The sequence below is a fragment of the Haliotis asinina genome, chromosome 6 (assembly GCF_037392515.1).
Source record: "Haliotis asinina isolate JCU_RB_2024 chromosome 6, JCU_Hal_asi_v2, whole genome shotgun sequence".
Classification (NCBI taxonomy): domain Eukaryota; kingdom Metazoa; phylum Mollusca; class Gastropoda; order Lepetellida; family Haliotidae; genus Haliotis; species Haliotis asinina.
The window spans coordinates 20,312,923-20,457,101 of record NC_090285.1 but is presented as its reverse complement, the minus strand read 5'-3'; the positions used below and the strand labels follow the sequence as shown (position 1 = coordinate 20,457,101).

At 39.4% G+C, this 144,179-nt stretch overlaps 1 protein-coding gene across 1 annotated transcript; it reads right to left on the bottom strand.

The window, feature by feature from the left end:
• Window positions 1-49,636: 49,636 nt before the first annotated feature.
• On the bottom strand, window positions 49,637-143,410 carry LOC137287103 (pyrokinin-1 receptor-like). Its single transcript, XM_067819239.1, has 4 exons — window positions 143,047-143,410; window positions 70,218-70,754; window positions 60,936-61,067; window positions 49,637-49,979 (listed from the first exon to the last, which is right to left on the bottom strand). The coding sequence occupies exons 1-4, from the start codon at window positions 143,408-143,410 to the stop codon at window positions 49,726-49,728; spliced, it is 1,287 nt and encodes a 428-aa protein (XP_067675340.1). The 3' UTR covers window positions 49,637-49,725.
• Window positions 143,411-144,179: the final 769 nt, after the last annotated feature.

Genomic DNA, 144,179 nt, shown 5'->3' with positions numbered 1-144,179 from the left:
TCGGTAAGTGCATACCGAAAGGTACCAGAATCTGCAAAGCTTTTTTTTACGTTGCATGTGACCTTTAAGCTAACGGCTTCCCGTGCACACGATATTGGTTGGTTTCCTATTTGACGTTGCACTCAGCAATATCCCAACTACATGGCGGCGGTCGTTAAATAATCACGACTGGACCAGACAATTCAGTAATCAAAACGAGATATGTTGATTTGTGTCAACCAAACCTTACCATCCAATCCCGTTAGTCGCCTCTTACGATCATCACGGATCACTTCAGTGTTGATACAATTCGAATAACATTGAAGCTGTATCATTAGAACTGCTAAACAAACCAATAAAACTATACGGGGATTGGTAACAGTAAATGATAATTTGATACGCATTCATTGGGCTAAATGTCTCCGGCATATAGTCTAATTATAATTACTAAGTTCCAAAATGAGTAAACGAGAAGTGGTGTTATTTAGCTCATCTGTCGCCAAACGTCACAGACAAATGAACACTGTCTTAATCAGCATTTGTAATTTTTAAATTGATAATTTTCAAATTATCTAGCATTGTGCGTTATCCATTCCAAGGTTTCATTTAGCAAGCTATTGTAATTCAGTCGTATGTGAAAAAATATCGGGTTTTCTTCATTTTTTTCGAGTCGTTATTGAATCATCGAAGTAGCATATTGATATATGGAGACTTTTTCAGACTTATCGCAACCTTTTCATAAAAATGTAGCGCAACGACATTCGTATGCTCTGGACCTCGTTTCACAAAGCCAATCAGCAGCCACCATTGCCGTACTGCTTACTAGGTCCGGGGTAGAATAGGACTTCAACAATCCATGCTTGCCATAAAAGGCGATTCTGCTTGTCGTAAGAGGCGATTGGGTGGTCAGGCTCTCTGACTTGGTTGACACATGTTATCGGTTCCCTATTGCGCAGATCGATGCTCATGCTTTTGATCACTGGATTGTCTGGTCCAGACTTCATTTTCTACAGACCGTCTCCATAAAGCTGGAATATTGCTGTGCGGCGTTAAAAGTAAACCTGCTCACTCACTCCTATATTGTAACAGAGACTTACGTCAGTAGTAACGCTATGGCAGCTTTGTGAAACGGGACCCTGTACTTAAGTAAAGAATGACGTCTGTAGCGTTGCGATAACTTTGCTAAAAGGGTGACATAACTTAAGATCTAGAGATGGAATATGTTAATTATTGTATGACGTCTCACAGCTGAAATAAGCCCTTACACATGCTGCTGATAGTTTCACATGATTTCTTTCATGTTTATTGTTTTGGTGAAACCGTGACGTGAGAATGAGAATGTGCACATTAAAAAGACCACAGTGAAATAAATGAAAGCTAATAACAACACATACACATCTGATTGGCTGGAATTAAAACCCAACCTCAAAAGACCGTCAACCACCTACCACCACCACCGCACCCCCCACCCCCAATAAAAAAGAAATTAACTAATGCAACAATAACAAAAACAAAACACACCCCCAAACAATAACAACAACAAAAAATGCAAAGGAAAAACCAAACAATATTAAACAAATTCCCCATACCCATGAGCAACTGTCACGACAGAAACAGAAAAACAAACAACCACAAAAAAACAAGATCCAATGTCTTTATCAACCGTAAACGTTGATCGTAGGGCTGTGACCTGTCATGTAGTGAGTGGTGCATCTTGAGCCAGGTCGTCATCCAGTGACTGACATCAAGGTGATTGCTAACCGCGATCGCATTTTCCGAAAAGTGCCAAATGGGGTGCAGAAATTATATCATAATTAAGTTGAATTATAAATTAATTCCCAACGTTCAGTGAAGCGTCAATGTTCTTCATTAATTTTCCATAATATTCATTTGCCATGCTAGTCTTTTGGGCCATTTTTCCAAAGAAGTATATTAGTTGATAAAATCATTCTTATGCAAATGCCTTGACATTGACAATGAAACTTTTAACTCAGTTTTCATAACGAGGTGAAGGCAGCCGTATCAATGATATAAAGATAGCACATAAAACATCCCTCATAAATATGCATACATAAAAATAACAATCAAGAAATAAATACATGCATCTATGTATTAGAACAATAAACATTAATAAATGTGTTTGGAATTGAGCCAATCAAGAGTTGTTCCACCTTATTAGTATGTATAGCTATTTAACTGACAAAGGGGTAACGAACACAGTTAAAGTCCACTTCAGAAAAAATCTCATTGTTATGTAGATGAAGCGAGGCTGATTGTGGGCAACGCTCAGCCCATGTCCATTACAGGTCAGAAGTTACATGTGTAACCATGTCCAATTGTCTCGTACACGAAAACATCGAATAAACAGAATAACTTTCAACAGTCATGAGGACTTTCCATCCCTCATAACAGCACAGTCCATTTTAAAATTCCGACTTCATGAGAGTGAGGAAGAATGACAATATATGGATGAACAACCTAATTGTTGCTATGACAGCGACGTTTCGGTGCAGGTTCTAACACAAGTGATGAACAATATCAGGAAGGGGAGCATATATACAAGTTAGAGGATATGTTTGTACAGTTTGTACTAATCTTGTATAAATGCTCCCCTTACTCACTGTGTTTCCATCCATTATGTGATTTATACCAAGCAGTATGATTTCAACTGCAGGTAAATGAAAAGAAAGCGTTAGGGTTGATTATCTGTGTTTTTAACTAAGCTGAATGGTTACAACTGACGGTAAATGAAGACAAAGTGTTAGGATTGTGTATTCATGACAATGAGGTTTAGACTAAGCAGAATGGTTACAACTGACAGTAAATGAAGACAAAAAGTTAGACATGTGTTTCCATGATAATGTGGTTTTGACTAAGCGGAATGGTTACAACTGACAGTAAATGAAGACAAAGTGTTAGGATTGTGTATTCATGACAATGAGGTTTAGACTAAGCAGAATGGTTACAACTGACAGTAAATGAAGACAAAAAGTTAGACATGTGTTTCCATGATAATGTGGTTTTGACTAAGCGGAATGGTTACAACTGACAGTAAATGAAGACAAAGTGTTAAGATTGTGTATTCATGACAATGAGGTTTAGACTAAGCAGAATGGTTACAGCTGACGGTAAATGAAGACAAAGTGTTAAGATTGCATATTCATGACAATGAGGTTTAGACTAAGCAGAATGGTTACTGACGATAAATGAAGACAAAAAGTTAGACATGTGTTTCCATGATAGTGAGGTTAAGACTAAGCGGGATGGTTACAACTGACAGTAAATGAAGACAAAATGTTAGGATTGTGTATTCATGACAATGAGGTTTAGATTAAGCAGAATGGTTACAGCTGACGGTAAATGAAGACAAAGTGTTAAGATTGTATATTCATGACAATGAGGTTTAGACTAAGCAGGATGGTTACAACTGACGGTAAATGAAGACAAAGTGTTAGGATTGTGTATTCATGACAATGAGGTTTAGACTAAGCAGAATGGTTACTGACGATAAATGAAGACAAAAAGTTAGACATGTGTTTCCATGATAGTGAGGTTAAGACTAAGCGGGATGGTTACAACTGACAGTAAATGAAGACAAAGTGTTAAGATTGTATATTCATGACAATGAGGTTTAGACTAAGCAGAATGGTTACAGCTGACGGTAAATGAAGACAAAGTGTTAAGATTGTATATTCATGACAATGAGGTTTAGACTAAGCAGGATGGTTACAACTGACGGTAAATGAAGACAAAATGTTAGGATTGTGTATTCATGACAATGAGGTTTAGACTAAGCAGAATGGTTACTGACGATAAATGAAGACAAAAAGTTAGACATGTGTTTCCATGATAGTGAGGTTAAGACTAAGCGGGATGGTTACAACTGACGATAAATGAAGACAAAACGTTAGGATTGTGTATTCATGACAAATAGGTTTAGACTAAGCAGAATGGTTACAGCTGACGGTAAATGAAGACAAAGTGTTAAGATTGTATATTCATGACAATGAGGTTTAGACTAAGCAGGATGGTTACAACTGACGGTAAATGAAGACAAAATGTTAGGATTGTGTATTCATGACAATGAGGTTTAGATTAAGCAGAATGGTTACAACTGACGATAAATGAAGACAAAACGTTAGGATTGTGTATTCATGACAAATAGGTTTAGACTAAGCAGAATGGTTACAACTGACGGTAAATGAAGACAAAGTGTTAGGATTGTGTATTCACGATAATGAGGTTTAAACTAAGCACTATCGTTACAAGTGACGATAAATAAAGAAAAAAAATTAGGATTGTGTATTCATGATTATGTAGTTCAGTCCCAGACTCAGTGAGTTCAAATCTAAAATCACTTTGGCAATCTCGTTACTAAAACAATATATAGATTAACCATGATGAAAGACAGATTACACAATCCTGTCAACGAAGGACAGTAACATAACTAGAATATCACAGATATATATATATATATATATATATATATATATATATATATATATATATATATATATATATATATATATATATATATATATATATAAAACTAGTAATTAAATCTAAAACATGTATCTATAGGGACAACACAGTATAAAAACAAGCTATAGATCGTCAACAACTGAAGGCAGATCACCATACTAGGGACTTACAGTACCTTTGCTACCTGCATTGTCCCTAGCTGGATTTACACCATCCCTTCAGCCACTGGCGAGTGTAGGAAAATGTAGCCGAAATTTAAAAGAACAAATATACTACGTGTAAAGAAATGTTAAGTTTAAATTTGACTTTGATCAGACTCCCCATGATCGTTACAACTGAAAGTAAATGAAGAAATAGTGATTATGTATTTCGTGCTCCAAGCAGGATCGTTACAACAGAAGACAAGGTGTTCGTGGTTATCACAGTGTGCATGTCCTGTGCGTAACCCTGGTATTGAAGATGGATTTTATGATCTCATAATTTGTATCGTCAATCACCAGCCCTGAATATGTTCCAGCTGTTAGAGTAATATTAAGTAAATGCTGAACGATTACGGAAATACGTATGGCAAAGCTACGATAAGAGACAGCAATATACATACGGATTACTCTTATGTGTTGAGAGTTGGCGTAGCCAGATATCATTCAGAGATAATGTATGCTACGTTGAGTAAACAAGCTTATAGCGAACAGGTATCTATTCTCTGCCTCCTATAAAATATGACATATCTACGTATCTACGTCGCATATCGAAATGAATACATATCACGTAGATGCAGTAAGCCAATATTCGCACGCTTATTTTTTTAAAGCCAGAACTTTAAAAGTATTAAGTGTGTGAGTGTAAGTTTATGTCGTCGGTGATTATGTTGCGAAATAAACGGCAGAGGGCACCACAAATAGGATTATCACTGTGGACTCATGCTGATATCCCAGGCCCAAGACCTATATAGTGTCAAGCAAAACCTTCCATGACGCCCGAACACATTTCAAGAAAAAACATAACTCCATCAGAATTATAAAAGTTACAGTATACGTCACACAGATGTAACTTCCTGCAACCATCCAACAATACACCAGGTTCGTCAAACAAGATAAATTGTGAGGAAAAGTTGGAAAGAAGCATGCCAATTACTGCGTTGAATATTTGTTTAAATGGGCCGTGATGTTCTATTCAATTTCCTGGTAACACTTTCTGTGACTGTAACAAGCTGTCTAAAACTGGTCCCACGTGCAAGCGACGCAGGGTAGTGTATATTTACATTTTATAAGGAAAAGTTTCCCTGTTAGTCTACCGCCAGGACCACCCCAAATTGAATTTTGTCACCCCTTAACAACATTTCAAAATATTCCTTCTCTTTATTTGTGATGAAAACCTATGCAAAGTTAACGTTCTTTGATACCAACGACACTTTCCAGGGCTGTTTCTGTGATGTGGAGACGTATTTGCTTGGACTTCGTTAGCATATGACCCAAGCCCGTTACCAGGCCGATTTATAAAGCTAAAGCTGAACAAACGTCGAGGGCTTCCCTCTTTCTAGTCACCAATACAGACTTCACAAAAATAAAAACATCTCAAGTCTATCACTGACGGAACATTTTATTTGCATACTTTATTTACATTTCATTTCTGATATTAACTAAATGATTCATCTTAACGCTAGTAAACCCCTTTCTTAATCAGCCGCGTGGCAGCCTTGGGGACGACAAAGGCTGAGCAGGCTCATGTCTCCATCTCTGTTAAACATAAAAAAGGTTATATAGTGCTCAGCCAAAAGGTAAATTAGTAATCAATAGGGGTTGAATTAAGTTGTGTTTGGATATGGAAATAAGGTTGTATGCATAGACACAGGACTTAACTCTATTTCACTCATAAAAACCCCTGTTAGGTTAAATAGGGCGGTCTCCAATGTGAGCTGTAGCTAGATTTTGACAGAACAACGTGTGCTGTGAAGCGAAATGGTCTTTCTTTATTGACATTTTGTAACAAATGATGATATTTTCTATAAACTACTTCACTGCTATCATAAAACTTGCTTCATGTGAGAGGAGGAATATTTTTGGCTACTACCTTTTAACAGTTGGAAGAACATTTTTCTGGATACCGTTATGACAATTTCACTTTCATAAATTAAAGTTTCAGGAAAACAAACAATATTTATTTTAGTTATCACTTGAACGTCAGTAGTGCGAAACCCGTTTTCGTTGAGAAATAGACCTGTGACAAATCTGTAAAGATACACTTCTAATTTCATCACAGTAATGTCCAATTTCAATCATGAATAATTGTATATCTTGCTTTTGGGTTTTATATAAAGGAGTCATGCAGCTAAAATACAAAAAGACACATCAACAAACAATCGCCTCGAGTGAAGCGTACGTCAGGTATGGTTGCATTCATGTGCGGGAGGATTACGAAAATAACACAACGCATTTCGAGTGGTCCTCTGAGGAGTGACAATTGCGCTCCACGCTTGTCGGGTACATTGACATGCTATAATTCAACCCTGTCAGCCTCGAGTCATCTTCGAAATAAAAGCATAACAAAAAACCTCCATGGAGGTATTTTTGTTATTTTAACCATCAGTTGACACTGTGGAATCAGGAAAATAATATCCTGCCTGTTTCAAAGCCAGAGGCTGGGCCGTTTGGCAACATGGGGTTTGGAAGGCAATATAACCCTCCGAGACAGGCACAATCAGCCCCGTAGCGTAAAATATGTCGGAATTTCTCAAGATTGAAAAATTAGCGGTAACGTTGTGGCTTGCCGGCAGCGACCACCCATGAACTGAGGGTGATCACTAACGATCCCAACATCTCTCCAAGTCGGGATAATAGAGACTTAATCGGACAATAGTGTTACGAGATACCCAAAGACAGCAGGCAGGGCTCCTCGTACTTTCTCTTTTTGTCTTCCATCGTGTGATTTCACGGTCGGATACCCCAGTGCGTTGCCTGTCATTCGCTACCTGACACACACACAAAGTCACTCTAGCCACAAGCGAGGGTCAAGTGCTTCTCCTTGTCTACCACCTCTTCTTAAAGAGCCTGCATAAAGCGTTGCTCTGTTCCTTCTCAGCTATCACAGAACTTGGTGTTGGGGAAAAGAAAGGTGGACAAATGCAGAACCTCCTACCCTTTTATTCTGGACTTCTCTCTGATTTCCACCTCAAGGGTTTCTTGGAAGGGCTTATCTACGCTGAGTATATTAAACCAAAGGCTCTCCACTGTACTCTTTTCAGCCGTTGAAAATGATTTGTGTGGGAGATTGGCCAGGTGCAAGGAGATCCTATTGACATAGAGCACCATCGAATTAGCGGACATCCCTAGCTCTAAACCAGGAGTAGTTCTACAGTAAATACCATGTGACTGGTAATCTCCAGCTGTGTGTTTTCAAATGGAAATATCAACATGAATTTTACCATTTTGATATTTATTGAGTTAATATGCGTCAATAAGTAAATAAAAGAACCTTCACAATACTACATAGTCCGTATTTCTAGAACAAGGTGATCAATATGACAGAAAAGGAAATAGATATGATGTTTATCGGATTTAATATCGTTTTTTATTCTGAGTCAAGAGCGGCAAGCCTATGAATCAAGGTAGATGAAAAATACCAGATTACTTGTCTTGATATCCCTGATCCCCAGCAAAGTATCCTTGCCATACTGTGTGGTGGTTTGGCTTAGATGATTGCTTGTCAACGTTACCTGAAGGCGTCAGACGTTGTTCATAATATCAATCACGCAACTGTATGAACGCGTTCATGTACAGATGCTTATATACTTCCTATAAGGGCATATCGTATGCTTATATACTTCCCATAAGGACATGATAACTTAAGTGCTATGAAAACATAGTTATTATTGATCTAGAGCTACCACATAGACAACACAATTGTTAGTGTCCTCGTAAAGATTATATGTATGTATGTATGTATGTATGTATGTATGTATGTATGTATGTATGTATGTATGTATGTATGTATGTATGTATGTATGTATGTATGTGACACTGGCTTTTTTACACTGATCATTGGTTATATTTGATGAAATCCAAGCGCCAGGCAGTTCAACGACCCGAGACCAGTAATTAAGTGTTTGAGAAATGAAGTTGTATGTAATGTATTGTGATCCAACTAATCCACGGAAGTCTGAACGCAATCCAAAGAGTTTCAATCTAACTGAATTCAATTAATTTGTGCCATGAAAGAGGATAAAATACTGACGTGTTGTCGCTCCAAAGTGAGTCCAGATTCCATTTAGTTGCACGAATCTATGCCTATTTTGAAACTCTAAATGAAATTTACATGAAATATACACCACTTTCTTTCAACAAATATTTTGTTACAATTGCACGAAACTCCATTTTTAAAGAATTTTTTTAATCATCTTCCAATTGCAACAAGAACCAATAAATTAATCATTACTGAGATTTAACTTGACTGTATTGTGTTTTCGAATGGTGAATCATTAATCCAAGCTGCTAGTTAGGGTATGTGTTGACAAAATGAACACGGTATTGCATGTTCTTGGCTATAATTGTAGCATTCAACGTCCTTAATAACAAACCGGTAGTTTCTAAAGCGCTCAATTAAAAGTAACAAACTTTCTTTTCACAGTCAAACGGTATGACATTTCAAGTCCGTGGCTCTAAGACTCACAGCTAGACAAGATTACAGGAAATTACATGAAATCTGTGATTGCGTGTAACTGAAGACGTCTATTATTGTCTTGCACCACACATCCAGGCCCGACCCAGAGAAAGGCAACGTATCCAAAGAGAGGGCGTCGTGTCTATGGCCAGAAATCCGACCTCCAACCCTCGGGACAGCCCCAGGGAACCCCTAACTTCTTCAAACTTTACACGTCACCCTTTGATGAAAACTGATTTATAATTTTCATGGCTATTCACCAGTCACTGGCTGGTTGAAACCTAACCGGCAAGCAAATCCGACACGCCAACTTTTCTATTTCCTAGCAATTAGTACCTCAATATGTCTGGATAATCGCAGAATTATTATAGTATCAGTGGATTTGATCAGCACGGCAAATCATGGAAATATGATCTATGGATCCACCCTCGAGCCAAAACGGTAACAATTTGACGTTGAATACCTCACCGACGAGCCTGTCTCTTCATTTGGCAGCGACATGAGGACTCAACGTCACCGTCTCAACCAACAAAAGGGGCCAATTATAAATCTTTGGCAAAGGGCTCGCCTTTTAAAATAATCGTTGGTTTGCAGAGTAGTATTTCAAGCAAAAAGCCCACTTAATAACCAATTTGACTCCAAACCCCAGCAGTCACACGGCTTGAAGTACGCCCAATAAAGGTGCTTGTCACAACTGACGGGCGTCCCTACCTCTACAAATTCCTGCCAGCGTCATGTGGTATTTCTAAGGTGTAGTTTGCAAGTGATAGAGATAATCTCCTTTAATGTAGACCACACAGTAACGTAATACTGGTTTCAGATACCAGGGGCTCTAGTCTCGCTTTGATTCATCCAAATTTTACCTTTTCTATTTACAAGACAATTAAACAGAATCAATTCACGTTACCTGATGGCTCTTCAGGTACTTGATGTCGTGCCGCCGTGCTTGGGATAAGTCCAGCCTACCTGGCTCTTTGTCAGAAGATCAGCTAAATAATTAGCTTCCCTCTCATTTTTTGTGTTCCTAAAGTAGCGGGAATGCGAAAGAACAACTAGATCAATGCACATGAATGTTAGTGTAAGCTTGGATTTACGAAGCGTTAGTGAGGTTTGATTTTAATGCCGTTTTGAATTGTTTATCACTTATATCTAGCCATGTCAGCTTGATCTGGGAGGGACGTTTGAAGCGCCTTATATATCCTTCCGACTTCTTTTGTAGAGTTCTAATGCATGGACATTGTGCTAAAAAGCCGGCGCCAAATTCGGATTCGAATTCTCATGATCCAGATCTTAAGGGTCTCAAGTGACACACAAGATCGACACTTTCGACCACTGGTCATCATCAAAAGTCATCATCAAAAGAGCTCAAACAGATGTGCATTGTCTCTAGTGCTACACGACCGTGCAGTTTATGGTGTAATATTGATCCTGCTAAGATTTGGTTGTGAGTCAACTGTAACCTGGAAGCTTCTGGAACAGCTTCTAGCATGGGAAGTCCTGATTTGCGAGATAATACATGAGGCATGGGAAGTCCTGGAAGATTTGTAAGATAATACACGAGGCATGGGAAGTCCTGGAAGATTTGTAAGGTAATACACTAGGCATGGGAAGTCTTGGATGATATGTAAGATAATACATGAGGCATGGGAAGTCCTGGGAGATTTGTAAGATAATACACGAGGCATGGGAAGTCCTGGAAGATTTGTAAGATAATACACGAGGCAAGCGAATGATTCTAGTATCTCATGTTACATAAGACCAGGGGTTGTGTGGATACTTTCACCCCGGATATCCAGCTTTCCTACTTTGGAAGTCTGACCATTAATGCTGCTAGATACATACTGTTAATAGTGACGTTATTGATATATCCATTGCTGTTATATTTGATAGTGCCATGCACTGAAAATACTCTGCTGTAACGTGAGATGACATCTAATCTTAGTTCATTATGTCACACGCCAGTGATTGACAACATCCCTGTGATCATTTTGTTTCATCTTGGAAATCGACTGTTAATGCTAAAGGTGCTTAAAGAAAGACTCCTAATAATGTTTTTGAAATTAAAAACCTCAAATCACTCACAGGAAAACCAGCCGCTATTGACAAACCTATTTGTTCAATACAATAGCGTCCTGATCGCATTCAAATACTTAGAACAATGTTTCACTTTATGCACGCAGATGATGAATATACCAAGAGATGGGTCACTTTGAAGTCTTGGAAACCTTTTCCAAATGGGTAGAAAATGGAGGAAAAGAATATGTAGAGGGCACAATAATCTTTCACTTGACCCCGATCAGTCATCCACTGGTTACCACTTCAGCCTGTAACTATAATGATTGCATGTTCTTACACTTGGCCTTGTTAATTCTTGCCATATACCTGAAGAATCGTAATAACATAAATATCCCTTCTTGTTGCAAAACAGGTTTTGAACGCATCAAATCCGCCCAACGCACAATATGACTTGTAAATGAATTTTTCGGCGTCACATTCTATTTAGAATGTGTGAAATCTGAGCTCCAACAGCGTACACACCATCCGCTCACCGTCCACTATCCCATAATGTTACAGTCAATATGTGTGATCAACCATTTCACGTAATGAAGAGATGAATCAGTCATTTCGTGAAGTGCCCGTGAGCACTGGGCAATACGTGTAGAACTTAGATAGAAAAGTTCAGTCATTGGACGAAATGACTAAAAATCATGGTCAAGCATTACGTGACCACAAACGTTCAGTGAAAAACGTTTATTGACTTTATCACAGATGTTTTAGAAGTTGCACATCAAGGTAAAGTTGATATATTACGTGGATCACTGCGTCACCTATCCATCAGAGGTTTTGGTATAGCTACGTTGTCTCCCACCTGGCCACTGGCTAGTTCAACTCGACTCCTGAGCTTGTGCCGTCTGGGAATAACTGGCACCTTTTCTCTCACTTATGATGTTTTGTAAACGGGCATTGAGTATATCCGAGGTGACAGCAACTGGAGCAGGACTCAATGGTGGTGTTTCCCTGCACTCTGATGTTGACTGTGAGATTGTGGCAATCACTGTGAGCTCTGGCATATCACTGTCACCGTTCCCCTGCCTAATTGGGCTAGCTGGAGTTGCAGAGTCAAAATCCAGACTGGCAGTTGATGTCGGATCCTGGCTGATGGATGGTGTCGGATCCTGGCTGATGGATGGTGTCTTATCCTGGTTGGTGGATGCTCGTAACAAACTTGGTCAGGTGGTCTTGATAGACCATGATCCACTTGAGCGAATTTTGGGCCATGGACTGCATATGAATAAGATCCTGTGTGAGAATGGGACGTACCACCACGCCCTTCTTCCTTGAGCGCTTCTTCTGACATTCCTGGCAGTGAGACTTTAAAGAGCCTCACGGATGATATTGGCATACTTCTTGTTGACCTCTTTGGCCGTCCAATCACGTCCACTAAGGCTATGTGAGCTCGCTTGACCACATCGTACGTGTCTTCTATACTGGCAAAATACATTGGATCCTCATCCGGAGTGGCACGGGTTTTTTATGGGTTTCTCAACATCTCCTCTCTGTAATATCTGAAATCTGAAAAAAGTCTGACTTTTTGAAAAAGTATAATATGAAAAATTCAATAGGTAATTGCAAAGTGATGATACAAAGCGAGCGTAATTAGGCTTAACTTTGTACTTACTTTGACAGGAGGTAGTATCCATGACTGTGTTTTGTTCCATCAGTGCCTGTTGCTGCTCCGGGGTCCTTTATCATTGTGAAATACGCATCCTTTGGAATTAATACTCCCTTGCAATCTTCATATTTCTTGTACGGCTCTGCTTTAAACTGGTTTTCATAAGACTTATGTAAAGGTTGTAACAAAATGATTTGTGGCAAAAGCCTGAAACAATGTTTTATAGAGCAAATTCTGTGATCCTCTGAGTACTTGTCATTTGCTGTTCGATCAATGTTCGATGTAGCCACACATATAACACACAGTGAGTGTTTTAAGTGAGTCTAAACCTTTGATAGGAAGTATGAATTATGATCTGTATCCATGTGATATATCTATTTGATGCAGTCATGTTGTTTTTCTTAATCCATGTTATATGTATATAAGCTGGCTCTGTACTTTTTGCTTTACTCTTGCTTGACAACGGTATAACAATCTATACCGAAACAGCGCATAATATTACTGAAACAAAGATGCTGTTACCCATAAAGTATAGCATTTTCTTACATAGATTCGTTGAAAAATCATTGTATTTTCATCTTCATTGTTATACCGAAACTCCTGTCAATATTTGTCAGATATCCCTTCCAAAGATTGGTTTCCAGCAGATCCTGTATATCCACAAAACACTATAATTTCAAATGAACCTTTTCGGAGTCACATTTTATCAAACGTGAAATCAGAGCTCAAACGTTACCACACGCCCATGACCATTCACCGTCCACTATACTATATATAGATTCAATGATGTGTCATTGTATTTGATCTTCATTAAAAACAGTTCCTCGTCAACATTTGTCTTTCTCTCAGTTAGATTTCAGAGTGTCAACCACAACTGATCATGCAGGAAGGGATCGAGAATAGTTTTCACCCCATTTCAATGCTGTGAATTAATTCTGTTTGCAAACTACTTTTATTCATGCTCTCACATTGCAAGTGAGAATAAAACTGCATAAAATATATATCTTGTCTCAAGTAAACCGAGTTGCCTCCCTTTATTGCCGCTTTTGAGTTCTACGTATGAAACTCTTTACCAATGTGATTACAAAAGTTAGTTTAGAGATTTTAATGACACGAACTTTCTTCCGTTGTATCATGTTGCTTTTTGAAGCAACTAATGACCGAATCTTTATGTGATGGCGTAGAGTTATGATAATATACATAATCATTGTTACGAGCGCTGTGACTGGTTGTTTGTGACCAGCGATACAGGTCATTGGTTGAGGTGTGCCTGCCTTAGATCTGGCGTCATGTTAGAGTCTAGGTAGGCCAATCACACGCGACAATAAAGACTCACAAAGCACGCTTAATAAGGTGACTACACTGTCAATGTAATTTTCATCATTTCATGGAACACTTTACGCGAGAAATTTATTATTAACTCAATTTCTGGACGGGTGCATTGAAGCTGGCCTAAACGACCGGCTCTGTGTGTGTGAGGCTGTGTTCCCCTGTCACGTCTAATCACAAACTGTTTTCTCAAAAAGCAACACAACATGCCCTGAGTCGGGAATGTTGACATCACTTTATGAGGCAGCCCCTCCAAGACACAGAATCCCCCTTTCGCGTCAAAGACTCTGAATACAACCCTCAACATGGCGCTTCTGCATGGACCACGAAACTCTGCCTAGAATTTCAATGAGGTTCCTAGAGCAATTAGCGACGTGATGGCAACTCCAGTGTCTGACACTTGATTCAAGTCTTTTGTAACGGCGTGTAGCGACTCCTTTCAGACTGCTAGTTTGTCAGTGTGAGCGCGGCATTCCAACTCAACCATGTTTACTCAGGTGGGCCGTTCTCCTACACGAAGGTGGGCAGGGACGAAGCCACGTCCCTTAGACAGATCACCCCCACTAGTCGGTAATTGTAAGCCTTGAACGGGTGGACAGTTGGTTTCATGTCACGGTGATAAGATTGTCATTGCTATCCGATAGCCCTATCATCTTCGGGCAAAACATGGACGACTTTCAGTAGCTTCTGCTGCTTACCCAGGCAATTACAGTGCTAATTACTATGTAATTACACGCCCGGTGACCATACATTGGACATGTCAGTTACACTTAAGACTACAATGTAATAAATATATCCAATATGCTCAACAGGGTGCCCGCTGCCATTACATTCACGGGTTTAATTTGTTGACACGTGGGGAAAGTGTTGTTTTCAAAGAAAAAAGCCAAGCACGTGCACATTCAACGCACACATGTTGGTAATATAGTCAGTTCACAAGATCACATAAATATTGTTAAACCGTCATGCATGTTTTTTCAATAATACAATAACATAAAATGGAAGTAAAATATTCACATGCATCACCTGATCTGAAGACTTAAAGGAAAATAAAGTATCCTGACCTAGGTATAAAAGTGAAATATATATTTAACCATCATGAAAATATCAATGCTTATAATTTAACTGGTCACATTTTAATTAATATCATAATAAATATGCGTTATTTTAGGGTCTTTTTGGGCAATGAACAAAACAAACACATCGCAGCATATAAAACCCTCGTTACAAAAAACAGAACTAAACATCTCTTTTACAATTTACCTTACATTTATGATTTCTATGATAGTATACCAATAACATTTGAAGTATGAGCATTTTATATTTACTTGCATGCGAAGGAAAAATTAGTATGCTTATTTGAAAATAAAATAACTCGAATTGTGTGAATGAACAATGATAAGAGCGTCTTTGGTTTTGGCTTCAACGTACCATTGCCTTGGATCCAAGGAGTTCGAGACAAGAGGTTTGACTGTACAATATGCGTTAAAGATTTTTTAAGTTAACTGAATGCGATTGTAGAAGAATATTCTTTAACGGGGCATATGAAACTTCTATCTCTTCTGTCTTTGGGTCTGTTGAATTATAATGCTATATAAATAAAGGTATGTTATCTGAATTTTGAGAAATGAGATACAGTGACTAAAATCATTGTCATTTTCTTGTATGACAGTTTTGTGATTACTCTGATATCAGAAGGACAAAAACAACCTTTCATATTTCTTAGAAATGATTCTTTTGAACAGGTCTTAGTTTCTGGAAAACACTACCATTTTTAGAAAAAAATAATAAATAAATAAAAACCCAACAACCCATATCCACTAAATCCATTCGACTTCATAAATAGCTTGATACCAGGTGTTGTACGTGTCTTACCCCATCTATCTCAAACACAAACACAAACGCACGCAAAGGCAAGTCAATTGCTCATCCGACCATGAAAACATATGATGCAAGTCAAAATTGGGCACCAAGCGTATACGTAATGTCTGTCACTTGTGGGTTAAATACGTTCAAACATACATAAGTATGGGTGTTCACATATAGTAACTAGATTAGGTTACTATCATTGTGTGCCCAGTTAAATTATCGAATTAAGTAAATTTTCCCGCTTCGCTCTGCACACTATATGTGAGTGAGTGAGTGAGTGAGTGAGTATGGTTTTGGTATTGTTCAATATTCCAACAACATCACGGTTGGGGGTAAGAAAAAGGAGCTTCACACATTATGCCCATGTGAGGGATCAAGCCTGTGCCTTACGCCTGACGAGCGAACGCCTTAACCACTGGGCTACGCCACCAGTATATATAAGGTCATCTTTTGATGAGCAGGTAAGATAACTTTTAACTTTTAGGAATGCTCTCATTAAATCGTGGTGTGTTTCTTATTGGATAATAACAGCGACGATAACCTAAATCTTACCAGAAAGTTTCCAATAATTTACATTTGTACGGAATACATGCAAATGAAGTGACAAGTTCATAACCCCACGAGGAGCAGCATCGCAACCTCAGTTGTATGTAAAAATATTATTGGATATTATTAAAGTTTAAGACGACCCGTAAAGGTCCCGGGGTAGAATAGGCATTCAGCAACCCATGCTTGCCTTAAAAGGCGCCTATGCTTGTCGTAAGAGGCGACTAACGGGATCGGGTGGTCAGGCTCGCTCACTTGGTTGACACATGTCATCGGTTCCCAGTTGCGCAGATCGATGCTCATGATGTTGATCACTGGATTGTCTTGTCTGGTCCAAACTCGATTATTCACAGACCGCCGCCATATAGCTCGAATATTGATGAATGCGGCGTAAAACTAAACTCGCTCACTTACTAAAGTTCAAGACCGATTTGAATATTATTGGAAATCCATAGCAATGTAAGCTCATACTATAACACTGCAGATTGAATGTTTTATTCTATTATGTTTGCGCAGTGTATGTAAACTGAATGGATAACGCTCCAGGAGATATTATTTAATGATTAAACGGGTGCGAATAGCATCAGACACGTGAAATGACCTATGGCTCTAACAATTTTCATGCTGAACAATATTACACCTGCTGAACTCCTATTCCTTTAATCAGTTTATAATAAATCGTATAACATACAACATCTAGCATTTGAAACAAAATGGTATTACGTCGGGTTGAAATAATTTAGAGTTAATTATTGTTTAATGTTTTGAAAGTAAGGGCTGGGTCGAAATTCTGACCAAGTACTTTCTTTTTTTCGACCTGGTCCTTTTCAACACAAGATATCGAATTTTGTATTTTCGATGTCTGTCATAAACTGTAAATTATATTTTGGTGTTGTCTTAATTAACATGATAGCAAAGGATGCTGTCAGCTTTCATTATATCGCTTCAGCCATTTTTTTCATAATCTGTGTTATGTGGTAAAGTATAGTTCTGTATTGGTGAGTCATTAGTGTTGATACTATTCTAATCTGTTTCTTTTATATTCTTATTAGTGTTGTGGAGGTTGTCTCTAGAACATAGTGGCTGTCACCGTGGTACTGATTATAACTACCTCTGTGCATTATATAGCAATTATAAAACTCCATTTTTTGGCCTTTTTATGTACGTGAAAAGGATGGTATTTCTGTCAGAGACAAGTAGCTTGAAAACATTATATATTTGAAAGGAAAATATTTATGTCTAACAGACACAAACATATCACACCTTTTACTGTGTTTTCCGTTCTGTCAACACTTTATTTTTTATTTAATACCATTTGATGATTTCTACACACAGAGAGCTGTTACCCAATGGCATATAAAAAACATTAACATTGACCCTTGCTGTTGACAAAGATGGCTGCATCAGATCAGCATACCTGTGATTTCCACTTCTCTGTCAATGGGTTGTGAGACAATATTGGAAGTTCCCATGATGAGAACAACGAACACATTGTGCCCCTGCTGAGAGACTGGAACATGGGCGTGGCCTGCCTATGTGACCCATCAAGAAGCTGGGACAAACAATTCCCACAATGACGGGAGTCAGCTAAGACAACGTCTTCTGTGCGTTGACAGCAACGTCAAAAATGGCAGCCTACGACCGTACTCCAGCACGCAATGTCTGGAGTAGCAACTAACCCCAAAGTAGCTAGAGTAAATGATTCACTAAGGTTACGTCCTCGTTGTGGTGAGGAATCCTTGTCAGCATCAATAAAAATATTACAGAAAAACTGCTACCGTGCGTCTTTCCAACAATTATACATATCGCTATGTGCAGTAATGAACTGTTCACTAAAGTGTTGAACAAGGGCTGCAACCGTCACGTAGATGCTGGTAAAGAGTGCGCCTTTCCAACAGTTATACATATCGCTATATGCAGTAATGAACCGTTCACTAAAGTGTTGAACAAGAACTACCACCACCACGTAGATACTGGTAAAGAGTGCGTCTTTACAACAGTTATACATATCGCTATATGCAGTAATGAACTGTTCACTAAAGTGTTGAACTAGGGCTGCAACCGTCACGTAGATGCTGGTAAAGACGTATGCTTCTTTCCTGCAATTATACATATCACAATATACAGTAAAGAACTGTTATCCTTATCAGTCAAGTATTGAACAACTGCCACCATCATGTATACTTGATTGGCATTTTAGAAGATGACACTTGATGAAAATAAAGACTTTTCGGGATTTCATCATCTTGACAATGTATTTATTTATAAGAAGAGGAGATCCAGAAATTTCTTTATGTTCACCATCACACGGTTAATGGTAATCTGATGGTGGCATCATACAGGCATCTTTTTTGCTATTTTCCTATGCACAATACATATTTTCCTTTGTATGCTATTTTCCTATCTACAACACATACGTGACTATGAAAAGCATCATTTTTCCATATTAGGAAGAAATATATTGACAGTAGCAAGATTTGGAATGACGTTTTTGCATCCTTCAAAAAGGAAAACGTACGAGTATCCGTTAAAATCCATCACCCATATAAAATTGTGAAGAAAAGAATGTCATTAAATTATACAATAGTGAAGAACAAATAGCTGGGTTAAATACCCATGGGGTGACTTTCTTGGTGTGTAAAATAATTGCATTCTTACTGGCAACTCAAAGGTATCTCGCAGAATTGAAATGTATGTCCTGTTGTACTGACGCTGATTGTATCACGACTGATTCATCTTGGCTTGCGTTGTCAATATTGCATAGTCACCTCGCTTGCATGATACACGTCCAATGATACAAGTTAATTGGATCTTGCTTCAACAAGGTCTTTGGGTCTTTTTTCGATCTTACAAAGGTTTACTGGCATTAAGTCACGATACCAATCAAGCCAAACGCTGATAGATGAATTTTTTACATTTAAATACAACATATATTCCTTGTCACGAGTATGTTATGAATATAATTCGAATGTTTGTGAAATACACACAAAAGGTTCACCTGACTAATACAAACGGTCTCAATGCATCGCTTCATCTATATGATTTCAGAACTGTTGTCCATTATAACTCACAACATGATTTTCAGATATGTAAATAATGAATTGTATGTGTGTAATGATTATTGTACTCATGTCTGTATGAGGCTAATCTTAGTTGACGGAGTATCAAATATACAACCCGGTGTATATTGGACGTTTCGACCGCGCCTTGCCGTATCATGAATACCTTCTGTATCCTCTCTGTAGACGTCAATTCCGCCTTTTCAAGATGACTAAAAGAGTCCTCAACCGATGCTTTACCCTCTCAACCAGCTTTATCAAATCGATGTTTACATTTAAAATTACTTTTATTGTATTCCATAGAACAATTTCATATTCGTCTTAACGTTTCATTCATGCAGTGACAAAGTCTCTGTAGGAACGACTTAGAACGCTGTCTGAGATGTAGCCCTGCTGTTGAAAATAACTGCAGCGTATCACCGCCTTTACACACTTATTTCAACATCTCTATTGATGGCTGACACTTCGTCTCAATAATGCTGGACACAAAAGATCTCCTTGCCCCAAGCCGAAGCCACCCACAGTTGGTAAAAATCAGCCGCTTAAAACCTCAACACAGAAGAAGTGTCACATAGGTATAGAACCAAACAGAAACACTAGCGACTGTCCTAGACTAACCTTGTGGATGGGTAAATATTATTCCATCGTTCCCTCATCTTTACCCACGGGCAGATTTGTCAATTCTCTGTGTACTAGGCAAATAACAAAATATCTTAAGTCTCAATTACTGGCTTGTATAGGCTACAGCGCTCAAAAGATGATTGTTAGAACTCGGGGTGTTTCAAATAACTTCACTTCGCTGCTTTGCTCTGAAGGAAGGACTTGTCGGCTTTCTTGGGTTTTTTCTCGACTTCGTTAAAGTGTCACTTTGAGAGAACAATGTACAAAACATCCTCTCTTCGCACCTGTGAGTAAGAGAGACACAAATAGCAATTCATTCGACCCCATCATATTCCTATTTTCGCTATGCGTCTAAGCCATAAAAACTTTATGAATCATGAAATAAATCATGTCAAACTTTGGGTGATGGTTAACACTTCAGTATCACTTCTTCAAACTGTCTTAAATATGTCAATGTTTTAAAAGAAAACATAGTTTAGCTGTAGACGTTAAAGCATCAAACATCCTGTCCAAATTCGTTTGACGTTTAACAATCGTATGCCTTTGTATATCACACTCTATAGAGAGATAAGAAAATTTTGAAAATTTGACATTTTTTTAAAAACCTCAACAATGTTTATTTTACATCCAAGACAAGATTAACCGGTGATATTTGATGTTGGTATAGTTTTGCATATCATTTTCATGTTCGCACGTTTATGTTGGATCGTAGGAATGATAAATGAAATAATTCGAATGCATTCAGGTGGATCACTGACACTGAGGAATTGTGCTTCCGCCTAACGTTACCTAGTCTCATTCAGACTGTATGTATATTATATAAAACACGGTGCAGATAATTTGATCGAATCTATAAAAGTGACAGCGACTCTTGGCAATCCATCTATTAATTTGTGATTTCAGTCCAGATGGTTCTGATTATGATCTATGATTTCTTGACTGAAAAGGCACAAAAATGCAAAAGGTACACGATTCAACAGATCCGAAAACACATGTTCACAAAAGGATCAAAATTCTTCATGCATGAGTGAGTTAACATTTAACATTGTGTCTCTGTCATAGTGTAACTGCGTGCATTGCATAGATTACATTGCTGCCGATTAACTAGGGTTGAACATGACTGACACCAACGCCGTGGTTCCATTCATATTCAAATACAAATACAATTAAAGTAAGAAACTGAAGACTGCATCCATTATTGGTGAGTCACAGCTAATCTACTGTGATGTCACAGGTGTTGGTAAAACGAATGGTTATGGTTGGGTGAATGAATGTTTATTTTAATATCTTCCGATTTCGGTAATCTACCGCCTTTTGATTAGGATGCTATCTATAAAAAGTTGGTCTTTACATACTGTAGGTTCCATCAGGGTCAAAAGGTCTGATCATGTCCGGATCCGCAGTAGCGAAAAGAAACAATGACATAGAAACAATGTTTTCTTCCTATGTATATGTGGCGTATATACGGATAAATATATATGTATGTAAAGAAATAAAATAAATAAGTATATATAAAATGAAAGTCTAGATGAATTATAGGAAGGAAATGCCTCTACATTTTTCTTTAGATATCTCGAAACCACCCAGACCCTCTGATCACCTCCACCCATCCAAACACACACATACTCTCTCTCTCTCTCTCTCTCTCTCTCTCTCTCTCTCTCTCTCTCTCTCATGCACAAACGTCTTTCAAGCCGTAATCATATGCACTTTTATGACACAACACTGTTTCATTTCCATACATCAATCCGTCTGTCCGTCCATCCGTCTGTCCATCCATCTATGTGTGTGACTAAGACAGCGTTCCGTCATAAAACTGCTTTTCTTTCATGATAATATTAAACCTTGTATTTCAGAGGATGGAGAGAACGGGTTTGCATTAGATTCTGAACATGTGTTTTATTGTTTTGTCCTCGACAAGACCTGTATATGGCATTCACACTCATATTTTAAAATTCAGACTGATGTCAGATATGACTTGACATAATATGACATACAGCTATTTTCTGCACCATTGTGCACCATTCAGACACTCCGGCCATCCAACATCCATCCAAAACCTGATTTTGAAATTTGATGCACATAGCATTCTAAACCTGACGTTTGACAAGAACACAGTAACGTTTCTCGGCAGTACTTGGATTTGTGCTATCATTTGACTTTTGTTGCATTATTTTTTTGTGAACCTACATTTGTTTTAATGTGTGCTGGTAGTTTGTTTAATCCAGAGTGAGTATTTGAGCGATTAAGTATCTGGCACCCCAAATTTGAAGACGCAGATACGAAATGTTTTCTGATACCCTAAAATATTTTCATTCCGCAATTATGTTTTCCGCTGTAGACATATTAGTTAGCAATGAGGTGAGTATAGCTAAAATGATGTTGGTATTATTTGTGTTAAAGGCCAAAGAATACAGCAGAAAAGATACTCTTGAAAGAAAAAAACCCAGAAACATACACATATATCCCAGGGATGCCAGGAAGGAAAGACATTTCACACATGTTTTATAGTTATTTGGACATATTCAACAAGTGGATGCCTTTATAACAATACAATTCCCAGTATATATAGCGTAGTCCTCAAGTAACCCAATTGAGGGTGTGTGGACGTTTCCAACACGTTTGGAAGGTTCGTCTCTGGAATAACGAGATTCGTGTTGTAAAGTGTCTTTCTTCGGTTTTAGAAACTTCAGATCATGCCCGTCCATGAATAAAAGTGCTTTTTTAAACGTTAAATTTATATTGCTCATAATGTTTCCATAAATAAAACACGATTAAAAAACCCCAAACATCTATATGTTGAAGCGGTTAATGAGGAGTATAAATTTAACCCATGTTCTTTATTTGTGACAAGAAGCGAAATTACCTTTGTCTTGATTTAATTTCTTATGTATAATTAAAAAATGAAAATAATTAATACATATGAAATTAATAAAAATTGATATCACTGATGTCGTCTTCATTCAGTTGAAATATATGTAATGAATAAAAGAGGACCATTTACCTCGATGAATTACTAACATCGTCATCAACCCTTTACGACGAAGATCCTAGAGATGAAGAACCTGCTAAAGCTTGCCCACAGGTGACCAACTTGTGCTAGCCAAGGGAAGGAACTCGATACACCGTATTGAAGGATATATTCTCACTCTCTAGTTTAGACTTATTGGTTCGAATCTCCATGACTTAGAAATCGAAGTTTTTTTAAATTCGAATGTTTCATGTAAACTATAAAATAATTAAAAAAATATAAAGATCTTTCCGAGGTTCTGTAACTTTAGATTTCATTCTTTATATTTTTAGCATTCGGGAGATGTACACGTACTCCACCAAAACCACGATTGACTTCACTGGACGAATAGGTTGTTTGATGTCAACAAGTTAGTGATCACTTAATTAGCATACGCCTTTATGGATAACGACTTAGTTATTGAAGAAAAAAATAAACCAGAAATCTTTACCCTCATGAATTCAAAGGAAAGCCAACAAACAATAAAGAAATGTTATAGATTTGACAGTTGTATGATCCAGGTTTAAAAACAGATACCAATTAATGCAAACTATACACATGCAATTCCAAGGGCATCTCAAAACGCAATGGCAGTGCTACATGTAATAGAAGCCGTGATAGCCATAAGTAAAATGTTCTTTTCAATTCACTTATTTGGGTACTTTTTCAGTTATAGGTAAGATAAGTATAAATGATATTCACCAAGTGGCAAGAGCACTGGCCAAGGCTGTACAATCCGGGTGAAACTAATTATCTTCCTCCTACCGTTTGTGTTGATGATTGTGAAGCTCCGGGTTATACCATTGATCTTTAGTAGCCCGCGCTTGTCGCAAGAGGCGAATAACGGGATTGGGTGGTCAGGGTCGTTGACAATGGCTGACACGTCATCGGATACCACTTGCGAAGATCATGCTGTTGATAAGTGGGTTGTCTGGTCGATTACGTACGGAGCACCGCCCTATAGTCATCTGGAATATTGCTAAGTGCGACACAAAACTCAACTGACTCATTTAGCGCTAAGACAGTCAAAAGTTAATGTTCAAATATTATTACACTTACCTGAGTGAGTTGATCTGTATCGTTATTGTTCAACCTATTTTCATTATATATCCCAAATCGTGGCGAGAACAATTAATTATTATTATTAATAATAACAGAAAATTAGAAAATAAAAAGTTGTTGACAATGAACAGTAAAACTACGAGTGTATCACAGTTACGAGGCCACAGTACGGTCCTGTATCCGATCTTACGAGAAACAGGAATTATATTTCATATGGCTTTAAAGAAGACTCAGTTCATGTGACTTTCAAGATAAAATCTGTGTGTTCCAAGTTAGAATAAGCTCCGTTACGTGCTTGTCGTGGGAAACAAGAATAACATTTGTATGGCCTAGAAATCTGGCAGAAAGGTTACTGTCCTTTATGAGGTTCAAATGTATGTTGGTCAGGTAAATATTGCACCCGGTTACACTAACTGAAGTTAGTGCTGAAACACTTGTCATAATCAACAGACAGAATCAAAGGTTTACAAAATTACTCACTGAAAGCCTTAATATTGCCGCCCATGACAAACGAAGAAAGAAATACTGAGTGCAAAGTGGCTCGAGTGTTTCACGGGAAGACACAGTACAAACTGCATCTGTTCAGTCATTGTATGGGCGCTTCAAAAATATACTTACAATGATTTTATGAACACTTCTTAAAATGAAAATGTTTTGACTTTTTGTGTAAAGAAATCATCAAAAGTTGAAAAAAAATAAATCTGGATTGACGGAAACATAATGATAAGAAAATATAAGTAATTTCTTTAATTAGGATCAACTGAACTTATCGGATTCCCTTATCAATTGAAGTATTCACTGTTTTCCAGGATTGAGATCGAACATAAATTTCTTACTCGAACAAGTTGATTATATACCTTTTGTTGTGCTCCTCATCGAAAGAATCTTAAGCTGTATGGTTGAAGCGTGAATGTGTAAATCAGTACCTTTGCACACTAATGATATCCTAAGTCGTCGAGATAGTGAAGCCACATAACCACCTCATCCCTAGTGTTCAGTTCTAACGGTAATTGCATCTGTTCGCTGAATCAAGGTCTATGTGTCCCGGGACCCTTGGTAAAACAGTCTGCGGCTTTTTTAAAATCCTTTTCCACGTGGTTATTGTTTGCTTAATATCGTTCCTGCAGTGGTCTGGAAATAATCGAATCTGGACCTGACAATCCAGTGATCAACATCGTGTGCATCGGTCTACGCAGTCGGGATGCAATGACGTGTCAACCAAGTCAGGGAGCCTGATCACCTGATCCCGTTAGTCACATCTTACCACAAATATGGATTACCGAATTGTAAATATGACGTTCACGGGGCGGTGACACGCATGGCTAGGATGGTATAACGTATTGCTGTTCTAATGCTTAATAGCAATGGGGCGGTTGGGAAGTCTAGCGGTTAAAATGTCACACCGTTCGATTCTCCATATGGGTGCAATATTTTAAGCCCATTTCCGGTGTTCTCCGCCGTGATATTGCTGGAATATTACTAAAGCGGTATAGCTAAATTAAACTCATTCACAAAGGGTACTGACGTTCTTGGGGCTCCGAGCTAAATAATACATGACTTCGTAGTTGTTGTTGTAGTGCCTTCATTTAGATTTGAAAGAAGACAGCTGCGGTGTTGCTAAGTAACATGTGAGAAGTAAATAAAACCATCGACGCGTAATAAGAAAAAGATGCGTCCTTAAAATAATTACAATTGGCATGATGTTCTGGTGAAATGGGTTAGAGTAAAATCGTTGAAAATGCCAAAACATATTTCTTGTTACCGTTCGATCGCCTCCGCGTCTTGTGTTTCAGCTTTGTCGGTTCTTGGCCACCCGAGATCGTGGCTGGACTGAAGGGATATGACTGACTGCATCAGCGTACGGGGCAGTTGACAAGGAGTGGGACTGTCCACGTGTGCACCACGTTACGACACCGTTGATAATACTTCAGTTATGTCACCTGTCGACCACCGGACAGGTCACTCTTCCGGGGTACGACGATGCGGCCAAAGAGGCTGGTCACCCACTCGATGGTCAGTTTTTGTCTCTTTGTTAGGCGTTTAACGCCGCGCAGTATTCCAGCTACATGGCGGCGGTCTGAGAATAATCCAGTTTAGACCTGACAATCCCATGACCATCGATTGTATGGAATCCTGGAAGGGGCAATGTCTCACTGTCGCGCTTTCTAGGCTCTTTTTACAGATCTTAGATGGAGCGACAATGCAAAACGGTCGACCAGACAATCAAGTGATCAACAGCATGAGCATCGATCTGCGCAATTGGGAACCGATGACCTGTGTCAACCAAGTCAGCGAGCCTGACCACCCGATCCCGTTCGTCGCCTCTCACGACAAGCGTAGTCGCCTTTTATGGCAGGCATGTCGCCTTTTATGGCAAGCGTAGGTTGCTGAAGATCAGTTCTATACCAGATCTTCACGAGTAGCATTATTACACGCGTTGAAACATGCCAGAGTTCCCTTTGGTCGATTTTGTAAAAGCTACATTCATCATCTGTCTCTCAGTGAAATCTTTATGAACCCTCACGGAAGGAAAACTCTTGTCTGCAGTTGAATAATTTGTTTCAGCATTCTATCTTTTCCGTCCTGTTTTTGAAACAAATACATTTATAGTGAGATTTCCACAGCTTTTCATTAAGACTTCAACCACATGGTGTCTCATGAGTGGTGGTAACATTGCGTTTTGGATCACGCCACGCTGTTTTAATAACGATATAATTCCGCATGGACTCTTTCAGAGGAAAGATTCCTGTTTACTCAGTTTATCTGACACAGAATATATATGACCATCAATTTTAGAATATCCATTGTGTTCACTAGCAACATAATGGCGGGGCGTTATGTCCGTCCCAAACCGTGTAACAGTTTGAAACTTTCTTATGACCAGTTGGACTTGATCATCTGCCCCTTTCGATTGTTTTAAACCTCTGTTATGCTGTCTCTATCCTTTCTCGCCCACCTGGTTGTTCCTCTCTGTTCACTCCCGCTACGTAACAAATAATGAACTGTGTCAAATTTTATTGATAGTTTGTGAAATAACTGTATATTGTTAGGACATAAATTCTACAGAAAAAAATCAGAAAGTTTGATGTTTTGATTATGATCAGCGTTTAATTGACTGTAATATGCTTATTAGTTTCTAGTTGACGTTGAGTGACCTTGTAATGTAATATTTTGTTAAGTCTGTATATGCTTTTATCAACATGACGTTTCATTACCAGTTGATGTTGTTCAACACAGAAACCATTTCTATAATTTATGTAAACTATGTAATTCTTTTCAGTTCTACGGATTTGATTCACCACGTGGATATAACGTATGAAGCCCATTCCTGATGAGCCCGCTGTGATAGCTAGAAAAGTTCTAGTTTCGACGTAAAACCATACCCACTCGCCCTCTGATGGGGTAATGAGCAGTTCTATTAGGAACATAACCAGCAATCTGTTTAAGTGATTTGGACTGATGCGGAAATGCTTGGTGATGTTCAGATAACGAGATGTCAGGCGTGACAAAGGATGCCGGATTACTTCGGCACCTTGTTGATCCTCAGGCGAGACAGTTTGACAACAGTGACAGAAGATGCAGATGAAATTCTTGGTGGGATTTAATGGAACGTTGTGGGAAATGGACATGGTTTGTGTGGCGTGTTATTCCATGCTTACCATGCACCCGGGGTATAATTGTTATAATTTCCTGTATCGTCCTTGGGACACGTGGTCACTGAATACAGACGGGAAGAGTACATGTGAGTAAATGAATAGAAACTACAAGGTGTGTTCTACATATGACTTTAAATTTACATATAAATGTCATATTAAGTTTGCTGGTCTTCAGTTTCACTACGTGAAATTAGACTTTCAGGGCCCCGTTTCACAATACTCTCGTATGCCTAAGATCTCGTAACTTTTCTTGTAGCATTTGCATCTTTTAGAAATGCTACGGACTTAATATCTCCTACGTAGGACATACTATCTGCCACGTAGTACTTAATATACTCTTTAAAAAAGCAGGGGATCTTCATTTTTTTTATTTACGATTAAACATATTTAGAAGATTCATCGAAGTCAATCAATGTTGATATGATATTATTGAATGTTTTGAGAGTGCGTCACCATTTGCACTTCCTAACAACCATAGTATTTGGAATATATTTTGAAAGATGATTGGTGGATGGCATGTAATTTGCATGCATACGATTTTCATTTAAAGAAACAAACACTAGAAACAAACACAAACAAGTGTGATGCAAGATGAGTGTCAAAATTCATGTTCTAATTGATATCTCGACCTTCTTGAAAAAAAACGTCAAAATCAAGAATGTGACCCCATGCGCGTGTATGGAGCTACTTCGTTGTGCACGTGCATATCATGCGTTGTGCTTAGGGGTGGTAACAGATGGAAATAGTGGTGTGTTCATAAGATACCTGTCCTTGCAACATTTGTTAACGAATACACATCTCATCCAAATTGAAGGTTCAGTGTGTGTGTGTTACGTTTGGGTGACGTGGACCTTGATCTAATTGCAGTTATGGGTATACACACACGCATTCACGCACTCACGCACGCACACACACAGAGGAAGCTGGAACAGTTTCTGATGTGAAATTCTCGTTATGACACGTCCTCCGAAAGATTTCCTTGTCTTCATATGAGGCTAGGTTGGATCATATATAACGCTCGTTTGCGTTTTTTTTTTTTTTTCGTAATCGTTTACAAGGTGACTTGACTCTAGTGGGAAAATGTTTGAATGCACCGTAAAGCAATACGGAATTAAAAGAAGGCAAAAGATTGTCATCATAGTTGCTTGTATAAGTATAAGGATATAAGTACGCGTGGATTGCCACCGATGGACACAACTGTGCACGCAGATTATGGCTAATGCGCAACGACCTCTGAAATATCCGGGGCATAATAGAAAAATGTAACTGCAACGCGTAACAATAGGGCAAACTGAACGCGAGGCAGTAAAGTACAACAGTCGGTCCAACACATGAAAGTAATATGCAACAAATATACAACCCATCAAAAGTCTAGACTCACTCAAGACACACAGGTATATATATATATATATATATATATATATATATATATATATATATATATATATATATATATATATATATATATATATATATATATATATATATATATATATGTATATATATATATATGTATATATATATATATGTATGTATGTGTATGTGTGTGTGTGTGTGTGTGTGTGTGTGTGTGTGTGTGTGTGTGTATATATATATATATATATATATATATATATATGTATGTATGTGTGTGTGTGTGTATATATATATATATATATATATATATATATATATATATATATATATATATATATATATATATATATATATATATATATGTATGTATGTATGTATGTGTGTGTGTGTGTGTGTGTGTATATATATATATATATATATATATATATATATATATACACACACATACAGACATACATACATACATACATACATACATACATACATACATACATACATACATACATACATACATACATACATACATACATACATACATACATACATACATACATACATACATACATACATACATACATACATACATACATATATATATATATATATATATATATATATATAAACACACACACACACATGGTTACAACGAAGATGAATTTCTACACCAACTTGGCGGAAACAACTGCTAACCATATGCAGATTAATTACACGGGGATGATTCATCAAATTGCTGACAAGCATGTGCAAATATCGTGATGTGCGAATGTGAACTGCTGCGTTTTGGTGTAAAGTTTTTTTAAGAATTTGCCATTTTTCACCGCGTTTAATCATTTGTTGAATACATGACAAAAACCTTGTCAACGTTACGCATTTGTTTTGTTATATATCAGTTCATGTGTGAACAGTACCTTTAAACAGTATGAACCTCGTTCAGAACAGTTGATTGAAGTATGCGACTACATGTACACTAGTGAGCCTAAACTTTTGATGGGAGTCTAATGGTGAAGGAAACAGTAGACTCTTAGAGTAAATGAAACACATGATAGCAGATTCCAATGGAGTTATTATCTCCTACGTAGGAGATACTAAGTCCTACGTAGGGGATAATAAGTCCTACGTAGGTGATACTAAGTCCTACGTAGGTGATACTAAGTCCTACGTAGGTGATACTTAGTCCTACGTAGGAGGTAATAACTCCTACGTAGGAGGACTTAGTATCACGTACGTAGGACTTATTATCTCCTACGTACGACTTAGTATCTCCTACGTAGGAGATATTAAGTCCTAAGTAGGAGATAATGAGACTAAAATTCTTTTCACCGTGGCCCTAATACGCTTCCGTACGATCGCTCTTCATGTCGAAGGCACGGTGTCAGTTTCCCACATGTGCATAATGTGTGAAGTCCTTTTCTGGTGTCCCCTGCAGTGATATTGCTAGGAAAACTAAACTCTGTAATGATTTTGGGAACCTTTATGATTAAAGAAGCGCCTGTAAAATAGTTCATCAGTCATTAAGACAACAATTGTTGGCCGTCCAGTGCATTTACCCCAAACACAAAATTACAAAGCCAGTGCATTGACATTTAGAAAAGACTTTAACTCATTAACTCACTTCATTCTTTATGAGAAAATATACAGCGACAGGGCAGGGAAGAACGCTAGAATCGTGATCACATCAGGGAGGTATTTGTTGCAAATGGTATTTGCTTGGTCCAGTGGAAGATTGCCATGTATGATATCCTTTAACGGGACCTGCATATTCTAAGAGACGATGGGCATATTCATCCTGTTTACTCAAGCCACCATGGAATGTTCAAGAAAAGGTATTTTCCCTGCTCGTGTTTATGAATTTCATTCCGACAGACGCATACAGGTGATTGTAAACGAAGCATATTTTATCTGGATTCAGGAGATAATACAAACATGTATTTCTGGAAAACTGCAATGTGAATAACGTCTAAACGCGTAGGACGCCCCATGGCTCCAAATACTTGAAATGATGTCTTCGAACATTGTCAGGTCTTGTAAAATTTCGTTAACCGTTACGTGTTTGTGAGGGAATTGGTGAGGGAGGGAGTATCATTTAACACCTTTCAAGCGATATCACTGTGGATTGGCTGGTTTATTGTTTAACGCTGCACTCATCGGTATTCCATCTGTATGGCGGAGGACTTAAATAACAAAGTCTGGACCAGACAGTCCAGTGACCAACACCACGAGAATCGATCTACGGAACTGGGATACAATGACATGTGTCAACGAAGTCATTGAGCCTGATCACCCAATCCCGCAAGTCGTCTCTTACGACAACCATAGGTTACTGAAGATCAGTTTTAACCGGGATCTCTAAGGTGCGGGAAAAACGAAATGGTACACTGAACCTAATCGAAATTCTGCGTGACATGCGAACACTGTTAACACCAGACTACAACTGCTATACATAGTTGTTTTCTTTTTTCTTTTTACAACCGACAGTCTCCGGTAAAGGCAGTCGCGGAGAGGTTGTGTAGCGTGGTGGTTAATGCGTCTGCTCGTCACGCCGAAGACCTGGGTTCGTATCCACACACAGCAACAGTGTGAGGCCCATTTCTGGCGTCCACGTCCCAATCCTTTCGACCTTTCCCCTCTGCATGTAGATCCCCATCGACATCTGAATCCACACACCATCTCATTTATACCAAGACCTATCTCTCCACCCCTGCAACCATTACCTCCACGCCACGCAATCCACATCCTGTACTAAATACGTATCCCAGACACAATTCCTATCCCACCACAGTACTCCCCATCCAAATCCACGCCCCGATTAACACTTTCATGCTCATCCACATCATGCAATCACATGGCCACGTTGCCAAGGACGCGTGAAGACTCGGTTTTCAGTTACCTGTCGTGAGAGGCAACACTCGGGATCGAGTAGTCAGACTGACCGACGTGGTTGACACGTCATCATATCTCAGTTGCGTAGATCGATGCTTATGCTGTTGATCACTGGATTGTTTGGTCCAGACTCGTTAATTTCCAGACCACCGCCATACAGTTGGATCAGTGTTGAATGCGGCTTAAAACGAAACGCACTCACTCACACACCATGTAACATCAGACACACTATACTTTCACATACAAATCTACACTCCAATCACCATCCCTATTCACATTCTCCGTCCCTGTCCCTATTCGCACTTTCATTCTCACATACATTCTAAAATCACAGGACCATTTTGTAAGCGCTAAGCTTCATTTAGCGTTTTCCTGTTCATTCATGGTGTAAGATCCGTGCATTGTGTAATCGAGAACTATCAACACACATACAGAACCACCAAACAATTATTTTACACTTCACAACAGCATTTCCCTACGGCAAATATGATAATTGTAAGGTTAGTGAACTTCTGTATATGTTTACCCTGATAACCCAATTGCAACAATGTATTGAAATATTGTAATCTAAGGCAAATCTTAAACTAATGTGTTTCCGCAAGCCAATACGGCGAGGTTAGAATCATCAATCAAAACCGTCCTTACAAACCCACATCTCCAGCGACACAATTACCCAAATCCGACCACTGATCATCTGAACGCCTCATCGTACCTCGACCTCAATCCTCATTACCCGATTTCCACGGAATATCTGGCACCGTACACTGTTATTTTTACCATCGAATTCTTAATGTTTCACACAGAAAATAAAGAAATATGTGTGGAAAGTGATCTGCAAATAACGACTCATCATTTTTCATACATCATGACAGCAGGAGGATCATCAACCCTGGACACCCTCCATCATCATCAACTTCTCCGATCAGGTGTAGATTAGCCACGAACGAGTCAGAAATGTGCTACTAAGACACTGAAAACAGATTCCTACTAAAATCCGGTGTTGTTTATTACCTGATGATGGGCTGCAAATACCAAAATCAATATATCTCTTGACAGAAGCAATCTTTGACTTGACTGATAGGATTGATGATTCCTCTCAAAACATAATTTCTGACTTATTTTACGTTCTGCATTTGATTATAATTGACACGCTATATTTTGTTCAGATTGTGTTGGATGTCCGATAACAGGTGCCTAACTGCCAGGAAGGGGTTGATCTGGTAATATGACCCAAACGTGATTTTCCAATCTGTTGGGAGGTTCTCGCTGGATTCACCTCACTGGATAACTATGATGTAGAGGTGCTTGTGGTAATTCAGGGTTGAATACTGGAGACCCGGAGACTCACCAAATAGATCCAACTGCTGACACTCAAATTAAGTGCCCTTCTGCATTTATGAAGGAGTGAGTGGGTACGGTTTAACGACGTTTTAGCACTATTCCTGCAAAACCAAGGTGGGGGACACCATCATGCGGGGAATCGAACCCAGGTCTCCAGCGTGATGTGCGGACGCTGAACCACTAGGCTACCCCACCGCCTCTACATGTATGGCACATGAATACAATGTGTGAAACCCCTTTCCTGTGTCGCTCGACCTGATATTGCTGGAAAAAATGCTAAAAGCGGCGTAAAACCATACTCACTCTCTCACTCAAGTTCCTTTGAGGCAGTGATGACCCAGTGAATGTCAAAATTGGGAAAGAGCTAGTGCCAGGTACAATGCTTCAAATGCACATGTTAACGCTGGCAGGTGAGTCATAAAGTGGATGTTCCGGGGAAGTTATTGCCAGCTTATTATCATCACAACACATAATCCCAAATTATTATTACTGTTGGTACCCTGCATTGTCCTCACCATCAAGGGCTGGGCAGCTTAGAGGTCTGGGAATAGTTCTATGACGCACGTGCGCATGCGACACACACACAAGCACGTTGATATGTGGGCATGGTAGGCGAAATGGCTAAGGAGCCAAGCCAGTGATCCAGCGAGTTTGGAGGTGCCGGGACTCTTCAGTCACAACCCCTAGTGTACAGTGTACAAACTTGCACAGGGTTGTACACTGTACACCTTAAACGAGCCCACGAATCCGTTGGTAGATGATCAGATGGTGGCCACATGAATATGTGCAAATACCTAATTGCGGGCACAGAAACGTGCAGTAAATGTACATAAAATATTGTGACTATGTGTCCAAGTACACCAAGCGTTCAAAAGGTACCTCGTATGACTGGAAAACCCACAACTTCTCCGTGAACCTGGTGGCTGTATGATCCAGAGTGAGTTGAGAGTGATAATATGATGTGCCGTTGATCGAAAGAAATTACTGGTGCCTTGATCATGTACTAGTTGTGTGTGTGTGAGTGTATGTGTGTGTGTATGTGCGTGTGTATATATATATCTATCTTATAAATAATATGTAGATCTAATAATCTTAAACACCACCTCAAATCCATGTCACCTCACATCATCACCGTCACATACATCTGTCGGGTGACACTAAAGTGTGTCACTACTCTAACTCATACAATGTAGTCACTGTCGAATACATACAATATTTTCACTGCAAAACTTCAAAATACTCTTCCAACAGCTGTAAACACAGTTCCAATCGAAGAAGACTCAAAGACTGACGAATCTAATAGAGCATTGCCAAGATTTGAATTTATCGACAATGGCAATTTTCAACCTCTTTTCGTCAGCTATCAATTCACGCCATTGTTAAGCAAGCGTTGCATTTTAATTTGCTACCTTCTCGTTAAGGGTAGTTGGTTTACAACTAATCCTAACGCTTTTTGGCGCTACCGGGGATCAGTGGCTAGGAGAATATCTCCAATCAGAGGTTCCCTGCACCTAGGTTTTCAATTATCCCCGTCGAGAAGATGCCCTAAATTGATTGAACACAGTCATTTGCACCCATTGCATTGAACGTGCTGTAACCGAAGACACAGTTTACGACACAACGTATACAAATGGAATTCGATTTCCAATACAGATGGTAACACGTCGAAACAGGCATTTTATGGTATCATTTTGCCAGCCTGAAGATTACAAGGAATCCTAATGTTGCAGGAGGCAGTTTTACGGCTGGTGAGGGCACGGGGTAGCACAAAAGCATTACGGGAGACGTTTGTGTGAGATACAGACACGCTTATAAAGATTAGAGGCTCCGACAACGCTTCCTTTGCAGGAAAAAAAGAGAAGAATCCTCAACAAATACGGAAGCAATTAATTTACTGTTTTTTGGAAGTACTTTTTGTCGGGAGAAAGGGTTCCCTAACCGTATCCTTGAATTCACCGCATATATCATGTCACTGAATGGAAGAAAGAGCATGCTTGTAGTTTCATGAAAAAAGTAAAATGTCGAAAGTATCCAAGGACGTTTGTGTGATAAATTTCAGGAAATGAAAGCATTGTCAAACGTTCTTTTTCAAACATGTTTTTGATTATTTTGATGTGTTTCTAAATGGCGGCTCGTGTCATTTATGCATGTGAATTGTAGGGAATACAAATGTTTCATTTAAATTTGAGGTAGTTATTGCAATTTGATTGCATTGCACCATTTACTTTCGTACCTTTTCTGGAGATATTTCTCTGATGAGAAATCTATTTGACAGGTCTGTCAGTTTTTTATGGTCATTCTAATTAATACCCAAGACAAATTCGAGAGTCCGTCAGTTTATTTTCACGTGTACACTAAGGCGTCTTAAATGATCGCACATGAATACAACAGAAGCCCACTTCTGATGTCCCCCGTTATAATATAGCTGGAATATTCCGAAATGCGCCGTAAAATTGAACTCAATCAAATATTGCAGAGATGATGCAGACTGTGACAAAATTAAAATCACGTTTACACAATATTTCTGTGACATCAGAGTAGGTTGTGGTGAAGACAAACTGATCATATAGGCATGGTAAATAACTCACAACCAGGATCCTGCCGGGGATGGGGTGCAGCTGTAGAACTCCATATAACTGACTGTGAAACTGGGTGAAGTTATGATATAGCCAAAGCATGGGTAACAAATTCACGCTGCACAATCACTGACCCGTAAATGTTTATCCCCCCAGTAAGTTGGATAAGTGGGAATGAGGTCCAGTTGATGTCCCGCAGTCATATAACTGGAATATTGCCTATGAGGCCTAAAAATAAACTCACTCACTCAGTCCACCTCACGTCGTCTTGCATGGTAGAGGTACAATCCAAAATCTTGCTAGATCAAAATCACTAGTTAGTTTCTGAACTGTCTTGATAAAGAGATTTCAAATACACCATTTTAAAGTCGGTGTCGACACCATGACAACAGGAGCTACATCGTGAATCTTCAGGGCGACATAAGCACTTAATCTACAATCAATTAAATAAATTCACCTTCGATTGTGTGCTTAAGCGTTAACTAGACACCCGAGTGCTCAGTGTGCACTGAACGCCTGCACAAGCGTTGCTGATAAGTAGGTACCCCTCCTTATAGCGATAGTAAATTGTTTAAACCGTGGTCTTCATAATGCAAAATAACCCCTTCATTGATAGAATTATATGCTGTGGGACAAAAAGGGATGACATGAAAGGACAAGTGCTCCTTTATGTTTTTCAAGGATTCTTCAAACCTTTTTATCGCAAAGTTTGTGTAAAAACCTTGAAAAATAAGGGAACACTTGTGCTTCCATGTGATCCATTATTTAGTTCCCTTATTTTGACCTACCAATAATACTAATTACTATTTGATTTTAATTTCAGAACTGATTTATTTCAGGCAATCATTAAGTTCAGTTTCGACCAACCAAACCAAGAGTGAATTGAACAGATATACAGACGTTATCGTGATTTAGGTATAATGTATATTACACATCAATTTTACATGTACATTTCATGTAGACAAAACACTTTCTCATTGCATGAATTCTAGAGGCAAAAACGCTGATGGGTTATGATTCAGCACTGTCAAATACTTAATATTGATAAGCCATAACTACTTGATTGCACACAGTACGAGTATAACTATTATGCCATAAATGCTATACTAAACAGCAAAAGAAACGGAACTCGGACTTTTTGTCACGTTTTCAAATAGAAGGCATAAACATGAACGTTTACCTTTAAGAGATTTCATTTTTTTAAAAATTGCGTCTCTTCAGCTGTTCAGTACACTTATATGTAACATGTATTGCATTGGTTGTGAGATGGACCAACCACGACACTGTATGTCAAGCTGTATTCCAGCCTTCATGTCTCGACATCTCGACGATGACCAATACGGATTTTCACAATCCCTTTACCTCTATAAATATCAATGAAAAGTGAAGTTTTCACACTTAAGACTGCACACAAATCAAAGACGATACCTCCAAAGAATACCATCGCTAAGCGCTGTTGTTCAGTGTATTTTGATACGACCACGATGCGCATTTTTGTCAGTATAACGAGATAGCAAATGTGGTCTCATGCCGTTTTTGTCAATAATCCAGCAACCTCACGGCGGGGACACCAGGAATTGGCTTCAAACACTGTACGCATTTGGGGAATCGAACCCGGGTCTTCAGCGTGACGTTTAACCATAAAGATACCCCAACAACCCCACTTAGTATAAAGGTGATGATAAGATACTAGGAGTTGTACACAGGTTGCACCTAAACGTCCAGGTATTTAATACACATAATGTCGATCAGTTGAACTGTAAAAATAAATATGTTATGTTTACCTGTATATGTGCACAGAGCGAAACAAAGACTTTCAGAAAGAATTCTCGTGTTTCTTCAACTAAATAACGTTCAATTGTTCAAGGCTGCTTTGTTGACCGGGGTAATTCAAAATGGAAATGCAAGGCGCAGTCTACCCCACTACAGCACCGTTATGGTCACGTATTGAAGATAGGAAGACCTTACTTTATTCATAATTCAACAGACTTTCAGGACTAAAAGAAACACCAGCACCAAGTACACAGGATGTAAAACACAGCTGAATGCACGAGTGAGTGAGTGAGTGAGTGAGTTCCAAACTGCTTTGATTGGGATTTACAATTTATCTATCAGGATTTATATTGCAGCACATCAGTAAAATGTTGGAAGGAAGTTCCAGGTGATGCAGTTTTTTTCTAGAAGCATAATCAGGGTGAACTGGCGTCCAAATCCATGATAACAGGAGTCTGGAGTTACCAAAGAAAGCAACTCGGCATTGCGAAACCTGACTCCTGAGGCCACTAAGCTACCCAGACACAGATTATTTTCAGACAAACTAAAAAATTGAAAAGCTGATGACCTTGCTCTCTTGGGTCAACATACAGACAGGTAATTGAAGATCAAATGAAAATGGACGACGAAACCTCCGCTGGAGAGTTACAGAGAGTAATTGGAACTACACACTGAACGTCAACCATATGTCATGATCACCGTCGCTTTGGCTGAGTTCACGCTGGAGCTGACAATGCTAGATCGCGGGGGGAAATCAACCAATACGAACGACCTGAGTGTTATCAACGATCGATTCAAGTAGGAACACCATTGATTACCTTATATTACCTTTTTTTATACCGACTGTTGTAACTTGCCTAAGTTTCTCTAGGCCAACTGAACCAGGGTTCCTCTACCAGCGGATATATGCGATCTGTGTTTTATCGCAAGATAGATAATGTGTTCTTGATTGAGTGTATCTATCCATCCGCCCCTCACGCGCCAATGTATCCATACATCCCGTTATCGTCTACCAACCATCGACCAGTGAGTCATCAATCATTCATCACCCAACCACCCATCCATCCATCACCTTTCATTATCCGTACTCCATCCATCCATACTTCCATCCAGCCAAGCACCCACCCACCCATCCATCTAACCATTATGTAACTGTCAGTCCATCCACTCGCCCTTCCCATGGTCCATCCATCCATTCACGTGTGTCGTACAGAGCAATTTGTTATTGCTTTGGACTCCTGCTGAAAACATGTCCCTTAGGAAACATCAAAGAACACTAAATATGTTCCTTAATTCCGACAAGCATAAGAGAGCGGTATGAGTACCTGACCGTGAGCACTCGTAAAGATCCGATATGGAACTGACCTGTAACACTTGATCTTAGTACCGGGGCCTACTTGCAGAAAGAGACACGTTGGAATGGAAGCAGTGTAGGTGATTTGGTCGCTGTATGACATCGTATTCCAAATCCCTAGATCCGGATCAATGCTCATGAGGTCAGTCACTGGATTGTCAGGTTCTGACGCGAATATTTACAGATCGCCATCGTAAAATGGAAGTACGTCGTTCGTCAAACAAAATATAAAAATAAGCTGACAAACACAGAAGCGGAAACACAAACTATTCAAATCGAATGTGATTTTACAGTAGCGAATATGTTTGCAAGTATTTTGCAATCGTTGGGATGTTTGTGTTGAACTCCAGTGTACGACGCTATACCTCTCCATAAAAATGTCCTCATTCGTTACAGACATGGGAATATGTAATTAATGTTTGTTTTATATTCACATGTCATCTCGAACACTGATATTTTACTTCTGTCTAATATCATGCGAACAACGAAGCCGATCATCATCATTAAAACCTCTGTTTACGATCAACAGGCTACACTATTCGATTATAAAGAAACACATCAAACACATATCTGTGGTTCGTGGCAGTTACAGGCTTCAAATGATGTCGTGACATTGTAATAAACTTTGTATAAGTATCATACTGTCTTTAGATCGCAAATGCATGACATTCTGATTGAATATTACTTATCGATTGTCATAGACGCGGCTCCCACTGTTTTCATCAAAGGAATTCTGAGACTATCTGTCTTTACTCTCAGACATACACGAAGCACAGGGTAGCTCCAGTATGACAGCTGTGGAGAGACAAACTGTAATAAAACTACAATAGCAGTCTGATTGCGTTTGGTGGTGAACATTTCTGATACAATATGTAATAAACTGTATCACTGATTGACGACAGTCAATACTCTGACACGTATGTATAAATCTCCACATAACTTCAAATTTAGATGTTTATGTAAGTGTTCTTTACCCGTATTTGACAGAAACACTTATCAATGTTTCGTGCAATCAAAAGGCTCGGACAAGGCTGCACATGAGCTTTCGCCCGTAGTTTACACTTAGTGCATACATCACTCTATATAGAATAAACATCGACATCAAAACAACGATGAGGAAGATTATTCACATTGGATAGGCATACAATGTTAAAATGAAAACCGGCCAGTAGGTCCCAGGCCGACTGATTTGTTTTCGAGATGATAGTGTAAAATCTCAGCATGCCCTTTCGGTCTGCAGTATACAAACGTAATAAACATGGTCAATGGACCATAACACTGAGATTGGTCAGCGAAACAAGGTCCAGCTACAAAGTACTCTGATCGTTAATCAGTGTGCCCTGCATGTTAATAAGTCATCATGACCGGGAACTCATCTACGCAAAGCAGAGAAGAGTTATTAGACCAATTAAATTAACTCCGCGCAGTGCAGTAGATATCGCATTTCGTGCTGTTGATGTTATTATTGCATTATGGAGGTCGTAAATAATATTCCCGGTAGCCTCTCCGCCTTATCGGTTCGTCACCAGGTTTCGTGAGTTTATTTCGTGATGTGATAATGTGGCGTTACCTGCAAAAAAGTATTTTCTATTGCAAGGTTTCTTCAACTAAAATGTTGCGGCCACAATTATTTTTTACTGGGCCTATACTTTTTAAAAATGTCCTGGATCCCGATCCACGAGGCATGGTAACCTGTCGACCTGTCGTAACTCGATACTTTGTCATAGTTTACATACAGTGTCGCTCAGAATAAAGTATACAGGCATCTTTGAAGATGGTTAAAATGATACAGACCGAAAATGGTTATTTGATGGCAATATCATGATACTTTTGTGAAACTTCTGTTCGCAGTGTTTCACCTGCTGTTTCAGGCCTGTAGTATGTTATAGACTTTGTGATAGTTGGGCAAATCCAGAGAACAGGAGTGTGCTTTATTTCACGCGTCGGCTTATGAAATGTTAACTGAATATGGCCACAGTGACCTGTTTAGTCCAGAATAGCGCCTCCGTGTTGTTGTGGTTAGAGCGTCCGTCTGTAGATCGGGAGATTTCTGGTTCGATCCCTGGCCGGGTCATACCAAACGAAGTTAAAATAGGGTACCTGTTGGTCCGTGCCTGGCGCACGGCATTAATGGGTACAACAACGACTTGACATTTCGGAGTCCGTATAATGTGTCTCAGGGGGCATTACAACTATGGCATAGTATCTCAGTGAGCTAGGAGTATAAAACCAGTTTATATCTGGGCTTGTACAAGCAGCCACACATACACACGCATCCATGGCGTCATAGGAGCGAACTATTCTCAAGTACTACCTCATTTCATATCACTTCAGTCCAGAATAAGGAAATTTTTCTTCTCAGGACTTTTACCAAGGCTACTTTAAAGTTTACTAAAATCTTATTATATAACACCTTTATGGATAGCTGCTTAATAGACAGATGGGAGTTCCTTAATGTAGTCCTATATCAAGTCGATCACAGAGTCCCTGGAGAGTCTTCCGATATAGGAAGGAATGGACAATCTCGTGATATATTCCTATGTCGGAGATACGCGGCGGAAATCAGAAAAAACTTTGATCACAAAGCGCGTTACATTAAGCTTAATTAGAGAATCGGAGTGTTCTTCAACATGTGTGGGTGTGCATCTTGTTGGATCGAGTGCCACCACCGATGAACCTGACTTCACCGTCATCCCAAATCAATATACAACGCCGGCTGGAGTAGTCGCAAGCCCTTTTAAGTCTTACCACCTTCTGCCTGCAAATAATGTTAGTCTGAACGAGGAATGAACTGCTTGGTTCGGGTACTGGGCATAACAGTAAATGCCCCTGAAAAATCGTGAAAGGAGAATTTTAGTAATATTTTTTGTTAATTAAAACTTAAATCTAAATTAAAAACAACCAACGGATAGGAAATCACGGGCATACATATGTATTGCTTTGACATGATTATTATATTGCTAACGAAAAAGGAATAACCAACACCGATTTGACGGATCCTGACATGGTTTAGCATGTTACAGGTGGACAGATCATCATATCAGAGTCCTTCACAATGGACGACAGAACAGAAAGTGAATAGTGTCTCTTCTAGGAAGCGCTGCCAAGTCGAATCCACCAAGTATTTTGAGGAGATTGTGAAAACGCTCTAACACTGCACGTTGTCGCTTGGTAATCTCCCAATTTCAGTCAAGGGATTGGGAGGTACCAAACCTTAGGCACCAAGACTAATATAGAGTCGGGGCTACTTGGTACTTGGGATACAAGCGTGACATTTGCCATGTTTATCCTGAATCTTGTAATCACATTGATGTCAAAACGGACAGATAATTCAATAATAATTCTGATTTTATTGATTTTATAAAGAAGGACAGAGTCAGGTTTGTTAGTGTGGATACGCCAGATGCTGTATAGGGACATGTTACAAAGAATTATTACTATCATTTTCAACCCGGCTCAACATTAACAGGATCGCATCATGGATGGAAATCTGAGTCAAAACCACCAGCATGGCGAAGACTAACAGATGAGATGGGGTAAGGGAAAGGTCGAAGCAGCCATCATGACTCTAAACATGTCGTGTTTTTCCAAAGGCTGGGAATCCACTGACATGGTTTGGGGCAGCGTCGTAAAATTTATTATAAAATCTCAAAACCGGATGTTTGAATTTGATGCACAATCACATGTTATCGTGAGTTAGTTAATATTTAACGTCACATCGGCAATATTTCAGCCATATCATGACGAGACAAATTTGACGATTATATAGGGTATTTGTGTTCATATTGTAGTGTAAAACCTGTCTTCCACGGACAGTGGACCCGTGGTCCCCGTGTAGAATGGGCCTTCAGCAATCCATGCTTGCCATAAAAGGCGACTATGCTTGTCGTAAGAGGCGACTAACGGGATCGGGTGGTCAGGCTCGCTGACTTGGTTGGCACATGTCATCGGTTCCACATTGCGCAGAACGATGCTCATGTTGTTGGTCACTGGATTGTCTGGTCCAGGCTCGATTATTTACAGACTGCCGCCATATAACTGGAATATAGCTGAGTGTGGCGAAAAACTAAACTCACTCACTCACTTCAAGGACAGTACAATAACTAGACGAATTCACACTTCGTATTTATATCTAGTATGTCAAGTCAAACCTCATAGCACAACTTGGACAATACATAATATAAAAACTATAAAAAACCAGGCTGTAACAACTAAACGTTGATCACCATAGTAGGGACCCATGGGGACTTACATTACTTTTGCTACCTGTTGGACACTAGTTGGATTTACATCATCCCTTCAGTCACTGACGATTGTACTCATATTCAGCCACAATAAAACAACACATATTCTACGATAAAGAAAGTTGGTAGAGCTAAATTGACTTTAAAGTGGTGAGACTATGGGGAGGTTCAGTGGTGTCAGTGACTGGTCCAGCGCAGGAAATACAAAGCCTTCACATTCACTTTTCAGGCCAGCTAACGCCACACAAGCACAATACTCTTCAGGGATGTTTCTGCAAACTGAAGGTAAAGGCGATGTATCGGTCGTTCTGAGAGCTTCCCATGAAACACCATGATGCTTTGTAAAGACAACCTTTACTAAGGTTGAACTTAGTGACTAAGGTTGAATTTATTGACTAAGGTTACCCTCACAAAGGTCACCTTAACAAAACGATACGCCCGTTCCACAAACCTTAACTTTGGAAGGGTACTTAACGGCCCCTTAATAAAGGTTGAAACTTTCAGTGCCGGAGACTCAAATTAGCCCGTAGTTGCGGTTGTGAATTATCTCATCTACTGTTCTAAGTCAGCCAGCGTTTCCAGCCGCATGTTTCTGTCTCTGAAAACACGCTGTTTTCTCAAACTTCTTCCAGTTTCCTCTCACACAAACAGCGAAGGAGCCATGTTGAAAGTACTTGAAATGTCACGCGAACATTGCCCACGCTAAGGTTTGGTCGATCCATCTTTATATTTTCACCTTTTCCCAGTCTAAGTAAGTCTAACTAATGTAAGGTACCATAGCCAAACGGGACCTGAGCCTTAGCAAAGGCTTCAGGCTGAACATAAGGAGATAGGTGATATTAGCGCTAAGGTTGTTTTTGTACAACAGCACGTTGGTCTTTGCCGCGTGTATGTGACACTTCCCTTGACTGAGAGTTATTTATAGCGTCCGGACATTTATTTATTTATAGTGTACCGAACCATCAGCAAAATCAACAGCTTCATTAGATTATGTCCAACAACCTTAGCTTGTTTTGGAAAACACTGGAATGTGCCAGGAGCGTTGACATAATTTAAAAGAGATGTAATACATGCATGCATACAAAATGCACACCAAAGAGCCTCTGAGTGAGAGGGAAACAACATGGGTAAATGAAGTGGAAGAGTAGGTGACTTCAGTTTTCCACCGTTTTCAGTAATATCTCAGCAAATCACGTGTGTGTGTGTGTTGGGGGGGGGGGGGGGGGGGGCTAGGAAGGGGCGTAAAACATCGTACCCAAGTGCGAAATTGAATCCAGGTCGTCGGTCTGACGCGCGAACGCTTTATCCAAAAGTCCACACCGCCATCACCGTCAAATGAGGGTAATGAAGTCGTCAAGGGTAATTTGGGTAATATAGGGTTTCATTAGTAGCTTCAATACGATGATTCGATATTGCATGTAGAAACAAACGATCATAAACTCATAAAAAAGTAAAGACCAAATTTGAAAACATGACTCATGGTAAATGAAAACCTGAGGTTTTTATTACATCCGACGAGAAATGAAAACATCATTATTTGCTTTAGCGAACGGGCGCGATAACCACTAGGCTCCCAGTATATTATTATTTCTTGACCCGTGAAGGTCCGGGCGTAGAATAGGCCTTCAGCAACCCATGCGTGCCATAAAAGGCGACTATGCTTGTCGTAAGAGGCGACTAATGGGATCGGGTGGTCAGGCTCGCTGACTTGGTTGACACATGTCATCGGTTCCCCATTGCGCAGAACGATGCTTCTGTTGGATTGTCTGGTCCAGGCTCGATTATTTACAGACCGCCGCCATATAACTGGAATATAGCTGAGTGCGGCGTAAAACTAAACTCACTCACTCATTATTATTTCTTATCCCAAAGGTTGGTGGGGTAGGGTATAGACCAGTTATGAAACGGTCCCTCGCCATGCCAAGAGCCACATTCGATTCCCACGCTAGCAAACAGATATGAGCACATTTAGCCATTCTCCCCTGCGATATGGCGCTAATACTACTAAAATCGACCTAAATCAAATCAAATTCGTTCATTCACCCATTACACATATTATACGACTGCAGAAATGTAAACCTTGGCTTGGAAATTTTCATCTCATCGTTATAAGGATCGCCGCAATTTCAACAATCCATCACTGCTGCAGTGTAAAATAATAATCTTATTTGTTTCCCTAAGACCTGCTGTGACGACGTGCTTTTATTTGTTTCTACAATAATGCAGATTTCCCAGTAGACTTTCTCAATGAAATACTCAAAGGCAATATGCGATAAAAGGCATCAAGCCAATTGCCTCGTTCAAACGTAGAAACATTTTAGACTCCCACAAAATACAACGTGAACAGTCACAAACACTGCCATCCGCAAGCGTATTTAATCATATGAACATAGAACAAACACAAAAAGGCATGGCAAACATATTAATCAATATGTTCAGAAATGTGCATCATAATAATACCATTTACAAATTCTTTTTGAAGATGACAACTTCAAAGGTAAACCACGTAACACGGACAATGATTTCTTGTACTTCTTTACAATAAAGGCAACAAAAGAACTCTTAAACTGATAACTTGCTTCCCAAGAGAGGACAGTACCTGTATGTAGCATAAACACTGCTTTCAATACGTGTTATTCTACCAGTACCTGTATGTAGCATAAACATTGCTTTCAGGAAGTGTTATTCTACCAGTTCATATAAAGGCAACAAAAGAACTCTTAAACTGATAACTTGCTTCCCAAGAGAGGACAGTACCTGTATGTAGCATAAACATTGCTTTCAGGAAGTGCTATTCTACCAGTTCATATAAAATTAATGAGTTCAGCAAGCTGCTTTATGTACTGAAACAACTTCTTGAAGCATTCAGAGAAAATATACGCTATGGTATACACGAGATCTGTTAGACTGATCTCCGCTGCATGGGTCAAACAATATACACATTGTGTGCCATTTAATTCAAATACCATTATTTCCAAAATGGCTACAAAGTAAAAGTAACATATACATATCTGCATATCTAATTCATCTTTTTCGTTTTTGCTTAACGTACGCATGACGGACCTTGCTGCAAAATGTTCAAACATTACCAAATAACTATTTCCAATACAACACAAATAACCTGAGAAAGTTATGAGTGAATGAAAAGCTACCATAATTACACGTCTGTGTGGATTCCGAGTAATAATTTACCTGTTTTTCATGATCGGGGCAATCCAGCACTGGTGGGTGGATGCAATGTCACCCATGGAGTAGAAAAGTGTTTTCACTGAACTGAGGGGTGAAAGAAATTATACACTCACGTTTGATAGTACAAAGTTTAAAATAATGGTTTGCCTTATCCAGATTAAGAAACATATTGTCAAACAAATTTGAGAATGCTGAATACAGATGCCAAACAAAAACGGCAATGTTGTGAAACCGTGAGTCAGTGTTTCATAAGTGCTGGTATTATGATTCTGAAGACAGTTTCAATATGCTGACACATGGTTCATCATTTTCTTAGAGATAGTTATTTGTGTAATAAATTTCGAGCCAATGTTATCATGTAAAAACAATGTATATAAAAACAATCCCAAACGGATCCTTTTACAGACATGCGTAAACCATAATTGTAATGTTTTTTGAAAATCGGTATAAAGATCGATATTATTCTTTGATAACACATGTCAATGAGCAGCGAAAATCCGTTGATCCAAACTTAACCGTGGAAGTATGGGTTTAAAACACATGAACATACCTTGACAAAAAATGGACATCGACTTACGTCTGTTATGAATAAATATTGACGTTACGTAAAACTACCGTCGAGAATTTCTCAGATGCCCACAAAAATAAAGTATATTGTCTAAATGTAAAGCTGGGGCAACATATATTGGATCGTTTGTGGAAATTACCCTTCAACACTTTGTTTTTGTGTTGGAAAGACAGTCCTCCATTATCTTTCTTTGTTTTTGTAAGGTTATACTTTATAAATGTTGCTCTTCTGAGTGTTTACACAAAAAACAAAGGCACGCACTGTTAGTAAAACCGGTGAAATGATGAATGTTCCCTATGAATCACATGACATTGTATTTACCAACCATAAGCGTCGGAGTGATCAAGGGAGGCGTTAATTAGAAAATATTTAAATTTGAATTAAGATTTCCACAATTCTGGGCCAAAATTTCCGAAGCTCTCTTAACGCTAAGGTAGTCGTAAGTGCCATATATTAACATGAACTTACAACTATCTTAGCGCTAAGAGAGCTTCGAAAATCTAGGCCCAGATTTGTAGTGCCTGTGGGTCCTTCGGACAACTGTGTGACTATTGCTTACCGCCACTTTGAACAGCAGTTTTGTCTATCAGGTTACTGTGTAAAGGAAGTTCTACATTCTGCATGTCTGAAAGGTTTACAACTTGAAGATGAACACGATCAGGACTATGGTGCAGAGAAACCACGAGTCATGATTACTTAGAACCGTGTTAAAAATCCACGGTGGTATTTACCTTAGCACCGTAAACCAAGTTATACCAACATGCAAATTCATAAGTGTATGTTATCAGCTACATTATGGGAGAAAATAAGCGTACAGTGTATAAACGTATGTACAACAGGTCTGAGTTCAATGGTGTTACAAACATTGCAATGAAAAAATATAATATCAATCGTACAAAAAAGATTAATTTCTGAAACAGAAGTAGAAAGTCAGGGAGTTGGGTTCCAAGTCACACTGAACATAATATCATTTACCAGCTTATTTATGGGAGAAAATCTAGATGCAATATTTGGTGTAGCAAATGAGAAGGGGTTCAGTGCTGTTAGAAACACAATCAGGATGTACCATGATTCTAACCCTGGGTTACTGGTACACCCAAGGGAAGCTAATTAAACACAAATAAGGCCTTAAGTTACACTTCATGCCAGACTGAATTGTATCAGTAGGCTTGTCGACAACCTGATATGTGTTAGCATTTAAAACATCCCAAAAGGTTAATATGGTTCCATAGGAGGTGGGTTAGCCTAGTGGTGCGATTCCCTACATGGGCACAATGTGTGAAGCCCATTTCTGCTGTCCGCCGTCGTAATATTGCTAGAACATTGCAAAACTAATCTCGTCCACTCAGTAAGCAGTCATCCCTTCTAGACCACCACCTTATTCTCCGTTGGAAATACAATGGAAAAGATGAAAATAATTATTATGTTCATCGGTTCGGTTCATCAACTAAAAAACCAACCAACCAAACAAACAAACAAATAAAAAAAACCCAAACAAACCGTTTTTGCGGGAAATTCCATCCAATGTCTTTTCTGTGCTGATAATGACCGGTATGTGTAAGGTGTCTGGTGTCAGAACATTAACCATGGACGCATTTTCAAAATACATGAACGGCAACAGTCTGAAAAAAAATCATCAGTAGTTCTAACTATATAGTTCAACATCTTGTATTCGACGAGTATACGAATTCTCCTTATTTTAGGGCTGTTCCATTTCATTTCCAGACACACCATGTTTAAAACATTAGTATTTCCAATTGCTGTCTTTTCAAGATGTTTTTACAGCTGTTGTCGAGGATGTCAGGATTGTCTCTGCACATATCTCTCACAACACTGATCGTATGTAACCATCACAGATGGCCCAGAGTAGTAGTCTTATAACATAATGTCTGACAGTAACAAATTGTAAGCTGTCACAAAATGTGCACTATAAATAACATTACATCAATCAAAATTATAACTGTCCGAAAATGTGAACCAAAATGCCGCTCTTTGAGAAGAAAACGCCTCATAGCAGACACTATGCCGACACATGTCGTTAATATTCATATTTTGAAATAAAATTTACAAAACATATGGCACTTCAGTTTAAACATATGTCATATCAACACCAACACATGGAGAAATTGATTCTATGTCTTTAAGCTGACGACACGTCTCGAGTCATTCCATATGAAAATGACAGGCGAGGAACCCACAAGAATATTGAAGGTAACACAAGAATACATTCTCAGTATCCAACCGTGAAGAACAACTATAAGTGCATTAAAATACATAGCTTTCATGCTACAATTTGGAAGGAACATGGGGGACATACATGCTCCTCTTTGTCGGAGAGCACGCTTGAACATCGTTCATTGTCAACCACAATATTCCATAGTGTATTTACAAAATGACAAATGTGATCTATGGTGGTGCATTTTAATATACATCACAAGAGGTGTTTTACTGATTTGAAGGTGTCCTGTGTACACGTAAAGAATGTGTGTGTATGTGGCGCTTCTACAGCGCAGAGTGAACAATCTCAGAATCTGAATTTAATATCCGTGACTTTTCTTTAGGTAACAGTTTATGGTTGGTGTAGATCGTAACAGATGTTCCACAAGATCGAGATGACTTGTACACACTCATGTCGTTGGTGTAACCGGTTTTCGGCCAGCACTGACAAAGTGTTCTCTTGAATGCTGTTCTGTACTTCTTGGACAAGACATTGTACAGGATTGGATTCACCACGGAGCTGACGAAGTACAGCAGGCCTGAAACAAGAAGCTCAAGATTAACAATGTTTTGTTGTTTGTATATTTTTTTAAAAAAATAGCATCATTTCCACAAAAAGTGTGTTACTTCAATATCTTTTCCAGTTTTGAACGACCTGTTAATGTATGGGGTGACCTTTACGACCACACTTTTGACCGTTTCTCATAAAATGACCACGTCATCTTGTCCTAAAATAAGTAATGCGATTTTCATGTTGTTGATCATTGGATAGTCTTGCCCCGACTAGCTTATTTACAGACGGGCACTATATGGTTGGCTTTTCGTTGAGTACCGCGTTGAAAAACAAACGAAACGCAGCAGTCTCCTGAACTTCAGGTCTGTATGTTCTGATAGGTTTCACAGTCCAAACAGACAAATCTTAGAAACCACAATGACAAACGTACGCTCACGAACCGTTACAGTTTACTGGTATTGAGTAAGATATTGAAAACTACCTGACAATCAGTTATATTTCAAACACAGAAACTATGCTGAACAGTCTGGTGCTCATTTTAGTCTCCCGGGTATTTGCTTCGCACGGTATAACACGATGCATGTTGTTAGATACGTGCAGTTGGATTTGAAGAAACCTCTTGGAACTGTCATTGGTGTGCCTGACTCATGCATCAAGTGCCTACGCTACATGAACATCAACTGATAGATGAAATGATTCGTTGTGAGTGTATGTATGTCAGCGAGAGGGGCGATTGAGGGCATTTGACTTCCTCATGTGTCGGCGGATTTGGTTGTGTAACTTCACAACAATCCCTCCCAGCTGATCTCTGCTCTCCACATGGGGGTATAGGGGGTAGCCTCGTGATTAAGAAGTCCCGGGTTCGATCCATATGGGTACAATGTGTAACGCCCATTTCCGGTGTTCCCCGCCGTGATATTGCTGGAATAGTGTCAAAAGCTGCGTAAAACAACATTCACCCACTCACTCCAGCCCCTACAGTATGACATATGCGCGCGCCTGATATGTCCCTTGGGGCTGAATAATACGTATATTGCCAGACTGAGTAACATTTCATCGGAAGTAACTTTCTGTTATCGAAAGAAGGGATAATATGAGGACACATCTGTTACAGGTATGCTGCAAGGCGTTTAAGCACCTGACATTGACCGTTACATTAGAGATAACTGAGAAACTATGTGCTTACATAATACATTAATAATAGTTTGGTGACTATGTCCTAAGGTAACCCTTAGAAATGCTTTGAATTATTCTGAAGTCACTGTGCAAAGTGATATCTTAATAACACGTACATTTACAACCAAGAACACCCCTAAAACTTGTCAGTGTTTATTATACTGGAACCTGGTTGAAGTAATAAAAATCCGAAATCATTCCGCTCCTATATTCGACTCCTTGATTCGCGGTATTGATGGTTTTCAACGAGGTGTTATGCGTCTATGAGCATGCATGGCTTCTCTCTGTCTTTCCATATCAGGCTGACACGTCCTGACAAAACTGAAATACTGACTGTTCAAAACTTTAAATAAACTGCACTGAAATAAAGTCAAAATGAAATGACAACCTACATGGAGATCTACGCTCCATGTGATCATGTAACGCTTGTGAAATATGATTAAACAATGTAACTCGCTTGGGCACTATGCCTTGTATTTTTCCGATTACACAGATATTATCAAGAATTACTGAACCAGCCTGACCTTAATGCAACGTTAGTTTTCTCGAGGACTAATTTAGGGCAAAATGCAACTCGTCTGAATAAGATTCACATTAGGGAAATTACATGTTGAAAAGAACCCGAGTTTGATCAATGCTATTTCTTCTGAGGCATTGCGTGATTCAATTAATTAAGATATGATCACTTGATGTCTCCGGTTGTTCTGTTTCCGAAATGACTCGATGTGTCATTACGTGAGTGCCAGGTTTAATCGTTAAAAAACAGTGAAAACAGTGTCGGGATATTGTAGCTAACCTGGCTCAACAGTTTGATATGTCAACAAAGGAAGTCTGTTTACGAACGTTGTCGCCAGCACTGATATCCAAATATTTTCATCATTAATACATTTGATGACTTAAGAATACAAATGTACAATGTGAATGCCAAGTAACATACATTACTGACGTCACCTTTTGAATTGTTTAGAGCACCTATAAATCCGGTAACAATGGAGCACTAAAACAATAAATAGAAACATAAATAGAAAATATAAAACGAGAATTCATTACTCACCAGGGACATACCCAATCACCAACAAATCCAAAGGTACTTAACTATTAATTAGTAGTGCAGATGTTCTGTACAGTGACAATATTCAGATTTATAATTAATTTCAACTTGATGTATCAAACTTAAAAAAGTTCAGTAACTGGATATAATTAATATGATTTATGTATTCAGTGTATTGCTTTAACGTAAATTTCTTATTCTCGTTTTGTATCTATCCATCAATCCCTGTATATATAGTTTGTTTCACTTTTGCATGTAAGCACTGGAAATAGGAGAGGGTCTCACTAAGTTGGAATAACTTGTACCCAATTCATTTCTTTTTTGAATAAATATGTTTAAATCAAGCCTAGTCCATTTCCAATGAAAGAAATGTCGATAAGGAGTGAGCCGCCTTTACCAATATTCGGACAGGAGGACACCGGAAATGGGCTTCCGACAACGTTCCCATATGAGGAATCGAACCAGGATCTTTGGCTTGACGATCGGACGCTTTAACCACAAGGCTACCCTACCAAATACGTGAACACAGCCGCTAAGCCCAGGCTGCTTCTGGAAGTAGGGGATCATTTGAACAATCTCACCTGCCTAAGGAGAGACCACGTGTGTCACATGTGCCTCGTTATGAGGCAGGACAGAACTCGCCCACCCATGGACTATCTGTGCCCAGAGTTGCTTAACATCAGCTGATTTGTGACGAGCTCTATTCAAAATATGATTTTGTTCTGAAGCAGTGTAGTTGCAGCTCGAGGACACCTTGCTTAGTTAAATCATACCATAGCGAACAAGTCCAAAATGTAAGGAAGGATAACACTTCATGATCAACTTCTTTACTGCAGTGAGACTTGCTTGATAACAGTGATATAAGTTTCGAAATGTTTTTCCATGTATTGTCATCGTTCCTTACTGCTACAATTTCTAAATGCCCCTCAAAGAAGTCCAAAATGTAAAAGGTTCCTGGACGACGCCAAGAAGACCTAATGCTTAGGACAACACAGGCCTAATGGTTTTTAAGGCAGGTGAGCTAAACATATCTAAAATATGCTTTGATAGAGCCGCTAATCTGTGATTATCGTTCATTCTTACTGGGCAAAATTCAATATTGCGTCTCAATATGTGGCTTTAACCGGAGAATATGCAATATTCAAGCTGTTATCATGGTACTTGGGCACCATGTTAGAAATGGTCTCCAGTAACTCCCAGACGATCTGGGGCGCAGCGGATAACAGCAACCCTGTTACGTCTAACCCAGACTATGTTATTAACAGGTCACTATGACATAGAAGAAATAACATTCACAACTACGACATGTTGCTCTATGACGTCCCTCCACAGGCCCGTTATAAAGACAGTGTAGATGTGTTCTCCCACGTTGTCTGACATTCATATAACCACGGGCTTGAAGCATTTTAATAATTAGGCACACATTTATAAGTTAATAGTTGTTGAATATTTCGTTAAATATGAAATGGACCTATTGTAGTCTTGTCTTTGACTTGAATCAGTGTTATTGATGACACTGGATACTGAGAGTTTATCCATGTCTAAATGCCTGTTTTCTGTCTTCTTAAAGCTCAATATTGTTAAAGATATGGATAACACAACTGACCATCATTGCGTCAAGTTGCCCGAATGTTGGGTAAATCCAAAAGTGTAATTTCACAAGGGAAAAGTACCGTCAAACAGGTGGGGTTGTAATGACCTGGGTGTGGTAGACCAAAATCAATCGACACTATGACAGGGTCATCTCATTACATCAATGGCCCTATGCAATAGGTTGAGATCAGCACCTGCCATCAATAGGGAATTTCGTACACTCACTGGGCGACGAATTATTGACCATGATTGATATGGGAGTAGTAGTGTCATGGAGTGGGATGGGGTTACACATGGCAGGCGATCAGGTCAGGTCACCTTTAATGTATCCTTGACTGGTACGCGATACGTTGACGAAATTTCGCGTCCTGTCGTGACTCCACTGGCCAGAATCATCGGCAGAAATTCCAAGATAATAATACCAGGTCACATCGGGCCCAAATTGTCACAGCTTATCTCCGACGAGAGGGCATACAGGCATTGGACTGGCCTTACAAGTCCCCAGACCTGTCCCCCAATTGGACAGCTATGGGACATTCTCGGTCGAAGGGTACGGACCCCGCATGCGTCATCCTGCCCCAGCTTGGTGCAGCTCTTCTGGAGGAATGGTGGGTAATATCACGGGCAGCCATCCGGAAATTAATCAAGAGAGTTCACTGTCATTTCATTAGTTCCCTTATTTTGTCGGTAGTATAATAAATCGATCTAAATGATGCTACCGGGGCGTATTTTGCTAGCAAAAGCATTGTAAGAAAATGTCTATGGGACTTTGTTGTTACTTCAAAGGAACAACCAATGACCGTTAAAGTCCAAGTATTTGTGCCAAGAAAGCGATGATGAGTTTTGCGAGTCTGTAGGTTTATTTCACATTTGTACAAGTTAGAAGTGGTTCCGATGGCGGCACGCATCATGTCCAATAAGACATTGTCACCACTTGGTGCCCATGAAGGCATCAGAACAAAGGGTTGAAATCACTGTATGTATGCAGCGCCTTGAGCAAGTACTAGTTGCATGGATATGCACGCTATATACATATCCTATCATAATAACTAACAATAATTAAACAACACCTGTGAAGTGTACGTTCACGTCACTTGTTTATAACATGAACTCCCTGGATAATGCATTTCAGCGTCTGAAATGTTCAGGCACTACTCGACACAAAGAGTGTGTGAGTGAGTTGAATTTTACGCCGCTTTTAGCAATATTTCAGCAATATTACGGCAGGGGACACCAGAGATGGGCTTCACACATTGTACCATTGTGGGGAATCGAACAAGTGTCTTCGGCGTGACGATCGGACGCTTTAATCACAAGGATATACCACCGCCCTTTGACACAAAGAGCATCCACGCCAGACTCGCCACATTTGCGTTCAAATGAACCGAGGGAAACCCTGATTCTTCTGATCAAACATTTTATAACAGTGTGTGAGGCAGACCAGGTTATAACTGTCTTGATCAAAATGTGATGATGACATTTAAATTTTAACTGTATTTCTACACAAATGCACTGTCACATCTGTTGTCAATCCAACCAAAATTTAATTGGAATCAAGTACTTACATTGAATATATACTTGTAAGGCTACTTAAATGGTGGCCAATAAGTACTAAATGTTAATATTCATAATGGTACAGTCGATGATAAGATAACTAAAATGTCTTTTGAATGAAAATTAGTATGTCTGTTTTCGTTCTCAAATCTGACTGATTAAGAAAACCATTCGCCGTTTTTTGTTGTTCAAACGAAATAGAATCAGACTAAATCGGATGTTTATTTCTTCTCGTAAAAAAACCCTAAACAATTGGAATCTCTCGAGCATAGAAACTGGCCCCATCCTCGGATAATACATGATAATGGTTTCTCTGAACTCGCGACACAGGCTCGTACAAAGGAAATTGATCTCGTTTTTTTCTGTGGATTGGTCATAATCTCCACTTAACGCTCGCAATATACCCAATTCACACGATTTCAGTGATTGTCCGCAAACATTTAACAATACTACGTTTGACCAATGTACTCAGCAAACATTGTATGAATAGTTTTGTCAAATCCATTCTCAAATGGGTACAGAATATAAATATTCATCAGAATGAATTTGAACTTCCAGACCACGTTTATTTACTCAAAGCACTAGGGAAGCTGCAACAGTAAGTATTTTTAAACAAACGGAGTGATACTTCAGTACTAGTGCTGACATGATTCTATTTCCATTGTGTATGTCCAGCCATATTCAACACTGTTCAAGATGAGGACAACCAAGTTCAATAGACAGTCAACTTCTTTATTTCAATGAGTGCGAAGTTTTGGTGTAGGTTCTAACACCGTTATCAAGTTACTGTAAGTGATGACGGTGTTCGACCCACATCGACATCGCCCTCATTTCAACAAAGAAGTTGACTATCGGTGAAACACCGTTCCTTCACCAGTACGACTCCTAAAATACCTCTCAAAGAAACTGTTCAAGATGATATTTATGTCGTCAATAGGAATATTAGTGTTGTCTGTCGTTTCACGCAGCACTCAACATATCCAGTTATATGACGCTAATCTGTTACAAGTTGAGTCTGGATCAGCAGCAGCAGCGATCTATGCAGTTGGGATAATATGACATGCTTCTAAAAGGTTGGCGAGCCTGAGCACACGATCCGGTTAGTCGCCTCTTGCGACAGCCATGGGTTACTGAAGACCTCCTCTAACCCGGATGTTCACGGGTTAAACCAGATGATGTTGGAGATACAGTTCTCAAAGTAATTGTTGGTTCTGTTTTATGGTTTACACGAGTTTAACATGATCAAACATTCCATAAAATAAAGACATGATTAATGGTGTTCCAGCACTTTAGAATAACACAACCGCAAATATAACACCCTTGTGAGTGTGTGAAAATACGGTGAAACGCATGACAATAAAAGAGGATGGAATGTTTTATTTTGATTATTTTAAATTGGCTTAGTTAAACGAACATAGTATTGACATCACTAAATCAAGACTTAATGGCCAAAGCTGCTCTTCAATCAAACACACAATTCCACCGTCCTCGTGGTTTTGTGCTGATCGATATTACTCTTAACTACCTTTAATGCAGCGTGAAAGCCGCAAGCCAATGATTACCTTAAAAGATTATTTCCATGCAAATATGCACCAATTCCTTTGTGATATTTGTCAAAGATTGCGCGATCCTTAAATCATCGATGCTCTTTTGATGTGGCACTAATCTAAATGAACTGCTATCTATGGCGCTTCCCCATTCCAAACCCCATTTACACATACAGTAGCTGAAGGGATTTGGGAAAAGCAAATTTATATTTTATTGACTAATGGGTAAAAAAGTCAAAATGAAATGCAATAATGTGTAAAACATCTAAAGGACGTTTCAATATCACCTTTGGGGATATTTACGAGAAATGTTTCAAATGATCCAGTTCAATTTGTGTGTTTCTGCAGCAAAGGGGATGAGCTAAGGTCAATATTTCCATTACTTTGTCCTTTTTCATTTCATCAATTACATTTCATATTTTAGGTTTATGTTTTCATCAATACATACTCCTGACCGGACACAGTAAAACTCTGTTCTATTTCGTACTCGATACTGATAATTGTATTCTATTTTCGTACTCGACACTCAATACATACTCCTGACCGGACCCAATAAAATTGTATTCTATTTCGTACTAGATGTATTTATATGCTGTTCAATGTTTCACGCAACATAAATGAGTTTCGTTTTCTATTGCAGTGCATACAAACTTTCTGGTTTTAATCGACTTCAGTTTGCAAATGGTATTTATTACGCAATACAAATCTGACAGTGTATGCCGGCTTCAAGTTTCAATTACGTGTATATGAATTACTCCTATACATATCAAGGAAAAGCATATTCATATTGTTATTGACTGGTGGATTAAAAATGAATATGAAAATGTGTTTTAATAGTTAAAATAGCTGAATGACATTTTGATATCACAGGGGAGCAGCCACGTGAGTGTGTGTGTGTGTGTGTGTGTATATATATGTGTATGTATATATATATATGTATGTATATATATATGTATATGCGTACACACACACACACACACACACACACACACACACACTCACGTGGCTGCTCCCTGTGCCTGAGTCCTATGCGCATTTTGTCTGATGTACGATTGTCAAGGTACATTATGATGAGAACTGACACTTTCCTAAAAGAGCCCAAGATTACTAAAGCGCACTCCCGGTTGCTGTTTACTTTGTTAATCGTTCTGACCTGCTGGATCCTAGAGAAATGAACCAACCAAAGTGTCATGTCAAATCGGCTTTTCAGGAAAAGCTCTCTTTACAACCAGCTTGTTGTCGAATGGCTTTAAAGGTGAAACATAAGGCTTTCTGTTTGCATAACAACGTATGGTATGGATTTACAACTCCGTAATAATTACAACATGACATTTCTGGGCTACTTCTTGCCCCTTCATCTGGTTTCTGTTTGCTGATCAGACCATTCATTTTTTTCGGAACGTTATTTTGTAATATTGCATGATAATGACCTAAAAGACATCAAATCAAGGTTGATAGTGACCCATTCCCGTGATATCACCTCTCGTCCATCAGACACTACAGCAATGAGACCTTGTTCTTCAGTGTTTGATCTTACAAAGACAGCCTTAAAATGGAAAGGTCTGACCTCACATCGGATGATGCTATATGTAAGGTTTTGGTCAAACATACACGCGAATTTGTAGAAGGTATCAGAAATCCCCTTGTCACAAACGACCCATGACCGAAGCTCGTTTTGTAATTAAGCTGATAGAATTTGAATAGCTTTACCATCGGTCCCTTACCTAATATACTTTTAGTTCTATCTCAGTTAAAAAATACTCAAGCACTGACTGTTCCTTTAATTACTTTGGAAAACTTTATAACAGAATTTTCATGGCTCTGGTGTATTCGTCTCGTGTACCTGTGGTTTTTGTTTTGCCACTTGTGGTTTCGAAAACTAGACTGATTAACTTGAAACTAAAATACAGAGCATAATGGCTTTCTCCCACTTTTTCAATCAATCAAAATATATGTTGCCGTGCATAACATATTACCTACTGAAAGGATTCTCACAGCAGCTCAAACGACACTTCTGGTATCTGTTGCCAAGACAGTTAATGGAGGCATTGCTAATATTTTATTGACGGTTTGTCTGTTCGATGAAATCTGAGTCAATAAAATCATTTGGAGAGACGGTTCACTGCCTTCACATCACCAGAGGAACTGGTGTAAGTTGAAACAGAAGCCATGGTAGGGTTTTGTTAGAAGCTTCATTACTGTTGCACCACCGCTACCTGTCGACATGGATCGGCATCCAGTAATGTATGATGTTTTCAGCAAAACCGCCCAAAGACGAGGCATTTGCATGAACTCGTTTACACAAAATGTCCAGAGTTTACGGTTGATCTGATGCCACATTTGCATTGTTTTCTAGGATGAACATAACTGGGTTTGCAATGGAATCCAGTAAGGGACAGATAGTAGGGTACGTTCATAGGAAGTTAGCAAATAACCAGCCAGATTTGGTTGGCAATATTTGGCAATATTCGGACATGACAACCCAGTGATAAACATCATGGTCATCGATGGTCGCAACTGATACATGATGGCAAGTGTCAACAAGGTCAGCGAGCCTGGCCACCCGATACCGTTAGTCGTTAGAATGTATGTAGAAACAGTTCCAGACACTATGTTCACCTCGATATTAACTTAAATGTTTAAATGTCATCAAAGACGACTGCTTAAACAAGGTTCCGGTTAGCATTCGCACTAAAGGCTACCTGGATAAATACCAACGAATAGTTGATAGTAAATGATTAGAAATTGAACACAAACCTTAAACGTCATCAGAGCCACTTCAGGCAAATTAAAAGCATGCTAGAAGACAAAGTGGAATGTATATATTGAGTGTACCAAATGTTACTCTATTTTCTACAGTAATGATCAAGAATATTGTTTCCAATATGGCTGCCACAGGTGCCATATTGAAAAGCTAATCCGAATATTTTGAAGGAACTGGGTATTGACATCACGCATGTTAAGTGTGATCTTGATTGGTTCATTTTATTCTAATTATGATAAGTCATTGTTTTCGCGAAAACGATAATAGGCTGCGAACAAACATATCATGACAAAGGCACACGTTACATGGAGTTATGTGAGGTATTACATATTATATTTCGTAACACACGCACAAGGTGGTAAAAATGGCGCACTTGAAATGCTGAATAGCTTTAACTAGTGGAGTCAGTGAGTTTAGTTTTACGCCGCGCTCGCAATATTTCAGCCATATGACGGCGGTCTGTAAATAATCGAGTCTGGATCAGGCAATGCAGTGATCAACAACATGAACCGATGACATGTGTCAACCAAGTCAGCGAGCCTGACCACCCGATCCCGTTAGTCGCCTCTTACGACAAGCATAGTCGCCTTTTATGGCAAGCATGGGTTGCTGAAGGCCTGTTCTACCCCGGGACCTTGACGGGTCTTTAACTAGTGGAAACGATCACCACTACCGAATGTGCGTACCATCATCCGTAACATTACATGACTGACCATAGCACATGATATCTTTCATAATTAAATTCTTAAAATACACTTGCCTGAATATGAAATAGGGAATTTTATGAGAAGGGATTCAATATCATCAATAGATTTGCAAGTGGCTATTTATACTATGGCTACCACTGCTGCTACTACTTCCGGGTTAGAACTGGCCTTCAGCAACCCATTGTTGTCGTAAGAGGCGACAGATCGATGTGATCGCCCGGTAAGGCTCACTGACATAGTTGACACGTGTCATAGTACCTCAGTTGTGTCGATCGATGCTCATGCTGTTGATCACTTTACTGTGAAGTCTAGATTCGATTATTTACAGTCCGCAACCATATAGTTGGAATATTGCTGTGGCATTAAACAACATGCAAGTTAAACAAAATTAATCTTAGAATTAATCTTCAGCAGCAAATCATGACTGGGGCTAACACATATCTATGTATCCCAAATGAGTACGTGAACATTCATGGTGTTGGTCACTAGATTGTCTGATCCAGATACGATTGCTTGCTCACCTCCGTCATATAACTTTATGATGCTCAAATCACAATATACTCTTTACAATATACTTAAGTATATTTACCTGAAATATAGAAAATATAGGTCTGCAACCTCAGCAGCTCGTCTGTCCATCGCTCCTGTGGTATGTAGATTGTCATCAGACGCTGTGTATGAAAGGGAGCCCAGCAGACGAAGAACGCTATCACAACAGCAACTGCAACGACAATGCGTTGAAAGGAGACACAGGTCTGAAAAGTTGAATTCGTGGCATAGATATTAATAAGAAATGCATCGTAGTGATTGACTTGCGTTTAAAGTAGCCTTCAGCAAATCCAAGTAAAGGCACACTCGTGAAGACCAGTTTTGCCATTGCACAAAACTACCCCAGACCTACGATGATCACTAGTCATGGATCACGATCATCACAACCACAGATCTCTTTGTACAAGAACATCTGGATCGATGTGTATACCTTACATCCTTGTAATATGAACAAACAAAACAACTGCATTTTCAGCCACAATAAAGTCGCATCGTAGTACATAACACAATATAATGTACAAAAGCCATTGCTCAACAGATGGATAACCACGCTGACTGACATGGCTATTGACAAGAAACCACATGCATAATGAAGGCCCCCATAAATAATCGCGCCCCTAAAACTGACATGGTGGAGCAGTGGGTGGCCTAACGGTTAAAGCGTTCGCTCGTCCCGCTGAAAACCTGAGTCCGATTTCCCACATGGGTATTATATGTGAAGCCCATTTCTGGTGTCCATTTGATGGTATTGCTAGAATATTGCTAACAACGGCGTAAAACTAAACTCACTCTCTAACAACGAAACTACTCCTTTTTTCAGGAAGACATTATATTACTTTCCAGAAATGGTGTACCCATATCCAGCACAACGACTGTCGCAGTGGTGTGGTATAGACCTATGGGCGTACTCACTACTGGCAAAGTGTGGGTAACCTCTTGCTGGGTTTGAATATTATCTCAGTCATATATATGACGTCAGCATGAAGCACTGATGCAGGTATAACACTTCGGCTACGTTGGATTAAGCGACGAGCGGAGGCTGTGTGACTGACATACCTACACACCTAATCAGTAAGATCTGAGACTCGAAACACAGCATTGTCTTCTTCTCATTGGACACTCATGTGATATTCATAGCTCTCACGCCCACCCTCGTCTGATGACGTCATAGACGACAACGCGTCATCGCCGATGAAGCTATAGTTCTACTATACAATGAAACAAGAGGAATTCAAATGGTAAATAATTCTTCCTGGAAACGAAAACAATTTGACCTTTAAGAAACATCATTTCAAACCTTGGAGGAGCATTCGTGAAGGATGAACAGCAAACGACAGGGCGCCAACGTTTTGTAAATATCGCATTAAGCTTGGAATAATTCTAAAAGGTTATCCCGTCAAAAAGGGATGTTCAAAGGCAGTTCCGGTTACCTTTAAGATCATATATGATTATCTCTCTCTCAAAGCGTGGATAGCTAGACACACAATCGGCAACAAAGTTCAAAACAACATAAATATCGTGATTTGTTCTTGCTTTTACCCTCCACATCACTTACATACTGTGACAGGCTTTGTAATTGGTATTGCCCAGGAACATACACTCACAGGAGTGGGATTTCAAACACGTTATCAAATAAATGCCAACTACGCGAATTCGCAAGAAAAAACCCCAGCAAACCATCAAATAACAGTTTTCGTCCTCGACGCTCTTGTAAACACAACTGGCCCTTGTGCCCGATTTTTGTTAAAAGGCAGGAGTGACAGTAAAGAGTGACGAGGGCCCTTATACAGTGGTAAAGTTGGGTGGTAGGTTTGCTGTTTAAAGCCGCTCTCAGCAAAATTGCAGCTATATGGCGGGGAGTCTGGATGATTCATTGATCAACAGCATGAGCATCAATCTGGGATACAATGACATGTGTCAATCAAGTGAGCGAGCCTGACCACAATCATGTCAAAGGTAGACATGACCTTGCATTGAAACAGTACGCCCATTGTTTAGTGATGATGACTTAGAACACCTCTGGAGACAAAGGAACGATATCATGCATACTATTAAATGTCACCTGTGCTGTGTGTGAGTATCATCAGAATGTACGTAAACATGCTGTTATTGTACGCTTTTCTTATCTGGTACCGCCTGTACATACATAGATCTAAGATTCTGGTAATACTTAAACCAATTAAAACGGTTTAAGTAAGGCTGAACAAACATGGTATCTACTACACTCTGCCGCTTCTTGACACAGTTAGCTTCGTGGAGGAACTTACCAGCAAAAATGAGTGATTTCGCATTTGGGTCCCAGCTCTTGAATCCCCAAATCTCATTGAGAAGGATTGGCTGATCCTGTGCTTTAAATTACATAACAAAGCCGGGACTTTGTTGGGTCTTGTAGAAGCAAGTCATAAAAAATATGAAAGCTTTCAACGCCTTTAGTGACGATTAAAAGTTTCCACAAACTTCAGCTGCTCATCGGAAGCATGCTTTACGATAGTCTAATTTTAGTTATCACTATTCATCTTGATTTTCACCATCTGGCGCTTTGTTCCGAAAAGAATATCAAATTGTTTAATTTTCTGATAGCCAAACATTCAACTTTGACGCACTTACGTATTACTTGTTCAAATGGTTCCCATTGGTGTTTATTATACAAAACGCAGAAAGAATATGCCATCGAACAAATTGGAAAGAACGTAATTTATTCTTTACATGCTTCAGAACTTCAGAGAGGACATTAAACCTTTTGAGCAAAACTTGCTTTCTGTTTTCGCAAAACACACAAAGTGTCGATTGCATCGTAATATGTGGCAGTTTCGGATCAAGAGGAGTGATGTTTCAAAAAGGTCGATTTCCAGATAACGTCTGACAAAAGCACTGACTTGCAGTGTAATGTACAGACAGACACACAGACATACATGTGCAAACACAGACACACAGACATACACACCGGACACCCACATATGGACACCTAGATAATGTCCCACTTTATCTCTCAATGTCCCACATAGTCTAACATGAACAAAACTCAGCAACTCTTGATGGAATTATGTGAATATGGATACATATGTATTGATGTAAACCAAAACCATAGATGTAACAATACGACTATGATTACATAATATACAACTCAGAAATGTAACTTTGACAAAAGAAGTGAGTCAGTGAGTTTAGTTTTACGACACACTCTGCAATATTCCAGCTATATGGCGTCGGTCTGTAAATAATCGAGTCTGGACCAGATAATCCAGTGAACATGAGTATCGATCTGCGCAATTGGGAACAAATGATATGTGCCAACCAAGTCAGCGATTCTGACCCCCCGATCCCGTTACTAGCCTCTTACGAACGCATAGTCGCCTTCAATAGCAAGCATAGGTTGCGTAATGACAAAAGAACTATTAAAAGTGCATTTAAAGGATTTGGTCCCATTTTGACAAGAGAAACCCTTGATGAAAACGCGTTATTTTAACATTTACGTTTCAAAGACTTCATACTACTACATACCACCTCAATGTGAATTTGGTGAGAAGGCAGTCAATTAAACCCACTGTTCATCCACTACACAATCAACACGGAATAAACCTTTCTGAAGAATGGAAACGCTCTCTAACGCCCATACTGCCATTTTAAGGAGTGATCCAGCGACAAGGTAGCCATAACTCCCTTAACTTAACTTACTTAACATGTGACAGTTTTATAGTTAGGTTTCTTTAGTACAGCTTGATCTTCCTACGCGTGAGACAGGTGATAAAAGTTTAACTACAAATATTAGGTTTACGAACACGAGAAAACAAAGAGTGGAGTAAGACAGGGATATGTCTACTTGTGGGGCTTTTGAGCAAGGTGAGCTAAACTGTAAGTTTTGTTACAATGATGAAAGTTAAACAACAAATATTAGGTTTTCGAGCATAAGAAAACAAAGAGCTGATGAAAAATCAAGTCATGAGAACTCCAGCGCGTTGAAAACTACACTTATGAACCAATGAGCATCATTGCGCATTGGAAATCGACTAAATTACTCTTCAGCATATAGGATCTTCACAGCACTCCGGCTAAAGAAAATTATCTCCCTACATAAGCATTGACATGTATTAGACTTTCTCATTGAAAACATAGCAGTTTGTGACGAATTGGGGTTGTCTTTATCCGCCAAGAGTAGTTTTTTAGACGCCATGTCGGGGTCGAGTGATTTATACACGAATTTCCTTTTAGTATGGCTCAGTTAATCTTGATCTCGGACTCAGAAGATGAGAAACATGTACACTCTCCACAACCAAAGGGCACTTATGAGACAATATGAGATCAAGTCTTAGGGTCAAATCCCATCCTATTTGCATTGAATCAACATTTGACTATGTTTTGTTTGAGATCTCTGTCGTGATGAGATAGATGTATTAGACGTGCAGAATTAAAGTCATCTATATTGGCCGAATGAAAAATATTGCTTATATTCTGAATTTCACATTCTCACCGTAGTATACCAAATTGCTTTTCAGTGTTAGATCCTTAAAGCAATATGCTGTAAAATCTATTTTTTTAAATGATGCAAAATGCACGTATTAATATTTTTTACCTCCAATCGCATAAATCACACATTCGTTGAACCAGTGTAAAAAGATTTCAAATAACGAAGAGAAAAAGTAATAAATATACAATCAGTTTCAAACGAATGTACTCTCTTTTCCCAAACGTATCTGACGGTATGGCATCACCATCGCTCTTGGGAGATTTATTTGAGAAACATTCATCCCTATTCCTTAAAATGCGATTATAGAAACCGAAGCAATCACATAAATCGTACAACTAGGAAAGGCCCACAAGAACGAGACTAATATGATATGGACAATTTGGTATATTGCCAGTCTGGCGACAAAAGAGTTTCTTTTTGTGATTGTCTGGTTAGACTAGATATCCCAAGATGGAACAGGGAGACAATAACATGGAACAAAGGATATTTAGAAAAATATCACAAGAGACATTAAAGTTAGGGAATAAACATGCATGTATTTCGAAACAAGAAACACGGAGCATTTAGATCATTATGAATGTGTGTGTTGGGTTTTACGTCGCTTTTAGCTGTATTCCAGCAGTGTCACGGCGGATTACACCAGGGACTGGCTTCACACATTGTACCCATGTGGGGAATCGAACCCGGTGTGTTAAGACATCATTATCCCGGTTAACCCAAGCTGTCTGTAAGGTTAACAGTCTTATGACTCATCCCGACCTGTACCCATGTCACGTGTGCGTCGTTGTGGGCCAGTTGGGTCTCTAGGGTAGCCTAATGGTTAAATCGTTCGCTCGTTACGCTGAAGACCATGGTTTGATTCCCCACATCGGTGCAATGAGTGTAGCTCATTTCGGGTGTCCCCCGTCGTGATATGGCTGGAGCAGTGCTAAAAGTGGCGTTTAACAAACCTCACTCACTCACTCACGTATCAAGTCCTAGAAATTCGATCTGCAAAACATCTCACCCATCCAAGGACTCTCCGTTGCCACCGCTGCTTAACTTCAATTGATTTGTCATCTGGGTTATACGCACAAGATCACACATCACTATCAGACATACTCATCCTTTGCTCATTAGTAAATGTCATCATCATGGCAGATTAACCTCCTTAATTAACCTTGGCAATAGTTAGGATTCGGTTAAATGGTCAAAATAACTGCCACAGATTCAGATTCCTTTCTCACACATCAAAATACCTGACACCAAATGCAACCTGATTCCGTGTCCATTCTGATAGAGATAACCTCGACAGGCAAAATAAATACGTGCAAGCGAAGACCGAAGTGTGCATGGTATTTGGTGGGCTGCTGTATCTCGTCTAATACATCTGGAGCAATAGTTTTTACCTGATAAGGATGCTGACGACATCCTGATAGTTACTGTGCAGAGGAAACCTCACACCTCGGCCTTTATTGGTAATGTGATAATATCCGGTTTTGAATTTGAGTGCCCTAAGATGGTTAAGCCACTCTGGTAATGATGGATAGTGTCCATCTAAACCCCATCAGTAATGGTGTTATCTAGTCATTAGATCGATGTGTTAGACGTGCAGAATTAAAGTCATCTAGATTGGCCGAATGAAATATATTGCTTATATTCTGAATTTCTCATTCTGACCGCAGTATACAAAATTGCTTTTCAGTGTTAGATTCTTAAAGCAATATGCTGTAAAATCTATTTTTTAAATGGTGCAAAATGCACGTATTAATATTTTTTACCTCCAATGGCATACATCACACATTCGTTGAACCAGTGTAAAAAGATTTCAAATAACGAAGAGAAAAAGTAATATATATACAATCAGTTTCAAACGAATGTACTCTCTTTTCCCAAACGTATCTGACGGTATGGCATCACCATCGCTCTTGGGAGATTTATTTGAGAAACATTCATCCCTATTCCTTAAAATGCGATTATAGAAACCGAAGCAATCACATAAATCGTACAACTAGGAAAGGCCCACAAGAACGAGACCAATATGATATGGACAATTTGGTATATTGCCAGTCTGGCGACAACAGAATTTCTTTTTGTGATTGTCTGGTTAGGCTGATGTTAACATAGCATGCAAACGTTCTCCTTCTATTTATCACCGTTTATCAGTGCCATCTAATCTAAAGGATACAGCCTAGCAGTGTCACTTTAAGTTTTCCGTGTCATTTGACAATCATAACATAAATAATAAAAGGATAGGAAACAAAACGTAAGACTAGATATCCCAAGATGGAACAGGGAGACAATAACATGGAACAAAGGATATTTAGAAAAATATCACAAGAGACATTAAAGTTAGGGAATAAACATGCATGTATTTCGAAACAAGAAACACGGAGCATTTAGATCATTATGAATGTGTGTGTTGGGTTTTACGTCGCTTTTAGCTGTATTCCAGCAGTGTCACGGCGGATTACACCAGGGACTGGCTTCACACATTGTACCCATGTGGGGAATCGAACCCGGTGTGTTAAGACATCATTATCCCGGTTAACCCAAGCTGTCTGTAAGGTTAACAGTCTTATGACTCATCCCGACCTGTACCCATGTCACGTGTGCGTCGTTGTGGGCCAGTTGGGTCTCTAGGGTAGCCTAATGGTTAAATCGTTCGCTCGTTACGCTGAAGACCATGGTTTGATTCCCCACATCGGTGCAATGAGTGTAGCTCATTTCGGGTGTCCCCCGTCGTGATATGGCTGGAGCAGTGCTAAAAGTGGCGTTTAACAAACCTCACTCACTCACTCACGTATCAAGTCCTAGAAATTCGATCTGCAAAACATCTCACCCATCCAAGGACTCTCCGTTGCCACCGCTGCTTAACTTCAATTGATTTGTCATCTGGGTTATACGCACAAGATCACACATCACTATCAGACATACTCATCCTTTGCTCATTAGTAAATGTCATCATCATGGCAGATTAACCTCCTTAATTAACCTTGGCAATAGTTAGGATTCGGTTAAATGGTCAAAATAACTGCCACAGATTCAGATTCCTTTCTCACACATCAAAATACCTGACACCAAATGCAACCTGATTCCGTGTCCATTCTGATAGAGATAACCTCGTCAACTGACAGGCAAAATAAATACGTGCAAGCGAAGACCGAAATGTGCATGGTATTTGGTGGGCTCCTGTATCTCGTCTAATACATCTGGAGCAATAGTTTTTACCTGATAAGGATGCTGACGACATCCTGATAGTTACTGTGCAGAGGAAACCTCACACCTCGGCCTTTATTGGTAATGTGATAATATCCGGTTTTGAATTTGAGTGCCCTAAGATGGTTAAGCCACTCTGGTAATGATAGATAGTGTTTCATCTAAACCCCATCAGTGATGGTGTTATCTAGTCAATAAACGTGGGAATGTTGGCGTGAAACTGTTTTCAAATGACCTGATATTTTGTATGTAGCCACCAGTAATGTAGCTTGGGATTAATTATAATGAATTCAACTGCTTGGCAAAAAGAAAGCGTGCACCTGAAAACTGGATTTGACAGAAATATTTTGACGGTATGAAATCATTATTTTGCTTATAACCAGTCGACGAAACACACACTTGAGGTAAAAGACATGCCCATAATTTATGAAAAAGATGCAAACGTTACGAAGTCAACATCCATGCATTTCCTCCTTTTTTTGTGTATGTGTAGAACTAAATATAAGCACGTCCATGCAAAAGTGTCCACAGTTTTGGTTGTCATTAGAAACACTATCGAGGAAAAAAACTAGCTGTGAAATTTATATGACTGAAACACTGAAAATCATTGACGACACCCGGTGCTCGCGAAAAGGGTAAGCATGCCCTGGTCTACCGATATCATTAGCATGTTAGCATGTTATTCTCAAAAAACTCTCTGCTCAAAGACTCCATTGTCCGCCTGATGAGTACATCAAATAATTCTTTTCCTGTTTTATTTCTTCCACTGTCAATTAGCTTTGGACCCTTTTACCTGAAAGTTTGAAATAGAAAACAGCAACCTCAGATATGACCGAGTTGGATAATGACCGCATCTCGTACCACGTTGCTTTTCTACGACTCTATTTCTCAACACGCACTCATGTATGTTGTAGGTGTGTCGTTTACGCAATAAATAATTCTGTTGCATCTCCGTGCACCAATAGAGTGCAATTTAGAACGATCACTGCATTTAATTGAAGACATGTGAGTGTCTTCTAGGTCCCTTGTGGTTATTCTGAGTACAATCATCAAATTGTATACATTATTCAAAGTTGCATGTGTACATATATGTAAACAAGGCATCAAAAGCTACTTTTAGGATTGGCGTTATTTTTTATTCTTTTTTGGATCAACGGTTACTAGGAATTGTTGCACATTTTAACTGTTTATCAACCTTATGAGTAATACCTCGTGGCAATGTCGGAGCCTACGCATTTGAAAGTATAAAAGGCACTGTATTCATTAGTATGAGTTTTAGGGTCATTTTATAGATTTTGTAATCCCAGAGATGATTGTTACTGAAAGTGATAAGATCTTAACCTACGAACCACACCCTCCCAATATTGGAAAGACTTTCAAAGACGCCAAACGCGTTTAGTTTTACACCGCAGCAGCAATATTTCAGCTCTGTGGAGGCAGTCTGTAAATATTCGAGTCTTGACGAGACAATCCAGTGACCAACAGCATGAACATCGATCTATGCAGTTGGGATACGATGACATGTGTCAACGAAGTTAAGGAGCTTGACACCCTTAGTCGTCTCTTACAACAAAAATGGGTCACTGAAGATCAATTCTAACCAGGAACTCCACAGGTTCACGCCGTCCTTTGCCATCTATGCATATTGCAGATACTTACCAAGCATTTTGAGCACAGCCTTCCTGGCCTTGGATGCTGCCTCTGCCGCTGTCTTGTTCTTTTTCTCATCAACAGCCATCTGCGACTTCCACAACCGAACCCCAATCAACACGTACATTATAGTTATCACCACCATTGGAATGACAAAGAAGGCAAACGTAGAGAACTGGAACATGTACTTCATCCGCTCTCTGAAGTCCACGGGTATATTACACAACAACGAGTCTTCCAAGTTTTCTCCTGTTTCGGGGTGTTGGACACCATAGAAGGTCCTGGCGTGGATTGGATAGGGTAACGCGCAGCCACAAGCAACTGTCCAGATGAGAAGGATGATCCTCACCGCCCGCGACAAAGACGACCAGGAGTGGGCTTTTAGAGGATGACAGATGGCAACATATCTCTCGATGGTGAAGGCGGTGATGGTTAAAACTGAAGCATAGGCCGTCATCTCGGACACAAAGGACTTGATGATGCAGAAGCCGAGCCCAAACCTCCAAGGGTATGCTTCCCATATGGTTGACACATCTGGTGGTAGAGCTGGAAAAGAAATTGCTATATTAACCATCGTTCTGTTGCTGGTTGCTGATACAGCAATGTTCAAGTCGCATCACACATATCTGTAAATATTTGAACCAGGATCAGACAAAACGTCGCAGAGGATAGGAACGTTCCGCCAAGAGATGTTCTGGCTGTCTTCAAATACGTAGAGTCACTTCACGGACACGTGACAACGGAGTAAGAACAGTGAACACGAGGCAGATCCTAATCCCTAACTAAGTAGCAACTAAAATCTTGACGTCTAATATAATTAAAAAGAAAAAATGAAATAATTGATGCTATGAAAGCTAACATTCCACCCATGCTTTCACCGAATGTGTGAAATTTAACACCAGCTGTATTTTCTTCATGATAATGGGAATTAGTGATAATTACTAATTAAAGGTAAAGGATTTGTTGGTGCAAGGCCGCGCAAAGACAGTACGGAGTTAAAAGTTTATCTACGTTTATCACAATAAATTATTCCTCATGGGATGACAGTAACGAGAGGAAGGGAACCGTCTGTAGATAATGTCAGCATCAATCTGAATTCACTGTGTAAACCTCTAGACGTTTATCTTCGGTAAACAGCCGAAGCCTTTAAATGTTTCTTGTTAATGCCAAGTGAAAGATACCACAGTCCTTTATAATCACCAAATGCAACACCAACCCTGACGGTTTCATCTCTCTGTTCCTTTAATCAGGCATACCACAAGTCAGTTAAAGCATTGCGATACATTTCGTAATGGACGAATCTTCAAATAACTGTTTCACATATAAAATATGTTACTGTCCAGAACATTTATTTATCAGTGTGAACACCTGTATCATTTTCACAGTGTAAACGCAGTGATTATAACACGAAGTAAATTAGGTGTATTTAACCGTAGAATGACCGTGGTCGAATGCCAATAGCTACACTAATGGTGCTTGAAATAATCGTCAGAGAGAGTAAACACGTGCATACAACAATAAACACTCAAAGTATTAACCTTTAAACGCTGCGGCGTGTTGCTTGAAGTCATCAAGTTACAAAATGGCATTTGTTCGATAAACATGAAAAAGGCACTTATTCTATTAATAACAATTTTCGTTATAAAGCATGCGGTTCACGTAAAATGGCACTGTAATATCCTGGCCAGAAACAGTTCACATCCAGTATTGTACTTATCATAGAGATTTTCAAAAGGAATGAAGGCCATTCCATCTTTTTCTGACATATTCCGTGAACACAAGTTCAATCAAGATAAATAGGAAGTAATGTCCTGGGATGCCAGTTCCAGACGATTAAGAAATGGTGCATTTGATATTGTTTTTCTAGGTAATTGATGCGGTACTATAACTTCAAGATGGTCTCAGTAATATACGTGGTCATCAAATAAAAACATTCTTCTTGCTAGTTCTTAAGGGACCGATTTTATGTAACAAATGATACATCACCCTTGTGCATTTGTAATATGTGCATCGGTAGTACATATATTCTGACGGACAAAAGAGACTAGTCACTTGGAAACTGTATTTGACAGATGAAATTACTAATGTTATCAAAACGTTACTTGGACGAAAACAGTAGCGATTATATCGTTAGATCCTCAATACGTCTATAATACTAGCATGTTGCATATCACCATCAAAAGTTAATTCTTGTTTTGTTTCCTTATTAGTCATCATCAAATATGGGGGTATACTCTCATTTTCTTTGTCACGCATGGGTGTATACTTTCAAATTCATTGTCAAATATGGCTGAATGCTTTTAATTTTTTTGTCATGAGTGTACACCATTAAATTATTTGTCATACATGTACGAAAACTTCCAAATGCTTCGTCAAACATGGGTGAATACTTTTAAATCCTTTATCAAACATCGTTGCACACTTTAAATTCTTTGTCAAACATGGTGAATACTTATAAATTCTTTCTTAAACACCGCTTACATCATTTCAGCCTGCAGCCAATCATGTCGCCATGAAAACATGTCCCGTGTATATATACTGTAGAAGTTCGTTTGCATAACTGCCAGATTTTAACATGAGACGTTACGAAAATGCATTGCAACAAAAACGAGATAGGCTCTTTCCAAACTGTCAGGTAGTGATAGACACTAATTTCTGGAAGCTACTAAGTGTGAAGATAACATTTCGGTTTGCTGTAAACACATACTTCAGGGATACATTTAGAAAAGATAAAACTTTGACTATCTAACGACTATTCTATTATAATGCGAATGAAATTGTGACACCGTCATTTGCACACTGTGATAGAAAGAAAACCAAAATGATTACCCCGTAAAGATAACACGCGTCATTAGCTAATGTCTAATATGTCTCTGAGCGTATAGGTGAGTGCAAATAGCTTAGTGAGTGAGGTAATAAGTGAGTATGATTTTAGTTACAATATACGTGCAACATCTTTCGGAGTTGGAATCCAGAAATGAGTACCACATATGCGTTTGTAATGTTGTATCAAATACACATAAGTACATGTATGTGGTTTCTTTTTTCATTTTTTAAAAAATATTATTATACCAGGACTAAGGAACGGTGGTGGTTCGACCTTGGTTCGCGTCTTACCATAATGCTTGGCAAAGTGGTAGTTGTTGGCGCTCGGCTGAATTAGGATTACAACAATGCCTTGTTCCACAATATATTAACAATATGTTTCCGAATGATGATGTATGTTTAAGTGATTATGTCAAAATATTGCGTGTCTGCGGAGAAGGCATTGTGTTGTCTGCGTAGCAACTACCATCTTAAATCAAGCTTAGACAATTTGCATGGCGATACAGAATCTCAGTGATCAAACATCCAATCCACAAAACAATCTCTTTGTTTCTGACATTTGAATTAATGAACTGTAAGATCCTTCCCAAAAAGCCCCAACAAAGGTTCAAACATTCCATATGTTTTTTGGACTCTTGATCTTTTTGATACCATTGATGTGCTGTCAAATGATGCATTTGATGTTATTCCAAGTGATCGGGAAAACATGTGCACAAACAGGATGTTTACGATCCTTGAGATGCCGATGCACGAGGTGACTAGTTTCAACAGCCTGGTGCCCAATTCCTGTGTATATTTTGACGTTGCATTTAGTGTCTTGTAGAAATAAGTGGTTGTAATGAAGGTTCAGAAAGAGGTATTTGGTTTAATAGCTTAAAGCATATAATCTGAATTAACGGTCAAGCGGAGTGGTGTTGGGATGACAAAACTTAAATTTGTTCGACTGCCCTCACAGCCAAGATTTTAGCTTTTTAATGAATCTCTCGATGGCGTATGGTGATTGTAATATCGCTTTAAATATATTATTTTATCAAAGATATACGTCACCAGGAAAATATAAACTCCCAATTATCCGTCGAGTCTTCAGCGGGCTCAAAGAGAAACATAGATATGAAAATTAGATACGAATGGATCACAAAGAAAAAAAATGATGACATGGGGTGTTTGCCTAAAGGTATATACTTCCTGTTCTGCGGGTAACACATTGAGCAGGATAATTTCGAAGGTCTTGGCGGTTTTCTCTGGTCCATATGAATGAATCGTCACATTGTTATATTCATTCAACATTCTACTTCTAATTGTCATCGGAAGTATATGTCTCCTAAAGTGTCGTGATCTACTTAAGTGACTTAGGCACTTGGCAAATGTTTCCAACGTTGCACACCATACCTAGAGATACCAATGATGTCAGAATTTGGTCTTGCACCACGTGTTCCCGTGTTTGGCTAAACACTTCTCTTGTCTAGTGCTGAAGCTAGCGAGCTAGTGACTGTTAAAGACATGATCATGATTCAGTCGCATTTTTCCAGTGGACACTATTTTCAGTAAAACTAATGATAGGTATAAAAAATGGCTGTGCTGCTTTAATTCTGAAGCGGTGAAAATGGTGCCCCGCTTATAATCACTCACTTCAAACAACCTGCACTTTAAACAATCACAGTAGTTTCAGTTTTGAATACGGACAAGCACATCTAAATGATGTAAAAACAAATGAAACACCAAATTTTATGTTACGTTTTTCAGTTATTTTTTCGATAATGATGCGGTTGTCTGTCAGACTTTTTCTTGCCTTCTCCTTAATATCCCTGGCATCAGTGCTGGGTCCCAGAAGCATAAGGGAAATTCTTTATCTCGGCTTCCAATTACCGTCATCGATGGAATGAGGTAGTCTCCCCCATGTTAACGGCCAAGCAGATGTTGTAAGAACATGACATGATGACATAAAATACACCTAAGTTATTTAAACTTCAACAGTTTTCGTCAAAACTTGATGCAAACCAGGCAAGCAGGCAGCGTCAGGGTAATCTGGACAGCAAGTCTCTAATTCATTGTAGGATTAAGTAAGCGCCTACTCAATTTTCCTAAAAAATCCGAAGTCTTAAAAGAACGACGTGGTACAAAATACATGTCGCCCTAGAAAATAATGTTTTCTAATACCCCGTGATGTGTCGACCGTGCTGTGTGATTAAAGTAGCCCTTATAAGACTTCTGTCGTAGTTCTCTTGGGATTTTAGATCTCGTGGCCCAGGCTCATTTTGAGGGTGATGATACCATTTATTCATATATTCTTTGTCGGAAACAATGCTACGTGCATATAAAACTTCATTTGCAAAGATTGTTACTGTTGGTTTGGCACACAGATCCTCGGTGTGAAACATAGACACGAATATGTCAGTGGTATAGTTCTCTATGGCGGTTTACATTTGCATAGTTGCAGCCATGTCCATAAACAACAGTAAGCGTATATTCGCAGGAGTTTAGTCTAACAAAATATGTTGATGTATCGTTCAGTTTCACGCGATGGGTAGACGTACATGCTCTCTTGGAGAACTGAATACACCTCTTTGGAACTGATGTTTGTGTCGGTAACTCTTGGTGTCAGCGTTACCACAGAGCTTCCAGAATGTTGATTGTGTGTTCGAGATTTACATAGCATATGAAACAAAATCCACGTTGTGAATGAGTCGATGGTATGAGTCTCTGTACTTCTCTGTAACTAAGTGACCCGTGAGTGTGCCGGGGTAGAATAGGCCTTCAGAAACCCATGCTTGCTATAAAAGGCGACTATGCTTGTCGTAAGAGGCGACTAACGGGATCGGGTGGTCTGGCTCGCTGACTTGGTTGACACATGTCATCGGTTCCCAATTGCGCAGATTGATGTTCATGTTGTTGGTCACGGGATTGCAGGTTCCAGGCTCGATTACTTACAGACAACAGGCACATAGCTGGAATATTGCTGAGTGCGGCCTAAAACTAAACTCACTCGCTGCAACTCAGTAATGAACATGGACATGTCTTTGTGTGCAAGATGCCATTGTTTTAATATTTCAGTGTTTCTACATAGCACTGACGAATACTGTACTTGAGGTCAACACCAAGGACGCCAAAGAGACGTACAAGACACGGTGTAGATCCGCCATTGATTCGCCTGACATCCTCATTTTGACAATATCCTTAGTGACATACTTATTAGCTTCCATCGACTTCTATCTTTATCCCTGAAATCCCTTTGTTATCCCTATATTCGTCATCAACACATCTTCACTTGTACATTTATCACTGTTCTCTCCCTGTACCATTCATCCTTGATAACGATGCAAGAATGTGTATCGAAACGTCGTGCCCTGTAATTAAAGAAGCTGTCATCCATTGTGCTGTCTGACTTCCAACTTCTCAATTACCCACTCAAAGAAGATATCCTAAGTGCTTATGGTTATTGTATTCTTGAGAAATTGAATGGAACTATATACATTCGATTTGGGTTTAAGATTATACCTTATTCAAAATACTAGACATGCCATTCCTACACTCATGATTTAAGGGTGTTGTGTGGCTAACTTAAAACGCATTAGTCAATTCAGTAACATTGCAGATATGACTCAAGAAGCTTCCCCTCCGTCATCACAGATTTACATGCGTCAGCTAAATCAGCGAGTCTGACCATCCGATTTTCTTTGTCGCCTCTTACAAGCATGGGCTACTGAGGATCCTAACCCGGATCTTCAAGGGTCATCCATACACCAAACAACTACTCAGATCTTACAATCTTACGTGAACGGCGTGCATTCAGCCTCAGTTTTAGAAGTGTAACAGAATTGTAAATATACCTCAAAAACTCTCATAACTTCAAGCTAATGTTTCAGCTGATTGATCATAGGGATTGATCATAACGTTTGTATTCTGCGGAAAAAAATGCGATTTATTCAAAGAAGGGATTTCCAACGTGGATAACAGACAACCCACGACATTGCGTGCACATCGGCGTCTGTCGGACGGAGCAACAACAACCACCAACATGTCAGACAAAATCCTTGTCCGGAACACTGCCTATCTTGATGTGCCGGCTGCAACCCCTCTGATAACATATTCCGAATAATGATTAATGCAATAACACTTATCTTCACAAATAATCCAATTACTGCCGCCACAAGATCTTGGGACATTGATTCATTGCCTCTGGCATACACGTGGCAACATACCGATCTGTTTGTCCCTCAGGAGGTGACATTGACACAGAGTTCTTGACTGTAGACAATCGAATAATGTTGTCAAGGCAAATACACACACTAATACCAAAGCTTAAATTACATCTGCTCTGAAGTTGTCAGCAGAGATCAGCAATAGCTTACATTTTAGTTATTCTTGAAGGATTAAGGCAAATAGATTCGCATCGTGGTATATGAGGCTTGGGAATGAGGCGTATTTGATGAGCGCATATATTTTCCGCGACCACTTTTGCATAATGTGGTCAACAGCGTGTATTGGACGCTTACGACCGCAACGAAAATAACTACGATCTTCGGGTCGAATGTACTGGGCTCTGGTGAATTCCCGAGGGATATTATATTTCATTAAAACAGCTTTTCCCTCCTGGGGCCTGTTTCACAAAAACTCTCGTAAGTCTAAAATCTCGTAACGTTTCTCGTAGCATTTGCACCTCCTATATTACAGTATGCCAGTTATGTCGCATCTGCTGCCAGAAAGAAGTTGCCACTCCACTGAAGTTATTTCATCCTCATCATACCAACTTCTAAAGTGCCACTTAAAGAAGTTGATGCAGAAACATAGACATACATGCAGATTTTGTTTACTGTGGACATACAAATACATATTAATGGTTCGTATTTTGCAATGTGGTGCCAAACCGATTGGACACACCCTGCATACCCTTTTCACAGTGTTTGTCCTCACGATGCCTACACCTCATTGCGCCTACACACCATTTGGCTAACACTAATCACACAATTTTACTTTCACACACCTGTTATGTAGCATGGAAGTGTCCGTGGTTACTTGCTGGCCCTTCCTTATATTGATGACACAATTACGCATTCTCTTTAATGAGTTCAGTCAGTTCTGTTTTGTATTCCAATTACATTTCAGCTGACACTAGCACTCGTAAGAACATTCGTATTTTTAAATAGATAAGATCTTTTAAGAGCAGGAGAGTCCGTTCATGATCAGAGTAAGTAAGCAATATCTCTCATATGAACATTTAACTAAATGTTTTCATATTTCTCTCTGATCGTTTAGATCGTTTTGACTGTAACATAGGATAAACTGGTTTGATCAGGTTGAAGTTCATATATCACCTTTGTACAAATGACTAAATCATAAGCTTTCTTAGTACACTCTGATCCTTGCGTTTGCTTTGACTGTTGGATCCTCTGTGATCGCTTTGTTCTATTGTTTACATTTATTTTGATCTACTACGTAGTTTTCACATATGTTAGTACAATATCATCTTCTCCAAGTTTGTGGTGGCCTGGTGGTATCCCTTTTGTGTGATATATTTTTTCCTTTTACAGTCAATTGGCCTTTAATGCTCAATTATTTGCTTCGGCGGATACTGGAGGCTGGTTATTCTCATGCACCGGTGTTTTATCTTAAACAGGTTTGCTGGCCTCTATTTGAACGTGGCAAGTTAACAAAGGCAATTTAAATTACATCCAGTAATCGATTTCTGTAAAAACTTCGAACTCATTATCTCAATTCAAAAATTTCTGACAAGTTCGTGGCATTTAAAGATGTGTCTTTGATGAAACACGAAGTAATTGACTGATGTCACATGTTTATTTATTTCAATTTCAACACAAATTATAGAATGCAGACATTGGATTAAAGGCACAAGCGTACTTCTGTAAAATGGCGTATTATGATCATTGTATCATAATATTTCAGAAAAAAACGTGTGATTTTATATGGTATACACGAAGGATATACATGAAGGAAGCATCCGAGCACAAGATAGTGGACGAGTAAGTTCAGTATATTCCGGCTATATAGCGACAGTCTGTAAATAATCGAGACTGAACCACACAATGCAAAGATCAACAGCATGAGCATCGGGCTGCGCACTCAGGATACGATGACATCTGTAAATCAAGTCAGCGAGCGTGACCACCCGATTTCGTCAGTCGCCTCTTACGATAAGCACTGGTTACTGAAGAACAATTTTAAACCGCGGGGTTTAGCACAAGACGGATAATGAGGCATAATATTAACATCACATATTTTTCTAACATCAGTGACTTTATAGGCAAATATTGCGTAAGATAACTATTGTTGGGTTATGCGTTTATCTTATGCGAGACAGCAATGGAAGTGAGTGAGTGAATGAGTGAGTGGGCCAATACATAGCGCCACATCGGCAATGTTTCATCAACATGAAGAAGTGTCGTGGCGAGTGAGTCCATACAGCCGCCATTCCCATCCTCTTAATGTGACAGCTTCCCCTCTTAAACAAAGACCAGTGCTTTTTAGGTGTCAAATTACATGGACATATTAACACATTGAGAATTCACACCAGCCTTGAGATGGATGGTAGCATTCTAAGAGCACTGGCCTAGTGACGGTAAAACTATTACGTTATGTTTTGCCGTGAATCGGTCTGATCATTTCAAGCTATGGGGTACAGATATAAATTTGCTGATGTTGTCCAGATTTTATCTCTGTTTGTATGGTCCCTGTATAGAAATATGTCAAGGGTTGTGGGCATGTTTGTGGGTTTGTTATTCAACGCCACACTCACCAACATACAAGCTGCATGACGACGGTCTGTAATTGTTCGCGTCTGGACCAGATAGTCCAATTGGAGTACGTCGACGTTATGTATAAGCAAGTCAACAGGATGCTAAGAACATGAATTATACATGGCTACCCGAGGTGTTCCCTCACATTTCTGAAATCCCGTGTAAGGAAAAGGTGACTTTACTGTTACTTTGTTTTTCAAAGTAGCAACAGGAATATATAAGAGAAAAGGACGGCGGCCTATAAATACTTGACTAGATAAATCGGTGATTGATATTGTGAACAACAATCTACAATGACATGCAACACGCCACTTTGCGTCGATCAGCGACCACCGACAACGTGCTGGAAACTTAATCATAGAAATAGTCCTAACCTAATATTCCCCCTTGTAATATCTTGTATCAATACAATTAATGAAAATGTTTTGATGAAGATTGGTTTGTGCCTGGAACAACTGCGATAAGGAAAATTGACTGAAATAGTGAATCTAAAGTCGAGCGAAAGTTTCTTTTAAAGCTTTCGTATTGTACAAGGTACGAGAAACCATAATTTGGTGAGTGGATATGTTTTGTCTTAACATGATATGGTAGAAAGTCAGTAAATATCACCTAACTCTGCTATCCAATTAATTGTCCTCAGTTTCGCCCTCCAGGCTCCCAGAATCTTACGATCGTGGGCTTGATCGTATTCCTATTGAGTACAACCATTGCCCAATGGTAGCGTCTTATGTCGCCCATGCGACAGAGAATGAAGCAGTATGAAGAAGCCCATAACACGAACCAAAGTCTCAAACAGAAATTGCACAGAGGAATTAAAAGCAATATTTAATCTTGTCAGAATGAGCGTTTGGGGCAGGAAGCCAGAGCAGATGTGAGAGGTTTGCCCCGTGTGAGCTATTACCTTCTATTCAAGGCTTTCCTGCTTTCCAGAAGCTGGAGCAAGGCATTGAAAACAGAATCGCAGAGCACAGCGGTTGATTACAGTGACAATACGCCAGTCCGAGATGACTGAAGAGTCACTTATAACACCTCCATCCAACGTATCTGCTAATTACAGCAATAATGTCGGGTCAGTAATGTCAGATGGAGATGCTATCGCCACCCTCAGGTCTGATCTATGCATACGGGTCCAAACACTCCATCTTTACCCTTACAGTTCAGTCTTCATCAACGGTCTCGAAGGGCACTTCACTCCCAGTTCACCACCCTAGGGTAATAATTGTGTAGTAAAACGTATATCATCCATGCCCGAGCTCTAGTTGTGTAAGTACAAAGCGCTGTCGCTTGAACGATAAGGAAATATTGAGCTTTGAATATACCCCAGAGACGCTTTCTTTAACGTTGGGTTTATGAGAAATGACAAAAATATTTCCCCAGACAAAATACTCGTTATCTTCAAAGCCCTGGTGCATGACAGAGTTAGAAAAACGGTAAAACATACCACGCTGAATGTGTCCTAGAAACCCTTTTATGCACCAAACTTTCTGTTTCAAGAAACCCTTGAGACTCAGAGTTAGCTGTGTAAAAAGGTTCTCTGGAGCAGAATCAGACGGGGATTTCATACACGAGACGATAAGTTAGATGTCAGAGTTTCACAACCTTTTCAGCATTGTTTCCAAACTTCTTGTTTACAAAGTATTTGCACAGCGTCGTGGTTCCAGCAAATGCAAGGACGGGCTTAGAACATGACAGATGATTGTAAACCAGACTGGCCTATCATTAGTGTATATCAATCTATTGTTCACTCCAACAAGGCAGAAGTAAGTGGACAGGACGCTCCCCTGGGCGGTAATCGGCCTGCCCTTACCGTGACCCCGCAAGTGTACCTTCACTCTGCTCTCCGCGAGGTACCTCAGCTGGAAAATCTGATGCTCGATGATAGACTTGCCTCCATCATTTCCTGAATAACGAGCTTGGAAAGGTAACTTAGCGGTATTACTGAGCATCAAGAATCTCCTTCATTTTAAAATGCTTCAGCTGCAGTTGTAGTGTCAGCATTGGCCATTTGGAACAAATCCATTGGAAATAACTCACCGTCAAGTCAGTTTAACTTTGGAAAGTGTACATTAATTAATGGCGTAGTTTCATCCTGCTCGTCTTTCGAATTATTTTGCAGCACATCTGGGTGGAGGTGAGTTCCAAAAGTGTCGACAGCAACGTAGCTTTGAACATTGTTTTGTTATTTTACGACACGTCAACGTGATGAAGGAAGAGACTATGCGTCAGAATTCGAACCCAAAGTGGCTATTGTAGACTTCCAGCACTGCCCAGGGAATGCATTTGCTACGCCTTTGGTGACTTGCTCACCAACTGTATCTGTAGTCTCCGGTGTAATGTGCTTTTGTAATACATGCACTGTGTAGGGATTCACCACTAGAGTACTCGTTTAAGTGTCCATCTCAAGGAAAAAAGTGAATAAAGTTCATTGTAAATTACTAAGGCTCGCACTCGTCTTCAGAGAACCATCTCTCCACCCCCTCCTCCTCCACACGCACGCACATGCACACACACACACACACACACACACACACACACACACACACACACACACACACACACACACACTTCTGTCGAGCCCTAGTAATCCCCACCACTCGACTCATGACCATAGATCTCCTTCAAAAGTGTCTAGACTTTATACATCGTAAACATCGCCGGAGTAATATTAACACGCGGTATCTATCAAATCATGTTGACTAGCCATTGCTTATTGGACTTAACATGAACTATAAAACAAAGTTAGAAGACGAATATAGTGCTATGTGAATAACCATGGCAAAGCAGACAGGAGTACCATTTTAGGATGTCTACCATTTCCTTTTCCTACTGATGCCAAAAGCAATCCTGAAAACCATGTTGGAGGAGATTAGCCTGCTAGTCTGGCTTGGTCTGAGACATTCAGACCATGTTTCTAATCTGGTAATCTGAGCTATTCTGTCGATGCAAACAGTGGATAACATCACTGTTGCCATGTGGCTATACACGTAAACACTATTTATGTATTGCTTTTACCAACGTTGTCGAGTGACTAGATAATGTTATTGTTGGCTGGTTGATGGATTGCTTAAACTATGCAGCATTGGAGATTCAAGATATAATGATATAATTTGAATTGAGACAATGGATATTGTGTAATTTACCCTGTTGTATTGGACAAGGGGTTTGTGACCCAGTAATTCCTATTAAAGTTTGAAAGGACGGATGCCGAGCGAGGCGGAAATATATAAAAAAAACTGGGACATTTGACAGACGTTTGACAGAGCCAAAGTCCAGGTTTGATGAAACAAGACGCTTAGCTATCAAAAAACCACTTACCTTAAAAGAAATTCCACCATACAATACTTAAAAGTTTGTTTTTAACTTTGTGTCTCAACATTTTAAGCAATACATGTTTTCCTCATTAAATTGGAAAACCAAAACAAATTGGATATGATTCAGTACATTGTAAGTTCCTCCCAAGTCTATCATATTGTGAGCTTCTTGAAAAGCATTTATTTCATATTACAGTAGAATTAATGTTTCAGTGTAAAGTTCTAACACATACATGTACATATACACAGGGACATCTCTGAAAATATAATAACACAATCATTCATCTATATATTGCTGCTCTTCCCATATTGTTGCGTTAATGAATCACAATCCTGTGCTGATAACATGTGTTCAAGAAAGGTAAGCGTATTGAGTCCGGTCGGTGCCATCTGACATAAAAGGATAATGTAAAGACTTATAAAGTTAACTGTTTACCCGAAACCATTCAAGATCATGAGGTACACCTCATAATACTTCGACATGTAAAGCATGGAAAAGAACTGCACCTTCCTTCCATAAAACAATTGAAAACTTAAGCCAAACTAGATTTTACACACAACAATTATTGATTCCGAATTTCTTTTAGAAATAGATACAGAAATATTTTTTACACCGTTTGGACATGATTCTTTCAATAAATCAGTACTGTTATAACAAAGATTCACCCAACAACTCAAAAATGCAATATACTAACAGTCGAAAGTAGAAGGCCGAAACCAGAGGCTGTTTCGTGAAGAGTGTGTTCTTCGTTTACGTCCGTTGTTCTTTCGTCATCAAGAAGACTGGAGTGCTAAGATAGGCATTGCCAGTTTCAAAATGTCTGTATTCCCTGTCTTACTTTCTAGAAAAAAATATCACCGACAGAATCGGGGTCGTCCTGACCTGTAAGTAATGAGTCACGACGTAGAGATCACGACAACTGCTAATTCCAGTTGGTGTAACAGTTATTTTCGTGGAGACTCCCAGACAAAACAATTTTGAAAGCGATCGCAAACTGATGAGCCTTATGATGGAATATGAAGACCATCTCTTGAGTCTTGTTGGCTGTGCGTGAGCTATGCAACGCACAGATTTTTTAGACGTCGACCAAGATGATGAAGTGTTTTCCAGAACCGTTTGAACATTTATCACAGTGTTGGAACATCTAACATCTACTTGCTATATTTGAAGTATATTGCATGTATACCTGTTGTCCATTACCAGTCTAAATGTCGGCTTCGTCTGAAGCTGGGTCGGTATTGTGGCGTTGTGTTGAAATTTAGTGTGTGTGTGTGTGTGTGTGTGTGTGTGTGTGTCTACGTTTGGAGTTAGCAGTATAGTGGAGTGCCCGAATTTGGTATGCGTGTATGCATCTCTCTCTCTCTCTCTCTCTCTCTCTCTCTCTCTCTCTCTCTCTCTCTCTCTCCCTCTCTCTCTCTGTCTGTCTTCGTTTGGATTTGGCGATTTTGTGCCTTTTATGTCCTTTGCAGGAACCATATTTGGTATGTATGTGTGTGCAAGAGTTCGTGTGTGTGTGTGTTGTGTGTGTGTGTTTGTGTGCGCGCGCATGCGTGCGCTCCATTTTCACAGCCCAGATCTCTTAATTCATTTTTACTGTCATGGTGAGCAATCGGTTTCAATCGGTGACACGAATACTGGCGTTATGAAGTTAAAGTGTTTTAGACATTTTAAACTGTGCAGTGACTAGGAAAGTAGCCAGCAGCCCGATGCCTTACGTTTTAATAAACCTTCAGCTGAGGAAATGTGTAATGGAGGAAATAGAGGATTTGTCATTCGTCGCCATTCCTGTGTTGAAGGCCTGTGATGTGATTGGTGTCGACATTCCAAAATGATTGGATCCGTTTGTGGCAATTTCCCGCTTCATCTAAGCCTTTGAAGAATTTCTTGTCATAATATAGACCATCCATTAGCATCCGAAAAACTGTAGAACAAGAGTGATATCATGGACTTTGCTTTGCGTAAAACTATAAACTCTCACCCATTCGAATGTTGCTCTAGTCCTTTTTAATCAGGATATTACTTCAGTCGTTAAGTTAGTAAGATTTATAAAGTATGATATTATTAAATGCATACCTTGCCAAAAATTAGGAATTGCTCATGAATACGCTGATACGCAGGTCATGAGTTATAAATACGCGGTGCATCGGTCCGGGATCGATTAAGCACGCTACGAGTCTATGTGTTCGTTAGGGATAGGAAGTTTAAACGCGGCTATAGGTGACTTCCCATTCTTTAGACAGTCGTTCTTCAGACAGTCATTCTTCAGACACTTGAGTAGTAGGATTAACTGACACCACCGAGCTTTGGACGTATGTCCTTAGCATACTTCCAGGGCACCGTCAACTCAGATTGAACGAACGTCTTGCGAATGCCGACGTATTGTCCTAATCAGTACCATTTGTCCTGCGATGGGGCAGCGGGAGCATAATACATATTTGTAACTTATGACTAACTCACAAGCAGCGTACTTGCATCAAACCTGCAGTAGTAACGATAACAGCGGGAAACAGTTACCTCTTAAATAAATCTGTAATACCCTCGGAATATGCTTAGCGTTCGTCTGAAGTGAGCCAGACATGCGGTCATCATAAGTTCAATACGCTCGACATACGTACTGCATATGCACCTATTAGTGTTACGCAAATCATACGTACCACATACGCAATGGATGCACTGAATTCGTTATTTATAGGCTAGATTTGCATATCAGTTGCAAAACTGTTGTATAGGGAACTCGTGATCAAAAGCATGAGCTTTTTGTGAATTATGCGAAAACAATAATTCCGTGCAAAAATGTGGTAGAAAATACCTATTTGCACAAAACGTTTTCTGTCACGCGAACCGGGTATTCTGAACCTTGCAGTCAGTAGACAAGATTTTGTCCAGAGACAATCACTTTTCTAAATGTCCATATAAGCAAAAATATCAGACAATACAATAAAGAATAAAAATGGATTAACACTAGACGAAAGGGTTTTAGAATGTATCATATTTACAAGACAAGATCTTCTACCTTTAATGCCACATCACCAGCTGTGCGGCTATTCATATGGAAGGTTCTTTATAACATTAGGTTCGCAGACAGACGGCAGAACACACACACACGTCATATATCCTTCAGATAAATGTCACAGTCACAGGAAGAGACTAAATATCCGTCTTCTAGTATATCATACAGTCCGTATGAATACACACGGAGTGCCCTGGAATGCCTCACATGCGGCACAGGAACCACTAACGGCTATCATCGTATTATCCAGTAGGGTTGTCAATGGGTAATGTTTCCTTTGTTCTTTATAATCACCCAGATATCATTCTGAATCTAAACCTCAGATTACCACAGGCGGTGGGGTAGTTTTGTTGTAAGCGTTTTGAGTTTCCCACTGTGCTGTTGCAGGAATGTTGTCTAACAGCAACGTAAACCTAAACTGACTCACACATTCGAATTACCGCCTATTTTCTCCATGTAAGGAATGATAAAATCGATCTTTCTCGGATGTACTCATCGCCCGTTTTCATCAGAAGAAATGCTATAAATGATTTTTAACTTTAACATTTAAGTCAGTCATTCTTTTTTGTAATTTTGAACTTTGCGCCCTGTTTGCAACCTGTTCACAACAGACAGGTGATAGAGGCAATTACAAAAGTATTTTTTCACCTGAATATAGTCATGCCATGCATTCTTAAATTAAAACCTTTGTGAGCAGGCAGGTGGCGCTGGAAACCCAAATTCTATTCTTCACATGGGTAGAATGAGTGAAAGACATTTCTGGTGCCCCCGCCGTGATAGTTCTGGAATATTCCTAAAAGTGGCTTAAAAACCATATTAGTTGTGATTTTAAATTACATACACATCATTGTCAACGATAGCGATGGAATCCGTTTCACAAAATTTCGAAAGTGGTTTTATCTCAGACCTTGTATACAAACAATATAACGGTAAATATCGGCGGATAAATCGCGAAAGCGACTTCAAACCAACTCACTCACTCGCCAAGAAAATCTGTTAAGTAAGTCCGGATGATATTTTCCGGTAGGTTATAGGAAGTGAATGAGCCCGTAAATCATTTTCAAGGATACATATTTCTAGACAATAATTACTAGACGGAGTCAAGGGCGGAAAGCACCATGCAGCGAGACACAATGTCCTGCCCGTCCGCTGAATGGTGCGTAATTTGAAATGCCAGATCAAAAAGAAAATGCGGTAACTGTATTGATATGATTTATAAATTGCCGACATTTACTTTGCAGCTATTAAATCACTTAATAACGTAATCTAACAAGTTTCGCGACTTTGGCTTGGCAGGGATTTGCAAAATGTTTGAACCTTTGAAACATGCCGTAGCCTTGTTCCTGATGGGATTATGAATGTGTCAAAATCACACCAAATATAGAAACTGCTTATACAGGGTAGACTAGATAGGAAAATTTAGTCAATACGTCTGAGATTTCTAATCTCTGTAAGCTAATGAAATAAAAACATGTAAAGACGTAGAAAATTGATGGTTATCAAATGAAATGATTTGTAGTGTTTACGTCTGTGGAAGAATTACAGCTTTCGTTAAGCTGAACACTGGTTGATGAACACATTAAAAACGTTCTTTAAATAAATAAATAAATAAATAAATAAATAAATAAATAAATAAATAAATAAATAAATAAATAAATAAATAAATAATGATAAAATTGAATTCATGATTTATTTTATTGTGAAGCATTTCGAGTCGGGGTTCATCAGAATATTTTGTATTTTGCTTTTTTTATTAATCCTAAACCCTCTCAAAGACGTGCGGGGATGTGGAGTGAATCAGTTATTTCAAGTCTTGGCATGTATTTCGGTCTTGCTGTCAAACAGCGGTTTGGTTTCTGGAAGCATAATCGGCCCTGTTGCCCAAGGCGGCGGAATTAGCCGGAATTTCCCGGAATGCGGTAGAGTTCCGTGCCGGAAGCATGCCAGAAGACTTTGATTGCCCGGATGTGTTTCTGCCTTAGACTAACATCATGCCCGTGCTTGAGGGTGGCACCACCGTGGTACATGTCTCAAAGGTATGTCAGTTCGGACACAGAGCTATAGGTTTATTAGCGTCTAGATCCACACACATACTCTACACGGATAACACTTTGTGTAGTCTTCCTCCAAGCAGAGACCATATTGGTATATGGTCTCTGCTCCAAGGTTGTACGGAATGCTGAGCCAATGGGATGAATAGTAATTCTGTCTGTTGAAGAGGCAAGTCTAGATTAGAGCCAGTAAGGACCCCAGTCTATAATAGTCATTTACACCATAAATGATTTCCTTAGAGACTTGAGCAAGTCTAGGCACAAGCTTTAGCATCTAGCTTCTTGCCTATATTCAACACGGACAAAGCCCTGTTTAGCTCCGTGTAGCAGTGTGTAGCCAAGGATAAATAGTAATTCTTTCATTTAAGGAGGCAAGTCTAGATAAGGGTACAGTCTAATGACTCCAGTCTGTTATTTATAGTTGTTTTATTTTCAAATTACCATACAAACTATCAGTTATTAGCATCGAGACTTGTGCAAATCTACACGATCTTGAACACAGTTTCTTTAAACATACTAAACTATCCAACAGAAACGTTGACGTTACCGTGACCCTTTGCATTTATCAAAACTACAAAACATCTTCCTGCTGTAAGACGTGAACTGTTCTTTTGTATTTTACCATTTCACTGTGTACACACAAAAACACATATATGCATCAAAGGACAAAGGCCTCAGAAAATGCCATTTCACCAGTATATCCAATATACTGTCCCAATGCATCTTCAGAACGCCCCCTCACGAGGGAAAAAAACAACAACATTTCAGCATGACTAGTGTGTAGGTTATATAGCAAGTGTAAGTAATTCGCAAAGTCACTTCAGCCCATGAAACAGATTACTTAAAATCTTCAAAGAAAACTTTCACATTAGGATGCATTACAACATGAACACTGTTACTGTGGAGGCTTTGAGTCATTTCCATATTGACACATGTTATTGATTTTCGCCACATGAAAAAAACAGACAAATGAAAAAAAAACAGACATTTTTTTTAAATTCATGGCGTTGTCACATAAACGGTACATTAAAACACGTTGTCTCCAGTTTAGAGAGTTTCTTGTGCATGACTAGATGCAGTGGTGTGAAATACGAGTTATAAGTGTCCTCGGTTCAGAAGAGTGTTTCCATCATGCCCTGTGCTATGAACTTGTTGAGGAAGGAACACATGAAGTGTGTCTTAATAACAGACATTTACATGTACCCCTAAGCCAAAACGAGTGCGAGTATATCTGATGGAGTGTAACGGAGAGGTGAATGAGTGACTAAATATACTTTTATACTGCACTCAGCAATATTCCAGCTATGTGGCATTGATCTGTAAATACTCGAGTCAGGGCCAGACAATCCAGTGGTCAACTGTATGAGCATCGATCTGCGCAAATACATGTGTGAACCAAGTTATCTATCCTGACCACAAGATCGTGTTAGTCGCCTCTTACGACATGCATATCCGCCTTTGGGGCAAGCATGGGTTGCTGAAGACCTTGCAACGAAGGAAGGCTTCAAACAAACTAACGATCAGCAGACCCTGATGGGACTAAGGGGCGAAATACTGAACTGCGAATTGGTCTGACCGACATTGCATTCACCCTTTCCCTTGCCGGAGGTCTGCAATTATTTCGTACTAGTCACCAAAAATCCATTTATTATATGATTGCATTGAAATCGCATGGGTGTTATGAAATCATCTGACTGCTACTCAGTTGATATTGGATAGCATCCGGACTTATTTCAGAATTACAGAAAAATAGTAATTACATAAATCTCGCTTGGGTGAATACAGTAACATTCAGGCCCATATGACAGAATCCCCATCCCATTAGCCACACGTGTAAGTATAGGCGTCTGACTAATAACAGTTATAGGTCGTTATGTTTTTCAACTATGGAGTTCAGCTTAGTCGGTTATCTGTGAAACATCGTATTAACCATCTAGGTGGTACGGCAGACGTAGCATTAGGGAGGACGGAGGACGCGACCTTGGCTGAACCCCATCCCGGCTATGTCGTGTGTCACGTTATATGAGAGGGGTCTATTACATATTGCAGTAATTATGTCCGTCTCGTTGCAAGTCCAGACAAAACTCTCATTTCGTACATTTCTAATCAATTTCACAGAGAGGGGTGGGTAGGTTTTTGGTTAATGCCTTCACTGGTTCGGGCTAAATGTGTGCTATGTTAGACAAGTAAGGTATCTGTGATTTTGTTTTCTCTTATGACTGCTATGGGATTAGTGATCTTTTGCGTCGACATGCACCCACTCACTCAGTCGCCCACTTCATGTATAACTATTTGTTCTTCTATCTAATATAGCTGACATTAAACAACAAATAATTCCATCATCTAATTAACATAGGAGAACGCGAGGCTGGTGTACGATGGCCTGTGTTCCGTTGTTCAAAACAACCTTAGCGAAGATGAACCTTAAACACCAAGGTTAGAGTTGCGAGCACCTTAAGAAAAGGATACGCCCGCTGTACAAAACAGCGATGGAGCAACCTTAACTCGGACTCCAACTTCAGTCGTAACCTTAATTAGGGCTGAACTCTTCAGCGCAGGAGTAATGGAAGCGTCCCTAGTTACCACGTGAATTCAGCGTACCCAGTTGACTCACTCTGTGTCTGTACATTCTCTGCTTCCTCAAACTTCTTTCAATCTCGTTAAATAAAATAGAAACAGCCGCCACGTTCCCTTCCCAACCCTAGAGACGCTAAGGTTGGGTCGGACCAACCTTAGTTCTCAACCTTAAATTAAGGTTAACCTTCGTTAAGGTTGTTTCGTGCAACGGAAGGCTAACCCTAGTAAAGGTCTAGTGTTGTGATCTTAAAGATAAGGTTGACCTTAAGAGATAAGGTTGCTTTGATTAAAGGACGTTAAGAATTTTGTTTTTATTTCAGTTTCACAGCCGGTGACACCAGAAATCATATGAACTTCCCATAGTGCATCCATGTAGGGAATCGAACCCGGATCTTTAGTGTGACGAGCAAATTGAACAATTCATACAACTGGGTCCTCCTACTGTTTCTGCTGTAGTTTGTATTTCGTTAAGAGAAGTAATTGTATGTCAGCATGTGTCGTGTATTAGTGATGTCTGTCACGAAACAAAGCAAGACTTCACGTTTATATTTCTCAAAAAGAGCCAACATTTACTCCGTTTACATGATGTCCGTAAATCATAACAGCGTCAGTTTCTTGTATTCCAACAAGGGTGGGTTTTGTACAGTGTTGTTAGTTGTTGGGTTGTTAAACGCCGCACTCAGTAATATTTTAGTTTTAGAAAAAAAATGAATCTGGACCAGACAATGGAGTGATCAACAGTGATCTACGCAATTTGGGTACGATGTTATGTGTAAACCGAACCTGACCACTCAATCCCGTTAGTTGCCTCTTACAACATACATGAGTAGCTGAAGACCCAACTCTAACCCGGTTGTTCACGGGACGTTTCGTACAGTTAGTTATGTAGAAGAAACGTTGACCATATATGTATCTTTGGCGATGTGAATGTAGTAATTGAGCCAGCTCAGCTTCAGGGCCCTTTGAAACTTAGCACCCGCATATTATACCGAAATAGTCATCTAATTGCTCTGATATCAAAGACAGATATACGCACTGAGTCGAAAAAATCCTGGAAGTGAAAAAACGTAACATCAAATGACGGTAATTAATGTGAGGAGGCGTGCGCACGTGGTGTGAGTGGCAAACATCACGTGCAGGTGACTTCATGACGTCATGTAATCAGTATCAAGCGCTTTAGTATGCTCTCAATATTCTACGTTCATCAAGCAGAAACAATTATGCCGTTGGCTTTGATGCATTCATCGTTGCGGATAGGCTAACTGAAAAAAAAACCAGCACGAAAGAAACCCGAAAATAAATGACGTTACTTTGCTTTTGTTTCAGTAGCAGCCGGGGGGTGCACTCACCATTCCAAATTGGTAAAATGCCTGCAGTAGCATTTATTGTTAAAAACACATCCCTGTGCATTGTATTGCCAGGCAATTCTGGTAATGACAAAGGCAAATAATGAGTGTGAATATTACAAAAAACATAATCATCTGACGTAAATTGCTTCATGACACGTGCACATCCAAGGAACGAATATTTTGAAGGATATTTTAAACTTTTCAAGCTAAAAAGACTTCAAAAACATCTGGACACTAATTTAATGGAAAACTGTCTTTATCATGTTCATCATTTTTGAAATTTGAAACATTATCCATATTTTTTTACTAGTTTAAAATGAAGGATTAACTATAAATATTGTTCACAAATTCATTAGTGTTATTATTATTTAAATGGAATCGCTCACTGATCTTCCCCTGGTGATATTGTCACATATGCACATATATTTGTTGAATTCGGGTGGGTTTCTGGCATGTCGTACAATAGTTGAAAGTAATTGAGAGAGTTATATCAACATCACGGCGGGTAACACCAGAAGTGGGATTCAAACATTGTACCCACCAGGGAAATCGAACCCGGACATTCGGTGTGACTCGTGAACACCTTAACGACTAGACTACTCCAACGTCCTCCAAAAACCCGAACGCAATTACTGCAGCTACTGACGTGCTTTTCTAAACAACCCATTGCGCAAACCCACCAGGCCCCTTTCATACAAGGGGATTTATAAATACCGATCAATCATTTGTTCTAATCATATTTGTTTTCTAAATTCATTGAACACAAAAACTTATAACCTCAAGAATGACATAGCCTTTTCAGAGTGAATGTGATTAATGCAAACATGAAAATATAATGGATAAATGATTTGGTACTAAGGAACGTTGAAGGTTTAATTCTCAAATCAATATTGTGACAATATCATGGCGAACTTTAACTAAAAGCCGTTATAGGCCTTTGGTAAAAACAGAGTGCTATTTGACGTGTATTTAGTTGACATTTCTTTTTATTTTCCTTCGATGAAATTTTCTTTATTTCAGTTTATGATAGGACTTGTTTAGTCATTTCCAGGAGAGGTCTGTTTCCTAGTGATAATGGGTGAGTGGGTGAGTGGGTGGGTGAGTGGGTGAGTGATTGAGTGAGTGAGTGAGTGTGAGTGAGTGAGTGAGAGAGAGAGAGAGTGAGTGAGTGAGTGAACATATTAAATCACACTGTCAGTATTTCAGCTATGTCGTGACTGAAACAAGCTATACACAGAATAAAACATGAAGTTACATGAGACCAAAAAGTCAGACAGAAAAACAAACTAGCATATCAGAGATTAAGATGTCAAATCGTAGCTTAATCTAAACCCAGTGTATGAGATAAACCCAAACCCAGCCAGCCATCTGGGCTGGTAACCTAAAAATGCTGCCGGACCATAAAGGATTTAAGCAGACCAATTAGGGTGACTTTACCCAGACCATCGGGATAGCCGATCAATTAGCTGTCAATTTAAACCGTCCGTCAGAAAGCTGGCCTTCTCAGCGGTCGGACGGGCCTTATTTCATACGCTACTAATGCCCTTTTTTACTATTGAGACGATCTAATGTGAAGAAGGCGGGCCATAGACCGCAAACAACTGACAGTAGATCACCAATCTAGGGACCCTTAACACTGAGCCCGGTCTTAGTGAAGAACTCATTCGCCTAAACAAGTAGGCGCTCAAAGTTGTATATATGTCTAAGGCGGAAGCCGAGGAACAAGGCTTTCCATCACCTGTGTAACACAATATAACACCTCTACCACAATGGACAACCATCAGTACAATAAAGGCGTCAAAGCCCTTTTCCATATTCATCCGAAATCTCTGCAGAGCCAATTTATGATCCCATCGCCACATATACTGTCCAGCGTGTCCTCAGTCTGACGCTTCTTGTACGAGTCATTGAGTCAAGAACCCGAGCTATTTCGGAATATCGACATGTGCAGTTCAAATTAAAATATATCGCTTCGACTCCTTCTGTAATTATTGCGCGTCTAGTGTTCCATTAGATCAAAAGGAATGGTAAGATAGAAGGTACTTCGATCCTTCACTAAATACCCATTGGTTTTAGTTGTGATCTAGGAAAAGGTCAACTTGAACGTGCAGTGATCATTCTTTCTTATCACTGCTTCCAGGATTTGGATGGTAAGGTAGCCTTGCTGCCTTTTTGCGCTTATGTCTCAAAAGATATATTTACAATCACTGTAGTGTAGTGTATATTGAGAAGGTATCCACATATATGTATATAATGTAAGAGTTGTGAAACTAGATGAATAACATGGAATTTCGCCAACTGCATATGTATGAAAACGAAAAGTCTCCGGAATTGTGATGATGGGCGTTTTGTGGTAAAACATCTATGTTATTCATTTAATTGTAATGATCTGAACCGAACGTCGCCTTTACTGTCAGCACCATGTTTCTTTCAATTTTCCAATCCAGTGCACATGTGGTTCACACTGATGAAATATTTTTGAATTCGAAATACATGCGCGTGTATGTGTCGTTTAGTGATCTCCGATTGTCGTTTACTCGTGCGTACAGTTTATGTCGCTTAGACAATTTTCTCATAAATGGTTTCAAACATTGTACCCGTCTGAGGAATGTAATGCATAGTGTTGAGAAAGCGCATTAACCACTAGACTGACCCATCTTATATATATCTTGTCGTGATAAAACACTGAGTGACTGAGTTAAACTTTAAAGTGACTTTTGCAATATTTCAGCCACATCGTGACTTAAAAAAGGGATACGTTACAATTATGAAATTTGTCGCCAAAGGACACTAAAACAACGAGTATATCACATTAATCGATTTATAAGGGAAGTATGTAACTTGAAATTATATACTTTTTAGGACATTACAACAAAAATAAATGTCGCAAGCCACTGAACATGAAACAAACAGAAAAATAATACTGCTAGACTTTCTTGCATACACATAATAAGGTCGCTAAAGCGATGTCTGTTTGAGTTCAACTTGACCACTGGTGCACGTGAATCGTTTTTCAAGAAATAAACGTAATAAACGGTAAACCAACGATGAATAAAGTATGTGTCAATATACACGTTATATAAGGAACAAGAATTAAACAAGTAATGTAACTACTGATGTACATTCACAAATTGGAAAATGTATATCAAACCTATTTATTAGGATGCACAAACCTCTTCAGACAACTGGTGTGACAAAGGTCCATTTAACTTGAATGTCCTTCCATAAATATGTATACTTAAACCAGTTTCCGAGATGTGATAAAATGTACTTATTGATATACACAAAACTGTTCAAAACAAAAATATAATTTTCAAAATGTATCACTGTAATATCAACATACATTTATGACAAAGAGCACGCGGTAGCGCGTTACAATATATCATAGTGAGTGAGTTTAGTTTTACGCCGCACTCTGCAATATTCAAGCAATACGGCGGCGGTCTGTAAATAATCGAATCTGGACCAGACAATACAGTGATCGACAGCATGAGCATGGATCTGCGCAATTGGGAACCGATGACATGCGTCAACCAAGTCAGCTAGCCTGACCACTCGATCAAGGTAGTAATCACTTTCGATAAGTATAGTCGCCTTTTATGCGCTAGCATGTGTTGCTCATCATGCAGACCTATTCCACCCCTCTCCATGGGCCCTATATATAATAGACACTATAAGCGGGAGTTGAACACGTCAAATAATACATGTAAGGTTATTCGTAAGTAATCGAGAACGCAAAATGCAGTGAACATTTCTCCCTAGCAATTTAGGACACGAGGTCAAAGGAACGGCTGGCTGGGTAAATCTCTCACACATCGTTCTCGGCAGTATGGTGCCAAGGATTTGGACCACAGCTGTTCTTCTAATCACTCATTCACGTTCCGGAGATTTGCTGAGCTATCCCACGATGCCATTAAACACAAAATGGGCAAACACTTTAGAATAGGATATGCTACGATTTTCTATATATATACTTATATTTAAGGTCGGCCAGGAACGCCTGTAGCATGTCAGCCATGTCATTGCGGTTGTGTTAGTCTTGTTATATATGGTGACTTGGCAGCAGAGCATACGCCAACGTCGCGTCCAGCCCAGCCACTCCATTTCACAACAAGGCAGGAAATGAAGGCACAAACTGTGACGGAAATCTCAATTAATGTTCCTCTATTGACCAAACCTTCTATTCTGCCTGAACCTATTCTGGTCATGTGCCTGTTGGTAACAGCTGTGTTGCAAACTGGTGCATATATCTGATGACGCTGGTGACGTGCACGGATTTGCATATTGGCAACGTGTTCTTTCAATACATCCCACAGCGTGCATCCGGCCTTTCATTACTCACAGAGACTGGTGTATATCGCATGGGTAACAAAAACTGTTTTATTAGGCGTTAATTTCAGAGTAATACATTCTATCCAAACGGTTACTTCTGGGAAGGCGTTAAAATGACCTCACGTGTAATGAAACAACAAAATCAATAGCAACACAATTTCAAATTGGAAAACTATCTCATAAACTTACTTTAATTGAGAAAGTTCAAAATTAAATCCCCAAACGAAGACCTACAAAAAGAGCACCTTCGCTATAAACCCGGTTTAGTGCCCTTGTTGACCTGACCTGTATCTGTTTTTGTGACTGTTTATAACAGGTTTAGCCATTTGAGCTCGGCAACTTGTATGCAAGGCTGCGTGCACTTTGCAACTGGTCATCAGTTTTTTACATTCCTACTGGAAGGTTGTAAAACACGTTTATACGTTTTCTTAGTATTACTGCTTATTCGGATTTATCTCACATGTTTGTTTTCGAGATGTAATGTATTTTTCAGTTTAGAAGTTGAACATTTAAGACCACAATAAGACTATACATCAGCTCATTTTCTTTTTCTTGTGAATTCGTACTCCTGAAGGAAAAGAAAAACAAAGACAAAACAAAACAAAAAACCCTAAAAAAAACAACAAAAAACAAAAACAAACAAACAAAAGAAATAAAATCTTTTTAGAATAATTGGACTACATCTGATCTTCAAATGAACAAAACATCAAAGTAACTGAGTGACGAATGCGGTGGTAAATGTTCAATTTTTGTCAGCAAAATGTGTTCAACGTTAAGACGATTTGAAGAAGTGGTCTCTTGAAAACAAAACTGGGTTGTGTTAACCGTGGCGGTTGTTAGAGTTCGTAGAATGCTGGCTGTTTTTAACACATCATGGAAATCCACAAATTACTGAATATTTTTTTGATTTGAGCGTGACCCCCTGTGGTCAGCATAGTCTTACACAATGTTCAGACGTGACCTGCTGACCTTCGAGTGTCTGGTTGTAATGCTCTACTTTAATCGACATGAAATGACAGAGGAGGGTAAAACTGTTGTTTCAATCTGGCCAATCGAATCTTTGCCTCCTTGCTTTAAAAAAGTTGTTGTTGAAGTATGTGGGACATCAAACTTGTGTTTTATATCAGAGATTGCGTTTATTTTGATCAAGGTGCATTTGCATTAATTTCCCCTACTATGTTCCACAAATATGAAAGTAATTTGCTTATGCCGGTGATCGGATTATTTTGGAGCCCGACCGTCCTGATTTTTCATGATCTGGCATGATTAAACCAAGAGCTGGTGAGGTTATTACTGTTGAGACAGCTTTGATGGTCCAGTGCACAGAGCATCTGTCCGGTCGGTAATTCGAGCTCCCCTAATATCCTTCAGTTGTCAAATCGCGACATGGTATCTCTTAGTGTTAGCGGTATGACACCAGTATCAATCCCGATTAGCACAAAAAGCTACACACACACACACACACACACACACACACACACACACACACACACACACAATCACACAATCACAATTACACAAAATCACACGTACTCACGCACATACATCTGTACGCACTTCGCTATATCACATAATCTTTAATCACTATCCCACGTGTAATATAAGCAGATATCTTTTAGACTATTTGTGTCACCATAACTTTCTGTTACACTAAGTGCTCAACAACCATACACACACGTAACTTCGTTAATAACATGCCGTTACTAAGTTTTTAAATAGAAGCCATGAACATGAACATTTACTATTGTGAGATTTCATTTTTTCAAAATCTGCGTTTCTTTTCCTGTTTCAATTCTTCACACACACACACACACACACACACACACACACACACACACACACACACACACAGATATATATATATATATACACACATATATATATATATATATATACACACACAAAAAAAAAAAACTTCACAAAAGTCAGATTTGTGTTTCTTTTGATGGTCTGTGTAGAAACTCTTTCCCAAAGGAAATTGCAGTTCCTGTCATGGAGAGTGGTCTTGTACCAACGGAGAAACACGTAAACTTATGACGTATGCTTATACTAATACTTATGAAAAAACACGTCACCATATGCAGATATTGTTTTTGGTATTACAAAGATTTCAAGATTCTGTTCACTTGATCCATAATTTAGAGACGTTGGTTGACACGTCACGATTTATCCACCGCAAACCTTATGCCAGCCATGCATATATCGAGATTCACCCATGTCAGACTCCAGTAAAGCATCCCAACGTTCCAAGACGTACATTTAGATTCTCTTCCTTACATCAACACAACACTATATCAAAGGGATTCTCTTTCTTATTATTTATAAATATTCATCCCATGGTGACTCGGGAGACGCACACAATTAAAACACCGCGATCGGTGTTAACTCGCAAGACATCAACCGTTCTCCCTGTTGTGTTTTAAGAGAATTGTCTGCATAGTGATGATTAGTCTTGGCCTCATATACATTGATGGAGAATTTCTGAGGCATTATTTACTCACACAACATTTCAGACCTAGTACGTACATTACATTAATAGAAGTTGCTATACTTCTTCACATTTTCGGTTTCGTGAAGTTACTTTATGATTGACATGTTAATACCATGTCTGACAGTTTCTTATAAATGAATTTTGGATTACCTCTGTTTCAACTAGGGACTGAGCTACGCCGCACTCAGCAACATTACAGCTATATGGCGGCGGTCTATACATAATCGTGTCTGGACCAGACAATCCAGTGATGAGCAGCATGAGCATCGATCTGCGCAATTGGGAACCGAGGATACGTGTCAACCAAGTCAGCGTGACTGACCACCCGATCCCATTAGTCGCTTTCTCACGACAAGCATAGTTGCCTTTTATGGCAAGCATCTGCTGCTGAAGGCGTATAATATTCTACCCCGGACCTTTACGGGTCCAGTTTCAACTATACATCATACTTGTACGTACATTACGTTAACAGTGACTAACGTTACCCGTGATAAAGGTTAGCTGCTGAATGGAAATATCGCTTTAAGACACCAGACACTCCATCTATAAAAGACAGTATCAATGAAACATTTTATACATGAATCTAAAAACATACGTCGGTTTCAAACCAAATCGAACGGAATTTATAGCCTTCTTTGAAGCCATTAAGCCATAAAATGTCCATTGAAGTTGAGTTTGGCGTGGCCTGAAATACCTCTAGATAACCTTGTAGATTGTATCTTTAGCACAGTACCAGGTACCTAATTAGCTCTGGTATCTTTCCTTAATGCCTTTCCTGCGCCCGAGTTGGCTTCTATTACTGCTGCTGAAGCTAGTGCTACGCTGGTGCCAGGCCGTTTCTCTCCACTCGATGGCGACGAGCCAGACAGATCACGCAAAACCGAACAGAGCTATTTGGAGTCATAAGGCATGAAATGTAATAGTAGGGAAAAGTAACAGAGGACAAACGAAGGAATCGCATTGGTTCAAGAAAGTTGAGTACAGAGAATAATGGTCGCTATTAGTTCTTAACTGTGAAGGCTTGATGAAGTATTGAGTACTTATTGCAATCTGTGGGGAAAATGTGTCAGTGCTTGGAAACCTGGTAAATTGATGGGGTGCTTTCTTACAAATTACTTGTCAGGACAGACCTTCATTTTGGGTCATTTCAGGACATAACTAGAAATAATAATTTTCTGGAAATTCGTAAGTTCGCTCACCATTGGTTAGGAAGTGGCTCTTCCGGATTGAGAGTTTACCGAAATTATTATATACTCCATGGTAGTAGTGGTAAAACGTGGATAAAAATTAATTAAAGGCCGAACGTGAAATATCAATATTACATGTATACACACTCGCCTAAACTTTATTCGTGATATATTAAGGGAAGTGCGGCGAAAATGATATTTCAAATGCGTGATTTTATTTTGTATACGCACTCATTATTTAGTTCGTTTATTCAGCAAATTGAACATGACATACACCAGTCTTGAATGAAACGTTTGTTTAACTTTACAATCACCACCCATTCTTGTACCCACAAAATCTGACATCACATTGAAAGCCTGTTGCACTAAGTACTGACACCATGGAAAGCAGACGACAAGAAAGGAAATGGTTGGAGGTATTTTGATATTTGATATTTTGTATAAATTTTGGTAATGGTGGCATTTGTGATCTTGGGTTGTTTATCTCAGTGCTGGACAATTAGATTTAGAGTACTTACTTGTGATGCAGAGATATGGAACAGTTTTGTCAGGGAGGCGTGGCATTGGATGTTCATCAAAAGTACCGCGTCGTGACGTCAGTCGAGAGTTTAAATGCGAGCTTGCATGATTGTTACCGTTATCCATGAATCAAGGGTATCCGCGAATTTAGGTTACGGTTCTGTACGTGTTTAGACGTAATATATACTCATATACTCAAACGTGATATATACTCGTATACCCAAACGTGATATATATTCACATATATATTAAAATACCTCTGAAACCCAACGTAACTTCTATGTTCTCAAGATTCCTTTCAGCAATATTACAGCAACAAACAGAAATAATAGGTTTTCAACCTGAATAGGTCTAATACCAATCTGAGGATTCAAACCCGACTTTCCGCGTTTTTACCCTCTATTGGACTACCGACTACAATGTTGTTAGAAATAGCCAGATAAGTGAGTATGGTTTAACGCCGCTTTTAGCAATATTTCAGAAATATCACGGCGGAAGACACTAGAAATATACTTCACACATTGTACCAATGTGTGGAATCGAACCCGGGTCTTCGTATCGAGGGAACGCTTTAACCACTGAACTACCAAACCGTCACTAAATGTGAAGAACGTATGGGGAACGTTGGGATATAAAGAATCGCATACTGACCAATACTAGGGAAAGTGGTTGAAACATAAGGTAAATTTCAATCGTATGTATCCGAAACGCTTTTCTGATCACATATCAAGCGAGGTACACCCACTTTGGTCGCAGAGAATGCTGTGAAGAATGATATCAGCCTGAAGCTTAATAGGCTCCTGTGAGTTTTTAGGGTGTCAGGGCTATCCCATAGAAACACGTGTGCCGCATTCTCTGTCATGGGAAATTGACTGTGTTCAAATTATACCTCTATTAGCCCAACAGTAAATGGGTACCCGGTAGAACAGGATGGGAATTTTAACCTTCATAGCCGACTGAGATTTTATACTCCCAAAGGGACGTAAGGGATTAATAAATCCACTTCCTACTTAACAGTGTTAGTGGCAGTAATATTTGTATAGAGATTAAGATATATAAAGCAGTTTCCAAAAGCCCAAACATGACACTCCTGTACAAGGTATTATTCCCTCTTATAGAGAACATATAGCTTTAGACACACACTACTACTGGCGCTTATCGAGGTTACCATCTACAGTATCACCAGTGTCAGACTGTAACAGTTGGGCGACAGACACAATATATGGAATTTATTTCCGCCACGCAAACGCTTGTGGTCAATTGGCACCAGTTTACTTCAGTGGTCCAAGTAATTAGCCAAAGGTCGTGTTTCCATTTTGCGTCGCCATTTCAAGGAGCACGCCAGCTATTTCTGTAAGATGAATGCCAGCGTAGATATTTGAGACTGTATATTAGGATCTCACAAATGAAACCTAAAAGCATAGCTAATGTGCTTTTATCATCACACGTCGACCAAAAACACAATCGGAGAGAGACCGACGAACGCTACACTATATATGTAGCTGCTTCGACTAACATGTCCTGTTCCAAGTGTGTTATGACAGCCGAAATCAAATGCTCATATTTGTAGATGCACATGAGTGTCCTTTTGGTTTAAAATTGGCATTGTGCATCAACATATTGACACATTGTACGTATATTTATTGAGACTGTGTGTTTCCATTGTCATGACAGTATATTTTACGTCGATCAAGTGCCAGACATTGGACTCGGTTTTTCCCTGTTGGAACGCTGAAAGACACATCCGCATTAACGTGACAACCACATATACATGAACTTGAAATAACGTCATTACGGAACGCCAAAGACGTTGTTGATGTGTTCACTGACACCTCTGACAATCGGAAAGGAAGCCGTAGGCAACGTGATTGTCACCCTAGAGAGGGCGGTTTGGGCCGTCCACTGGAGGAAGTGTCAGCTGGTTAATTTGTCAACTTGGGTTCGATGGCCAGTGATGTCCCTGGCATTTCGAAAAGATGCTAAATATAAAAGACTAGCTGTTTTTTTTTCATGAGCTATATTAATAGCTACCTCTACTCAAACGGACGTTCACACACTCGCTCACCAACGATGTTGGAAGGTTTTCAGGAGATGCAACTCGCTTTCAGAAACCATGGCAGTTTTATCTACAGTAATTAATGATTGTAGGTTTGTGGAACTGTCGCTTTCATTTACTTTTTCCTGATTCAGATCAACTAGGAACAATATCTGGTATTGCGTTGATTTTACTCCCCGACCTGTAACATATTCTCTGTATGACATTAGGTTGACGCGTTACCTGTAACAATCTTGCCCCACGCCTGTTATGACGACTGACTCAGTTACGTGTAACACACGGTCTTCCCATATGACACTGGACTGATGCAGTTACGTGTAACATACGGTCTTCCCATATGACACTGGACTGATGCGGTTACGTGTAACATACCGTCTTCCCATATGACACTGGACTGATGCGGTTACGTGTAACATACGGTCTTCCCATATGACACTGGACTGATGCAGTTACGTCTAACATACCGTCTTCCCATATGACACTGGACTGATGCGGTTACGTGTAACATACCGTCTTCCCATATGACACTGGACTGATGCGGTTACGTGTAACATACCGTCTTCCCATATGACACTGGACTGATGCGGTTACGTGTAACATACCGTCTTCCCATATGACACTGGACTGATGCGGTTACGTGTAACATACGGTCTTCCCATATGACACTGGACTGATGCGGTTACATGTAACATACCGTCTTCCCATATGACACTGGACTATGATGCAGTTACGTGTAACATAACGTCTTCCCAAATGACACTGGACTGATGCGGTTACGTGTAACATACCGTCTTCCCATATGACACTGGACTGAAGCAGTTACGTCTAACATACGGTCTTCCCATATTGCACTGGACTGATGCGGTTACGTGTAACATACCATCTTCCCATATGACACTCGACTGATGCGGTTACGTGTAACGACCCAACGTTCAGAATCTTAACCAGTTTAGGAAATCAGGAAATGTGAAGATACAAAAGAAACTAAAGTGTTTGCCAAGGTAATAATTTTAGTCTACTTTTATAGTGCCATTCCAGTGCCATAGATATCTTATTCATAGCGCTGAGAAAGAAAAAGAGTGTTCTAGCAAATGCTTGACGAACAAGTGAGTCTTAAGGGACATTCGGAAAGTAGAGTAAGTTGGAGAAGTACATAGTTCGAGGCAGAATGTTCCACTGAATGGGAAAACGCACGCTGTCCATTTGTTCACTATGCGTAGAGATTGGGCGATGAGTGAGTAAATTTAGTTTTACGCCACACTCAGAAATATTCCAGCGATATGGCGACGGTGTGTAAATAATCGACAAGACAACCCAGTTATCAATAGCATGAGCATAGATCTGCGCAATTGGGAACCGATGGCATGTGCCATGACATGAGTCATGATCAGAGGGCCTGATTACAGTCACCCGATCTCGTTAGCCGATTCTTACGACAAGCATGGGCTACTGTAGGCCACTATTCCAACCCGCATCTTCACGGGTTGGGATCTGGATGGAATATAACGTTAGATATCAACATGATCTTAACATACAACCTAAAAGTTATAAAACAATAATATACTAAGCAGTATCGTAAATAGTATACGGTCGTAGTATTCGTGTATTAGTTTAAAATCATCTAATGGAAAACCGTTTTGTCTAGGTTATTTACATTGCCAACCTAATTGTGTTGACAGCGGACATCTCACTGAACCCAAACATGAAGTTATCTTTATATAAGTCGTACTTCAACTACAACTTATCTCCATCTAAGTCGTAATTCAACTACTGCTTATCTCCATCTAAGTCGTAATTCAACTACAACTATTTTTATTTAAGTCGTAATTCAACTACAACTTATCTTTATTTAAGTCGTACTCAACTACAACTTGTCTTCACCTAAATCGTAATTCAACTATAACTTATCTCAGTCTAAGTCGTAATTCAGCTACACCTTACCTCCATCTAAGTCGTAATTTAACTACAATTTATCTCCTTCTAAGTGTTAATTCAACTACAACTTATCTTCATCAAAGTCGTAATTCAACTATTATGCAAGCAAATGTGTTTTCACTCAGTTTTACTTAGACAGACTTTAAACGGATTCCTCCTAAATGTCTTCGGGTTATTTCACGGAATGTGTTAAAGTGTAAATTTTAACAAAGCTGCTGGATGTGGTGTGTGAACGCCAAACTAAATTCAAAGCATGATAATTCAATGTTTTGGAAGATCCCAAACGCTGGCTTTTCTTATTGGATTTCCTCAACCCCTACCCATGCTCACAATGGCGAAATAACAAGGGCGGAATTAAACAATTTGAATTTATAAAAAGTCTAATTTAAGTTTTGTATTTTTTCTAAGAGGAACGTAATTCACTTAGCACAAAAAATCCAATTTCTTCAAGATTCTACAAAAAATGTACAGATGAAAAATGAGTACATACTTCTAGTCTCAACAACTGCTGTCAGTGATCAGTATTGACTTAGCCTTTAACGATGTGGAACTTACAAAGATCGATGACCATCCGAAGCCAGGTTCCAAGCAAACCGCGAATCACCGATTACGTACAGATAACAAATCGTCCCAAGGCATGTTTTGCATCACTGGTGAGCAATATCGTTTGTGGTGAGCAAACTGTGTTTCGTTTTCCTTGAAATGTTACATTCTTCAAGCTTTCTACAATGTCCTTATCCCCGGAGGTAATGGATGAAGAACTACCTCGTCATGCGAATAATTAAGCTCTGTAACCTTCTACGCCTGTGACCCGACAGGGCAGGAAAAGGGAAATGTCGCTGGTGTCACGTTGGTGATAATCCTTTTGTAATGGCAAACAAGATCCCTGAAACCGGATGGTAAGCAGAGTCGACGCTGATTGACCTATAAGTAATCTATATTTAATGAGACATCTGATTCAAGCCTGAGGTGAATATGTGTCCTTTTCCAATATCATGGCTATTGTATATCTAACTCAAAGCGACGTTTCATGCTGACATTTACTAAATGAAAATATCATTAAATTTTCGCGGTTTTTATCTGATCCTCGAACGCGTCCAGCATCAGAATGGATTTGTATTGCACTAAAAATACCAACACTTTCGCATCCATGTGGCAATCTATAAAAGCTTACTTAATAACAACTATGTACAGACGTCCGAGGTGTTCCTCTCTGTGTGTGGTGACAAAGAAAACATGGCCGTAGTGTAAACGTACTTCTCTTAATGTCTTAAATGTTCGGATCCCAAAACTTACATTTACGGTTCATCGTAAATATCCCGTTTACTACGCGTTTCAACGCGACATGCGCCCATGTCAACGTTGTGAAACAATCAAATTATTCTTTCGAAACAATTTCACCCGTGTGTTGCTGAAGAGTTGCTTCAAAGGTTGTCATTAAACTATTCTCACCATCTCACTCCCAAAATCCCAGCAAATTCCTCAAATCAAGAAATCAGTGATGCAGTATCGGTTAACGTTATATGTCCAAGATGACTAATTTACGCGTTCCGACACACATTTCTTTCCAAATCTTCAAAAACACAAGGGTATACTGGTTTCCCATCTGGCACGCTAAGACCGATGTATAATAGAAATATGGTGATATACCTTGTGGCGATGACATTTAAAGCACATACAGGGGAATAATACCGGGCAAAATAGGGTATACACTCATGTTTCAATACAATCAAAGAAGACATGGATGTTCGTCGGCAGTGCATTTTTTTTTTATACGGGTAGTTTAGTCTTCAATCCAATAATGGTGTGATAACATTTGACATTTGGGGCTCATGTTCACGTCTCCACGTAAACTTTCTTTTGTTCGTCAGTATATATGTAACACTGACCCTGGGTGACCCTTCCTGGACACATGAGGACAAAATAAAACCAGGGCTGAAAACAGATCAGATTTCAAGGACAACCTATTTCTGTAAGCATTCATTACATCCTCCGGATTATAGTTAGAGATGGTACAAAATACGTCAACCTTTGAAGTCGACTTAAGTATTAGTTCTGAATGTATTAACGGGAGTAATCCAACACTGTTTAACTTGATGAAAGGAGTGTCCTCTAATAATACCTTGTATTGGGCTTGTTATAATGCCCCGTCTGTGGAAGAAGTTCACTGACGTTCCAGCTGCACAGCTGTATCCTCTTTAACAATTACCATACGGTAATTTTCGTAGCATGCCTTTTTATCACAATGCACGGAATCGGCTATCCTGCTTTGTGAAATTCCAGCAGGTAACATCAGCGAACTGGCTTCTCGCTTGCATCACCATACACGATAATCATATGTCGTTCACAGACACTATTATGATTTGGGGTAAACCAAACATTTTTTCGTGGAATCCCAGCAGCAGGTTGCCCTAATAGCATTTTTCTGTTAGGGTAATGGGCTATTAATCAACGGTGTGACACTGACAGTGCCTTAAGGCTTCTAAAATTATTTCCATTCAATCTAATGGGCATAGACCTAGAAGCAGGGTTAAAGGCGGGAAAGATTTGATTTGAGGCACTGCGGTTGTATTGAATTTCACTGCTTTATCCAGTTCCTTTAGCATTTTCATACAGATAAATACATAACTGATATTTCATACAAGGCACCAGCACCAATGCTCTCATAGTAGACGAACATTGTGTTTGAAGTATACCCCGACTAATTCAAAAGCGTTTGCCAAAATGTGGCCGCATTCTGAACCACGTGTCCACAGACACAAACACATGCAATTATTCACCCAAAATTCCCTGTGACATACGGCAGATATACTTCAAAACTGTATTGACCATCATGATTTCGGTCACAGATGCGGCGACATCGTAGAAATGCTTTTAACATGTCTAGACTATTTTGTTAAAGAATTACTAAGCCACTGAGGGCTCTTACCTTATCAAGCAACTTTTAAGCTCTTTGAAATCCTTCTGGAAAGAGGCTAATCTAACAAACCTGAAAAGTTGCGACATGCAGACACCAATGATCTCCTTGATTATTGTCGTGAACAGATTAAGTGCGAACCAGTAGAAGAAGCTGAGGTTTGATCGGCAGTTCTGTTATATTACAATGTGTGAGCGGAATAAGTGAAGAAAGTGGTGCAGCTCCAAGATATTTACTACTCTGGTGACTCCTTGGAACACTTGTATAGCACTGAAAAACCTAGAAACATACCTGGAGCTAAAAGGGTTTTGAACTTCTGTTTATAATTGTCTCAGGTGCCCAAGGTACGTAACTCCAAACAACAATATTTGTGGCGCCGTAGACGATGTAACTGTACGCGGCCCAGATCAGAGAGAGTCTTACAATATTGGCACTTGGATATTGTTTGTCCATGAAAAGAAAATTATCCATAATCAGTTGATACCATCATACAATAATTACTTTAAGCTGAAGAGCAAAATTTAAAAATGAAAACAAACGCAGCATTCACGGAACACAAGAACGTTGACATTCAGAATAACAATGCTGTAAGGTTTGTTTTCGCAACTGCAAAACTGAGAAACACTTTTCAACCATCCTTTCTGTTAAAATATTTTCAGTTTGATTTTGCTGTGTACATGATCTTTTATGTTTCCCGTATGGCACTTATTCGACATTAGTTATTCTGGAAGTTACTGCTTGTTAGAAATTGTGCTATATTATTGCCTTTGTGATATCAGTCAGAGATACAGTGAAATCCCATTAGTCTGAAGATGTCGCTCATTCTGTACACTGCATAAGAACAGCAATTTATACAAACGCAATGGGTCATAGGATTGTACCAGCGATACCATATTCCGGAAATCCGTTACGATACAACAAGGACCCTTAGAATTATAAGGTTCAGCCGTTTAGGACAATGACAGCTAAGACAGAAGGTCGAACATTCCGTTCAACCAACAAAACATCAATAACTGGATACGGGACCGTTTCAAACTCACACACATCCACCAGACCTTGCTTTCCGCTTCTGACGGTTCGCTATGACATATAGCGGGATATGAGAATGTCAGTGGGTCTTACTCCGTATATATTAAGTCTATAATTTGCACGGGTTGAGGGGTTTAGATGAAATGAAGCCTTTCAAAGCAGACTGAGAAGTATCAGAATGTCTGGAACATAATCGATCTGACGGGAAGAAACAATTGCTCCAGGAATCGAACCAATTACTTTACTCCAGAGAAACTGTTTTGTGACGATATGAAATATTTTTTGTTCCCTTTTTGTTCAAATGTCGGCGTGTGAACTCACGCGTAGCGTTACCGATACATCTGAGGATTTGAGCAATCTTAACCATTTCACACAAATACCTTTGCGTACACTGAAAACAACACATATATAAAACATAGATGTAAATAGTTTGGTTTTTTTTGTTTGCTAAAGCCTCTTTCGGAAACATAACAGCTCTATGACAGCGGTCTGTAAATAATCAAGTCTGGAAAAGGTAATCCAATGATCAACAACATGAGCATATGCGACTTTGGAATTATGGTGTAAATATAGATTCATATCCGAGTGTGTTTTCGTATAATTAATATTAGACATTAGCTACAGAGAACGTATTATGCAAGCTGTTGAGACGTATTTGTTAAAATTCATAATATATGACATAGATACTAAGGCAAATATACCATGAAATATATCTTTCTTTACACACTTGAAGTTTGAGAAGTTTGATATTTCCTACTGTAACCTTTCCACATCACAAATGAACAGAACACCTCAATAAATCATAATTTTGTTCACGTAAGTATGCATGTACCAAAAACCAGCCTTTAATAATTTCGGGAACAGTGGCATACCGATATTCTCTATAGTCATATTGATATTGCCTATAGTCACTTTTCGACATCACATTAGAACCTAACAACACAACGAACCTAATCATATTGGTCTTTGTGCCATTTGTTTTGCCTTCATATCTTTTCACGTAACAACAAAAGCCATTTTGTAATGTAGCGAACGTTTTGCAACAGCGTTTTGCAACAGTAAGAACCACGTGGATGTACAGAGCTTGCCAAAGTAGGCTTTGATAAGAGACCGCATCTACATACGCTTCGAATTACTACGTCAAGTTTACGGGCTAGAATACTAATCCATAAGATATACCATTATACAAGGCGTACCATTCGATACTATTGCAATAGACATATTTGATTAAAGACTTAAATACTATTTACTTAATGCTATTTACTTAAATACGTAAATACATTAGTTTCATCAGAGTTGCAAAACCATTGCGATAGCGGTAACGCTATTCTTCATGAAGGCTTTCAGTCAGTGATGTTCTGCGTGATACAAATACATGCAGCTACCTAGACTTGGCGTAAGAGGCGACCTATGAGATCAGATGGTCAGGTCCGCTAACTTGGTTGATACTTAACGTCGTATAACAAGTGCCTTGACAGATGCTCATGGTTCAGCCACTAGACACGATTATTTACAATGAGTGAGTTTAGTTTTACGCCTAGCTCAACAATATCCCAGCTATATAATCGAATCTGGACCAGACAGCCCAGTGATCAACAGCATGCGCATCGATCTACGCAATTGGGATGCGATGACATGTATTAACTAAATCAGCAAACCTGACCACCCGATCCCGTTAGTTGCCTCTTACGACAAGCATGGGCTAGTTAAGACCAATTCTAACCCGGACCTTCACGGGTCCGATTATTTACAGACAGTCGTCATATAGCCTCAGTATTGCTGAATTAAACATTGCATTATTTGCGGTATTATTGCGATAGTTTCATATGTATTGCAGTAGGTTTTAGTAGATTGTCCTACAAATATACTGTCACTTTAAATACATGGTAAACCCTATAAAGCTTCCAGCTACAGAAAACACCTGACCTCAGAAGACTAGATGAAGCTGTTGGACAATGAACGTTTTGTACATGCATTGATTTGATGCCGAGGTCTTCCTCTAGGCTACATTGTATTATATATAATGGAACAATCACTACATACACTTAGCATACTGTTACAGTGTTTAGAACATATGGATCAATACATATGCGCTCTTACATCTGAACAAATCCCGATCAGCATTTAACAGAAATACCAAACAAGTAGAAGCAATATCAGCGAAATGTGTGTACAGTCATCACAAAGAAATATTTATTTTAAAACGCCCTGTTTGTATGGGTAATGAGCCAAATAACGACAAAACCAGAAATTCAGTGAGAAACGTACTGAATATGGAATCAGGTCAAAGTTGACTGTTCACCTGTCTCGTGCACAGGTGTTCTTTTGAAACGCAACGTCAAGTAAATAGTCACTTAAACATATTAATGTACAAATGGATGATAATGGTATTGGCTCGTCCCTTGAATACTAGTTCACTAAAAACGTCAATAAGTGAGACTATAAATGTTATATTTGTCATTTCTAAACAATATTTAACTGCCATTGCGTAGCTTCATGACTCACCTAGAATCAACGTCAACACATCCGCCACAGCCAGGTTGAACAGATAATAGTTAGTGGTCGTTTGCATGTACTTGTTTCTAGCAACCACGATGCACGTACATACATTTCCGAAAACACCTGTCACGAATATCAACGCATACACAGTGGTAAGGAATATCACCGTTCCTAATGAAATGTACCGTTCACCAAGATACATTTCCAAATAATCCTCCTCATTAAACGGTTCGGAAACGTTTCCGGTAACGTTTGAACCGTTGGTGGTCATTCCACTATAATCAGTCACATATTGGTCAGCAAACGTTCCGTTGACCACAGGAATGGCATAAGCCTGTCCAGACATGTCGACGGCAGCTCCGACCTAAGGCCGTATATAAAGTGAAGTGGACAAGATGATTTAATAGATGACCAAGCTGTTAAGTGGACAAACGAGCGGACACCGCAATGACATCACGCAAATCCTTCTTCAAATAAGTTACGGAACCTAATTTCTTATCCACCATTAGGTCCACCATGAAGAAATAGTTTCCTGACAAACATCCATTGACGACGGATAATCTCCGCTGAAAGGCATTGTCTCTTTCTCCTGTGCCACTAGACAATGCCTCACGTGGTTATAATACATGCGTGGGTCTACAGAACTGTAACGCTTACAGGTAACACTTTCCGTGTTCGCGAACACTCCAGGAATCACAAGGATGGAAATTTGATCCAGTCGAGGAAGCACTTTTGTCCATTTGTTTCCATCACACTTGCAATTTATTTGCTGAAGGACGTATTACTTTTGCTTAGTTATACGGAAAGTTCATTTGAACTGTTTTGCCGGGATTGAAATTAGTGAAATAAAACCCAACCAGATGATAGATTCATGTCTCCGCCTCAAAGGAATATCATGTCTCAATGTATCACTCAGGATAGCTCACCCTGCGTGTACCGTGGAGCGTAATTATGCGTAATCCATTGCTTAAGCACGCGTTTCTCTGTACGGCTGGTTCTACACAGTCGGAAAAGTAAACAGGAAGGCACAGAGGCTAATTAGGAAGACAACAGTCAATCCAACAGTCAGCCACAACCTGGCTGCAGCTGTCAGTTCTGAGAAAGCGCACGGGTACAAATGAGAGTGTTTCGACTCAGGTGTATGTTTTACTAATTACCAGTTTCTCATCCAGATATGTGTCCGCTTTACCACAATGTTCATGCTCTGCATGAGAGCTTAGTCATATGGTGATGGCCCGGGTCATGCATTAAATCCTACATGTGGTATCCACTTGATGAAGGGTTCCTGTCAGCGTCACGGGTGGTGGTTCCTATGCTACAGGTAAACCTCCTTGAAAGTTCCACTCTTCTCGCGTCTTCCCCGGTCGTCAACAAGGATGTTTTTTTTCCTTATAGAAACTGTACAATGAAATGCTCTTAATCTCGTTGGGCGTTTAAGTGCCATCTAATGACCACAGTTGTATCCGTGACTGTATGCATAAACAGCGACGCATAAATATCGATCCACGCTCTAGGTAAAAACGACATCAGCAGTCTCTGTCCACACATGATTGAAAAGTCGAAACATTGTCCTACTTAATGGAGATTCACTTCATGCCGGTGTCAATATCCATGTTTAGACGTTGTGGTTTCATAAACACCTGGTGTTTTACAACGTAAGAGATTGTACTTCATAGCAAAAGCTCTGCGCGTTAAAAGGACGGGCAGCAAAAGCATTAGCAATACATCAATCAGATCTGCTCAGGCGAATGTTTTTCCCGAGCGGTCTCCGCGTGTGCACGTGTCCTCTCACTCGGCATGCATCAGCCTACCGGAGCCTGCTTGGTACCGTCGCTCTCGCTCATCTCCATCCGTGCTTTCAATCAAGATGAGCTGATGAAAGACCAGTATTTAACTGTTTGCATATTGCTGTTCGAGCTTTGATTGAAACCGCTGAAGGAGTGTTGGGGCAGCAAAGTCTGATTAAACCGGTCAAGGGGCCTTAGGAAACTTTAAGTAAAACTGTTGTGGTAATGTTGTGACAACAGATTCTGTTTTCAATCACATGCCCAGTGGGGCTGTGCTGAAGGATTACTTGAAAAATCGACAAAGTTGCTTAAAGCAGTTATGACACAGTAGAATGGGATGCTGTTGGAGATGTATGGGGGACGAAGACGGGAGACAGTTTGTCGTCATCGTACAAGGAATATGAACACTTGAAATGCCATATTTGTGTCGCCGGAACGTCCCAAGGACTAATCGGTTGGGAATACATATTTAATATATACCTGTTATTGAGTCATTTCCTATAGGCCACGCAGAGTAGCTAGATTTTCTGTCGCCGTTTGCGTCCGCTTAATTCGAACTGAGAAATGCAGTTCTCTTTTTATTTGGAAGGGGAATTAGAATCCTCAGAATTGGACTTCGTTTGCCTGTTAAAATATAACTCATGAATTCAGAAGTAACAACATCTATTACAAAATCTGCAAAGCCCAACATAATACATATGTTGATTGTTTTCAAGATTCCTTCCAGCAATATTACAGCGAGAAACACAAATAAGATGTTTCAAAGCTGAGGGTTCAAACCCGAGTTTTACTTTCTACCAGACTGCCAAATAAATCGAAAAGTGAGTGAGTACAGTTTTACACCGCTTTCAGGAATATGTCATAAATATCACGGACATCCGAAATGGGCTTCCCACGTCGCATCACAATACATTACATGCGAACTAAAACATACAAATGACCAATTCAGACAACGACTTACATTTCAGCTGGTGCAAATATTCTCGTTTGAGAGTGAAAAGAGACACTACAACCCTCGTTTCTCAAATTACAATTGTTTCATAGGAAAATGGCTTTTACAAATGAATTTTAATTTGAAACTTTAATATTTTTTACTTCCATATTTTATGACGAGGTTCAGGGAGAATGCTTGCCCCTGTTAGTAGAGGTCGTGCAATGATTAAGTGTATTTTTGTAACGTACAACGTGCTGTTTATAGTATCAAAGCCGCACAGGACAGCAAATCGTTCCCAGCGGCCGGGCCTCGATTTGAGATTTCCACGATTTCCAGATTTCCGTTTGTCAGAGCACGCTGTACGACAGAGCACACAGCACGACGTGTTTGCAAGGACCAGAAGGAGCGTAGTGATTAATATACAAGTGATTATGTGTATCAAACAATACTTTATAATATTTATATGGATAGATGAATGAGTAGGCCCCAGAATTCTGGACTGATTATTGTACTAAGTTGCGCAATAGGACAGAACCCAGTCAGCAACAAAAGAGAGTGTAGGTAATCAATGTTTTGACTTGCACCAAAGACAGAAAAACAGGTTTTCAGAAGGACATAATTTGACTTTGGCAAAGTATTATGTCTGTGGTTAATGAATTTAACCATAGATATAAAATACAGTGTACGTCTTTCCTTGGTGTGCAAAGGCCTCCAAGTTAAGGTAAAGTAAAGTAGAACTCGCTTATCCGGAGTCAGGATATACGGCAACCACCACCACTGTGCGATATTTACGTGAAGCGAAAGGTGTACTACATAAAACGCTTCATTTACCAGCGAATCCGGTTTGCGGATCCAGACAGTGAAATTCAATTATCAACAGCGTCAGATACACGCGATTGTTTCCTGCATAAGGACAACGACCACGCTAAACCATGTCTGGCTTGCAATTCATCTCCTGACAGACATCATCTAAGGAATTGTATATGATCTTAGTGGCTATTTAATCCTGTTATTACTCATACCGTTTTAAAATGAGCATTCATTTTACATGCGGAACACGGGTCGTTTTGAAAGGTTCCTCTTGGAATGCGATGATTCTGTAATCTGATGCACGTAATGGTGAGTTGTTGTGAGGTAAAATCAGATGTGACTAATTCAACATTTCAACGAGGAACATCTGATGACAGTCCCCATATCATATGTCGGGTGACTAGCGTATGAGAGATGATACAGATGACATTTAGGTAAAGTTTGGCCATGGCTTCAAAACCACATTAAAATCGTAGCGACCGCACTTGTGAATGGGGATGCATTGATAAAGATCGTTAGCTGTAACGTTTGGGAACTGGGTTCAACTTTTCTACAACGGGTCAGCTGAGTCATTCCAATCGCATCAGTGGCTTGTTTATCGCTACAAGAGTAAAACCACATTCACTCATGAGTCAGCGAGTGTGGTTTTACGCCGCTGTTAGCAATATTTCAATACTATCAGGTTGATGGAAACCAGCGAGTGGCTTCATTGTACCCATGTGGCTGAATCGAACCCGTGTCGTTGGCGTGACGAGCGAACGCTTTAACCACTAGGCTACTCCGCCCTACTTCAATCATAAACACGACAGTCATTAAAGTTTTATCTTGTGAACAGGAAGTCCGCGTCAGATTTGTCAACAACGGTTAAAATCTGTACTGCCAAATCCATGTCGACGGCCATTCCGAGGAAAAGGGTTTTTTTGCAAAGGTCGGTACAAAACCCAACTCACTCAAGAACCCGCAGTTTGGTACCCTTGTTGTTTCAAATGTCGGGGTGTTTGTCAATAGGTCAATGTTCCCATTTTACTCAAATACTATATCAACAGCCCGAGCTGTATTTAGTTTCCCGATATCCTAGAGAAGTACCATCCGCCAAATGAAATCATTCGCTTAACTGCCTAACATGATTTATCAGGTTAAAAAAAAACGAATTCCATTTACAAGTAAACAGTAGTTTCCTTTGAGATTTTCCTGCTGCTCGTCAACCGTTACGAATTACACGTCTACAAGATTATCAATGTTATTAGCCGAATATTCATATTTTAATGGCATCGTTGGTGTTTATTGAAAGGCATCAAGGCTGCAGAGAAATATAGACACATAGTTTCTTCTGGAAAATGAAATCTCATTATCCAGCCGTCCTTACCATCTAGCTATTCAACTGCTCGCTTACCACAATCGATTGCTTTGAAGCATCTCCGTTAGGAGATTCAGCCACCGCCTTCCTCCACGCTAACACAGGGCTAGTCTGATCTCTTGCTGCCATTACCACGGCTGATTGGTCGATGAAGTTATCTACCATACGAGAAAGGCGTTAGGGAGGATGCGACTTTTATTTCCAATGACTTTTTTCTTGGGCAAAGAGTGTTCAGTGGAAAACCTCTTTTTGATGTTTGCACTGCTTGAGGTTTGGCGCAAAAATTATGCGTTTTTTATGACTGTAAGGCGAAATTGAAATTGGTTTGTCTAAACGAGATCGGAAAAGAAACTGGTTATGTCGGAAAAGATGCAGTAGACATTAATCGCATTTTCAGCAACGTCATCAGTTTTGAGTGACGTGTATTTGGCATCTGAATCTTAAATTTTAGCTCGAGTTTCTGGATCAGAGAAAATACCCACACCTCTCGCAGGAGTCAACATTTGGATCGGGTGGTAACAATTCTACTTGTCATGTGTTATGTTTCCTACTTTCAGCATTGTTCACCTCGTGACAGAAATTTGGTTGTCACTTGTAAATGTTGGTTGTACCTCCAAATGATTTCATATTGACGGTCTCAGCTGTATGAAATGAGCTAAATGAGTCACTCCAATGACTGGTATCTGAGATACAGAGAGGCAAGAAAACACAACAGTGAGTGAGTTTAGTTTTACGAGGCACTCAGCAATATTCAAGCTATATAGCAGCGGACTGTAAATAATCGCGTCTGGACCAGGCAATTCAGTGATCAACAGCATGAGCATCTGAGCATTTGGGAACCGATAACATGTGTCAAACAAGTCAGGGAGTCTGACAACAACAAAACATGAAAACGGATATAACATTGTGACGAAAGGACTGGGTTATAATACTGGGGCAAAACAACATTCACTGATATTGCAAGCAGCGTCATCCGAGTGTGTCCCTTCAACAACTTTAACTGAGGAGCCATTTTGCTAAATATGGTATATTGACGCTATGTCGGTTAAAAACGAAAGGGAATATCCAGTGCCTCAGACTTACTCACCTCAGACAACATCCACATGCACACATGCACAGAGAATACAAGAAAACAAGAAAATAAAAGAGTGGTTCGAAAAATATTGTTGAAACAGTTGAACCACAGTGACGAAATGGTGGAACAAGCCTAACGTTTTCAACTTGTCACAAATCAGCATTTTGTGTTGTCAGAAACTGTTTCATATAAGAGATATCCATTATGGCGAGTGAGAGTACGTAATGAAACCAGTGGTTGACAAAATGAACACCGAGTACAGAGTACCGTGCCACTGATTCACCGACAGTCGCCATATGGACGTATATTAAGTTGCGATCCTGGTCACCTGTCCTGACCAAGATAAACCTCCAAAACAATGACCAGTGTCCCAACTGTTTCTAAGCAGCCTGAGTTGGACCATACAATCAATTAATCACACTAAAACCAGGAGCAATCGTGATTTTAGGGGCGCTACAGCTACAGTATGTTTACAATTACTAAGCTAAATACAATCTTCTTGTTCAGTAATATACGAACTATTGTGGTTTGTGAACTGAAACAGTCTTTTGGCATTTGCGACAACCTGTCAGTTATGGGGCCATCTTCCGTTTGAATAACTATGCTCAGATGGCTTGGGGTTACTCTCGAAATATTCATTTATGAAAGATAACATTGGTAGGCTGTGGTATGTTCTTTGGGGTCGTTTTCTGGAATTAAGAAAGAAAGGAAGAGCGAATGCATCCCACATGGTGGAAACAAATCGCTCCAGAAGAGTTGTCTCCCTTGTACCCACGAGGATCATTTGCTCGAAGGCTTCGTGTGACTCACTCACTCTCCTATATAAAGTGGATATTCTTTGATGAACGGTGTCTTGTCTGGGTAAATTTGAACTATAGTTCAATCTGCCATTTGTATACATTCTCAATGAGGTAACATTATTACCACATTCTTCTTGCTGTCAGTTTGAGTGCAGAATGGAGTTAGGATGGAGAAATTGTGTGAGAGAGTTTAGTTTTAAGCCGCACTCAGCAATATTTCAGCTGTATGGCGACGGTCTGTAAATAATCGAGTCTGGACCAGGCAGTCCGGTGATTAACAGAATGTACGCATCTGGGATATTGTGAAGTCAGCGAGCCAGACCACCCGACCCCGTTAGTCGTCTTTTACAAAAATGGGTAGCTAATCCTAAGAAGGATCTTCACGGGTGGATGGAGAAGAAATGAATGTGGAAAGAGAAATGCTAAAAAAAGAAAACACAACATCTAGGTCGCATAGCACAACGTACAATTTCCCTATGATTACGTCACACCTGATGGCATCTGACAAAAATATTTTAATAGTCTCCATCTGTATACATATCAATACAACATTTAGTCGGCAACATCTGCCTGTTACACAAATGAGGGATAGAAATCAGACGTTACTCATGACGAAGGATAAGATTATATTGTTGTATATATGAATATATAACGTGAACCAGAAATGTGTAGTCACAGCACCATGACATGACGGCATTCTCCATCCAAGAATTTGCACCAAATGCCTGCTTCTGCATTCAACTGAGAGCGCGAGTGAAACTACAGAATTTCAGTATACTATTTGAAGAACCTCCTAACTGTTCACACAAAAAAGAAACGCACACACACACAGTCATAGACGCACACTCACATTTATACAAGTATGTGTGTGTGTGTGTGTGTGTGTGTCCATTGTGTTTATTTCTATATAGATGAAGGGTATAATGTATTTTTACATTATACATTTTTTTAGATATATATAATGTATATTTGTGCAGAAAATATCTGGTGTTACACACGCTAGACGTCACTGTCCTCCATTCCAAAACTTAAGGATTTAAATTTTACCCTGCCTTGCCGTTAATGCAAAAAAGGTCAAAACAAGGCCTAGGACTATTCGGGTGTAGTAGCTGTTAGGACAATGAGTTTGATCTTACACCACTTTTAGCAATATTCAAGCAACATTACAGCAAAGGACACCAGAAATGGGCCTCATAGAATGTACTCATGTGGAGAATCGACCCCGGGATTTCGGCGTGATGAGCGAACGCTTAACCACTAGGCTACACCACCGTCCCTGTTTGAACAATATGCTGTTCTGTGTCCGGGTAATGGTACAGATAGCACAACACAGCAGGAACTCCAGGGAAGTACAAGCAATTTGACGCATACGTCGCTGTCCAAGTGCAATAATACTGAATGCAACGAACGCCCTACTTCTCATCACCTCATTTTAAAAATATACCGTGTACGGAAAGTCGTCAGCTCACCATCCTTTGTCACTGTCGACTAAAAACCTCATTATTGCCCGTAAAGTTCCATCAGAGAAATTGAGACACAAAGGATTGTGCTTGCAAATACGAAAGAAGATCTGTAGCCACTGCATGACGAATGCCTTTTTCCTAACGACCACATACGATACACTTCAATTTGGACCTGTTCGTATGATGAAAAATGTCTTTGTTTTTGGAGATGAAAGGTACAAGGATTTCACATCTGATTTTGACAAATTAGTGAAGTAAAATGGTATAGATAGAAGTGTAAAATGGTAAAATATATTGGATACTCTGAGGATATGTGATTGATATTGTTAGTGAAAATGAAACAAAATATCTAATATCCTCAGAAATAGAATTCAGTTCGTGTAAATGGCAAACCTAATGAGAAAAGTGTATGAACTAAACACTGTCATCAGTGATGACACCAGGTAAGTATGTCTTGTATGTACCCTACAGGTTGCAGCCACAAGAATTTCCTTTAATACGCTCGCTGTGACCTAAGTCATACATATTTTCACACATTCGTTATTCAGTATTTAACATATTTGTTGGGAAATCGATCTCACCGGGGCCGTGATGTAGCCTGGTGGTTATAGAGTTAGCTCGTCACGCCCATGACCCGCAATAGGATACAATGTGTGAAACCTTTTCTTGTGTCCTCCGCCGTGATGGTGCTAGAATCATATTGCTGAAAGCGGCATGAAGCCAAACTCACGCACGCACTCTTTTATGGTGAAAAGAGAAGCGTGATGAAAGCGATGATTCATTTATCACCTGTTGGTGTGATCATGATCGTTGATACCAACATGCATGGCAAGCTTCAGATCTTTTCCTTAAAGACGTTTTACAAAACAGTTACATGGAAACTTTTATATTGAAATCATGGTTTCAGGGATCATCAGGAATTATTAGAGACAGTTCTTCGGTATCCAAATTGTTTTGCACAATGCTTTCAGTGTAGCTGGTCAGGCTGGGTCAGGAGGAACTTACATTCATCCACGTGGAGCTCGTCAGATGACGTAAGAGTCATAAAACATGTCAGTGTTAGTTACATTCGATGTAATCCGTCCTAGAGACGATTATACCACAAACATGTATTACCAAACGATTCGACAAACTGACACATAGTGAAAGACTGACCAGACGTCCACCAACGTTGAATACATTTATATGTCTTGCCGAAGTGTGAACCATTTCCCCAAGGTCCTACAACTTAATGCACCAATCTATTCCTTTCTGTGCCCTCCGACACAACCGTCCATCCCAATCTCACACTTCGAAATACAGTCACTGACCCGTCCTTTGCCCTTAGCCCCTTTCCCCGACTCCCTGATCCTTCCCCTGGGTTGCAGTATCCGTTGGCCATGGTGCTGCCCGACATTGACAAACGTGTCTGAGACACGACACATGTAGATCACCAAGTTACCGCGCTCCTTCCGACAGCCCCGTCACTTCTTCGCCGTTGAGAAATAGTTCCTCTTGATTAGCCCTCCATAGTTCCTTTCTCCCTGAGTCTGTCAGTATTCGGAGTCAGTTGCTCGCTTTTAATTTCTACTATACTGCGTGCTGTGTACGTGGGAGCTCTGTATCACTCTGCTGTGGGCATATTGTCGATCAAAGATGTTCTCCACGTCACGCAAAATGGTGAGATATTCATTGGTCGCTTGAACTACTGCCTTGAAATGCCATGTGCATCTACTGCATCTTTATTTTACTTAACTGAAACGTCAATTCTTTGGAGACATTTAAACGAGCAGCTACTGAACAAAACATCGCACGCTATCCGCTATCCAGTAAAACACCACACACCAATAAACAAATCGACGGCACAAGGTAACAAAAGTTAAAACTTACCTGCCATACCTATCTCCCATATCCATCACTTTTATTTACCGTTTACGTAGTAATCGATACCAGTATTAAACATCGTCAAAGGTTGAGCTAGGGGTAGCCTATTGGTTAGAGCGTTCGCTCGTCATATCGAAGACCCAGGTTCGATTCAGAACGTGGGTACAATGTGTGAAGCCCATTTCTAAGGTCCCCCGCCGTGATATTGCTACAATACTGCTAAAAATTGGCGGGCGAAAAAACTCACTCACTCGCATCGTCAAACAAGACAGCGCACAGGGCAAATAATGCAGGCCATGCTTGGAAACACTTTTAACTTTTACCACATTGTGAAGCACCCGAGCACCGATACAGTGCAGACATACCTAGAAACACATTCAGATCAAATCGGGGTTCGAACCCACGATCTCCTTTCCTGAGAACCAGAGGGCCACAGATTGACGACGACTGTCCTTCTATATAGGAGAATTGGAGGTAAATCAGATGTTGTATATGTGAGAAGGCGATTACCAAGTGCATATGTTGGCAATAGATTTAGCTTTTCACCTTGAGTTGACGGACTAGCGGGTAGTGGTCGCTGCGTGACCATTAGATGACTTTAAGTTGATAAGTAATTACGTAGTGGATTGAAAAAGAAAAGAAAACCAAAACATCAAAACGAAACAAAAAAGAACAGGTAACTAACGTAGCTATACCATTTGACTACCATCATGTCTTGATACCATGGATGTAAAGTATAATTATTTTCAAAGCATTGTGAAACATTTCCAGGATGAAACGGATCCAGTCTGCAACAAAGGTCATGTTTCCGGCATGAATTTCCACAAACGAATGTCTTTGGGTTTTTTTCATGTTAAACAAGCAAAACCGTATAGCACTTTTTCCTTTGAACGTCGTCCAAAAACTGATGGCAATTGCTAAAAGAAACCTATATTGGCAAAGTAAATCCAATCAATCCAAACATTTGTGTTTTGCGAACAATGGTATTGGCATTCTATGGGATTTCACCCTGGACAATTGATATTGGATGTATTTTGTTCAGTGCTCTTTGTCCGTTTGTTACCATGTGATGCATTAAGCCTTCAAACAGAAGGACGTTTTGCAGATATAAGTAGTAGTGATAGAAAAAATAGTATCCATTTAGTCAGTGATGTCTTGTATTGCATTTGGGAGATCAGAGACACTAGAGTTTCTTTAAAACTGCAAAAAACAGATACTTTTTTGAAAGTCTGAGTAAAAAGATGAATCGCATGGTGATAACACGAACATCGTTATTGTATTATGGTGCAATGTGGTAATGATGGGACACGGTATTGGGCACCTGCAACAGAACGTACAGATGTAGTAAACATGATGCTGGGCGCTTCTAAATGGTACACCAGATATATGTTTCGAGAATAGTAAGCTGGATACAAGCGGATGCATCATTATGTAATTATAAACTGATATTTGAAACGGCGTTGGATGAACAAGTGATGCGATATGGTACTCACGAGGCAGGATTTTGCAAATATGTATATGTGTGATAGTAATCGCAACGTGTTGTCAGTTCCGTGACAGACTAGACTACAATGGATAAAGGGGAAGGACGTCAAGGATTCATGTCCATGACCATATTTGGGTGGGCTGTCCCACGTTCCTAGATCATTGTGATATTGCTCGCATATCATCGAAATCGATTTAATACGATAGTATCTCGCTACATTTTTGTCGAATCCATTTGTGACTCATAGGAAGGTTTACACCATCAGTACGTAACAATGGATCTCCACGGCTAGACCGCAGAAAACGGACTTCACAAAACACAATGACAAGCCACTGATTCAGGACAGTCATTGTCCCATGCACATTAAATTCCTATAATGTAACCAAGACATGTTTAATCAAGTAAACGATGCAATTCCACTTCATCCTTCACACAAGAGCTTTGATTCTTCAGAGCTTTTATCAAAAGCAACGTCTTCCCATGCATAATATTTCATTCCTCAATATGAACGAAAATTATATCGATTCTGTTCACTTACAGCCTTCAAACAATTCAGAGCTTTGATCAAAAGCAACATCTTGCCATACATAATATTTCATTCCTCAACATGAACGAAAATTATATCGATTCTGTTCACTTACAGCCTTCAAACATTTCAGAGCTTTGATCAAAAGCAACATCTTGCCATACATAATATTTGATTCCCTAAAAGTGAGTGAGGTAATATTTACAGTCACAACGGTAATATTGCAGCCATATCGTGACGAGAACAATCCATTTAATAAAATGAAAAGAGTAAAACCTGTCGGCAATGGGCACTAAAAATACTAGACTACCACAGATATGAACATAAAACTGGCATATTGTAATTAATGAAGACAATACAATATTATATACGGGCTATAGATCACCAACAACTTAAAGAAGATCAAGATATTAGGAACCATGGTCATTCCCTAACATGAACGTAACTGATATCGATGCTGTTCACTTAGATCCTTCACACAATTCAGAGCTTTGATCAAAATCAACATTTTGCCATGCATCATATGTCATTCCCTAACATGAACGTAACTGATATCGATGCTGTTCACTTAGATCCTTCACACAATTCAGAGCTTTGATCAAAATCAACATTTTGCCATGCATCATATGTCATTCCCTAACATGAACGTAACTGATATCGATGCTGTTCACTCAGATCCTTCACACAATTCAGAGCTTTGATCAAAATCAACATTTTGCCATGCATCATATGTCATTCCTTAACATGAACGTAACTGATATCGATGCTGTTCATTCCTATGCTTCACACGAATGTTCTGATATACTTGCCAGCTAGGTTGAGAATAGACAACACGCACACTAGCCAGAAATACCATTTGTCTGGTGAGTAGTAATGAAATCATAATAAACATGTTATTAAATACTTCAGTATGAAAGTCAGAGACTTCACTGCAGTGCCAGACAATTGATATATTCACTGCAGTGAAAACAACACTTTGCCGGGATTATTTCTGGGCTCAACAAACTTTTCTGTGTAGCATATTATAACACAACACATTAAATGTGTCACCAAATGCACTTTGTCGGCAAACATGGGCATTGCTGCCCCTGGAGCTGTAGCACTGGGGTCACATCTTGCTTCGTGCGAGTTGACCTCGAATCCTAGCTCTTGAGTTAGGAGTTTACAGCACTCAAAACTGACATTTCATGTACAAGTGACTTTATCTAAATCGATGGGCAAAACTCGGACAAGGTAAACAAAGACGACCAAGGCCTTTCCATAATTACCAGGAACTTTAGCTAAAACATCTTTGAGTATTGCTCTTTCAAGTACGTCAGATATAGTGGAAAATCTTTCCTATTGGGATGCCAAAGGACTGTTAAGTAATTGTTGACAGGTGAGCGAAAGAGGAAAATACAACGCTGAAGGGCTTATCGTGTGAAGCTATGGATCTCTCATTACAGCTTCATATGAGGCACACAAACCATTAACACCGCAGTCATGCTTTTCCCATTCACCAGAAACCATTTTATCCTTATGATGTTAACAGCTCCACAATATTACCTTCTTCATCATGTCCGGAAACATAGACTCTTCGCAGTCACAAGTAATCAATCCATTTCTTCTTCAAGATTTTCCCCACGTCGAAATAGTGGTAATGAAACCATTTACTACATCTCAAAGACGAATTAGGACTGCGCATCCCAGTCTAAGCTTGTGGATATGTAGTGCCACAAGAGTCGTTCATCATTTTGAGCAATTGGTAGCGAACGGGTCTCTATGGCGACTGGAATTCAGCAATAGTTATTCAGCTACAGGCTATGTTGCATCGAAGACCCTTAGAGGAACAGACGCCTCGTCTGGATTCAGCAACGGACATTTGCTGACGGAAGGGTTATCTGCAATTGCTTCTGAGACCATGACACCGAAGACGTTCATGTGACAACTGCGGGGTGCTTTTAGGGGTGTTTCACTCACTTATATTCTACTTACTTAAGATTAAGTCGGGTCCAGTAATCCCAGTTGCAGGTCTCATGGGGCTTGTGTATGTTAATTATTACTATCAGCTTCGGGTTTGCAATTGTTTGAAAAGCTATGCAGGTCCCGTGGGTTTATATATAATATTTGTACGCCTTCATAGAAATAGATTATATTTGATGACTGTATCCGAAACACGCACCATGCGACGATATCTTCCCATTATGACTGCTCCCAGTTTGACTATATGAGCATATAATTGAGGACCTTTATTCTTAATAATGTACTATACCTGTATAGCTGAATAATCCCAGTTTGACTACTCCTTGAAATAAACCTAAAAGGGAGACTCAAAGGGCCTACCTATAATGAACAGAAGGTAAGTGAATCGGAGGTTCTGTGATCATTCATTGTTTGGTGTGATATTTGGAGATAGCTCCTTTACTCGAATTAGAACTTTGTAAACCTACTATGCAAATTATTTCTTTTAAGAATTGGACACAATCCCTCAAACTTCCATTCAAACTATTATTTACACCGAGCGTGACTATGTCATGGAATTCACTGCCACCCGGAGCTGGTAACACTATTTCACTGAAACAATTTAGAATCATGATAAACCAGACATAAACTCACAGTTACTTTGATTTAAATTTGGGAGTTATCAAATCATTTTTTCGAATCGTCCATTATCGCTACAAGCTCGATTGCAGTGATGTAAACTCAAACATATATAATCGGCACATATCAAAAACATCGAAGTGTTCAAGTGGCCATTATAACGAAGACTTTATTCACTACCTTTTTTCATGTCAGAACTATCAAAATTTAAGAACGGTGCTTTTGTATATTCAAGGATACGACATGCAAACTGATTTATATGGTAACGGCGCATTTAATAACTCAACAAGTAATGACATTCTCAACTCATGACACCAGTTCATTTCCAAAAGTAAACTTGATTATCAATATCACCTCTACATATATATTCAATGTAAGACAAGTTTTATATAACGTATTTACTGCAGCAGTTCATTTCGTTGCTAGGCAAAACCAACACAATAATGATTTATCTGGTATTTTGTCTCAGTATTATTCATCGTTGTCAAATTATTCCAATTATGTGTCCAGCTATTGGAACAATGTACTGAAGCGGCATTTATATAAGCCACTAGGCTTGTTTCACCTATCCAGGATTCTGCTTTGACGAGATAAAAATATGCTTAAACCATATTAAAGTACCAGGGTTTCAATGAGCTGTCAATGTGGCCTCATCACGGTGTTTACAAAGTCGCTTGCGCTGCCCAAGGTTCAAAATATTATACAGCACAATAACCTCTTATTTCATTTATCATGTTAAAAAGATATATCGTGTAACTCACTATATGTGTATGCTTGAACTCTTCAACAACAACGATCCATGTAATAAGATATGAATAGATATTGTATGAACCTGGTACAGCTATAACTGTTTATAAATGTTGGTGGAAAAGTCTACCATGCATTAAGTTCGAGAGCTAGTAATTAAAACCACTCGACTTGGGACAGGCAGTAGCAGTCATAATGGGAATGACCCATGCGACTGTAGCTCAACACAAGCTTTGTCTCAGTGCATTCCATCACAAGTATTGTCTTACTCTTCCCCACAGAATTATATCTGATTCTGTCAGAGGTTTTCTGACTATATTCCACGGTCTCAAGAAGAAAGTGAAATAAGTGAGTGCAATTTTTCGAGCTTTTAGAAATATTAAATATTCGCTAACGTCACTGGTGCGACACCAAATCTGAGCTTCAGACTCAAACACGGCCTGGTGAGCGAACGCGAACTAGGCAACCTTCCACCCTGCCCTTCATTTTATGATATATCTATCTAGTGGTGGGGTGGTGGGGTATATATATGGTTTAAATCCAGGTTTCCGAATCATAAACTTTACACGTTTAGAATCGTTGAATAGGTTGCGATAATCCTTGTTGGGTCGGGTGGGAGCGCAGTAGATGAAGCGGTTCGATTCCCCACACGGGTACACTGCCGGAAAATTGTTAAAAGGGGGGTAAAACTCACTCACTCACTCACTCACTCACTGTTCCTTTGATAATCAGGATGGTACCTTTAAACATAACAACTCGGATTAAAGTTAATCACAGCATTTAGTGCATCGTTAGGTTTCTACAAATGATCTTTCACTAATACAATGATAAATCACTTTATCATCTGCGCTTTATGGAACATTAATCAGAACGTTAATATGAAACTGGGGGAGAAAGACATAAAGCTGGGGTTGAGTGAGTAGTTTTGAACAACTCATTTAAAGTTTTGTCGGTAGGCGTCGCGGATAGCTCCCAGTGTAGGCTTATGCAATAATTACTCACTCACTCTTAAAATGACTTCAAAGTCTTAAACATTTTGTTGAGGACATAATCTAAAAGCCATTACAACAACTTGTACTAATGAGGCTTCTTGTCTCCATGCAAATAAGAACATAAAAGGGTGTGACGAACATCAATAGATTCTCATTTGATTTTGTAGGAGGCTTCCAGATATGTGGCGCTCTTTGTACCTACAAACGCATGATCAATGATCGTCTTAATAGTTTTCAAACGGAGCTCGGCCATGGTCCTTTGTTAAGTGATTTAAGCTATGACTCTCAGACGTCAACATGGATTAAAGGGCTTTTTTGTGAATATACATGAAGTGAATTCAATGATCATGCTTCTGTGTGTTCCTCCTTTGGGACTGAACTAAGAGGGAAACGATACAGCAAGAAGTGTGGCTACGAGACAGAACAACAACAGAACCATGTTTTGGTACTTTCAACCGCTATGGTTTGACAAGTATTGATTTTGTGTATATTCTTGTTCAAGAGTTGAGATGAATCTATCCAGTGAGTATTCCACTAAAACCATTGTAGCCTCATGTTGCAGAGTATGGTTCAATTTTACACACGGCTATAGAGTGGGATGTCAACTCTGCAAATCGTATGTACGACAGCTAGGCAAAGGCGTGCATAAAGACACGATGAAGCAGTCTTAGAAGTTTGGCAGACTTGTGACAAGAATACTGTTAGGCGTATAGTTCGACCTCAACAGCGAATGTCCTTCTCGTGCCGATTGTGTCTCTCTATAGAGTCGTCTTGCTTTAACAAACGGGAATTCCATTAGAGAGTTTCCTTCGTGGGATTAAGAGAGCACTGGGAGCTGAATGTAATTGTAGGAACTTTGCATGATCGCCAACTGTTTCTGACATCAGATGTTGTTTTCTAGGCCACCACACTGTGTCTTTCCCATCTCTGAACTACTTCCAGTCCGAGGTGTTCCCTTGATACATGTTCTGCTGCTATATAACAAATTAGGTGTTTCTCATTCAATGTGTTAATTTTGATTTATAGTCCGTTTGGCTCAAAAGCGGACCAATTAATTGCAATGCAGCTCGAAAACGAATACACGTAACATACTCAGTGAAACGCTGATCATTATCAAAACATCATACCAACTGGGTTTTTGCAGGATTTTTGTCCTAATAATAATAAAAAAGGCTGTTTAACAAATTATAATTAACTTTTTTTCACACTTCACTGTTTATTACGAGGAAGAATTGTAGAGAAAGGCACAGCCAGGCCTTCGAGAAGCACGTGCACAAATGACGAGAAAGCTATTTATTCATTAACCTGTGCTGTGCTGTCTCCATTCTTTCTCGCACACCTGGCTGTCCCTTCTTCTGCACTCCTCCCTCGTAAGAAATAGTGAACTGTGTCAATAGTTTAATGATAGTTTGTTAGACAGCTTTCTTATTTTAAGGAAAGATATTCTGCAAAAACCTCACAAAGTTGGTATGATGATCTGATATGATCAGCGTTTCATTGTGTCTGTAATGTTTATTAGCTTTCGAGCTAGACAGCAATTCATCGGTCCGCTTTTGTGTCAAAAGGACTATATATTTAGTTGAAACATTTTACTAAACTAAATATCAGAATGTTGTTGGTGGTGAGTTTTTTATGTTGTTTACTAATGCTGTTATCAGCAATATTTCAGCTGTACAGCAACAATATGCCAAGAATCAGACACTCTAGTGATCAACAGCATGACCATCGATCTTTGCAACTGGGCTTCAATGACATGTGCCTTCCAAGTAAGAGAGTCTCACTTTCTACTACAGGCATGACTTGATTAAGATCAATTCTGACCTTCACTAGTCATACCTTAGGAAGCCGGCTTTGTGACAAATAGTTGTATGTGACCACTGGTGAGTGAGTGAGTGAGTTTAGTTTTACGCCGCTTTTTAGCAATATTCCAGCAATATCACGGCGGGGGACACCAGAAAATGGGCTTCACACATTGTACCCATATGGGGAATCGAACCCGGGTCTTCGGCGTGACGAGCGAACGCTTTAACCATTAGGCTACCCCACCGCCCCATGTGACCACTGGACCGTACATATACTGACCACAAAAAGTATTTACTTACTGGAAATACTCACTGTAGGTTACTTATATGCATATGGGTACATCGAAGGTGGATTTCTCCACTAACGTGGTGGAACCTTATGCCGATGAATTGCACGAGGATCATGCATCAAATTCTCGAAAAGCATATGTGAACAGCTGCGATTTTGTTAAGAATTCATCAATTTTATCATTTATCGAATTCATGATAATAATACTTTCAGCGTTACAAATTTGTTGTACAATACATCAGATCATGAGTTAACGGTACCTTCAAACAGTATAGAAAATACAGTAAAATCTAGTTTAGAAATGTTCGCTGAAGTAAGGGACTACATTTACATTAGTGGGTCTAAAAATTTGATGGTTAGTATAGACTGAAAACTGTCTTCACCCTTTCACTGTCAATACAAGGAACAACTACATTGCCTGCAATGACAAAATGTTTCGCCTTGTGCTTGTGCGTCTTTCTCTTGGCAGACCCGGCAACAGGGCTCGAATATGAAACATAACCCAGTAATTACATTTATATATCAAGATCACAGAAGTCGTTTATCAATTGTTTTAAAAGCCAGACACATAAATTCGGTCTGGGATGAAAACTCTCACTTCTCAAGTGATTGGTCTTTGATTTCAAAAGTCGTCGGGTTACCATGGCGACGAGAGTACGTTCGTGTCGTTCTTGATATTGGATGTCTCATTTTTTCTTGAATGTGTCCGATAAAATTCGATTCTTTTTACTTCATCCTCTCCTAGGATTGTAAAGTGCGATGGCTTCAGCTTGAGTAACAAGTCATTTATAAGGAAAAAGACACATTCAATACAAAAACAACAAGCATCTTGATTTCTAAAAGTTCTTCATAAAAAGCAAAGCCCTGAAATACCCACTGTGCTGTCCGCCCAAAACCCGCTTCGGGGATCAATACATCATACAGAGCCGGTATATACAATGTATTACAGACATTGTGTAACACTAAAAATGTAACCTGTTTCATCATTAACTAACAATTGACCGTGGCTTTTACTGTCTGGGTGAGTGAGTTTGAGAATCACCACATTTAATGAGGAAAATTCACATTTTTGTAAACTTTGGTTAACTTCACGTGATTTTTGAGTCAGTTGTTTCAAAACAAGATAAATGATGGTTATTTGCTTCTGGTAACTTGAAACGCTTCGTTTGAAGTAGAAGTCATAGATCTGTGTTTTTCAGTAAAAGTTTGTTTTAAGTCCGCGCTGAACACCTTGAACAGCAGCGAGTCAAGCGAGTGAAGGTGGAACTCACAGTAATACAGGTCTTTGAAATTTACCGTGGCGAAAGCCATGCGAACGGATATGGTGGTAATTTGTCCATTTTAAGAATCATTTGAAGGATTTAATATTTGCACAACCTGGGCATTACAGTCTTAGTCGCTGCGACCAGCGTAAAAGGATGCCATAGCAAAGGTTATGTTGCACAATTCTTGTTAACTGGGTCCCATTTGGGGAAAAGATTAATTTCGGGGGAATTTTATTTTACCTAACATACCTGTCAAAGTCACAATAACAAATTCTATTTCATGGCCGATTTCATTGTTATTGTCATAAATGTGTCGTAGGTTTACACACTGCTTATAGGATTTATACGTTGAGATTTTAATGTCCTCTGCACTGTCAGACATTTAATCATAAACTGAGGGCAAAGAGGCTGTACTTTAAATATCAAGCTAAACGCAGTAGTGTCAATGCCTGGCTTCTTTCAGCAATGTACGATGGTGAATTGGTATCCCCGTATAAACTGCAAAGTGTGTGATATTTTAAGAATGAAGTATATGCACTACCTTACAAATAGTGTCTCAGTTCGATATTTAAGCAACAAATTTACTTAAAGACAACCATTACCATAGCAGGAAAATACCATACATGGCGCTGCCACTTCAAGCAGAGTTAAACCGGACATTATTACCCCGAACGACTTCAACCAAAATATCCAGATAGCAACTTATCCCAGACGAGTCGATGACACTTATGTCCAGTTTGCAATCAGGTAGCAGTATATGTCAGTCAAGTGACCATGGATCTGTCAATATAGGTCTATAAATGGAGATACGATTGACCGGTGCGTGTACGTAATCAACTACACAAGAAGTGTAGCTAGTTTTTGTGGCAAGTGCTTTCTCGTCAGCTGTCAGTTTTCTATGAAAGAGATTAGGAAAAAATCACCATAGCTTCACGCAGGTGACTCTGAAATTGCCACATTTGATTTGTTAACGACGTCCAGGTTAAAGAGTTTCTTTACAACTTGGTTACTTTCGTAGACGAAATGCACTCTGGAAGATAAAACGTACTTGTATATCCTTCAAGGCTGTATACATGGCACTGGGTCATCTGGATTAAACTATTATTTTAGTCCTACCGTCCACTACCAGAACTAGAGGTTCCCAGTATTCACGGCATTGCTAAAGCTTTCAAAACGTTATTTGTAAGACCAGTAGTTACATTTTCGAATTGAACGCATCAATGGCCAAAATTATGTCCGATGCAGTTCATCATCATGGATTGTTCACATGACTGTTTGTTTTCTAGAATTGTCAGTATCATTCCTGTGTTCGTCAGATTCGGTGTACATCCTGCATCACTTCGGGCCTTTTAACCGGCCACATTGCACCAACACGCTCTGAAATAAATAAACTACTGTTGAAAGTCGTGATGGACCAAACTCAATCACACTTTAACTCAAAACTGCACACGAAGATGTATGGGATATTCATCTGCTCTTCCTAGTATTTGACAATCCCGTATGAATACAAAATAACATAAAACATTATATTTCCCACCTCATAAATATACTCACACGACATTTGGAGAGCGACAAGAAAGTTTTAAAAGAATTTTTTGAAAGAAAGTTTTTAAGACAAAGTTTCGCATGTGTTCATTTCTGTGCACAGAGGAATTGCATCTATTGACTATCAACTACTCTGTGGGTGGTCACATGTATCTGACTTTCTGCTAATGCCAATAACCTCCCCGAATAAACTGAAACTACGATAACGAGTATTGACAGTTTATCTTTTCCATTATGCATCATGGATCCTTCTTAGGGAACCGCCAGGAATAGTTCTGAAATCAATTGACGTCTTTATGAGTTCGTGAATTTCTCATGAATACAGGAACAGTTGGTTTTCTTATTGTTAGAACGGCGTCCCACCATTAGGGGTCATTTTGTGCGGAGCGTGCGCCATGGTCAGTGATGAAGAAAACACAAGGCCGTGATTATTCTCACAATATTGTCTTTACTGAATCTACATGTTAACCTGGCACTATGGTGTCATATGTGGTGCGTGCCTGATGCATATCCGGTACCAAATCTTCTGACACGACTGTTAAGTATCGTCCGTTCAATTCAGATTTGGCTGGAGTAGTTTCAAGATGGTGAACAGCTCCCCATACAGATTTGCTCACGCCGCTTTATCAGCTTATCGTCTTGAGAATAAGTTCATCACAGACAGACAGCAACACTTCCAACAATGCATGTCAATGATGACATGGACGCTGGTTGTATCAGCAGCCTAAAGGCTTCATTAAGGGTGTTCTGGAGTTTGACAACTGTGATTGAATTTGAGTCCTCGGATACCTGCATTAAGAATGGAAATAGTGGGAAGAAACGCACTGGAGGAGGTCAACTAAGTTTACAAATCACCTCGAAGCATTGTCGTGAGCTCACCGGCACCTATCGCTCCCATTTATCTAGCCCATCTTTCCCCTTCACCGTCACGTGCAGTGTCGGATTGATGGTTAGTCTCAGGTCTCATTTCCAGCATTTGCTATAGGTCGCTGCCTTCATTTATTCCCACAAGTCCCCAATCGGTATACGGATCATTAGTGTTTGCTGCCAAATCACAGAGCTAAATGATTTTTCATCTGTTGCCTCCAACACGTGTTGTGTAGGCGTATAAATCCAACACATTTGCACTGAAATGTCACACTGGTAATCATTAATTGTCTGATAAAGATTCACCGAATATCACAGTGACATTTCCATTAGATCATCTGTCATATTTTGCAGCCTAATTCACATTTCAGTGCCAGACAGTCCACCATATGTTAAACTTGGTTAGGATCCTTTTACAGAAAGTGACATTCCTGAAGGTGGGGTTTGCGGTGTTAAACAGCGAAAAATGTATTTTTGGGGACACTGCTTTTGCTTTGTGTTTATCCTAGGTTCTTTGAGCCTTATCGTTTACTACTTGCGAATTTGCAGTGAAAGGGTAGAGTCACTAATGTTGAAAACTGCCATATACCGATCCATGTCAAGGTTACCGTATGAACAATTTAATGCATTCGATATTTTGTCGGGTTACTCATGGCGGAGGAATTATTGATGACAATATGAATATAAATACGCTGTTTCTTTATCAGGTTGATACTCATCATGGTGAATACCCTTGAAGATTCGGGTTAGAATATTGCCCTAGAATAACCTTTGCTAGTCGAAAGATTAACGGTATCGGATGGTCAGGCTCGCTGACCTGGTTGACACATATCGTCGGTTCCCAGTTTTGCAGATCGATGCTCATGCTGTTGATCACTTGAGCCACTGGTTCAGACTCGATTATTTACAAACCGCCGTCATATAGCTGGGATATTGCTGGTTGGGGCGTAAAACTAAACTCACTCACTCAGGCAGTTTATGATGAGTGAGTTTGGTTGGATTTCAAACAATATTGCAGGCACATCTTAAGTGGGAGGAGGGTGATGAAGGTGAAACGTCTTCTCTCACAAACACAAGCATAATGCTGAGAACTAATGTGACATATGCAGGACAAATGTAGAATACGAACCCTCTAACGGCTCATCCCGGTACAATGATCGCACCTCGGCACAGCCTGTTCCTACACCAAAGACCATTTACATGAATAAATAAAAAAAAATGTTTTTCATCTTCAGAACAATTTTAGTATCACCCCTGTGAAGGGTGAACATTAATTATACACCCCTGTGAAGGGTGAACATTAATCATACACCCCTGTGAAGGGTGAACATTAATTATACACCCATGTGAAGGGTGAACATTAATTACACACCCCTGTGAAACTGGTAAGTGCACTCCTTACGACGTAATCATAAATCGACTATGGACAAAGGGATTTACAAAGTGCTGTAAAAATGCATTAAAATTTTCAACTGTCATCACACATTGGAGAGACTTTGCGTTCCATTTGGAAAGAGACATTTGCTAATAGTCAACACCATCTACCACATGCTGCAAAGAAGTTGTTGTGTGTGATCCTAATGAAATGTCATGCATGTAATGTTGTTGGGCTTTACGTCTGTGGTCATTTGTGTCGTGACAGACACCAGGCTTTCTATGAGCTTCCAATTACAACTCAGGTATAACAGACGCCACAAAAATACACGCTTCTTTGTTCACAAACCGAAATGTGTTTAATTTAATTTGAGTTCTTACGAACTGGGCAGCCTGAGAAATGTTCCAGCTGACGGAAACGTCTACAACGTCTGCATTATGTGCAGCAATTACGCCAAGATCATCAAGAACAAATGGACTGCATTCAACATGGTGCCAGACACAGGTTTCTTGCGGCTGGGGTCTGAATGAACTGTTCGTGGAAATGACGGACACAGACAACGAGTTCGAGCACTGCTGTGGATGTGAAAGTGACGCAACTGGTACATAGGAATTTTCAACGTTTAGTGGACCTCCACTACCTTCTCCTGGCAGCGGCCCCTCCCCGCCCACACACGCACATGCACGAACAGGCTGTTAATTATTGCTTTTGCATACAATTGTAAAAGTTAGCACTAGGAAATTTTGAACGTCACACGTACTGTTATTATAAGCATATTTTGATGCAAACCCTCCACCCACCCCCCGAAATAAAAAATAAAAAAAACAACAACAAAAAATAAGTGAATACTGTAAAATCATTATTATTCGCGGGGGTTTAATTTTCGCGCTTTTCGCGCAAAAAACATTATCCGCGAAAATAAAACCTCCGCGAATAATTTTGATAAACTGTGGAAATAAAAACAAACAAAGAGCTTTGAGTTTTAGTTTTGTATTGCTAGTAATTTGATCACAAGTACACTTCATTCATACATGAAAACAAATTAAATAGTTGATTCAACACATGTCATTTTCAGTGTCTCTGATTGACACGATACACACGACTTTATTAAATTAAAAATGTCAGGTCACCTGCTACTAGTGAATTAGCCCAAAAGTCCAGCTTGGCGGAATCCGCTTTGGTGTAAATCCTTCCTCTTGGATATGTTGTTGTAGGTCTGGATAATCCATTGCGCATGTAGTGGTTTGTCAATACTGGTACACGTGCACAGAGCTTTCTGAGTAGCTGATTGGCCGAGCGCGACACGGGTCGAGGTCACATATGGGTCAATGATTTCTTACACAAATCTCAACATGGATTCTTCAGTGCTCGATTGCGTGTCTCAACGTAGCGGAAAGCTAACTAAAGTAACTAAACCACCAAAACATCAAACAAACACAAACATCCCCACGATATGTTGTTCTTTCTTTACAGACAAGAGCTGTATAATTTTAAATTTTGCTGAGTGCGGCGTTAAACGATAGGCAACAAACCTCTTTCTTTGCAAGATTCACTCGGTATAGCAGTTATCAAAGCAGTCTCACGCGAATACATCTTTTAATCAATTTACAAGACTCCCTGCGACTTATGTAATTTCGCTTGGATCTTGGTTGGATGGATGGGTAGGCCGATGGGTGGATGGATTGTGAGATGGGTGGATAGGTAGGTAGATAGGTGGATGGGTAGGCAAGTAGTCTGTTCTTCCTTATGTTTAAAATATACGCTATTCGCTAAAGAAAAAAAAATATTTAAAAGTAATGTTGCATCAAAACCCAGGGAGCAACTTCATGTGCTCGTGGGTTTTGGACATACAGAGAAAAGTAAAGTGTACAGCTTCTTATTATACTATCTGTTATACAATGATCCTATTACTATTATTACTATTACTATTACTATTATACTAGCATTTGAACAGGCGTGCTCAGTTCTTGGACAGTTGGTAATTTCAGTTGTAACATAACATAGGTATTGCCTCGACAAACACCCATTTAACCTTGTAACCCGTACATATCACAGCTGATAGTAGTCTCCAGCAAACCTATGGGTGTTGTAAGAAGAGATTAACAGAATCAAGTGGCAAAACTCAACTTGGTTGTAACATGTCATCGTGTGCCTTTTCCGTAGATCAATGTTTTGGATGTCAGTCACTGGACTGCCTGGTACTCATACGGTGGCCATATGACTGAGACATTGCTTAGTTAGTCTTGAAACAATAAACATACGGAAAAACGACTTTCTGGAAAATGTAGATGTGTAAAGGGGAATAGTTTTCACTTTACTACATGTTTGTTTACATCAAGACGTTTGCTTTCACGTGCTACTTTGTATGTTCAGACAGAATATAATTATGTCCATTCTATGAACATCCGGGTTAGAATTGACCTTCAGTAACCCTTGCTGGTCGAGGCAACTAACGGGATCGGATGGTCAGACTCGCGGACTTGGCAGACACATATCCTCTTCTCCATATTGTGTAGGGCCCGTGAAGGTCCCGGGGTAGAATAGGCCTTCAACCCATGCTTGCCATAAAAGGGGACTCTGCTTGTCGTAAGAGGCGACTAACGGGATCGGGTGGTCCGGCTCGCTGATTTGGTTGGCACATTTCATCGGTTCCCAAATATGCAGATCGATATACATGCTGGTGATCACTGGATTGTCTGGTTCAGACTCGATCATTTACAAATTGCCGCCATATAGATGGTATGCGGCGTAAAACTAAAGTCACTCACACACCCTGTCTTATAGGCTGATGCTCACTGTGTCGGACATTGGGTTGTCTGGTTTAGACTGAATTATCTACAGATCGCAGCCATATGGCAGCTGAGTGCGACATAAAAGTAAATTCACATTCCGCATGGTATAATCTGGTAAGTGAGGGTGCCGAGTATATCTTGTAGGCGACGATTCACTCATGCTGACAAACGTCGGTAACAAAGTAGGTTGAAGGAGGATGGATGTTAGGTTAAACATCAGACATATTCTCGCGTATACGTCGCTCTCATTCTCTTGGCTCTAGTTTACATAAACATGAAATGTACGTCGATATTATTACTATGCCATTTCACTTAGCACAACGTATATCTCCACGGACTCCTGTTAAAAGACACACGTCAGATCATTCAAAACACGTCCGCATTGAGAACCCTTACTGTAAACTTTCAAGCTACAACCAACACAGAAATGAACACCATGCTAAGAGGTCACGAAAAAATCTGTCACGGAAAAAGAGCACTGCTTCGTGTAATAACGTCTAACTTGTAACAGATGTTGCAATCTAAACATTGGCCCTGGAGAAAATTATAGATTGTTCGAAAGATGAGCATTGACATGTTATTAACCAGCTTGACAGTAACACCGCTGTCAAAACAAGACTCCCAATGCAATCTCTGTGATTAAGCACCCAAGATCATTACTGTGAAAAACAATGGTGCCAATAAAATAAAACCGAACATTGAACGTCATGTTCAGAAAATGACTCAGTTTTGTGTAGTTTTCCCATTTTTAAGTGCCAAGATGCATGTCTGTCTTGACGTGGATAATGCTGAAACTAATTATGGAAATTTGCATATAGAACGTGAAGATGAATAGACACGCGAGCTTTTGAGCTTAGCTTTTATGGGAAAGATTATCCGCATCATTTCTAGGGCACGATACATTTGTCATTAAAAATTATTTAATTAAATGCAGTTGTCTGAACGACACAAAAATGTACATAATTTCATACAATGAATATAATTTCAGATGCAGTGAATAATGGACATGCAAGGAGTAAGTGGGTTAGATTTTACGCCACTCTTAGCAATATTCTATAAAGCCCAGAAAAGGGCGTCACACATTGTATCCATGTGGGGAATCGAACCCGGTGTTCGGCGTGACGAGAGAACGCTTTAACCACTAAAATACCCCACCCCCCCTGGACTTGTAGCGTGTATAGAGTTAGTGAATATACATGTTTGCCATTTTAACAAAGCGCCAGCAATATCGCTATGTGGTACACTAGAAATGTCATTTCCACATTGTACTCCTGTGAGGACACAAACCCTGGCCTTCGCCAAACGAATCCAACGCTATACCAACATTATGAAAAATGCTTATAAATAATGCTTGAGGAAAAATGGTGACGAACGTTGACTAACATGGATAAACAAAATGCTGCATACGTAAGAGTTTTGAATCATGGCTGTCGAAAGGAAGCACGACACATTAGGTAACAAGGGCATAACGCATCACATTGATGAAGGTGTACTGTAAATTGGTGATGTTTGTGAGCGGTTTGTAACATGTCACTTAACTTTGCACTTTGTTTACCTCAAAGCGGATTCCATCAGAACTCTCAAAACACTGTGACACGACCCAAACTGTAACATACAGTTTGTTGGAGTGACATTTGTAAAAGTTTAAACGAACACTAGTACTACTGAACAAGATTTATGGATTAAAACTTCTTTAGTTCATGAGTGAGATATTTCGATACTGATTATTGCACCTTAGTCAAGCAAGAATGGCAGTGATACAAGAATCTGTATCGAAACCCCACGAAATATAGAAGTTATTATCCATATATTTTGTCCAATATTGTACCATACAGACTTGAACCTACACCATATTTTGCAGAACAGAACATATCTTTTCTGTAATCCAGTTATCAATGTGTAAGAATGAAAACACCATGCTGAAAGATCAATCTTACCTAATATGAAGAGTTCTTCATGTAATACTGTCTAATGTAAAACAGATGCTCCAATCTAAGCATTGACTCTGGGAAAAATTATAGATTCTTGGCAAATGAGTATTGGGATGTGATTAACCAGCTTGATGGTAACACGGCTGTCAAAACAACTCCCCCAATGCAATCTCACTAATTAACCACGCTTGTACCAAACCTTGAAAACTACACACTGGGGCAAATACAAGACGTTCAAAGGAACTGTAACAATAAGTGTCATTGTTAGAAAATGTTTTGTGCAGTTTTCCCATCCTTAAGTAGCCTGACGTGGATAAAGCTAAAACGATTATGGCTATTTACATATAGAACGTGCAGATGAATAAACACTCGAGCTTCTGAGAGTAGCTCTCACATGAAACGTATATGCAAAGTAAATATGGATGATAAATATTTAAACGCAGACAGGTTTTAGCAATAATTCACCAAAATCAGGACGGTTAGCACCGGTTTAACGCGAATCGTAAAATGTGCCCATGTGGGGAAGGGACCAAGGTCCTCGGGAGGGCAACAAGGTCATATATCACGAGACTAAGCACATCATGCTAAATGCCTTAAAATGTCGCAGGAATGCTAAGGCGGGGCATGCCGTACTCCACACTGGCGAACCCATGGTCATGGATACGTGACTGGTTCTAAGTGACGATTACGTGTAGTGTGAGTATGTGATATAAAAGAGGCTTGTTTTGAAGACTGAAACTATGCACATGGAAATGGCATACATTATAATGGCATACAATACCTTACAAACACTTTTGTCAAAATAGTCGTATTGTTTGTGTTTCAATGATATAAATGTGCTAATCGGTTATGGGATGATAGCTCCATGATAATTCAATGGATATAGCTACAATCTAACCTGATGTGATGTTCATATTGTCAGTCACTGGTTCGCTTTCCTATTATTGACCACTGGTTTGAAGAACAGAGACTTGGTTTAAATGCATATTGCTTTCGTATGGTGTTAGTTCTGTTTCCTTTGAACTATCCTTTCCTTCCTCTGCAAATATTTAAGAGCATCTAATGTCACACAATCACCTGCAGAGGCAAAATGTTGGGTCAAAGAAAATGAAGAGAGAAAACTTTCTCACAAAATTAACAAGGAAACGAATACAAGACATTAACGTCATATTGCACGGTCTCTGTTATTACAACGGTGAACTGTCCCCAAATCCCGAGTGAATAATGAAATTGGTCTTGGAATTCCTGCCTGAAATGAATTTCCTCTGATTTACATTTTATCCTGATATTTTAAGCTTTGCTTCTTTCATTACGCTCACTCATTTCTAAAGGTCAAACGTCCGAATGATCAATTTGCAATTTAACTAGGTAGATATCTTATATTTATTCCATACATAAAGCTGCATTCTTCCAAGACGTGGTGCTGCCTGTTGATAGCCTACAGATTACACTGTCTCCTTAGCCGCTCGAGGAACCGAAATTATTACTGCCGTGACTTAATAGTAGTACTAAAGGGACTATATACTCTATTGAGTAAAGGTAAATATACGTAAAGAGATCTCGCCTGTACTATTTAATTATGATTGTGTCACATCAACGAGAAAATGACGTCTGTAGGCGCTCAGACATGTTGTATCCTCAAACCTGACATGCACATATGTATAGAGTTTCAAATAGCTCAATAAAAAAATGACTTCTTTGTTCCGCTATTTCTGAAGACTGAGTTGTGGCTTGAATGCACTGAAGCGATTCCAAAAGTCTCTTCAGACTTTACTTTAAACTTTCGAACTTTAATGACGGAATCAATGGAGGAGATTCCCTTCAATCAGGAAATAGGATATTGCAACCACCCCATAACTGACGGGGAAATGTGGAGAGCGTCCTCTTAAGCTTCCAAGTGGATTGGTTTCATGTGTTACCAAAGCTTTCGTATTTGATCAAGATTGAATATCCACCGTCCCTTACACAGCATCACTATTCCTCATTCATCTGACCGCTATTATTATTTGTTGATATATATTCCTTATAGCAACTGCACCTTTTTATTGAAGAGTGTACTCGTATTAACACAGCAATGATTGACTAGCATGGATATATTATAAATGCAATTCTAGCAAGGGTCTCGTGTCTTTGTTTCTTCGAGATCTTGCCTTCCCGAACCACGAACCATATTTATTGACGCAGTATATCTTCGGTAAAGAAAACTATTTCTTCTAATGAACAATATACCCGTTTTAAAACAACAGTGACTGACTAAACTGGTTATTTCTTATTTGCAATTCTTAGATCCTACAGTTCTAACAGAGAATTTGCCCACTTAAAACCAAGTGAATGTAAGTGGTACAAGTCTCGAATCCGTATCTAGTTGTGCAAGACCTGTTGGCTTTTGTCACATAACGATCCTAAACAGTGAATCTGTAGCTTCTTTATCAACAGAACGTAACAAACGCGAACAGCCCAAATTACCCAATTTTCCATTCTACCCTTTTAACGACACTAACTGCCGATAGGTACGTAAGCACATGTCCAAATTGGTGCTAACTGGCTAATGTAGAGAGTTATTCATTCAGCCACTCCTAAAGATGAAAGCTGAAGGAATACAACTCAGGTCCTACTCACTGGATTGATTCCGTCTGTTTTCTCTAAGTAGATTGCCACGTAATTCTTGAAGCCTGTCACAACACGCAAGTTTCTACGACTACCTGCAGGTACTTTAGAAACTTTCATTACTGGAATATAACCAAACCTGACAAGGGAGCCCAATACTTTAAGGGACGGTGTAAGGGGCGCACAAGCAAATGTTCTTCAGCTTTATCTTGCTTCCGGAGAAAAAGAAAGATTTACCTCCCGAGAAAGGAACTAAGATTCAGAACGGTTCTCAGGGGAACGAGTTTAATTCCCAAGGATAAATGCATGGCACGCTTCTCATCCTATGTGTTATTTAGATATGCAAACGCTGCTTGTCACCTCAAAGAATGCACGGCATTGGAAATGAACAGAAACAGTCAAACAAATCTTGTCAAATGGTTTAGTACAGTTTTCTCATGATTTGTTGTTTTGTTTGGCAGAAAACGTAGGTTTGTGAATGTTTATATGTGTTCAAGATAAAAGAAAATGAGAAACGTCTTCTCATTTGTGAAGAGATAATTTGTCATCATTATTCAATCAGAACACGCAATAGAATATTTCAATTGAAACGTGTAAAATCCATAATCCCAAGAGAACCTGTCGAGAGAACAAAACATTGTGACAGTTTTTCCTTCGTTGTCGCCACTGAGTAACGATTTAGACATTTAAAACTCATAAATTTTGATTTTCAGTCCAATAGTAACATTTGGAGAAATCTCGCCTGTACAATTATTTCCATGTTACAATTATTGGGAGATACCTGTAGGACAGCTTTACAACACGCTTTATTTAATGCAAGATGTATTTTAAACAATATTACATTTAAACAAAGTAAACAAAGTACAAAGGAACTTAACATTTTTCTCTTGTCAAATTTTAACATCCCGTCAATTTTTCAGAATAGAATAAATTTGTTCAAAAAAATCTGACACGCAATACAATACATGTTAGTTGTGATTGCATAAATATTTGTTAAAAACTAGTAGACAAAATTGGCTTGATAGGAATCTATTTGAAGCTCATTTATCATTCGTGATTGTATTCGACTAAAATGGTAATAACAAATTATGATAATAACTTACCTAGCAACAGCGTAAGAACATCAGATGCAGCGAGGCTGAGAAGGTAAAAATTTGTCGTCGTGTGCATGTACTTGTTCCTGAGCAGTACGAAGCAGGTAAGGACGTTGCCGACGATGCCAGAGATGAAAATAACAACGTAGAAGACGGTCAGGAATATGACAACATCGTTTCTGATATGTCTCATCCCAAGATATATCTCAAGGTATTCCTTCTCGTTGAAATCAGATTCGTTTTGGGAAACATTCACAGAAACATTCAAATGCTCCATTTCCACAACTGGCATTTTTTCAGGATTCGATGTGCTGTTTGGCGCACTAGTAATTAAGAGACTTGTATTGAGCAGAGAACTGTCTCCGGACATCATTGAGACTTCGCCGTGGCCACACGACGGCTCATTTGGATTCAAACATCAACCACTGCTGCCACGGGCAATTATTGGAACCATCCACAATGCGGTGCACTCTGATGTCTATATCTCCCTATACATATAAATGGTATATAAATCAAGATGAGGATTACAAAATAAATAGTCACCAATGAAAAGCTGTCGAATTCCTCACTTTCTATACAAGAATACAAATGATGCCTTGCTGACACCAGGACATGACTACCAATCGCTAGCAAAAGGCAATCACGACCGTCAATAAAGGTCCTCTGTTAAGCCTAAGAGCCATTTGGAGGTTTCCGTTAGCCCACAATGAGTGTGAACAGTTTAACGATCTGCATCCAGCGCACTCCCTCTTCTACTTCTCACACCGAGATAAAGTGACAGTCAATTTAATATAGGAACCTGTTTCTTAAGTCACGCTTCTGCCAAATAGTATATGACAGAGCTACTCTCAGCGAGACGAAGGGCTCCCTAGTCTGTGTCCAACGGCGTTACACCAGCGTCAACATTGTACTGCACGCTCGGTGAATGCTCGATGTCACTGATGGGGAACCTTGAGCCACTCTCTTTGTAGGGGATAAGTGATTCTGCGAAATCACTACCCTATGTGTCATTGGATGCCGTGTAGTTTCTCATAAGTCTCGTGAAAACAAGCTGAATGCTTGAATTTGTTTGCATTTTCCAATGTTTTAACTGATAATACCCACGCCCAAACGGGCTTGCATTTATAGACATAAACAAACAA

Coding starts and splice junctions, on each gene's coding strand:
- LOC137287103 (XM_067819239.1), bottom strand. CDS start 143,410: ATGATGTCCGGAGACAGTTCTCTGCTCAATACAAGTCTCTTAATTACT. Junction 61,068..70,217: donor GGCTGTGCTCAAAATGCTTG/GTAAGTATCTGC, acceptor TTGTCGTTGCAG/TTGCTGTTGTGATAGCGTTC. Junction 49,980..60,935: donor CTATATTTTCTATATTTCAG/GTAAATATACTT, acceptor TTCTTGTTTCAG/GCCTGCTGTACTTCGTCAGC.